Genomic DNA, 138110 nt, shown 5'->3' on the forward strand with positions numbered 1-138110 from the left:
ATGACTAAGTGACCAGGTATTTCTAAACTTCTCAGTCTCAGTGAATCCCAAGGTACTCCTTGGGAGCCTGCTGCAAAGTTCAAGTCGATGGTAAGCTTCCCTGCCACTGGTCACAAACAAGCCAGGCAGAGACCTTGTAAGTGTAGGACAGGTGCTGACTCTTCCAGATGAACGGCTGTTCTAAAACAGCATACCTAATTATGGAAGCAAATTTTCTTAACAGACTTGTTTTATTAGACGCGATGTGTTAAGGAGCAAGTAATATAACACCTGCCAAAACGTTCTAGCAGATTTTGTGCTGGAGTTCTTGTAGTCTGTTTAAGTACCCGTACAGGCACTGGAAAGTAAAAAACCGAAGAACAGATAAACTTGCATTCTCACACTCTATCTCAAGGAAAAAACACACTACAAAGGGTGGGGGCCAAGGCTATGGATGGGAGGACACAAATGGAAGACTCCTTGTCAAGGTCCTTTGCATGTGATAAAAGACACCTGGGTTGCTATCTACAAGATGTATCTCAAAATAGTCCATAGCAATCAGCCAGACAGTATAGTATTTACATGAAGTGCTACATAAATCCTTTCAAACTTGCATGTTAGACATGAGACACCCAACATCCACCTAGACATATTTGCAACATGTTATTCTGTAGTTTGACTGGTGACATTTCTTCTATCAAAACTGCTCTAAGTATAGGGATCTCAGGCTCAAAAACTGCTGCACCCAGAATTCACCCATGTTATTGTATTTATTATCTAGCATATATATTATATATTTTTGCTCATTGGTTGTGAAGAAGCAAGTCTGATCAGATAACTATGTCAGCTTTCAATGTCCACAATATTAACTAGCTTTACACTTCTCCCAGGCTACCTCTGTGTGTGGGAAGAGCTTCCCATAAATATCTGTGCAGCCATCTTGCTGTCATCCTTCGTATTCCTCCGCAAAACTCCCTTTTCCTGTAAAGCCTACCAAAAAATGTATCAGGGTTAGATTGCTGGTGCACCAAGGCAAATGCTTATCCTCTTGAGTAATACTGACTCATAGTTTTCTTGTCCACCCCCAGAATTCTGTCTGCATGCATATGTTGTCCTTTATGGTTGAACTATTCAGTCTCTACTTTTCAGACTCATCTTCCTGTTCTTTGCAGAGTGCTTAACCAAAAATTGGCCCATAACTAAATATACAGATTAAAATACATATACACACATAAGCACACATGTACCTATAATATGAATGGATACATATGAAATCCCAGTAGCTGAAGCCTGGGATTTGCAGTCAATCTGCATTTGAAAATATAGTAAAGCATTTCTGCTCAAAAGAGTTGTTCATCATAAAATGTTTCCTTTCTTCTCCTTTCCCTTTTCCTTCCTTCTCTCCTTCCCTTCCCTACTCCTCTTCTTTTTTCCCTCTCCAATAAAAATACTGGAGAAGTTTTTTTCTTACATCCCTTATGGCTGCAAAAGTTTTTGACTCCGCAACACTCAGTTTTATTTAATTTTTCCTGTTTCCTGGGTAAGAGGTTGAGCTGGTGACTACTGGCACTTAGAGTCCAGCTACCACTGCTCCTAGTGAAGGCCTTGCAGAAGGATTGTAAACACACACTATGCCAACCATGAATAAATTAACACCTAAATTTGCTGACAAAGATCTTGGTTAATATAAAGTTAAGTTTGCCTTGTGGGTTCCTCATGTTCCTGGTCAGCAACAAATGCAGTGGCATGTTCAGATGACGCTCAAACCTCTACAAACTAGGAAATGCCCTTCTGAAGTACATCGTGGTGCGGCATTAAGGCTGCACCTGGAGCTCACAGTGGCTCTTGGCATTAATTTGCAAGCAAATCTCTTGCACCAGTGGCATGAAGATGGTAATGTGTGTGAAAAAGGAAGAGAGGTGTGTAAATCAGGAGACAAGTCCTGATGGCCTCATGTTTCAAGTAAGACCATTCCCTGTGGTGATATCCAACTCTTTTGGCTATAGACCTGTCATCTCAATAGCAGTCAAGTGAAGGTCTGTATCTGATCCTGTAAGTGCTCAAACTCACTGTGAAGAAGCACAAAGAATGCATCAGAAGCTGTTTCGAAGAGCTGGGTCTCGGTGTTTGAGTGCAGCATTTGTACAGCATTCCTTATTTAGTAGCACTCACCTGGACACAGGTTTTCCTTTAAGAGCACTGTTCTGCAGCTCTGGGATGTTCTGCTTCAGGAATCATGCGTCATGCATATGTATGTTACAGGAAGCCTGAATCACTGATCAAACAAGGCAGAGTTCAGGTTGTACCACTGCATTTTAGCTCTGGATTTCCTGGTTCTCAGAGGTCTGTGTCTCACTGACATACTGGAAGGAAATAAGACTGGGCAACCAGAAACTGAATCTTTTCCTCACTGAATTGTCTGAGTTTTTCTGTTGGGTGTGGGGGGAGCATTGTTTGTTTGTTTGTGTTTATTTGTTTCGATAAGATAAAAAAAAAAGTCTGTATTTTGGCTATTTCAAGAAATTGCAGCAAGCACATAGATGTGTAGCTGGGATACTATTGTAGTAGATACATTTATCCTCCAACCCTTCATCTTAGATCTCCAAATCATTTTGAAAGGAAATGTGTGTCATTATTCTCATCTCACAGATAGACAAACAGAGAACAAAAGAAGCAAAGTGATGTGCCTGATACAGCTTGAGGCCTGAGATAGAAATTAGTGCATAAAATAAAACACGCATTAAAAAAATCTTCTGCACTATTTTTCAGTATCTGATGCCATCACATATATGACAGGTAGCAATCTAATCCATGGTTCCTAATGTGCCAGCTCTGAGTTGTATGCCAGACCAGACCCTGGCTCCCTGTTAGGTTCATCCTTGAGCCAGCCACGCTTTCCAGCCTTTCCTCAACCCACACAGTTTCCCTTCCCCACCCAACTAGTCCCTACCTGGAAATGCCTAACCTGATTTTCAGATTATTATATTTGCATTTATTCACTACTTTACTTCCTGTTCCACTGAGTTTAAATTTGCATCTCTTTAGATCTACTTAGATATTGGCATATATAAGCTGATAGCTCACACTCTTCTGAATCAGAGATACTGAGATCCCAGAACATATCTCAGAGGGACAAATGGGACTGATTTAACACTACCCCCAAATCTGCTTTTCCTTTTGGCCGTTGTCCTCCAACATCAGTTTCATATCCCTCCAACTGGTCCCTTCCTATGATCCTTTCTCTTCTTACTTATGCACCAGCTCTCCCCACTCTTCTCCATCCCAAACTCCTCTCAGCAAGCTGCTGTGTACAGCACTTTTCATTGTTTTTGTTGGCAGTTTTTGAGTCTTCTTGCTGTTTTCTTATACTCACATTGCATTTTTCCAAAGTAAAATAGAAATAAAATCAAAACTCTGGCAGAACAGGAGCCTGGCACCCTGTCTGCAGACCTTTCTCAGATTTTAACTGGACTTAGGTCAGATTCCAGAGTGGCACTCTTTCATAACCCACATGAATACTGGCTGGCCGGAAGTCTTGGCATCCCATCCAGCCAACAACCGGTGTAATCCATTTAGTCAGGGAGAATTGGGTACATGCCTGTGCAGGCAGCCAAGCTCTTTTTTTGCTGATCTGTAGGGTGGTAGGTACCAGTGGGATGCATGTCAGGAGAATGATTGCTTCAGGACACGGCTTGTTATCCTGGTCTTTATATCTAGCAATTGCTAGGACCTGACAATCCTTAAAAATGTGAGGGGTGGAGAAGTCAAGAGGTTACTTCCTAAGAACCCTTTGTTTAGATAACCCTGGCTCCTGCAGGAAGCACACTGAATTTCAGGGTCAGTTACACATGTGTATTTTACACCTTTGGAAGAGGCAGCCTTCAGATGTGTGTGTTTGTACAGTCGTTTGAAGGCAGATGTGAAGTCATTCTGCTTGTGCTCCAACTCAATCAGAAACCGTGTAATTACACTTCATGTAGCACTGAGCCCAGACAGAGGTATGGAAAGATAGTGGCACAACATTTGGAAACTAGTCAAATACTTGCAAAATATAATAGAAGTCCATTCACTGAAGAAATAATTGAAATTGTTGTTCCGCTCAAAGTGGAGGCTGAGAATATTCTAAAAGACTCAATTTTTATGTTACTTAACAGTGTTAGAAGAGGATATACAGACTATGAGCAAGTATTATATAACTGAGGAAACAACCACCAAAAAGCTACCCAAAATAAGGAGAACAACTGAATGATGGTTTTTGACATATGCCAGTTCCTACACAGAACTTTTCAGCTTTTGAGCTGAGAGGGAATCCAAAGAATTAAGTGTTTTATCTGAGATAAATGTACACAGAAGTAGAGGGGATACAAATAAGATAAAAACTCTTGTATAATCTCTGAGGAAGACGGTGCTACAGTATGAGTTAAGAAATCTGACAATATACAGGTCATATGATTTGTAATAGCAAGTACCAGAAGTTTAAAGAGCTGTCTGGTCCAAAAATAGCTCCTTTGTTTAATTAAATTACCTAAGATGTGAAAGGGTAATTACAGTCCTAAAGCAGCTCTTGGGTAGGCTGATTTTCTCAATAATTTCCAAATCAACTTTGCTCACTTGATATATAAATGATTATTTCCTTCTCTCTTCTTTTTTTTTTTTTTTTTTTTTACCATCATATATGGCTTGAACCCCTGGGTATCTCATTGTGGTACAAATGTAAGCTTATTTTTTAATTGTGGGAACAGTTAAAGGGTTTCAGGTATATTAAGAAGCTTTACATTATGCATTTCAAATTCTTCTTGGATTCAAGCACAGGCAACATTTCAGGTTTCAAGTTTCTGCTTAAAATGAGATTTAATGTACATACACTATAGTATTGCCAGTAATATCTGGAAGTGTGTGTGTTTTATTGGGTGATTCATAAAAAAAGACAGATGAAGTATGCACAGTGGTATTGGAATGTGAGTGGGATCAAAGTACTGATTTAGTGGAATATGTTTGTCAAGCACAGCATACAGGAAATCTTTCTGAATGAAGATGGATTTAGCCTATGAGAACCCCAGTATATTTCCAAGTGTCATTTATTCCAGTGAACCCCAGCAAAAATATTAAAGTGAAATGAGAAAGCTGCATCATTTATCCTCAGATATTCCATTGGCAATGAGACTACAGTAAGACTTCCTGGAAGTAAAAGGCAAGAAAACTATTAAAATTAATAAAAATAACATTGATTTAAAGGGACACTATCCACAGTTCCAACACAGAAGAAAATTCTCTCTGTTCTAACAGAGTGGCTGCAACATTTTTATTTAAATACAATTTTGCTATTAATTGAGCATCCGTGAGCCTACTGAGCTGGGTATGTTGTGATTGTTCATTTGCATGCATGTACCTCACTCCCTGTGCACTCTTCCTGTTCACTTCTCTTTCCAGGCAGCATTTTGAAAAACACAGTGTTGATTTTGTTTCTGAGACTAAGGAACCACTCCTTGAGAACAAGGAGCTCTAACACTGGGTAACTGAGCCCTACATAGAAGGCTTCACACTAGCATGAGTGATAATGTTGCCCTGAGTTCCATTATTAAAAAGCAAGCTGTTACATTTATAAAATATCTATTTAAATACATTATGTTTAATTTCTTCATGACTACTGATCAGGGATTATGCCTCTTTTTTATTACATATTGCTTGCTAAACAGTAGGAACAGAGTAGTTTGCCTTTATCCCTGCTTTCTCCACTTAGACACACTCGGAGAGCATAACCACCTTGGAAGTCCAGCCATGCTTTCCCACAACCGCACCGGGCTGAGGGGTCTTGTGGTCTAATCAGCAGAACAACGCCACTGCCATGCATACCCACAGGATGGCATGGCATGTGCAGTACCATGCAATGAACATGCACTGTGCATCAGGAAGCCAGAGGCCACAGGCTTTCTCGTGGTTTTAACAGTACCGGTGCCATCTTTCGCTGCCTCAGTACGGTCCAGTGCGTAAATTATATTAGTGGTCCTAACTGCTTCCCTGGCAAAATCCATGCATTTGTAAGGTAGGACAGCTTACTGAAATAAAAGGAAAACTAGCAAAAGGAAGGCTGTGGATACCCAATTTCACGAAGAAGAGTTATGTGGAGGAGAAGGAGCTTGCAAGACTCACATTCCTACAAAATGGGCAGAATGGGACAAGGTGAACAGCTCCTGCTAACAGAAGCTAAAAGAAAGACTCTAGGTCTGCCCCTAGTGCTGGAAAGCATTCAGTACAGGAATTAGTGCAGATATAATGTTTTCAGAGGGCTTTCTACCTCTGACTTTGAAAGGCAGTCTGCTGTTTTTTGAAGACCTGTGTATAGAGAATTAATATTCCAAAGATGCTATTTAGTTCTCAAAATTTTCGAACAACTATGTTTTTTTAAGAGTATGAATTCTATTAACCCATAGGTTAATGGATTAGTTTTAAATAATATATTACATCCTTTCCCTCAAATGCACTTTAAGATTTATATTGGATTAAATATACAGGGAAGACTTTAGTTTGTAATTTGCCTCAGCGAGAAATAGATGAAATAGAAAGCTGCTCTTGCTGTGGTGTCCTTCACCTTCCCATGAAAAGTTAATCTGTACAGTTCTCAAAACTGCCTTGGAACAAAACTTCAGGATGTTGGGAACTTAAGAATACAGGAAAAATTCCTTCTCTTGGAAAGCTCTAGCTTTATGTATTAGTTATCTCATGATACCTTTGGGTAAGCAAACTGAAAAGCATGCAATATACAGCATGCCAGTGCAAGTTAGAGGAGAAGCAGTGAAAATTTGGCTTACCTTGAAAAAAGAAGCTGTAGAGTGATTTTGTTGCTTTGATCTGGAGACGGATTTTTCATAAAGATGAGAGCTGGGAACAACGTGTCTTGCTTTAAGATTCTTATCCTCCGATATCTCTGCATCCTTTTTTCTTCCACATTTAGCTCCTGAGAGGCCACTAACACAGCATATGTGCATTGAGCCTGATTACTTTCCTATTTTACTTCTTCCTTTGCACTAGATAAACAAAACAAACAGCCCTCAGTTTGATCTTATTTTTTGGGTGACAAATCCAAGAATAGGTGTACAACAGGTGTCCTCCTCAAAGAGATGTTTATGTCCTTACTCCTGTGCTGGAAAAAATAAGACTTTATGAACTCGCTGTTGCTCTGGGATAATATACTCAGCTCTGCATCTGGATAGAGGTCTTTGTATGGTTGACCTTTCCTTACTGCAGGATAAATCCAAATGGTAGTTCAATATTTTCCTCGTCCTCTCTAGAAATCATTAGGGACCCAGATCCCCAAATCCTCTCTTATTTCCAGTGGTCTGATTTCTTTACTTTCCAGGCTCCTCTCTGTTCTGCAGCCACAAGCAATTGCTATGGCCTAAGTCATCCGGATGCCCAAGTGCTCCCATTCTCTGTGTAGGAACCAAAGGGGGTATTCCCACCAAGGTGCAGCTCATCTGAGCTTTTATTTGGAAGAGAAATTACAGTCAAGACACATAACCCAGAAGTTCAGTCAACAGTAGTAGCAACCCAGAAGTTCAGCCAACAGCAGTAGCTCACATAAAGTCCAAATTGTTCACAGGCTAAGCTCCTCCCTTGCTAATGACTGCATGAACACCTGGACCAGAGGGTTGGGGACTACATTTCCATTCCAGCCGCCTGTCTTACTGAAAGGAATTATTTGGCTTCAGCAGGGCTATCTCAAATTCACACTTTGACCAAGACTTGAAGAGTTCAACCATGAGAATTTTTTTAATACATTCTAAGACCAAAATAAGACTTTTGACTCCTTCTGGGTTTTGACCAAATGATATTTTATCTCTACCAAAGTTTTAATTATTTTCTAATCCATTTTATCACTTTCCTGATATCATTAGGAAGCTTATGACTGTGGTAGCTTCTCTCTAAGGTTGTCCTACAGATAGATCTTCACTTTGCTGACTCCATTCACAACTTATTACTTTATTAGTTTTTTTATTCTCATCTGTTCTTAAAACTTTTCTAACTGTGAAGCTGAGAAAGATGATTTCATGATTCTATGTGCGGTAAAGGTATGTTTGCATACCCTTAGAGTGCATACCTAGTATAGAACTTTTCTTGGCATTTAATTGCCCTAAAAGTAATATTTAGAGCCTCCTAATGTCTTTCAGGATCTTTGGACCTGATACACCTATCACTGTTCCATCATCTTTAAAAATACCCACAAAAATGATTGAAGGGAAGGGTAAAATATCTGGACTGAAAAAATAGGCTACATTGTGCATATTTCCAGTTTCTGCTCCTCAAGATAGTTTCTTAGCTATTAGTTATGTCAGGGCAATCACCACCTCTTGGTGCAGTTAAGGTCCTGACAAGTTATTGCTTATTTGGTGAGATTACTATATTATTACTCCTCATTAGAAAATGAAAGCTGTTGATCAAGTAGTACATTCCTTTCCCCTTGTAAAATATCTTCTTAATATATATTAAAAAAACTATCAAACAAAGCATACAGACTTCTTGTTTATTTTAAAGTTTGATTATGTGTGTTGGAGGCAAATTCTGAGGTCCATAAACAGTCAGTACTACCACTGATGTACCAGGAAATTGGAATAAATATTAAACAAAAATTTGTCCTGAAAAAAAAAATGCAGTCATCATCATCAGCAATAATTATAAATTGTGTGGTCAAAACTTTGCAAAAGTTCAGGTTTCTTTAAGGGTTAATTTATCCTCATAGAAGACATAGACCCAAAAGGGGATTTGGAGTTTACATTAAACATCCTCTGCATTTCAGGACTGTTTAGACTGGTGATGGGAGGAGGGGAGGTCACACTCCCAAACTCAAACTTAAAACTCTTTCCAACACACAAAAATGTTATTCATAGCAGAAACGAAACAAAAGCAACAAAACTAAACCAACCAACCGAAAAATTAGGAACTCTATGCTGTAGATTTTTTGGATTGATGAGAATTTCTTCATCAGATTTTTCTCCCTTTGAAATTCCTTTCTCATATTGTTTTCCTGGTTTATGTTGGAAGTGCAAAGATCCCTCTCACTGTTAAATCTAAACAAAGGAATCAACTGTAGTCCATAATACTAAAGACTAAGACAAAAGACTTTATTTAATGTCTCCTCAGTTATCACCTGGCTTACAACTTTTAAAATTTTAATTTCTCCTTTGCAGTTGCCTCATGATTGTTTATGATGAACACTCAGTTCCACTGATGCAGACAAAAAGATAGGAATGACACCACAAGCTGGCTACAGATACCCTTCTCAACACCTGAAACTACTGTAAGGTTGGGATGGATAGATGTATTTTCATTTGAGCCTTGTTTGGAAGATCCCTGTTCGGGTCTTCTGTAAGCAGAGGAAGCACCTATCAATGTGCATTCACTGCCTGTGGATTTAATGAGAAAAGTCAATGTGAAGTTCAAACCTTCTCTAGCTGGCAGCACACACATGCTGGGCATGTTTTAGATAAACCTGATGCTCACTTGGCAGGACAAATTTCTGAGAGTATAAGAACCCTGTTATCTCTCCTTGGCAATATGCACAATAGGAGCCTGCTTGCTTGACAATAAAACATTGGCCTTAATATAAAACCCTTTTCATAGTTCACAAGGCTAAGCTTAATTAAAAGGAGAATTGTGGATGCTCTCCTTTCATTTGGTAGTAAACACAGGCTCCTTCACCCCATACAAAGCTAATGGTGGTAAACCAGATACTACACTACTCTGTATGGGAATAGTGTACTGTGGAATATACTGCTAGAAGGAAACAGCATTACTATTCAGTAAATTGAGTTGTAATTTATGAGAACCTCACTGCTCCTGCAGTGAATGGGAAGGCAAGAAGGTATCACTGTCCTGCCGCTAAGACTCCCTGAATTTTGAAGTACAGATCTCCAGTTATCGCTCCAATCAGACAGCATATAGTTTGGTGAAGCTGATATTTCTTTCCCTTTTCAAGCAGCAAGTAACAGGTATCACCTACACCAGAAGCATGGAAAGAATGGAGCCACCCAATGTCAGCGCCACCAAAAGTAAACTGAGACAGCTCTTGTCGTTTCTCAGACTCACTCATAAAAATCATCATACTGTCTTTTCAAACTGTCCTCAAAATTGGCAGCCCAATTTTGACGACTGATAAAATGGAACAAGTTATAATACCTATGGACACAACCAAATTGCAACCTTGAACGCCCCCAGTGGGCCCCGTTTTGAACTGCGCCTTGGTACATGAAATCATGACAACCCTTTGTTTGGATTGGAGTTTACGCTGCAAACACCTGCATGCTCAGGCATATTTCTGTATGGAATGATACACGAGAAAGGACTCATGCAGCCTCATGGGATCACATTAGTATTTTCATAAGGCTCATGTGGAAAAGGAGTTTGATAATAAGATATGGAGCTTTCATCAAAAACTGATTGTATGAATTCATCCTGTATAAGCTGGATGGATTTTGCTAGGCTAAGTGATTTCATAGTGATTTCAATCTCAGAGAAAGAGCTCTAACTTGATTCATTTGTGACACATCAGGCCTGGTGTCCAGCCTCAGCAGTTGGTGTTGACTGGCTGTCATGATTTAACCCCAGACAGCAGCCAAGCCCCACACAGCCACTCGCTCACTCCCCCACCAGCAGGATCGGGGAGAGAATTGGAAGGGTAAAAGCTAGAGAACTCAAGGGTTGAGATAAAGACAGTTTAATAGGGAATGCAAAAGCCACACATGCAAGGAAAACAATCCAAGGAATTAATTCAGCGCTTCCCATGGGCAGGCAGGTGTTCAGCCATCTCCAGGAGAGCAGGGCCCCATCACACATAATATTTACTTGGAAAGACAAACACCATCACTCCAAACATCATCCCTTTCTTCCCCCCACCTTATATACTAAACATGACCTCATATGGGATGGAATATCCCTTTGGTCAATTGGTGTCAGCTGTCCCAGCTGTGTTTCCTCCCATTTTCTCACCTGCTCCCAGTCTCCTTGCCAGTGGAGGCCAGAAAAGGCCTTGGCTCTGTTTAAGCACTGCTCAGCAATAACAAAAACATCTCTAGAATATCAACCCTGTGTTCAGCACAAATCCAAAACATAGCCCCATACTAGCCACTGTGAAGAAAATTAACTGTACCCCAGCCACAACCAGCACACTGGCAAATTTACTTAGTGATACAGACAAATAATCTATTGGATCACCGAGTCTTGACTTCTGTTTTTTCATGTCATCTCAAGAAATTTCTTTTCATATATATAAAGCTCTACTTTTAAATTAGTTTGTTTTTCATTTATTGCTCTGACTGAATGTCCCAAAGCCTTAGAAAGACCTACTCCTAACTTTCAGACTAAATCCATCTGAAGCCAATTTATGTCTATTTTTTAATTGAGCCAATATTTTACTTTAGCTAGTCTTGTCCTTTCTTGGTGCTTAATTTGCTATGGTATTTGTAGCATTGTCAAGTTGTACCTCAGCTTCTGTTTTTCAGATGTAAGCAAAAAGCTTTTTCTGATTCTTTCCCCATCTAACAGTGGAGAAATGGTAGCTCTATCACCAGCTTGGGGCTATGGGACATCTCTTGCAAAGAATGAGAAAACTTGCATTACTTTTCACACCTTCGATAGGAGATTGCCCTGGGGATTAGCAGTGAATAAGTAAATTAAGCTTGACCCTCTTGACAAACATACATCTCTACTGCCAAAAATCTTTCCCAAGCAGTTTAGGAACAGTGAATCTGTTACAAGGTCCAGCAAGAAGCATGCCAGTAAGCTTTATACAAACACTCCCAGGTTTTATTCATCAGCAATAATGCTGCTTTTCAAAGTACTTGGCAGTGAAGCTGCAAGTAGGATCTTACAGAGGTTTACTCCCCTCTAACCTTTTCCAGCAGATTTTTCTCTTCAGGAGGGAGTAACTGGACCATCTAACTGCCACAAACAGGAGATGTTAAAACATGAAGCAACACTACAATAAAATGAAGTGACAGGCAACCTCAGAGTCTCTTGGCATTCACAGTGGAACCAGTGGGCTATGAAGTGCCTAATTCGCTTTTTGTACGTACAATGAAGTGGAATAACCCTTTTCAAGGTAAAAACAAAAATGAGAGTGGCTTAACTGAAATCAGAATCAGGCTCTTATTTCCACCAGGTCATTTCTGTACTCTGGTTTTCATGTCCCTGGAGTCTCATGATGCCTTTCCAGGGCAGCCCTTTTCTAACCTTTGTGGTGATTAAACAAACAAACAAAAAATAGCATCTTCCAGAATTTTAGCCATTTCGTAACCACTGGACTTTGCCTGAGATCTAGGGCCTGAGCTGGAAGCTGCTCCTCCCACTCAAGGAACTGCTTGCTCAGCAGCAACTGCTTTCGTTTTAAGAGATTTTGGCAGTTTCTTGGGCAAGCACCAGAGAAATTTCTGTTGTGGCAGTCATTAGTGTACTGCATGTTTATGTCATCCAAGGGATGCAGAGGCATTTCTCCCAGGGCAGCAGGGAGTTAACTTGTCTCCTGTTCCCTGTCTTGGGAATAAGAGCTGGGATGGCAGCCCACAGTAGGAGGGCCTGGACTGAATTTGCCAGTGAAGAGGAGGGATAACAATTTTGTGTGAGAAAGATGCTTGCCAAGAAATAGAGAAGGAAAGTAACATGGGAGAAAGGAAGTAACTCATCAGTGTTCAGGACAGAACAACAGCAGTTTCAGGATCTGGGTACACATCAGGGTCTTGGACAGATTTCTCTCTACCTAGGTCACTCACCAGAGAAAGCAAGCAGAAGGAGGAAGGCAGATGCCTTCATGAGTCTAGGAACACTGCCAGAACCTCAAAACAATTCAGTTTCCTACCAATACAGGCTAACTAAATACCACTACACCACTTGTAGAGAGGAAGAGGCTGAGGTTGTAGAAAACTTTTAAACATAGGACTGGTTTTCTACCAGCAGGAGCCACATTGGGTCAGGAACATGTGGGTAGGGGCAAAGAGAAGGGCAGCAGCAGCCACAGCTATCACTGCTCTACTCTAAAGGAAGGCTGCTGAAAACCAAAGTCACTTGGCTTTGCATTTTCCAAAAGCAAAATACACTTGGGTAGAAACAATTGAGGCACATCACTGCTTCAAAACTTACAATTATTCATTGAATAAGATGCTACAAAAGGAAAAAAATAAACAAAACCAAAACCCCCCCAAAATATTTGGGATGCAAAGACTTGTCTTCCTTTGCTTTTAACCAGCCATTTGAAAACACTGCAACATGACCAATTCCACAAAAATGTTTTCCTGACCACAGTGTCTTGCATGCAGACAAACACAAGGATTATGCCAGTTCCTGGAAGAATGAACGTCAGTAGCTTTTTTTAATATTCGAGCACGTGTCTGTTTGTATTGTTGTTTTTCTCTCTTCTTATTTCCATAATTTTGGGGGATACATTTTTGTTGTTGTTCATAGGCTCTTTGTTTAAACAACTACAATAGGTTATTTTTTCCTCTGGTTGTTCATTTTTGCTTGGCTCTTTATATTTTTTTTGCCTGTGCAAGTAAAATTGCCCTTAACAACCTCTCTCCTGCTGTTTCAGCTTGATCAGCTTCCACTGGGTCACCATCATGCCACTGTTTTAAACAATTTGCTTTTTTGTCGGTAGCTAATAAGTTATATGCTCTTTTTAGAAAGAAGCTTTTGAGGTCTGGGCTGTAACTTTTTTTTAGTGAGATATACTACTGTGTATTTGAGAAATGTCCCCAGATAAGATAAAAGATGGGAATCTGACTTGCTTTCCCGGGCAAATTCCTCAGGCACTGTTTTGTATTTTGGTGGTACTGAGTCAAGGAAGCAGTTGGACATGTACTTACATGCCTTTGAAGTTGGTGAGATGTATTACTGTCTCAAAAATAGACATGCTTAAGCAAGCGCTCTCCCGAACTGGAACTTTATTAATTGTACTCTAGTGCAGGCCCGCACTGGGAGGCTTTAGAAAATTAAGGCCTCTAGGTTAAAGCTGCAGAGTCTATGCATGAACAGTAAAGTACATTAATCTGTTCTATGGAGTCTCTCGTTGCCATTACATCACTGTAGAGTAATTTGAGCACACCTATGGACAAGTCCTCAAGCTGTGCTTGTGACACTGAGCAGCTTTGAACATAGTGTGCCATTTATCAGTCTCTTTCTGTAATCCACAGTCTAATGTAGAATAGATTATAATTTAATTCCCATCCCTGCAGGTGTTCAAGCCCGGTTGGATGGCACTTAGAGCAACCTGGTCTAGTGGAAGGTGCCCCTGGCAGTGGCAGCTGGGTTGAAACTAGGTGGTCTTTAAGGTCCCTTCCAACCCAGGCCATTTTATGTTTCTATGATAGTGTAATCTGAGTGTTTCTTGCTGAAATTAATTCAGATAGCATAATGTTTTGTGTGTACAATAAGCAAAAATTCCCTGACTTCAAGAATTACAAAACTGGGACTAAAGAAAAGGGTACATGACTAATGAGATACATGAAAGACACAGAAATGTTTGAAGGTGTGACAAAAAAAGAAAGGAATCTATGAAAGGTGCTCCTGAAGCACAACACTGTCAATGAAAGAATGGAGTGGGATGGTGTAAAACCTTAAAAATTAGTATCTCCTGTCAATTTCTAGAACTAATTACTAGCTGAAATGTTGAGCTTCTTTAAATTAGCTGTGCTATGAGTGCAAACTGTAACTGTTTCATGTTAGTGAGTGTATTCTATTTGCTTATTGAAATACTTTATTGTATAATGCAATCTTGTGAAAAGGCAATGAGCAGCCAGGATCCTAGCAATATTCTGTATTGCTTGCCCGAAAATCTGATGTGTTTCGTTTCTTTTTGCTAAATTCTCCTAAAAAAAATAAAGCTTAATTAAATCAAAAGCACCTCTCTGATGAGCCTTTCCTTTGATCTCTCTCATTTGATACTCTCTGTCCTGACAAGCTGTGATACTCTGCTAGAAATACTTTGTGCTTTCCTCCATAGGGATAGCAACTGCTCTTCTCCAGGCATTTCCTTGACCTAGGATTTGGGAGCTCTAGAAGGCAAACATCATCCAGCCTATAAGTGTGAGTACAGGACTCCATGTGGAACTAATTAGTGACATAATGAACACCACAACAGTTTATTACCAGGAAGCTCCTAATGACGTGGCAGTAATCTTACAATGACTAATCAAGATTTTCTTCATTTCCCTTTAGGAAAATAAAACTGTAGGTAGAACAGAGGCTTTGATTAAAAATACCTGAAAGGTGATGCTCTTCTGCTTTCCTGGGGTTATAGTGTGCAACCCTGCTCCATAAATTCTAGAACCCTGGATACCGAAAGCAGAGTGGTTATGACTCCTTCCTCGTTGATTTTGGTGGACCAGCCTTAACATTAACTTAAATTAAATTTAGCATAACTTTGATGTGTGGGGTGCAGCCCTACTATCAACCTGAAGTTGATTGTTTTAATCAAAAATGAGTGTGCATTACCAGGATTAGGTAAAAAATGGAGCTACTGTTTTCAATGTTTTCCGCAAATAGTAAGAGAAACTAAAAAAAACCAAAAACCACGTAGGTGGATTCAGATGGTTCCCAACCGAAGTAGTCCCCATCCTGTGCCTAGCCCAGCACATGGTGTGTAGGACTGAGCATATGTGCAGCCCCATGCAGGAAGGATGCTGTCTCTCACCAACTGCTTTTCTCACAACAACAAATATTTACACTGCAGTAGGAGAAAGGCAAGTTGCTACTGGAGAGGGTCCAGCAGAGGGCCACAAAGATGATTAGGGGTCTGGAGCACCTCTCTTATGAGGAGAGACTGTGCTAGATGGGTCTGTTTTAGTGTAGAGAAGACTGAGAGGGGGTCTCATTAAGGCATATAAATATCTCAAAGGCAGGTGCCAAGAAATGGTCACTGGGCACCACTCTATTCAGTGGTGGCCAGTGACGGGACGAGGAGCAATGGCCATGAACTAAAACATAAGAAGTTCCACATAAGCATGAGGAAGAACTTTACGTTTAGGGTGGCAGAGCAGTGGAACAGGCTGCCCAGAGAGGTCATGGAGTTTCCCTCTCTGGAGACACTGAAAACCCATCTGGACGAGTTCCTGTGTAACCTGCTCTAGGCTGGCAAGGGGGCTGGACCAGATGAGCTCCAGAGGTCCCTTCTTCCCCACTCCCCAGCCCGCTCCAGGGCTCAGCCCTAAGGCGCGGTTCACAGCCCCAACCCCGACACATCCCGTGCCGGTTCCCCGGTCCCTCGCAGCCGGGACCAGCGGCGCAGGGAGCCGGGGGGCTGCGGCGAGGCGGAGCCGGGCGCATGTGACCGGCGGCGGGGGCGGCCCCGGCGGGGCTGAGCCGCCTCGGCGGGGCAGTGCGGAGCGGCGGCGCGCCGGGGCATGCGGAGCGGTCGGGCCCCGCGCAGATGATGGCGATACGCGAGCTCAAAGTGTGTCTGCTTGGAGTGAGTAGAGGGGACCGGCGGGTCGCTTTCCCCTTTCCTTCATTCCTTCCCCACGCCGCAGGGGGGGGCTGCGGGAGGCGGGGTGCTCGCTAAGCTGGGGAACGCTCCTAGCCCCCGTCTCCCCCTTCCCGGGGGGCGCCGCGACTCCCCGTCCCGGCCGGGGCGGGGGGGGGGCTCGGCCGCGGTAAATTCCTCCACGCCGAAACTTGGCAGCCGCGCACCGAGGCGGGGGGAGGCATCGGTGGGGGCTTTTTGTTGTTTTTGTCTTCTTTCTCAACTTTTTAAAAGTGAGAAGGACGTGTGTGTGTGGGGGGGGCTCTCTATTGAGGGGCCTCCCCGCAGCGCGGAGCCGTCTCCCCGCCGGCGGCCGCGGTGACATCGCGGCGGGTCTCCCTCCAGTGCCAGAACCCCGAAGGTGCCCGGGAGGATTTCCCTGCCCGCCATCCCCACGGGTGGGGGAGCTGTGGGGTCTTGTGGCCTCGCCGAGCCCCCGCAGCAGTGGTGGGGAGCGACACGGAGAAGAGCGGCAGCGCTGCCCACCCTGGGACGCTCTCTCGGGTGGTTCCTTCTCCCGGGGCTCGGTCCCATCTCACCCATGTGCTGATCAGTGCTTTGTTTAGTTTCTTGCCGGGGTTTATTCAGAGCTTCTTTAGCTCGGCTCCTTACAGGAACGTCCTTTCTGCCATTCCTTTTTTTTTTTTTTCCCCTTCTTTTTCTGCTCTTTTGGCGAACCCATGCGTGCGTTTCACATCTGGAACAACAATGTGCTTAGCTCTGCAGTTTGGCTGCGCCTGCCCCTTCTCTGCCCGGCACCCAGGGAGCTTAGCAGCAAAATGCACCCACCAAGTTGAGACAAACATCTCCGGAGAGCAGAGCCACCTCTCTTGACAGTAACTAGCAGAGCATCACTACTCAGTTCTTTTTTAAAATCAAACATCTCAAATTACTGGGTGTGAGTGAGGCTGCTTTTAGGCCTCTATCTCTATAAACATTCAGAGAAGCTGTATGAATGAAGACTTTTTAGGGTGAATTCTCTTTCATGTGCCATCCAAGTGAGTTGTAAATTTGAAAAACAAACACAAATAGACACTCGGTTCTCTCTGATTTGTGTTGACTCTTAGCCCAGCAGGAGCGGGTACCTTGCCCAAGAGTAAGTGCCAGGATGCGGTGCCAGGGCACTGGAGAGTTCAACCCAAAGTATTTGGCAGCAACCATTCCTCCTTTCCTGGTTAGAATTCCTGCCTTCAACTTTTAAAATGGCATAGTGACAAAAATAAATGTGGTTTACACAAACATGAAGAGTCTGTGGTAGAATATGTGGATGTGTCTTTATTTTCTCCCCAGCAGAAAATGTTGTAATTTTATGAAGTGTCTTGTGGAATGAGATTCCTCATGGCTATTATTTATTGCTGTTTTGTAACATTTAAATATACTGGGGGTTTTGTAAGGCAACTGTTTACTTTTTTAAGACAGGAAAAGAAACCTATAATGCAGCTCTGTTACTAGGAGTATGCAATTACTGTGTAGATTCATTAAAATGATAGGGTGGCAGTGGTAACACTTAGGAAGGTGTGCCTGTAGTTATAGTAACTTAATAGTTACTGAGATGTTCCTTCCCGAGTTTTAAAAGGGCATAGTCCTAGAAAACCATCCACTTTTGATCATAGACATCTCATTTACCATGAGAATTGACACCATTTTCCCAAAAGAGAGGAGTCCTTCAGATGATGAATCCTCTCGAGAAGTTCAGACGGATTTTCAGAGCAGGGAAGCTCCACACCTGTCCGTGTGAACAAATGCATGCATTAATCTTATGATCTAGCTTGAAAGCTAGATGGCAACTCAAAAATGCATTTTCAGGTCTACCAAAAGAAATCTTGACAGTTGTTTTTTTTCAGTAGGTCCTGGGCCTGGTAGGTTAATCTGCACTGTATCTAGTAGATCCCCTTATAATCAGTCAAGTCTGGCATGTCCAAGTCCCAAGACTTGGATTTGTTATCCTTATTAGAAATAGGAATTAAATCAGGTTGTAAACCTGTATCCCTCACTGCTTCTGAACAAAGCCCTAGGCTACACCTCTAGATCAGACAGGAGGATCACTGATGGTCTCTGACCATGAGGTCTGCAAAGGGCCTGGGCTTGGGCTATTTATGCCTGTTCAGAATTTCCTAAAGGGGAAAAATTGAAGCTGGTGCAACATTTGCAAAGCTTCTCCAGAGCCCTGTAAGCTACTACAGTGCTCCAGGGCCAATGTGTGGCCCACAGCCATTGCAGTAGAGATAGGGACTAAGTTATCAGCTCCTGAATGTTAACCCTGTGTTGCCGGGGGGAACCTGGCCTGTCATTTTTAGCATAATGTAGCAAAATGGGCATTTGGGTATCTGCATATCACTTCCTCCTCCTTCAGAGTATCTTGGGGTTTTTAAAACTCTGTAGGTGTCATGGGAGTGATTTAGAGCAGCCTGGAGTAGTGCACAAGACATGGGACTTGTAGATCTTGAAGGCGACCCCAGCAAAGAAGGACTGAGAGGAAATCTGGGGCAGTGCAAGGCCAGTTGTGAGTCAGTTTGGAAGGCAGGCTTTGATGGTGGCTGGGCTCTTTGAGACGAGATGGTTCCAGCTTGCTAGTGGGCTGGCAGGAGCAGGATGCTTCCCTGATTGTTTAGTGCCTCACAGCCTTAGGTGCAAGAGCTACGGAGGTGTAGTTTAATAGCCCTCTTTAGTATGTTGCCATGCAAGTGTCCTCACGCCTGCTGCTAAAACTACTTCCTCCAGTAAATTATTGCTGCTGGGCAATGAGGTATCTGCATGTGGAAAGTGTTCATCTTTGTAAGCGCAAACACTTGATCTCTGCTCCAAGTCCTGTCTTGTCATGCCAGACTCTTCCTGGTCTCTCAGTCCGGTGGTGGTGTTTGGTCCCAGCAGTTGTCCCTGCTTCTGGGACTGAACAAGTTTTAGCTGCAGCTCAGACTATGCAGTGGAATGAAGTGCAGCTCCCACCTGACTTGCGTGGTGTTTCTGTGTGGGCACCTTGTTGAGGGGATGAAGGAGAGAGGCGCATGGCGGGGCTGGTGTGTTCCTGAGCCGTGTTTCAGTGCTGAAATGTGGCCTGGTGTGCAGCTGCCAGGTTTCCTAATCTGTCTGTAGCTGCTAAGTGCCCTGTGTCTCAGCTCTCAACATTTTCTTTATGTGGACTGGAGGAGTGATTTACAGCTCTCTGCCAAATCTGACATAATTGTGTGTGGCAACTGCAGAAGAGATTGCCAGGTTTAGGACTAAGGCAAAGTTTCTTGTCTTTGTCACTTCCTGAGGAAACTTTGACAGCTCTTCAGAGAGACTTTGGGAAGTGGCTTGCTAACTACCATCTGAAGTGACCTCCATTACTCCTTTCCTTTTGTTTTTGTTTGTTACATTTTTGTGTTGTGACTGTTCATCATGGGACCAAAGGAGTTAGGTTGGAAGAGGCTCAGAGGTCACCCCTTTTCCCTAAAGCCTCTTTCATAGCTTTCCTAACATATATTTGACTCCTCCGTCCTTAAAAACTCATGATGTTCTCCCCCGGGTTATGTCCCAGGGCTTAACTGCTCTTACTGTAGAAAGTTTTTCCCAAACATAGTGCTTTACATCTTCCTTGCCTGAGACTTCATTCCTTCACCCTTCTGTTTGTGTTTCCATTTTCTTGCTCATAAGAAGTCACTTGCTGGCATGCATTCTGCTAGCGTGAAAATACTGTCTGAAGCTGGTAAGCATACATTTGTAAAAGGAGAGACATATTTCCTCTGTGGAGGAAAAGGAGGTTTTCTCTGGAGTTTCTCTGCAACTGAATCCCATTTGCTAGGTGTGGAGAACAGTTTATTGCCTTTGAGGATGTCCTGTACCTCGGTGTGCATGTGGAGGCTGTGGAATTGAGCTCAGAATTGTTTGATATTCAAAGTAATTTGGAACGTGATAATAGTTTTCTTATGGAGAAGATCTCTGGTTTTCTTATCTTCATGTCATGGTAATGTAAAACTCTGGATACTGCTGGATGGAGAACAAATTCCTGTAGCAGAGCATATGCATGCATCACTTTCAGTGCAAAGCTTAAGTAGCTCCGCTACTGAACATGTATGACTGGGAATCTTTTAGTTTATGTTGGTGTCTGTGAAAGACATAAGTTATATTTTTCTTTTGACTCTAAAATATTTGTCATTATTAATGCTTTTAAGACCTAAATGTCCCAAAACAGATAGGAACACTGCTGTTAAAAATGAAACTGCACCTCTGGATAGGTTGTACCAGTTAAGGACCTTTCTTCCCACTAGGTATGTGCAGGGTGGCCTCCATGTTAAGATGAGCATCCTGCTGAAGACAGTAAGACTACACAGTGCAGAAGCCACAGGTGCATCAACAGCTAAAGGCTGTAGCCTAAAACAGAACAAGAGGGACCAAAGTAGAGCAGATGACAAAGGTGATCATGAAAAGAAGAAAATTGTACTGATGAAGTGAATGTATATAATCTAAAATTTTGTCCAGAAAATGTCAATTTGAGAGAAGAAAAGACTGGCAAGTGACTCCCCCCGCTTGTGTTAATGGTTCATCATCATCTACTCATTCAGTTGTATTTTATTATGTAAACAGGTAGCTCTATCATGAGAGAAATTTTTGAATCATGACTGCATGACTGTCTGTCTGGTTTGAAGTGTCCATCACTGCAGCCTTTCTATTAAAGGTGCCCTCTCATCTGGTTCTCTTTCCTAGCCACTTATGTTTATGCATTGTAGTGAAATACCAAATCCCCGGGTAAAACTGAACAATGATTTTAAGTTCATGGGGAACTGAAAGACAGAGAGACACACAGCTGCCTGCATAATCACCATTTTCTTGGGAAATGGTTTTCTTAGTATTCCTCCCTGGTGAAGAATAGTCTGAAATTTCCACTTAATGTGTGCCCATAATTCTTCCATATTTCTTTGCCCTGCTTTGCCAGTTTTAAGAACTGTGTACCATGATACTGAAGTAGACTTGGACTGGCAATTTTTTGATGCAATTTTTTTTAATATTGCATCAAAATCCAGTTATGCACCAAGTGAGAAATGCCTTTTCTGTTGTATCGATAAAGAAGTGTCTTCAGAAGCCTAAAGAACCTTTTTCATATTAATTTATGAAATATTTAAATGGCTACAATCAGATTTTTTTACAATACATGCATTGAATAGGTAGGTAAACAATTTCTGAGAATTTAACCAAATTCAGGATTTTATATTGACCTTGGCCCTATTGCTTTCCTGCCATAGCTACAAAACTGTTTTATTTACTAATCTCTTCCAAAAGTTTTCGGGGGGATTGCTTAGAAGAGCAGGGTGGATTTTAACTGTAACATCCTTCTAGGAAAAGGTGAGTATGGAGGCCAGACTCTGCTTTTGTTTTCAGCAGCACAACCAAGCTGGATTTCTGAAGCAGCAGAAGGTGGAATTTGAAGCATGTTTTACTTTCAGAAGCAAAGCCTCAGAAGGGGAAGCTTGTTACTGCTAATCAACCGAGCAGCAGAATAATACCCCATGGCTGGTGCCTGTTACTGCACCTGATCAGCTCCCATCCCTTGCTTGTAACTTACCTGTTGAATGAGTCCCTGCAGTGACCATCGCTCAGAAATCATATGCAGGCTGTAGTTTTATTGTCTCTCAAATTCTGTTTATTTCTTTTGTTTATAGTGTTGTCAATTGGGGTTTTTTTTTGGTTTCCCCAGCTCCTTGCTTCAATCCTTCTTTTTGATTTCTGGATGAAAAATTGTGAAACTTCTTGTTTTATGGTAGTTCTGCGGAAAAAGAAAACCTAAGTTTTCTTTCTACCAAAATAAGGAAGTTGAATTGGTGATAAACTGCATTCTTTTTCACATACTTGAATGCAGTTTTAGCCCTACTCAGTGAAGTAGCGCTGAGGCAGGCTGTGTGAAGCAACCAGAAACTCTGCATTCAGGCAAAGTGTGGGGAAAAGAAAAATCTGTCATTTTCATCAGATGGTTCCTTTTAACTGGCTTAAGTCAAGCCATATTAAAGGCCATTTTTAATTTACATTTAAAGTATGTTTTCTGAGACTCTGGTTGATGGTATGACTTGTTTCTAAGGTGATAATTTGACTTATTGATGGGGCGTGTTGCAATTACAATGCAGTTGAGTTGCCTGTGGGCAACGGCCTCTTGAGTCTGCAGGGCCTTTGCTTGTGCTAGTGTTTATAAATTACGGTGCTGGTAGGTTTTGCTTGTGTTGGGTTGTGTCTGAGCTGGTTATGATGTGGGTGCTGCAGTCTGCAAGCATACAGGCTGGATAGACATTGACATATTCTTCCTAAAATTTCTCAAGCTAATTCCTTGTTGAGAGAAGCATTTACAGGGAGGCTGGAGCCACAACTCTGCTCCAGCTGCGCTTGAACACCCACTTTTTCTGTTCCCTCCCTGCTGATCCTTCTTTTAAATGCCATTTGCCCAGTCTTCAGCTCTGTTGGACCCTCCAGGGACTGCTGTTGATCTTGGATTTCCTGGCCACATCTCCGTTCAGATAAGATCAGTACAGGCACCGTTTTTTCATTTCCTCACTGCGGTTTTGAGGGGAAGGCAGAGGGACATGTTGAAGTGAACACAACTCGCTTTAGCAAGTTTGCACTGTTAGAGAATCATACAGTGGTTTGGGTTGGAAGGGACCTTAAAGGTCATCTAGTTCCAACCCTACTGTCGTGGGCAGGGTTACCTTCCACTAGACCAGGTTGCTGTTGACCCCATCTTCCCCACTGTTCAGGTGCTGCCTCAGAAAACTGAGTGCAGGGTAAGTTGTTTCTCCTCAGCTTCGCTGGCTTGCCAGTCCCCACCGATGGGGAAGCAATGTTTGGGATTGTGGTTTGACTGCCTTGCCATCATCTCCACCTTTATCTGAAGGTCTGGGTCTTTCTCAGCTCTTGTTTTTCTCAAGCTGCTTCTGAGGCCAGGAGAATGCCCAACACATGGATAGATACCTAGAGGTACCTTCCAAAAGGGTTGAGAAAGGAGGTGGAAAACTCTGTAGAGTTTGTCTACCCACGAGCTACATACAAGTCCTACTTTCATCCGGTGCTAATCGCACTGATGAGTTAGAGCATGCCAATGAGTTGGATCATCCCACGCTTTTTGGAGAGGGCAGAGTAAGCCTTCTGTGCTTTGCTCCTTGTTGGGGCTTGTCATGTCCCCCACTACCTACTGACTGTAGGCTGGGGGCAGCTCACGTGAATATAATTCTGCAGCCGTGGGACATGCGCTTCCAAAATAAATGAAAGTAAAATATGTTTTTATTCTTATGGAGATGTTTTTCTTCTCACTACATACCTTATAGAGGCTGGGTAGTGGTGTCAGGGTCAAGGTGAAAGGAAATTTTTTAAATTCCATCTCAACTTCTAAGATGCCAGGAAAGGGACACATTTCAGTTTTCTTCTGAAACATCTTGTACACCCTTTCCGTGAACGCTTGCTGTTTTGAACACCACTGCCAAAAGACAAATCCAAGCTTTAGAAAGCCGCCAGCGGAGGTGGATGGGAGGCTGACTCGGAGCACAGCCTTGTGTAAGCAAATGCCAGTGGTTTGATTTACAGTCTCTGGCCTTGCAGGACTGCCCGTGAAAGCTGAGCAACAGGCAGTGGAACAAATGCTTTTTATTTTCGCCTGGTTATTTTTAAACATAAATGCTAGTTAGTGCCTGGCTTTTATGTTTCTTGGAGGAGAGGGTAAAGAAGTTATGGTTTTTCACTTTTTGTTTTGGCCAGAGTATGTTCTTATTTGGGCAACATGTGGAAGCACATGTGCATGAAATCCAGCTACTAAATACTTCGTGTCCCTGAGTTATTGTTTCTTCCTTTGTCAGCAGAGTGACAGGATGCTGCAGAGACGTCATCGGGTGTCCTGGTTGGACCCGTCAGCTTCTGCTGGGCACAACTGCAGGGGAGCATAAAAACTTGTGAATGACAAATATCAGGCATTTACAGGAATTGACCTACAGTTAGGGTCTCTCTGAAGCAGCTTCTCCTTTCCTTTAAAGCCTGTCTACAGAGCCAAAATGAATTACAAGAGATTCCTAAATTGGGTTTAATTCTGAAAAAAATAATTTTTTTGGCCCATTTAATTCTACAACAAACAAAACCTAAGTGTTTATAGGACCTAATAGTTCATCAGCAAAGCTGTGCTTCTGGATGACAGGATGTGTCTGAAGTCACTTGCATGCTCACTGGTGCCTTGTGAGATACAGTAGGCATTGGAGTAGCTTTAACCTTCTCTACCTAATACTTGTAGTTAGTAGCTGTTACCTTGTCTCCAGTATTGCCATTGCATGAGTTCTCCAGATGTGCCCATTTCTTAATTGTGAAGCTGATGCTGCGAATTCAGTGACAGAAGAAAAATCCGTAGGAATTTGGTCAGCATCTGGTGTGTGCCAACACAGGGAAGCTGTAGTAGGGATCACCAGACTTACCAAAGGCTGATGTGAAAAGCATCCTTGAGAGGATTTCCTTGAATGTAGTGTGGTGTCACACTAAACCTCAGCTTGATTCTTGTGAACTTAATTAATTTTTAACTACTCAATTTAAGGGAAAGTATATTACCACTATGGTTGGTAGTTCAGGATTTAGAAGCGTATTACAACTGAAAAATGTAAACTGTTTGTCACTGTGTAGTCTTTGTTAGTTAGCCTCCCCCCCAACCTCTCACTGACTGATACATACCAGTACCAGCCTGTAAGGGCACACTTCCACTTTGTGGCTGGATAAATCTGGCAGTTGGTTAATTCCTGGAGGGATTTAGGAAATGAGAAAGAACGGATTCCCTTTCTTAAATAGGAAGTCCATTATCTTTTTTTTTTTTCCCCTTTCCTTTGTATGCTAAATATAAGTATGCCTATTTTAAGAATCATAAAATCAACACTTGCAATTAATTTTGTTAAAGCTGATAGGAACAGGAAGCAACCATCTTTTGGCCAGAAGTCGTTCATGGTGCATAATCCTTGCTGACTTCAACCTTCTCAATACTGTACAGACAAATTGACTTTTAGGATGATAATTTCTTGACTGTGCTACAATCTTTTTTTTTCCTTACATTATCTGTTTAAGTCAGGAGTTTTATTTTTTGGACAATATTGCTCTTGTGGAAAATTCAAGTAAAGTTGAACTTGGTTTTTGTCTCACTTTGCTTGAATGTCAATAAAGGATCATTGTCTTAACTGTTACTCCAGCAGTGGAGTGTAGGTTGTCTGAATAGTCCTCAGAGTCAATTGTTCTCTCCCTTGATATTTTTTTTCTGCCTTGGATATTTTCCTTTGTTTTTTTTTTCTGCAAGGTGTGCTTGAAAAGAATTATTACATGCCAGGGCATTAGACAGACAGACAGAACATGTTTTATGTGACAGAAATGGCAGTTGTATAAAACCAGGTAACATAAATTTGATTTAAGATTATATTACTGAAACCCTAATCTGAATAGCGTCCTTAAGCATATGTTTGATTCTAAGCATTAGGGTAATCCCCCTTCAGCAGTGTATCAGGGGATGTCATTCAGCCTTTGCTGAATGGGCTAAATTGAATCCCAAGCTTAAAGCTCAGCATCTGCTTTAATGCATAGCTGAATACAGTCCTGTGTGGAGGACAAGATAAATAGTTTAAGTAAATTATGTATTTGAGATAAGACAGCTCGTGAGTGATTCCTGTCATTTAACATTAAAAGCAGATAAAGTAGCTCAGTTGTACCTCTCTCTCCTTGGTTTTCAGCATTTGGTAGGATCTTTGGAAATGGTGCCTTATTTGAGCAGGTATTAAGCTAACCCAGAGTTTTGTGGCCAGGTTTGCCTTCTCCCTTAGGCTGATGAGGAGAAAGGCAGGAGCTCTGGTAGGATCTCATTGGCCAATAGAGATGTTTTCCTCAATCCCTATACCTGTCTGGGATCTGTGAGAACTGTGGAGTCACTTCCACATGGTCCCAAACGCTCAGGAAGTGTGTTTAGTATCCAGACAGTCTGTGCTGGGAGTGACTTCTCAATACCTTCTGTGTGGCTCAGTATTGCCACAGGCTCAGTAAAGCCTCCTGCTTTAGAGGAAAAGATCAAATACATTCTTCTTCTACCCCCTTGTCCTTTGAGTAGACGTCCTTAAGTGTACTAAACTTCATGGTTTAGCATTCCAGTCAAAATGCTCCCAGCATGTTTTCAGTTTAGGTTTACAAAGTCCACACACTTTTGACCGTTTCTGGTTTCCAGTTTTTGAATGAAGATGAGAAAAATTGGCTGCGTGAATAAAAACTTCCTTCTTACAGCTGTAAGTTAGATACTGATTTCCTACTTATTTTTGGGTGGAGAGAAGTATAATAATAGCAACAAAAGCTGGTTTTGCCCATTTTAAGGGCTTTTTCCTAAAATATTGAATTTCATGGCACTAGAGCTACCATCTTTTAGGAGTTGCTGTGTTTCATATCCAGTGAAATCAACAGTAGGTGAATACATTCAAGATGTCAACTGCTTAAGGGATGCGGCCTTGTGCTGATAACGTCTTCCACTTATGAGCCTGTTTAGTGCAGACAGCTTTACTTTTAGTAAGTTCACAGCAGCACACAGTAAATCCACAGCTAAAAAAGTTTAGCCCTAGGTTTTATTATACTGTGCTTGCTGTTATGTCTTTTGTTTACTCGCATGGGTGACAGAGGGGAAAGCACCAGGTGGGTCTTAATATGATGCTGTTTAAAATAAGTGGTGATGCTTACTGAGTTAGGGGAAACTTTAGATCCAGACAGTAGGTGAAATGAACATGAAATCACTATTGATCAAAGTTAATTAAACCTAACAGTTGGGTAAAAAATTTCTTAACACAGATTTGGGTTTATGCAAACCTCTGATTGTCCATTCCCAGTCCTGCACATCAATTCAGGAAATGAAAGCCTCAAGCTTCAAGGATTTTAGACCTCCCCTTCATGCCACTTAATGTCCACATGGATGTATATTATCTACATGTCATTTGCAGTTAATGGTAAAGAAAAATACTGGCAAATTTTAGAAAAATCTCAATTTGTCCCCTTCCCCTGATATCCCCTGGAGAAGGCACATGTTTTAGTGTGTCTGGAAGGCTGATGGAGGCAGATTTGCAAAGGCTGCAAGTGGGCTAGCAAATTTATAAGAGCAGCCTGCAACGAGGGTGCCTTCAGTAGCTGACCAACCTTTAGGCTGCTGATAAAGGAGACTAGCTCACACCTTAGATGGTCATTGGAGGCTACTGATTTTACAGACTGTTGTGTAAAACAAACTGATAAGCTGAGGCAGAGTTTCTGGCAATAAATCCAGATATGAAATCAGTCCCTCTCCCACCCTTGTAGGGTTTGCTGAAGTTGCTGGTGTCTGGCTGCCTTTGGCCAGTTGTTTGCATCTGGTTGGTAGATGACATACCCTGTACCAGGGCTCTGCTAATTTGGAGCCAAGAGTCAAGGCCATGAGACTGGTTCCTCTTTGTTAGCCAAAATGTTAGTTTTTATAGCTGCCCCCCTGAAACTGCCTTCTTGCTCTCTGTTACCTGTTGCTGCAAGAGAAGGGATCAGGCTTTCTTGTCTCCAGGATGAAGTTTTCAACTGGTGTTTTGGTTGACACTCATCATTTATGTGGCTTTTTTCTTCCTCTTTGATATGAAATGCAGTAATAAGTTACAGGTCGGCTAGTTACAAATTGGAAGGAGTATGTCTGAACGTTGAATTGAAAAGGGCTTATTGAGCTTGGATGGACAAATTTGAAGGTAATTAAGCCCTTTTACAATTTTTTCTGGCAACCGTTTTTATATTAGTGAAATAGTAAGCTGAACACAAGAGCCATTTTGTCAAATGCTGTACCTAGTTGATGTGCATATATTTGCTTGCATGAGAGCCACTACCTTCATTTAATAAAAGAAAATGACTGTTGGCACTTACAGGCAATCTGCAATATGAATTATAATGTTTGGATTGGAAAATGAATTCCAGACTGGCTGGAAGGATTTGAGTATCTTCTATATTGGGACAGGAAGATAAATTATTTTGGTTTTGTATTTACTAAGTGTCACTAGCAAGGCTGTATTTTGAAATTATGGCCCCTAATGATAGGATTTGACTACAAAAGTGGCAGGGTGTTAGAGTACGGACAGAAACTTGTGTCAAACAGCAACTCAAGTCAAAGATTATCACCTCATCATACCATTATTATGAAAGTTTCAGCTGCTACAAATATATGTGGGGAAGGTTCACTTAGGAAAAGAATTTGGTTTGGAAAGAACAACACAGAATTGTTTATCCTATTTTTCGCTGCCAAGCTGTACTTGAAAACAACATTTGTCAGGATGCTGTTGCCTAATGTGTTTACTGAACTATGAAAACTTCAGGTTATTTATGTATTTAGTCTGAAAATTAAATTTAGTTTTGCTGATCACTGCACTGTGCAATGGGGATGAATGATATTTAACCAAATTGTTATGCTAGTGTGTGTGCATATGGCCAATAGAGATAACAGTCCCTGCAATCAATACTCATTATCTCTGACAATATGAGGTACAGTGAGTTGTGTGTTACTTCCCTTACCTAATTTTTCAAGTTCAGGGCCAATTACCAGGATTTCTAAGTAGATATTATTCACATAATTTTTTACTGTATTTTTAAATAAAAATTTATTTGTGGGAAGAGTATTACATCAAGTGGATTTTTGTGATTGCATGTATATTTTGAGATAGAGTGGGTAGGAAAAGGATAGCTGTGTGCAGATGTTAAAACATCTCCCAGATTTGTCCAGAAAATAAACTCTGACCATTGGAATTGCAAAAATCCAAGTATTGCTTTCAGTAAAATTGCAATGGAATTAAAGCAGGACTTGCAGTTTTTATTTATTTTTACTTTGGCTTTTTTTAGCTCCTCCTAGTTGAGGTTTGACTTGCTGGAGAAATCTGTGAAGTTTGCTTTTGGTTCCTCCTTCATTGGTGGGGGGATGTTCATGAGACGTGACCATGACCCATCTGTGACACCAGCAGTAGGAATATTCCCATGGTAAACCAGGGAACATCCTCACCTGAAAAATGAAGTGGTGAACATTGAAGAGATCATACCTACATGTTTGTAGTGGAGCTCAGATTGGAAACCAGCAAACTGGTAACAGGGAGGTATTGTTGAGGTGGAGTGTAGGATAGCATACCACGGATTGTGGGTGTGAGGTTGCTCAGAGAAGCTGTGGATGCCCCATTCCTGCAAATGTTCAGTGCTAGGTTGGATGGGGCTTTGAGCAACCTGATCTAGTGGAAGATGTCCCTGCCCATGGTGGGAGGGTTGGAACTAGATGATCTTTAAAGTCCCTTTTAACCGAAACCATTCTGTGATTCTGTAACACACTTTCTTATCACAAGGCATCCGTCAGGGTAGGTTTGCCTGCTGGACTGTGTTGTTCCTTGGTCAGGAGGGTCCTATGATCCAGTGATCAGTAGAAGGCAGTTAGAGGTATGATTTTTCTTTGGATTATAGTGACTCCATGAAGTCCCACAGCTATAGGTCTCCTAAAAATTAACCAAAATCATTCCTTCTGTGGCATACAACATTGCGGATACTGTGCAGGTCTAGGGGGAGGGGTTGTGGGTTTTGTGTTGGGTTTTTTTTTTTTTTTCCTTTTTTGGTCCATTAATACAATGATTTATGTGTGATGTATGGGCATCCCTTTGCAGCTGCCTTTGCCACATTCACACTACTCATTGCTGCAAAGGGCTCCCCAAGGTGGTAACAGCAGTGGGAGGAGCCTGTGATTCCTGAGGAAGGTGCTCAGGCACTCTTCTTTCCACCTCAGTCTGTCTCACCTGTCTAGTTCTTGTAACTCCATCCTGCTATCCTTTTTCCCTCCTTACCCAGGCTTTTGGTTCCCAAGTTGCTCTAGCAATTTAGGCAGTGGTCCTTCCTCCTTTCCTCCTGTCCCAGCATGGCCAAGTTGACTGGTTCCCTTCTCCCTTAGTCCCAGGAGTCACCAGGTGGTGCTATTGCCCAATTAAATGCCCTCCCTTGCATTGCAGCACACTCCAGCCCTTGTAGAATGGTTTGATGGTGTTTGGTTTTGTGGTGGAGCTTTCTCTGGTGGGCAGCTGTGTCAGGTAGTGTGAGGGGTCTTGCTTCTTGCTATCTGTTCAGTCTTGAGTCAGTTTTGTTGATGCAAAGTTGTTTTCTGTGACTTAATCAGCCAGTGCCTTGTTTGATGATGAGGTCCCTAAAAGGCTGGACTGTTTCTACACAGCTTGTGTCCGCACTGTTGTACTCAAAAGCTGCTTTACTGTAGTGTAAAGCATGAGCAAGGCTCACTAAGGGTGTCCACAGGCTTTGCGCTGTTGGGTCTGCCCCTGCAATCCAGTGGGAGGGTTTTTTGATCGTTTGTTGGCGTGTGCTGCTAGTTCAGAGCAGATTTGTGTGTGTATGTGTGTGTGTGACTGTTTCCTTGAAAGGTGCTTCTCCTGTTTCTTCTTTCCTCCTCTCATCTTATTAGCCATCTAGATTGATACCACCTTATTTGCAGCTGCTTTTTTTAGAGATCATGCTCTTACTTGAAACTATAGAGGCAGTTCAAAACACGGAGTTGAGCATCTTAAGTGCATAGCTGATGCCCCCAAAAGCCACAATTTGAGATGAAGGAGTGCAAATAAACACCAAGTTCCTGTCTTCCTTTTCATCAGGCTAAGCAGTTCTTTCTCCAAAGCCGCCAATACCACGTGCTGTCAAGGGCATAAGAAATTGATTGAGATTCTGCTCTTTGATTTCAATTTAAAATCCTCCATTTCTCTTGGCAATTCAACTGCTGCTCTGAATTTGATAACTTGCGTGCAAAGGGGAAGGAAATGTGTAAGAAAAGACACAGAATTAGCTGGAAATTTGATGCAGGGAAGCAGTTTCTAAATAACATTAGCAAGAACTGCAGGCTCTTATCTTTGCTGTCCACACTCAGGGTAGCATGGTGGTGTGGTTAGCTTGCAATTGGTATGATAAGATGCAGTGATAAAGCATATATAGTTGAATTATAGTATAGATTTGGGGTTTGGTTTGGTTTTGATTTTTTTTGTTTTTATTTAACCAAGGTAGATGAACTTTAAAAATTGCTAAGTTGAATATTCCAGAGGTAGGTTGGCTGCAGTGTTAATTTGTTGTTATTATATTTTAATATATTCTGCAGTACAGATCCAAGTACAGTTGCTGTTCTTGGATCACCATACAGAGAAAGGAACGAGGTAATCAGAGTACTTACCCACAGGCTGTTTTCTTCATCATTGCATTTCTGTTTTGCCTTATGTTTTTAATTTATTTATTTTTATTCTATTGGAATTATTTTAAAGAATAGCTTTGAGGTTATTATAAAGAATAGTTCTGTTCTCCCTTTCTCTCAGTAGCCTCCTGTCTCATAAATAGAGGTCACTTTATACTCCTGTGCCAGCTTCATAGCAGAAGAGTTGGCAAGTTGTGAAAGAGCAGCATGGTTTGTAAGTGCTGGCTGAGTCAATGTACAGAAGACACGTGGGCCGTTTTGAGTTTTCTTGGGTAATAGATAGTTTAACTGACCACTAATCCTGCCTCCCACTGCTAGTGTGATGTAAAACAAAGATTTGTTCCTTACTGCTGTTGTAGTGCCGTGTCAGTCACTGGGCTGTGTACAAAGGAAGGATAGCTCCCCTTCTGACTAGATCTTTCCAGCACTGTCTCTTGCCTTCTTTGAAGATAACGTTCATTCTCTCAAGTCCCCACGTTTGGAGAAACCTTTCCAAACCTGGAGTCAAATCTTCAGCTTAAGTTAAAGGCATACCTACTAGCAGCCAGATTAGAGGGAGCTCTTTAGATGAATCCTCTTGAAAACTATGTGCTTGGGGAAGAAAGGAGGTGTGTTACAGCTGGTCCGCTCATCTTGAAGTTCTTCACATCTGAAGGACAGGATGCCATCCAGAGGGACCTGGACAAGCTCAAGAAGTGGGCCCATGGGAATCTCATGAGCTTTAATAAGACCAAGTGCAAGGTGCTGCACGTGGGCTGGGGCAATCCATGCTATCAACACAGGCTGGAGGATGATTGAGAGCAGCCCTGCCAAGGAGGTCTTGGTCATGCTGGTGGATGAGAGGCTGGACATGAGCTGACAATGTGCACTTGCAGCCCAGAAAGCCAATTATGTCCTGGGCTGCATCCAAAGCAGCGTGGCCAGCAGGGCAAGGCAGGTGATTCTGTCCCTCTATTCCTCTCTGGTGAGACCCCATCTGGAGTGCTGCATCCAGCTCTGGCATCCCCAAAACAGGAAGGACATTGACCTGTTGGAGTGAGTCCAGAGGAGGGCCACCAAGTTGGTCAGAGGGATGGGGCATCTCTCCTATGAAGAAAGGCTGGGAGAATTGGGATTATTGAGCCTGGAAAAGAGAAAGCTCTGGGGACACCTAATGGTGGCCTTTCAGTACCTGAAGGGAGCTACAAGAAAGATGGAGAGACTTTTTACAAGAGCATGTAGTGACAGGACAAGGGGAAATGGATTCAAACTGAAAGAGAGTAGGTTTAGGTTAGATATGAGGAGGAAGTTCTTTGCTGTGAGGGTGGTGAGGCACTGGAACAGGTTGCCCAGAGAAGCTGTGGATGCCCCATCCCTGGAAGTGTTCAAGGCCAGGCTGGATGGAGCTGTGAGCAAGCTGGTCTGGTGAACGATGTCCCTGCCTGTGGCAGGGAATTTTGAATTAGATGATCTTTAAGCTCCCTTCCAACCCAAAACTTTCTATGATTCTATGATTCTTCAGGCTGCAGCTATGATTCTCCATGCCATCAACCCAGCATGAAGAGCTTGAGATTGGAACTCTAGTGAAGACAGTAGGATAATGCCAAATATCTTGGAAACACTCTAGGAAAGACTTTGGTTTCATATATTACATACACAAATATATCAACACCTTTAAGAAAGTGAATTTTCTGCTAACATTAGCTATAATACAGACATTAGCTGCTCTTCAGTATCTCTCATCTCTGGCCAGGCACATCGCTTTGGTAGGATAATAAAGTGCTTTTGGCCATCAGTGCTTGCTTTTGTACTTTATTGTTTGGCGAAGTCATGGTGTTGCTTGGGGGTTTTGGGTATGTCTTTGACAGAAGTAGATAGTTGGAGAGATTGTAACTAATATTGCAGTCTGGGGGTGAGGGAGGGCTGGAAATATTCTTTTTTGTCTATAAGAGAGAAAAGGGATGCAGCAATATGTTAAAGTATATTTGAAACTTTGGCATTGGGGTGGGTTTTTTGTCTCTAAAAGATTATTGGGCTAGGATCTGGTGGAGAGCAATGGACCTGTGACAGTGAAGATGAAGAAACTTGCTAAATCCAAAGAAGCCTACAGAACACCAGGACAAGTAGGACTGTGTTCCCTGGCTTCAAGTATGGCAGATATTGGAGCAGCTGTGCCGGCCTGAGTTTAATTCCACAGGAGGATGTGTGCAGGATGTGTCTGAAAGGAAATCACATGCTGAATAATCACACTGGTGAGAGAGCCAAAACTGGTAAGGCAGCAGACATCTGGCTTTGGTGACTGGCTGGGAACAGGAGAAGTGGACAGGCCGTAGACTCGCTTCAGCTCTGAGGCAAAGCAGGTGGACAGACACTGTACGTGTTTTGCTAACGGATATGGACTGAAGGAAAACAAACCAAGAGAAGGGGTCAGATGATATGTCTTACATTCAGAAGCGTATTGGGTTTCTGTGGCAAGGTTTTGGTAGGGGGGTGGCTACAGGGGTGACTTCTCTGAGCAGCTGCCAGAAGCTTCACCAAGTCCTGCAGAGCCAATGGCAGCCAGCTCCGGGACAGACCCACTACTGGCAAAGCCGAGCCCATCAGTGGCAGTGGCAGTGCCTCTGAGATAACATGGTTTAGAGATGGAAAAAGCTACTGCACAAGAGCAGATTGGAATAAGAATGTGTGAGGGCAACAACTCTGCAGACACCAGGATCAGTGAAGAAGGAGGGGGAAGAGGTGCTCCAGGCGCTGGAGCAGAGATTCTCCTGCAGCCCGTGGTGCAGACCATTGTGAGGCAACTGTGCCCCTGCAGGCTATGGGGGTCTGCAATGGAGCAGGGATTCACCTGCAGCCTGTGGAGGACCATACGCTGGAGCAGGAGCAGGTGGATACCTGGAGGAGGCTGTAACCCTGTGGAAAACCCATGCTGGAGCAGGCTCCTGGCAGGACCTGTGGACCCATCAGAAGAGGAGCCCGCATTGGAACAGCTTTGCTGGCAGGACTTGTGACCATGCTGGGGACACACACTGGAGCTGTCTATTCCTGAACGACTGCAGCCCATGGAAGGGACCCACGCTGGATCAGTTTGTGAAGAGCTGCACTCCATGGGAGGGACTGATGTTGAAGCAGAGGAGTCCTCCCCCTGAGGAGGAATGAGAGGCAGAGACAATGCTCTGGTAGGGAGCAGGTAGAGGAATTGGGAGTAAAGTTAAGCTCAGGAAGAAGGGAGGGGTGGGGGGAAGGCATTTAAAGATTTAATTTTTATTTTTCATCATCTGACTCTAATTTGATTGCTAATAAATTAAATTAATTTCCCCAAGTCAAGTCTATTTTTCAGACATGATGGTATTTGGTGAGTGATCTCTCCCTGTCCTTACTTCAACCCACAAGCTTTTTGTTATATTTTTCTTCTCCTGTCCAGCTGAGGAGGGGAGTGATAGAGTGACTCCGGTGGGCACCTGCTTTCCAGCCAGCATCAGCCCACCACAGGAGGCCAGGTAGCATTAAGCCCTGACCAGTAGATATTTTTCCATTTTAAAACAGTAGGAATATACAGGTGGTATTGAAGACACCTATAAATACCAAACTCAGCACTTGACTATCTCTTAAGGCACTTAAATAGCTCTTTGTTATTGTACTGTCTGAGTACTTCACAACTGTCACTCTTTTACATCCTTGTAATGCTGTTACAAGGTAAAATCAAATAATTATTTTCATATAACAGCTAGTGAGCTGAGAACGATAGAGCCAAGAATTCCTGTGCCAAATGCACTAGAAGGATTGTGTTCTGATATAACAGGACTGACCTGGTTGTGGGTAGAACAAGCGGCGCGCTTCTATGTGTAGAGGGAATTAGGGTTTATCTAATTCTAATGTGCCTCAGAGGAAAAAGTCTGATTCTGTAGCTAATTTGTGCTCCACAACACCAGTGTTGGCCTGCAGTTAAACTAGCAATTAGAAATGACGTGTAGGTTGTTTTACTGTGGGATAATTGACACAGACCATCCTAACTTTATGAGAGCAGTAAACTAATGTAAAAGATACCTATATTATATTACCATATATTTTGAGTTTAAAGGAGGGCATGCAACAAAGGGAAATGCAGACAGAGATGTTGTTGTAAGTTTCACATGTTGACAGATGACTGAAAGAACCGTGATGGTTCCTAGTGAAGTGAGATATTGCAGACTCCAGCCGGGGTCAGCCTGCCACAGGACGCCAGCGGTGGTCATCCTCCCTCTCGAAACAGAGTTGCAGTGAGATCCGTGGGTTTGTGCTGGCGTCTTGGGCAATGTGGTCCCAATATTCAGTGGGATGGTTGCTGTTCATTTGGCAAGTACCCTTCACATAGGAAAGTGCATGATAGCACAATGACACTCCTGGAGGCCAACTCTGGTTCCAGTTCTTCCCTTTCAAAAATTTGCTTTGCAGCTGAGTACCCCTCAGATTGTTGCAGAAATTCCTTGAAGATCACTGGTGGTATAAGGCCACAAATTTTGTAAATTGGAATCTACAAAAATCATTAGTGTCCTGAATGAGATGTGTATTTTTTTGGCTGCAGAAGTGAGGCTTCATAGCACCTCTACCTGCATCTCTTTGGTTCAGGCTGAAGCCTAAGCAGTTCTGTGTTGGTGAAGCGGCTGAGAACCAGTGTATGAGTCTAAGAGCTGCTCTCGTATTTTCGTCTGTGCATTTATGCAGTGGTAGCTTTGCTTACTTGATACATGTTGCAGATGGAAAAATTGAATAAAGGCGAGAAGCTATTTGCATTTCTTCCTAGACACCACTCCACAGCACATGGCTGTGTTTTCTCTGGGACAAGCCTGACACTTGGCAGATTCAGTTCAGTCCCATGGGAGTCTGAACCTAGGTCTCCTGAAAGGTATCTCTCCTTACAGCAGCGTTTGCAGACAAGTGAGTGATACCCAAGTAAAGGGAAAGCAGAAGGATGTGTTTAAGGTTAGCGAAAAGTTTATTGGGTAGAGTAATTCTTGGATTAAAATACTGCGCTTGGACACTGCGATCAGGAATCTGTTGTGCATAACTCTTCCTTGTATGTTCATACAGTTGATAAAAATCCAAAGGCAGTTCCAGATGCTTTTCAAGCTGCCTGCCACAGCCTTCCAGAGCAGCTGTAGCTGGATTAACAAGACGTGGAAAGTATTGCAATGCTACCTACATTTGATCATCTGAGTAATGATTAAAACGTTGAAGGCAGTCATGCAGGACTAAAGCAGGCTACATATTGCAAAGCTTTAGTTTGTTTTTCAACTTGTTGCTTTTTTACCTCCACTGGAATTTGAAAGGCAGCCACGGTCCTGTACTCAGCCTTACCTCATCACATGTCTTTGAGTTAAGAACTGGCATGTCTGAAAGCATTGAAGATGCTGATTGGATAGCTCAGTGCTACATGCCAGGCCTTGCCCAAGGAGTGACATTCCTCCTGGACACCAGGCTTGGCCAGAGTTGAGCATACATTTCTGCTAAAGCCCAGCTATAGTTTACAGTGCAGGCCTGGCAGCTTGTTTGATGATAGCTAATAAAATGCAAACCATTTAGCAGCTCTGCGATGTGATTACACTGCTGTGAATTTTCAGATTCCATCAAAGTCCTGCTGAGGCTAATGGGAGTGGACCAGGGTGATTCAACTGTAAATCAAAAACTAAAGCGTGTCCAGTTCTGACAGTGGAAAGAACAGCTATTTTAACATGCAGATGCTGAACTGCCAAGTCAAAACCAGCTGCGCTTACAGAGCTACTGGAATGAAAGGTCTCTCTGCATTTACATTTTTTGTAAGACTCACTGATTATTTTTCTTCCCCAAAAGTTTAAACCTTTTCTTTCTACCTCAGGTTTGGCTGGCAGAAGTTTTCGGTGCCTTTTTTTTGTATTATTTAAAATATCAAATGCATTGATGAGGAAAGTTTTCTCCTTTTTGGTAATTTTATACCAATTCAAGTGTTTTCATCTGCATATCTTAATTATTCCAATAATGAAAGCACTGCACTGAGCAAAGCAAGGACCTCTCCTGTCTCTCTGCTGTAGCACTGGCAGGAGTCAAATCAGTGGAACAGAGAGGAGAATTAAACTTGGGAAATCTTAAGCATAAACTGGCTCCTCTGTTATTTTTCAGTTAGTAATGAAGCAGCCAAGAGGTTTGTCCAGTGGTGTGAATATGTAACAGGGAGCCAGGAATTGTTGCTTCTCTTAGAAAAGAGGAACAGCCAGCTTCCTCTCTGAGCAGATCCTCTTCCAGGAGAATGGGACAGACTTTTGACTGCACCCTTGTTCTCTGTGTTGGATCAATCCTTTTTTTTTTAATTTCTTTCTTTTTTCCTTTTTCTTTTTTTTTTAATTCCCTTCTCTGTATCTGAAAAATGACACAAAGTATTGCTTTCTGGCTGATCCCCTGAGTTTCATCGATGTGAGCAGCTTTGTAATTCCAGCTCTATGCCTGGTGAAGAAGCTATGCCATGAGAGGCTGCCTGGGGGTTGAACTAAATCAACCCTGGCTGCATTGGTCACATTCTTTTTCTCTTGATTGGGCATCCTCAGAGGAAGGGTTGAACTGCCAAATTCTTGTGGGGCTTTTGCAGGTAGGGTAGTTAGCAGGTAGCTTTTGGGGAGCCCCAGCATAAATGGACTCGAAGGGGCAGTTGCATTCCTGCTGTGAGGTGCAGGAAAGTCCTGCTGAGTTCGGTGGAAGCCACATGAGCTATGGAATCAGTTTCTTGCTTATGGGAAAGGATAAAGACTTGTCACTTACAAATGTTTCTCATACTATTCTTCAAATAACATCTACTTTACCTGAGGGTTTTTTTGAGAATGTAGTGTTAATACCCTCCAGGTTGCTAGGGCTCATTCATCTCCTGATCTCTAAGACTAATATATGTTAAGCCTCTGCCTGTAGATCGTCTCAGTGACTCTTAGTTATTATGAGAAATGTTTTGAAGAGACACACATTTTTAATTTGTAAAAATTTATAGAAACCGAAATACCATTGACTGAATCCTGGCTTTGTCTAAGCTGGTGGGAAAACTTCCATCCTTCTGGAGGAACTGTGTGTTGGATCCCTATTTTACAGAGATCAGTTCTCCATTACCTCTTAATGCAGATTTTTGTGATGCTACATATACTCATTCCAGGGTATCTCAACCTTCCTTTAAAGCTGAAATGGGAAGTTAGTCATGAGATCTCTGGTGGTTACAAGCCAGATGTTCTTTTTTTTTTTTTTCCCCTTTACTTTGCAAGTGGAAGGACTGAAGGTACTTTCTTCAGTATGTTCATTCTTAGTGTGCCATTTCCTCATGTGAAGTGCTGTCTAGGGTTTTTGGTTTATTTGTATTTTCAAAATCCTAGAATCATAAAAGGATTTTTGCGTGGTTTACATAATTTTACACATATTTAAAAAGCCCTGTGTGTTAACATAGCACAGAAAACTCTGCATAGTTAACACTAAAAAAGCTCTTGCAGCAGTGTGCATAATTATAGGGCTGCTGTTTAGTCATCAGTCACAACATGTGTGGATTTTTTTTGTGAATTCAACCTTTATTCCGTTTCAGATGTGAAAAAAAAAAAAAAATTACACGAAGACGTCGGTTTACACAGCACAATAGGGCTTGACCCTGAATCTATTAAAAGCTATTATAATATCAAGGCTAAAGAGCCCAATCAAGCTATAAGAGCCCAATCAGGGATGTGTTTGCAGGGTAATCTACCTCCCTTCAGTTTGGAAAAGTGTTTGGAGGACTAGGCCCTATGTGCAAAGATATCAATGAGACATCCAGATTTAAATTAGAGCTAAATTTTTCTGCATTAGGTTTTTCTTCCAGGATAAATGTATTTGGAATGATGGGCAGAGGAATATACCAAATGCCTACTTGTAATGGGAAAATGGTTTTCTTTTTTAATATGTTGCTCATATCAAACTTCTGCCTGGTTTTTTTTTTTAATCTTCTTCTAAGATGCTGCAAATCCATCAGAAGAAATCAGAAACTTGATTGTTGTTTACCTCTTGTTTGCAAATGAGTTGCCAGCAGTCTGTATTGCTGCTGGCTTGAAATATAGTCTCATCTCCTTTACAGTAATGTAAGCTGAGAAGAGCCAAGTGGGGTGGTTCTCCGTGAGCAGGAGTGTGGGTGGAAGCACTGTTTTCTGTGGCATTCTGCTCTCCATTCTGGTGCTCTTAAAATCCTCACGCCTAAATCTGCGGGTAAGGGTTTTTAAAAGAATAGAGAATGTCTTTTCTAGAGAATGTCTTTCCAGATTTTTAAAGAATAAAAATCTGGAATTAGTCATGCTTGCCTTGGTTCCTTCTATTTATCAGAAACATCTGATATAGCTTCAGATTTTCAAATCCATTTTGCTGACCAGTGGGAGATTCCGAAGTTGTAGCTACTTATTCTGGTGAGCTAATAGTGGTTCATTTACTGTAATTACATTTCTGTTCCTTTCCTTCCTCTCCACCCCACCCATTTTGCTTATCTCACTACAATGTGGTTTATAACTGATATTTTGTAAGTGTGCTACCAGACTTACCAAGAAGAAAGGAAAAAAGCAAAACACGGAGTTGGTCCCATGAGCAACTAGTAAACACCTTGATTCAGAATAATTATTTTATATTTATTTCTTTCTTGCCACTTCTTTCATGGATTGGTATGCTCTTGATCGTGATGAGTCAGTTAATATGGTGCTGAAGCCCCTGGATTTCCTCTAGATGAGGATTTTTATGTAGAATTGTAGGATCTGTTCCTTGAAGTGCAGTATAACTCCTGAAGGCATGTTCTCAGTTTCTGAAACTTGTCCAATCCAGTCATCTCAATACCGCTGTGACCTTTTACATCAGCCAGAATGTTATTCCTTGGTGTATGTTTGATGTTATATCTATACCAACCTGGAGTAAAACAAAACAGAAAAACAGATTAGAGGGGATAAAAAGCTGGCAAATAGCAGAACTTTTGAGAACTGGAAAAATAACTCATGTATGCCTGACTGTGAGCCAGGCATGTGCCTTGATAAGTCTGTTATAATCTTTTGAAGAAAAAGAGACAAAACAAGGAAGATCATCTCCATCAAATGTTAGAAAAATGGATGTATGTAGAGAAAGACCATATAGTAAAGTACAGAGTAGCTGGTTGCAGGAAAGGTTTATTCAGCCTTAGCAAGGAGGTTAAATTTTGATGCACTACTGAAAAGTGAATGCCCTGTCTACTTCTTTGAAGCAACAATCCTGCTTTCCTTGTCTTCTGTGAGATTGACTTGAAAGGTAGTTCCCTATTGTTAGTAAAAGGTAAGGTCTCATTTGTATTTTTGAAGTTGTTGTATAATGTTCATACAGCATGATTTGCTTTGCTTTCAGGCAGGTGTCTTGTTTGATGGGTGTTAGTATGGAAGCGTGGACTGAAAAATGTCTGAGTAGTTTTAAATCCTACGATGGAATGATAATCACTGCTTTCAGTAGGAAGCTTTTTCTATTTTACTTCCTTCCCCTCTGTGCTCTAATTATACTCTGGTAGCAGCTCCTTTGTATCCTCCAGACAACAAAACAGAAGGTGGCAGTGCTTGTTTCGACTGAACCCCCTTAGTGCAATAAATTGCCTGGGTCCTGGAAAGCACCAGCCACTGGCTGCAGCAGTGATCATCCTAGAGATGGGTTCACTTGTGGTCCAAGTCCATTGGTTTCACTTGAGTTACACTAGGGATAAATTTAGCCCTCTTGATAGTCCAAGCAACCCCAGGAGCAAAGTGTAAGAATGCCTTTAAGCCTCTGGAGGGCTGTTGATGGGCCTGCCAGGTGCTTAAGCTTAGCCGTGCTCATTGTGAGCGATGCGAGAGCAGTAGAAACTTTGAGAGTTCCTTTAACGTTAGCATGAATCATTAGTGAGAACCATGAACTGAAAGATGAAGAGGTAAGATGTTCCAGGGAAATGAGCTAAGCTTTAATCCATGCTTGTGGATGTCACCTCCCTGCCGGAGACCAGGCTCCTCTTGTAATTGCAGTTCCCATTCTGAGTGACCTGTCAAGGGAGCTGAAGGAATCAGATGAAACTAAAGCATCATGAGGTCACAGGAGTCAATGCCTGGTTTCAAACACAGTGACAGAAACTGTCCCCACAAGAGAGTAATGTAATTCCTTGCAACCAGTGGGTGATAATTCTGGTTGCTCCACACCATTTAAAATCTGGAATAATAATTAGATCCTCAGTTTCAGTGTAGAGGATTTTTAAATAATTTTTTTAATGTGTTCTGCCATCCTGGTGTAGTAATTATATAGAGATGTCAGCAGGAATTGATAATGAAGGCAAAACTTGATAATAGTAGCAGGATGTGTTACTGCTATTGATCAAAGACTACAGGGCTGTTTTTAAACACTGCTTCTCTCTTTGATCTTTTTTTTCCTATTGATTGAACAGAGTAGATAAACAACCGTCTGTGTAGCATGAGTATTTATTATGGCTTTTAAGCTGACTAAGGACAGCTTTGAATTAAATATGAGAGTTTAAATGATGGTTTTCTAATAAGGACTTTGCTTGGCGTGACAATACAGTTGCATTTAAGCGTGGTGAAAGGAAATCTAAATACAGGCATTCTTTTTCTTTCGTACTCGAAAAGAAGGTAACAATGCAAAATTGATTACAGGAAAGGCAAAGGCACTTTTTTAATATGTAGTTATGTGTGGGCAAAAGCTGCTTTTCTTTTTTTTAATATATAGTTATGTGTGAAGTGCTCTCAAGAAACTGTATTGTCTTGCCTTGGCACTTTGAGAAGTTTGTGTGAATTAGTCATGTCTTAAAATGTGGATGCAAATGAAACTACCAGGTGCAATCTGGTAGTTCTGCCATCGCTTCAGTGAAATTAATAGAAAACTTTCCCTTGACTGTTTAATGAGTTAGATTGGACCCTGGGCTGTCATTGTTAATGTCTTGGAAAGGTCAAGATCGATTTCCTGGCATCTTTTTTGTTTCTAAGGAGGCTCTTTGCAATTCTGTGGAAGACGTAGTTATGTTGCTGTTCCTCTTCCTTGATACTTACCTGTATAATTTAAGTTCTTCTACCTACCATCCAAGGCTTTGGGGAATAGCAGCGACAGACCAAAAAATGCTGCATTTTAGGGAAGTTGTTCATATTTTAAATGCCTAAAATAATATTGCTGCATAATTTAAAAATTTCCCCTGCCCCCTCAGGTTATTCTGAATCATATTTCAGTATTGTACTGCTGTTATTTTTCCTTACTGATTGGGTGTATGTTAAAGACTTTCTGCAAATGAAAGCAGCCTTCCATGTTGCAGTAGAGAGAGCAAGTTGTGTTGCATTTCAAGTAATGCTATTTCACTGTGGTCCTCTAACATAGCATGCACAGGAATAGCTGCACATCTCTGGGGACCCAAATCTTTGGATTCCTGCCTTTTTCAAAACCACCTGAAGCCTCTGCAAAGTTTCCACCAAGGGGGCTTGTTTGTCTTGCCATGAAAAGGTTATTTCCACTAGGTTAGTGCTGTCAGTGTGCTAAAAGGTTGATGTTACTAATCTGTTTTGGAAGCATAGTTGGGCTGCTCTTGCAACAGGGCTGAATGAAATTGTTTCTCTGGCTTTGCTGAGTAATATGCTATGTGTTGAAAAGCACAGGGTTTTCTTGTACAAGTGACTGTGCTTGAATGATTGCAGTCCTTGCAACAGGAATATAAAATCCATGCAATAAAATACAAGGCTTGGAGAGAAGGGAGTGTTGGGAAGAGGACTAGGGAGCTTCATTCACAATGCTGAAATTTGGAAAGGATAAGCTATGTCCTTGCTTTTCTTCTGAAGTGTTTAATGTGCCCTTCTTGCTACTAGAGAAGATTTAATCTCAAAAATTAATATTTGACTATTTCTTCAAGTGAAGTATTGATATCTAGGATCTCCTGAACTCACTGTCATGGTTTTCTTGATTTTCAGGATACTGGGGTTGGGAAATCGAGCATTGTTTGTCGATTTGTCCAGGACCACTTTGATCATAATATTAGTCCTACTATTGGGTAAGTACCACACATAGTATCTTTTTTAATTCTATATGGTTTTTTAACTCACTGCCCTCTGCTGCAGTCCTTTCTTTTCCTTACTTTCAAGGCTCTGAATATTGTACATCTTTTTTTTCCTCCATCATCTCACTTAGCTCTTTACTCTCCTTTACTGGCTTTCAACTCATGTTAACCTGCTTAAGAGAGTCAGCAGCTGCTCCAGACCAGATCAGCGCTCCTCTCTCTGTTCTGGGAATACAGAGGGGGGCCCTAAACTTACTGTATTGTAGCATGCTGTATTATGGAGAAGCTGGAAGAGCTCTGCCATTCTCCTGAGTCTTTTCTGGGGCCATCCAGAACCACGCTGCATTAACCTGTGTTCTTCACTGCCATGACTTTCAGATGTTCTGTTTTGTTTTTCTTTACCTGTCTTACACCAAGAGATTCTTAGATGTCTTATTCAACTGGTGTCTTTATCTTTTGATCTTGTCAAGAGCTTCCCACTTTAGATTGTGCTTTGGCCATAGGACCCTAAGACTTAAATCACTTTAGTTCTCGCTGGTCAATGAGGTATCAAATTTGATCCTTGAAGCTTAAAAAAAACAAAACCCCACAACCCAAGAGGCTGTGATCTGCATAATGACCAGACCATCCCATAGCTGAGTAATGGCAGGAAAACCATGGGAAACCCTTAAAGTACCTTCACTGTGTGTCCTGGTAGGCCGGGCTGGAATGGACAGTGTCTATTCCCATGTATGGATGTGCTTTTGTCTAAGTTTAGGATGTGTCACATTATCCTGCCTTTCTCAAAATAGAGACAACACAATTTAAACTAAGTGTAATTAATTAATACCTCTTCTTTAAAAACTGCTAAGCTTCCTTGCATCAGATCGTCAGAATCCTCTTAGTCCTGTAGTTGATTTCAATTCCAGAGGTTTTTTTTCTTTTAATATCATAGGGACAAATCTGCCAAATACAGTGTTACCTGGAAAATTTTTAAAATTATGGATCACTTATGGGAAAGGAAGCTACTATGTGATTTTCACAAAGGAGTAATTTGGGGGGAAAGGGCTGATCTGCCTTGTGTGTCAGAGCTGTTTTAAATCGTCTGTGAAGGATTAGTATTGATTGCTGTGTGTTGTTCAGATGGTTAGACGATACTTTCTAAAGCTCTGCCTTTCAATGTGTGAAGGTTTCTCAGCTGGAAGTTGCACGTTTAATTTCCAGCACAAGTTTGGACTCCTGAATGTCATGAATAGAGAAAAATGGACAGAGAGAAGGGAAGCATTTCATGAGTAAAATTACTGACTGAAGGACGCTTGTTTGCAGTGAAGAAATTGATGGCAACTTGAGTGGGTTTTTTTACTCCTAAATTATCAGCAGCCTTTTCCCCAGGTAGTTGTTGTTGCTAAGTAAATGCCTTCTGCTCAAATTGGAAAATATTTTTCCTCTGTTATCATAATTATGAAGATTAAAGGGATTTTTTTTCCATTTGAAGATTAAAATATGAAGGCTTGTTTCACACAGGTGATATTATTTGTCTATATGGTTAAGGTTTTTATTTTCTTCCAAATTATTAAAATGTTTTAAATATATAATCCTTGCAATCCACAGTAGGTACTGTGACTCTATATAAAGTTCCCATTTTTGAAGCTGTAAAATGTTGCTTAATGCTTTTTAGAAGGAGAGTAACAAGTAAAAGCATATACCCTGAAAACAACCAAAGAAATACTGCTCTTTTTTTTTTTTTTTTGGCCTTACTTAGTATTTTCATAAGCATTGCAGCATTGTTAAATTCAAGGAATTTGCGGATGGCTGTGGAGCAGAACCCAGGTATATCATTCTCAGGAAATGTTTTGATCAGTCATATGTCATTTGGTGCCTTTGTAATGTCAGTGCACTGTATCAAATGCATCTTTATGAATGAGGAAAAATGTACCACAACAGAAATTGTTCAGCAGTATCCAGATAGGATGGGGAAAATAGAAATTACCAGAGTTTCGCAGTCTCTCCAACCAACTTTCGACTGAACTGCTGTAATACAGAAAAAGCCTATAAATTTGCAACCCTCTTTTGTAAAAGAAAAAACTGTGAAAACATAGATGAATCTCGTTTCCTATGGAAAATAAAAGAAAACACAAAGACTTCTGCATCCCAGTCAAAAGGGGGAAGAATTTCTTTCCATTTGTTCACTGTGTTCATTCCAGCAGGTGATTTTCTGTTCCCCGGTGATCCAGTCTCATATGTTAAGTGAAAAGTGGCACTGTTGCCTTTTTCTGAGGTCCGTATCTCTGAGAAGATGGAGCTAGCAAGCAGCAGAAGCTACTTGTGAGTGGCAGGAGCATTTGTGTTCCTGGACCCATACACAAATGCCCTCTGAACCTCAAAGGCTTTTCCCTCCTTTTAAAAAATACATATATATATATATATGTATATATATATATATATATATATATATATATAGGTAGGTAGGTAGCATATGCCTTATCTGATAAAAGGGAGACTTTCACTTCTGTGGGCACTTTCTCAAGGTTTTGGAGTTTTCCCTGTAGGCAGTCTAACCCAGTAGAGCTGGCTAAGGTCTAGAGGTTGCAAATTCAGAGTGTTAGTCATGTTACAAATTTTTCCTCCTTCCTTCTTTTCAGAGCATCCTTCATGACTAAAACTGTGCCATGTGGGAATGAGCTTCATAAATTTCTGATCTGGGACACAGCTGGTCAGGAACGGGTGAGTATTAGTTTGCAGTATGCTTTCATTATCCTGGTCTCTCTTGGTGTGTTGGTGTACTTTTTCTAAACTTTTCATCTTCAGAAGACTTTCTAAGTATAAACCTACTGAATCTTTGCAACGCTCTGCAACCCAGGTGGTCAGCAGCCACCAAGTATATAGGTTACCTTTTCACAGGTGGGAAAAATGCAGAGACAGGCTGACCATACCACTTATCAAAAAAAACCAAACTTGCTGTGAATTGTCAGCTGCTTTTCCTCATGACATCTTGAGCAGTGCCCCAGCAATCTCCAGCTCCCCTCTGGTTTTATCAGGTTTGTGTGTGGTGGCTTTCATTGGCATTGGAAAGGCCTGGACTTCCAGCCTATGGGCTGGTGGGTGACCTGAACTTACCTGATGACACTGGGGTTGTCCTGAGTTGCAACATTGAATATGGGCATGAGTTGTGTCTGCTGTTATTATTTTGGAAGTCAGCACCGTCAACCTACACCACTTAGGGGTTTTGTGTTGATTTTTTCAAGTGTGTGAAGTGCTTTACTCAAAGCAAGCAGTTTTTCCTTTAACTTTTCAAAAAAAAGCCACAATGGAGTTTTGGACATTAGTTCATATTGACTGTATGTAAGCCTGGTTGGTCATTTGTTTCTTTTAATAGTCTCAATGGCAGTGGTATGTAGTAATGGAGTGTAGAACTGTAGGTTTCTCTTAATATGTGCCTACATTTATCTTGAGAAGTTGGAAAGAAATGGAAAAAACTATGCATACTTTTAAAACATCTTCAGACTTCCTTGTGAAATGGCACAGTGCCTGTTCATAGAAGAATGTAGCTATTCTCACATTAGGTTGGGATAAAAGGAGACGCTTATACAGGCTGGAATGTCAGTCCTGATACAACCCATTGTGTTCTTCATACCTTTTATGTGAATTGCAGGCAAAGAAGAGTTTTGCTGTTAAGTGCAGGAAATGCTTGTGCTTTTATTTACAATGTGCAGCATGATGTAAAGTGACTGTGATGAAATCTGTTGGCTCATAGCAATTCAGTATGTTATTTATGATGGAAAATGGACCTTGAAAAACATATTTGAAGTATAACATAATTCTTTCCCTTGGATTTTGTTTGTTGCATTTCTGCATGGTCTGGATCTGATAACTGGCTAATTATTGCAAGAGGTAGCAAGGGTTCAGTTTTCTTTCCCATGGTTTCAGCTTTCTTGCTTATTCTCTCTCTCTCTTCCCTTCCTGCTCTCCTTGCTTTTGCTTTTTCTTTTAGCTCTTTAGCACACAAAACTCAGTTCTTGAAATTTAGATAAAAGTATTACTCAGTTTTCCTGCATGGTCTTAAGACTCACAAAGCATTTTTTGAAGAAGGTGAATAGTAATAAAGTCTTGTTTACTGAAATAAGTGATGTCTCATTTGAGGCAGGAAATCTGTGACTGAGCTCTGACTCTTGGACACAAAGTCCATCCTTCCCATCTAGTCCCTTATGTTTCCTCTCAGTTTTTTCTTTTAGCTCATCGTTTTTCAAATATATGCTTTGGTTTTTTTACGTGTCAATCAACGGTGAGCACTGAGCACCGTAAACATTATATTGCTTAGAATCTATTACAGATAAGTCATGTTATGGGTTTTCATGAATTAGGCCAGGGAATATCTTTTTCTTCTGTGTTAGCACACTGTATTCCCGGTCCTTCACTAGGACTAGGAAACTGAGGTGATACGGTAAACAGGGTTGATTGGTGTCGAGTGCTAGCTGCAGGGGCCGACAGATTTCCCAAGGTGAGGTCCATACTGGTCCATGTTGTTCCGTGTCCTAGAACATTCCCATTTTACAGCTAAACACGTGATGCTTCTCAATACCTTACCCACTTTAATCAGGGATTTTGGTTTGCTCCTTCTGATCTGCTTGCTATTCAAGAACAAATGTATCCCGCTGTTAATTTCTTTCTCGTTATGCTCTGAACAACAGTGGTGACCCAAAGCTTCCAGTCTGCCCCAACCTCTGGACCTATTGCTGTTTTTCACAGTGTACTAATAAATGTCTTCTGAGTGCTGTTTCTGCTTCCGAGAGTTGCCTTCCCTTGTTCTTTGCAATTTTCATTGAGGCTTTCTGTTCCGCTGCTGAAGTCTGGAAGTTTTGTCAGTGCCCCATTGTCTGTACTGCTGATAGCAATGTTTAGGACTTCCTGCTCTTTCAACATTGCCTTTGTTTGTCTTCGTTCTCCTAAATACAAGGCCGAGCATAGGGCTTGTGCTTATTCTGGAGTTGGGGCACTCTGTGCAGCATCTACGTGCTGATGTGGAGCCTTCACAGCAGAAGAGCCCTGGGTGAGATTTAACTGAAGCCTTACTGTGGCCATGAAAGTTAAGCTCAAACCTCAACCGTGGTAGAGTGGTCAGGTGGAACCAATAGTAGTGGCACTTCTGTGATCCTCGTTCATGAGTTTGTCCTTTTTAATGAGTTTTCTCTTCCTTGTTCATGAGTTTCTCTGGGAAACTGCCATCTTGGAGAGTGTAGAGAAACCACTCTTAAATATTGTATTCGCAAGCCCTTATTTGAGCAACACTCTGTGAGAACCAATGTGCCTCCTGGACACATTCCTTCAATCAGCTGGGAGAAAGTGGAAATTCATGTGGCTGCTTCTGAAAAGGAGTAGTGTCCTGGGTGCCAGGACAGGAGCCAGCTGAAAGCACTCAGCACCCCCTTGAGGCTTTAAATTAGTTTTTGGATAGCCACTTGTAATGTTGTGAGCCTTTGCAAGTGCTGGTCACTGTTGGGTTTAAAAGCTTGTGGGAACACCTGAGTGAGTTGAAGAACCTTAGTACACCGGCCAGCTAATTGGAGGTTGGTCATGGAGAACAGGTAACTTCTGATTCATATCTAAGATAATAGATAGAGTATTTTGGGGTTTTTTGAGTCAAGGAACTCAGAATTGTAGGCAGAGTAGAGAAGGAACCAGAATTGCCATTTTTTGGGGAATAACAAATAAATGTCAATGCTGCAGAATGACAGTAATGCAGCAGAAAATGGAGATTAAAAGTGTTTCTATCATAGCCTTAGTGGGGGCGAATGCTCAGTGTGCTGCTTTAGGAGAGGACCCTGGAGATGTGGCTAACAGTGAAAAATTCACATTGTACTTGATTACAAAAAGAGAGAGCTTCTTAATCCTTTTATCTTGTTTTTTTCTTTCCCTTTTTTTTTGACTAGGAAAAAACAAACTGGCAGCACACTTAACAAAATCCCCCTGTCTTCTGTGCCTAAGTACTGGTCTCGGTGGACCTGGTTGTTTTGTGTTGGTATGCAATCCAACAAACTCTATTTTCTTCTTCAGAGTCTCTTTCCCTCCACCCCACTGTTTTCCAAATGTCACTTCCCCCCCCCCTCATGTTTTCGCCATTAGCTTTGAATTGTTGCCACAGACTTCACGACTTAAATGCCTGACAATTATGTTATTGTTAGCAAAGATTCCCTCCCCTAAGAAGAGTCTCCTCGCAAGTTAGTTAATGATGTTTTTATTAGCATATATTTTGGTTCATGGTGCCCTAAGTAGCTTCTAATTACAATGCTTTGTCTGAATACCTTGGGTGGCTGCCAGCTTTCCATTTTGCCAGCTGAGGAATATGGTAGCAAATAGTTAGGGAGCCTGAGGGCCATATTTCTAGGGCAGGAAAATTTATCTCTGTTCTTTTTCAGTTTACTGTGTTGAACTCTGGGATTTTTAATTTTGTTTAATAAAAGAAACCTCAATTACTTGAGCCCAATTTAAGCCTCAATAGGAATTAACCTGTGTTGTGATGTTGTTGTTTTGTGGGGTTTTTTTTAATCTGCTCCACTTCCAGGAAAAGGCTGATTGATGACACATCTACAGCTCCCTCTTTTCTGAGTGACAGTAGTTTTCCTTGTGATTCAGTGACAGTGTCACAACACCATCTATCAATGACTTGAATTATTTCTGCAGTCAGGACGCTGCCTGAATTTTGCTCTTTAATGTTATAAAGACAACTCTGATGGTAGCCCACATTTCAGTCAGAGTGGAGGTGGTTCATTGTATGTGGTGTGAGGACCTCCCTGCATGGAGCTACTGCTTGTGTGCTGCAAATGTTGACAGGTGATTAGGTGGTATGTAAGAGCACAAGTGCATTAGAGGTAGTAAGTGAATATGTTATTTTTATTAGTTTTAGAGTGAGTGTAAAGCATGGTAAATCATTGAAGGGATGCATGTAAAGGTGGTTTTTTTTAAGCTTCAGCAAACTTGTAGCTTGACAGCAAGTTGTGATTTTGATGTAGTGTCCTTTTCGTCCTTTGTTTAATGACTGTAAACTTCAGAAGGGCTAAGCACTGGTTAGTTTTATGATGTTGCAGAAGTCTGTTTTCTGCTTATTTAAAATATCTTTAAAAGATTATCCTAAAATGTTGAAATTCTTCCTTCTTCACTTGAAGAATTCTTAGATATTGGAGTAAAATGGCTCATTTATATATACATGTGTATGTGTACCTCTCCAAATTAACTAGCAGAAAATACCTGCAGGTCAGAGACAGACAGATCTTTCCTGATTTATTCAGCTTGCAAATCCCAAGAACTGGCATCTCAGCCTTCAATCGTGTAGGGAAAAATATTCAGGGTTTTAAAATGCTAAATGCTATCTGATAGTGGTTTTCGTGCATAACATTTTTCCCATTTGCTCTCTGCCAGCTGAGAATGTCAGGAATTTTGTATCCCTCCCTGTTTTAGAAGCTTATGTGTCAAAATAATCTGTTTAATGCTTTTGGGGTTTGCCTTTGCTTCTCTCCACACTGCAATTTTCTGTCCGTTGGCAGCCGCTGCCTTGAAGGTGGCAGGATTGGGGGGATGTAAATACCCAGACTTGGGCAAGTGAAGGCTCCTAAGCTGTGGAATAGGTTCTATTCTTGGTACACTGACTGCTTCAGTGAGATCATGGAATGCAGATGCAGAGGTGGCAACCTCAGTGTCTTCCGCCATGGGCGCTTACCTGCTTGGTCCACGGAAGCAGTTGAGGCAGCTTTCCTAAACAGGCTGGTAGAAGCTTGTTCCTGGCACTGATCTACTGTGCTTTTCACCATGATAACTTCAAAGGTTCACTTTGTAGGAATGGGAGGCAACAGCATGAGGAGGAATGTACTTCAGATGGGTTTTGGGACAGGAATGAAGAGGTTTGTGGGGTTGACGTTGGCTGGCAGGAAGGGCCAAGAACAGGAGAAACAGGACACCTATAATCATCTCTGCAGAGGGGTAGGAATGGACTATTGAGTGAGGGGACTGAGGTACATGAATATCCTAGTCTAGAAAGCTTAAATATGTGTAACAGGAAGGGGAAGGAATTTGTAGGGTTGCCTCACTGCCTGCACGTGTTAGCGACTGGCAGAGCCAGAAGCTGTAGCTGTCCTTACCATTAGTGGCACCCAGATAAAGGAAGGGTAAACATCTCTGAGCTTGAGAGGAGCCAAGTGGTTTGGTCTTGGCCACTCAGATGCAACATATGTCCTCAGAGAGCGGCTCTGTAGGAATGGGTGTGAAATCTAGTCAAATGATCACAGATGTCAGGAAGCAAATCTTGTGCTGCTGTGCACCTGCAGGTGCTTGAGAAGGCACTGTGTAGGATAGTCTCGACTGAGTTCAAAGGTGTGTAACACTCACTGAGCGCTAGTGTGATTTTTCTCAGTTCGTGCGCCCTTATCCTTTCCAGCTGTGCTGGTAGGCAGAATTCTAATTGATTTGTATAAAGAGCAGGTGATGTACAGTCTAGAATAGTAAAAGCAACCCAATAGAGGAGTTAGGTGATGGTGGTAGTGGTGGTGGTTGTTGTTGGTTTGGGGTTTGCTTTTTTCTCTCTTGGCTGTGGAGTTGGGAAGAGGCAGCTGGGATGTAGCACCACAGGATGGTGCAAAGAGCTGCTGACATGAATTAATGTTCCTTGGTGTGCCTGTCAGATTGAATGAGTCCTGACTATCTTCAGCAGGATTTGTCAGGCTGTATATAAACAGTAGTTTTTATTTCTGTATTTATTTGGCCTCTGTTTTGCTTTCTAAACCAGCATTCCATAAGACAGGGCTAAGAGACTTTCACTGCCGCAGCTCAGGTGTGATTTACATTGTGTTCCCCTGAATTTGGTTTTTTATTCCAAGTATGATATGACTGCTCTGTGGGTTTTTCTTCCTCCCCGTTCTTTCCTGTTAGTACAGAGGAAACATGAAAAGCATTGCCTGTGACCAAATATACCCCTCCATGATGAGATGCACAGGAAACAGAAAGCAAAATACTACAGAGCTTCTAAATAGGTGGTAAATTCCTTAATGGCTGCTTGGTTCCATCTTTCTGTCCTTTGCAAGGGCAAAGCTTCTGTTGACTTAGAATGAAGGGTTGCAGAATCCCAAAATACTCCTGAAATCAATGAGAGAAACTCCGGTTATGCTGAACCTGAGTTTGCACCATGTAAGACTGAATATGCCCTCTGTGTTGCAGGGCTGTACAGCTGTAGAGATTGGGCAGCTTCTAGTTGGATCCTGAGAGAAAAAGGGGATCTGCTTTCAGTGGAAATTCCATAATGCACATGTGGCCTCAATTCTTCTTTAGTGGCAAAGGGTGATGAACCACAAGTGCAAAGTGGACGTGTTGATAGAGGAGCACAACTACGAAGGTGCTCTGAACACAGTCAGCATTGTGCCAGTACTTATGTGACCATAGGTATGTGGCACACTGTGCGCCGTGCTCCAAGGAAGAGGGTCTTGGAAGTCTGCACAAGTAATTGATTTTGGAGTTTGGCTCGTCTTTGGTAAAATAAATTTCTTATTTATACTTTCAGGGGCCCTTGTGGCCTGGCTGTAACTGTATGTACCTCTACAACTTAGATATTGCGTTGTGTGGTTTAGTGACTTCAACCTCACCAGTTGTTATCAGCCCCTCCAAAAGCAAAATGGGACTAATGAGTGATGAAGTGGGTCAGTATTTGCAAATAGGCAAACTTCTTTGTGGATACTGAATGAGAGGCACAGGACTTCTAAATTCCCACGAGAGGTGAGCTGCTAGTGATAGTTTGCTCATTATACAGAATGGGAGGTATTCCCAATGCCCAGAAGGACATGGTGGAAAATGGTGGGGATGAAGTTCAGTAGTACAAGTAGAAAGTCCCTGTAGCTTTTGGCTCTCAACGAAAATGTATGCTGTAAAGTTGTAGGTAATTTTTTTTTTTTTTTAATAGAGGAGGAAAGACACCTGTGAACGTATTTACTGATTAAAGAATATCACGTGACTATGATACATCCATGAGAAATGTATTACATGTTAGGAGAAATGCAGTTAAGGCTGTTCTGTGTCGAGAATGCCACATACAAACCTGGTCACCAGCAGTCAGAAAAGATGAACTGAAGCTGGACCAGGCACAGGGAAAGGTGATTAGATGCAGATTTCTCCTTGTTACCTTATCTTCAGACTGGAAGAACCTGGTATAGGAGACTGGCAAAGTTAAATCTGAAAGACTGCTGCTCTGTATTAATATTTCAGCTAAAGGCAAGCAGTGATCACTAAATTTTTCTAAGTTAAGGTGCAAGTAAGTTACAAGTAATTTATTAATTAGGAATTCAGAATGTTATTAATTGTCAAAATAATATGATCCTTGTAGCAATATAATGAAAAAAGAAGAACACTAATTATTTTAGTCTGGACTTTGATCATCTTTTGAAATGGGTTAGGAGTGTGATTATTTGTGATGGTGGGAGCCGATGGAGGTCTCTTTCTGGTCTGTGTTTTTCTGTTAGCCCAAGGTGATGTGAGCTGCTGATGGCTGTAGGTAGGGATGACATCTGTCAGGCTATGGAGGAGCTGACTCCCTGGCAAGTTGGGGTTGTGACCTGGGTGTCCGTGTGGCAGAGCCGGGAGTGGCCACCTGAGCATTTTAGGTGGCTTTTCTCGAGAAGCAGAGTTGTTGTTATGCCAAATCTCAAACTGCTCCTGTTTCTCCTAATTTTCTTGGGAATTACTGGATACAGAAATACTGAGCTATAAAATCAAGGTAAGAGAAATTGTAATTTATAATACAGAAGGTAGTCCCATGAGATTTAATTTTGTGAGCTGTTTTTTTGTATGTCACTTGTTTGGGCATCTGTCCCACATTGGTCCTTGGCAGGTGAAAAATGTGCAGATTAGTATTTTGTATCCCTTTAATTAATTTTGTGTGACTCTTTTTCCAGTTAATTAGGCCAGAAAAAGGTTCAAGAGGACTTTCTTTTTGGGCACTGATTTAAAAGAAAAAAAAGGAAAAAAGAAAAGAGCATCAAATAAACATAATTATTTGCATGATATTGGGAAATCTGTGTTCATAAAACACATTTGTTAAGAGTCTGTCATTAGATCATGAAACTTATGCAGTTAAAATTTTTCAGCTCCTCTTGATTCATTCAGTGTTGCTAAGAGGCTTTTCCTTTTTTCTTGTAGAAAACAGTGATTTCTTGTGACTGGGACATTGTATCGTCACATGCACTTATTAGCCTGTATAAAAGAATGATAAAGGGCATTTTTTTTGTTTGTTTTGTTTGTTTCTAAATTATTTTTTTTATTTTTACTTTCTGGCCCTAACACTGAAAATATTCTTCAGTGAAACACCTATTACAGGAGGTGTTCTTGTCAGCTGGTCAGAAGAAAAGGGAGAGAAATTCCCAAGATGATGTACAGGTCCTCAATGTGCTCTCAGGGCCAGTATTAAAGGAATTTGAAGCATGTGAATTTAACTGCATGGCTCCTGTGAAGTGTGATTACCATTATCTGAGAGCTCTTTGTAAATTCATGGATACTGTGTAATCTAGATTAAAATGTAATCTAGATTAAGATCAAATCAGCATGTGTGGGGGGTATATATGTTTTTTTTGCAGGAGTTTATGGCCTGGGGGGTGAGTGTTTACACCGAGAAAGGTCAGATATACCTTCCACAGTTAAGGTCCCTGATTTTCAGGCTGCTTTAACACAACTCACATGTTGAGGAGCAGGTCTTGGAAGTTCTTGAATTTTGTAGGAGATAACTTCTAGTCACGGGTACACAGTGAGCCAATTCGGAAAGATGCCCTCCTAGACTTGTTATTTGTGATTAGAGAAGGACCTGAGGGGCATATGATGGTAGGTGGGATGCCTTGGCCACAGTGGTCATGAAACAGGTAATGGGTCCAATGGCTTATTTTAGACCTCCTCTACTATTAACATACTTGAAAAAGCCCTTCTTGTTATCTGAACTAATGCCCCAAGCTTGTGAGTGTGATGGATGAAAAGACAGAATGGGAGAGATATGTTGCCTGGAGAAGCATTAATGGGATCTAAATGGACTTTTTACTTATTGGACAATCCACCCAGCAGACTGACAGTTTTACCCCAGTTTATTGTTGTGTACTTATGAATTCTTATGCACCCCAGTTTATTGTTAAATTTTATGAATCCTGCTGTACCTCCGTATTGTCCCCATTTCTCCCTCAGACTGTCCCTTCGAAAGTTGTTTGTCTCTTTGTTCTCCCCTGTTTTCCCGCTGCTCTGCCACTGATTGGTTGTAAGTTACCACAGTGCAGGGAGAGCTACCATTGGCCAGTTCCCTCAGAGACCCGGGATTTCCACCCACCTTTCCCCTGTTCCCCCATCACATTTCTCCCTGAGCCGTCAATCTCTTGCGCCTCCCTGGTTTGGAATCCGCCCCTCAAACCTCGTTTATTTAAACCCTTGTACCCCCTGAGTAAACGGGCATTGCTGCACACTCTCCAACTGTGCCAAGAACCCTTTTTGCAGTGCCCGGTCCCATCCCCCTTACCACGCGGACCGTGGCATGTGAGTGTTTAAGAAGCATTTGGACAATGCTCTCCACAGGATGCTTTAATTTTTGGCCAGCACTGAATTGATCAGGGTGTTGATCTACATGATTGTTGTAGATCCATTCCAACTGAAATGGGCTATTCGGTTCTAACAGACTGAAAATTTCTGTCATGATTTGGAAGCATAAAAATTCTGGAAAGCATTTATTGCATTAAACATGCAAATAATAAAGCCAAACACTAAAACTCCAGAAGGCACACATCTACCCAACTCCCTCAGGATCTTGGCTGATCCCATTTCTTCAAACCACGCTTCTTGACTGATTCCTCTTTCTTTTCTCATCCTCTTTCCTGCTGTTTTCTCCTATTAATGAGCTCTCCCACCTGCCTCACTCCCCAAAACACTTCAGCATTTGACCATCTGTCACTGCTGCTGTGCATCCACACTGTTATAAAAGAAAGTGTTGACCTTGAGCTGCTGTGCGTGATCTGTGATGAATAGCTTACAAACTGCCAAGTGAACCAGTATCGCAAATAACTTGCGTGATACATGGCTCGTGAAACAGCAGTGAATGTGGAGGCTGCTAGGTCTGAACGCTCCGTCTGTAGGTACAGTTCAGAGAAAAAGATGTGTCCAGTAAATCCGCAGAGGTTTGCAACGTAACACGTGGATACGTGCGTGTTCGCTGGGCAGTGAGATTTATACCCTACCCTAATAATGTATTTGATTTAGGAGTTGACCTCAGTTATCAGCTGCAGCTTAATAGGCAGCTTTTGCAGATTATTTTTCAAATAAAAAATTTATAAAATGTCTCTGCGAGTACAGCAAGACTGAATGTATTTTCCAAGAAAGATTATTTTAGGTTTTTTTGAGACAAAGTTTAGTTGAATCAACAGAAATACTCTTTTGCTTCCTTTCTCTAATTGTAATTATAAGCTGAAATGAAGTGAACTGCTTAGCCATGTTAAATTATGAAAATTATGCTGTTCTTTGATTGTTATAACAAACTTATTTACTGTTTGTTGTTTTTTATTTTTCTCAAAGAATGTTTTCCTTGAAACAAAAAGCTGAAGAGTAGCTGCAAGAACCCATCTTTTTAAAATATAGGATAGGATATTTTAAAATATAGGATAGGTAAACTTGACAGGTTTTCAGATTTTTCTGACGAGTTAGCTTTATCAAAGTCATTTGCAATGTTTTATAAAACTCAAACCCAAACTGAATCCAGTCGTAGACCTACAAAGCAAAGTGATGTGGTTTGCCAGGGAAAGGGGTCCATATGCTGTCAGGTTAGACCTCCAAGTATAGGTGATCTTCATGTCAAAACTTGTCCTCAGAGTCCATGCCCTGTAGTGGAAAAGATACATTGAACCAGTAAGTGCTGATCTAATTAATTCAGTGGGATGAGGAACAGCAGGAGATAAAGGAGCTCTGCTTTCTTGGTGTTTAATTTTAAGGAAAATTAGAGATGTGCGACCGCTGAAGAACTCTGTTCTTTATGGGGTGATAGAAAGTGGGTGGTCCTGCCATGGCAAGTCTTTGTGACCTGACAAAGTGTGTGATAATTCTGATTTATTAATTATATTTTCTGTCGGGGGGGTTATGTTTTAACAGTTTCATTCCTTGGCTCCAATGTACTACCGAGGTTCAGCAGCAGCTGTGATAGTTTATGATATCACCAAACAGGTAAGATCTTCTGATTGCTTTTTGCCTGTGTTAATTCCTCTACTTGGGCCTGAGTTGCAGTTAAACCTCACAACTTCAGAAGTATTTATATGTTAATTTATCTGGGGTGTCTCTGCTTTGATACTTTGTGTAGGTCTGGATGGAGGTGTCCAACCGCCATAAAACATTAAATAAAAAGTCCTGCTTCTGTGTAGTTTAAACTTCATCTAGACAAAATGTTGGCTGCATTTTGTCAAAGTTTCTTTGGATTTCCTCTGGCTAAGTAGACAGGATAATATCCTGCAATACCCCCTCCCAGTACCACCACCTGTGTTCTCTATATGGAGTTGAATTTCTACTACAAAAAGCAGCTATTTGCTTTATCAGCTGAGTGGAAATTAAGTTTTCATATTACCGATTTTAAAACTAATTATTTTTATCTAAACGTATCATCTCATGTTTGCATTGCAGTACTCATGTCTTAACTTTTAAATCAGTAATGAAATAATAAGTTTCTGACCTTTTGTCTCGACATTAATAATTTGGAATAAAAATTGTATTTTCAGACCCTAAAGTGCTTTGGCTCATTTCTCAGGCAGAGAAAGCTAAGAGATTCTAGCTGAATGCAGTGAAAGAGGCTTTTGGAAGAAAACCCCTGCTGATAAAGCTGAGTCAGAGGTGGTGTTAATGGATGGATGGTCATGACAGTTCACTATCATTTTATTCCTTTCTTGCCAATTGAATTATTTAGCACTAGGTTGAGAGGGCTGGGTTGGTACTCCAGTGCATTAGTGTAATGATCTGTCGCTGATGATGGCGGTCACCGTTGCACAGCGGTTCTATTCTCCTTTGCTACTTTGCCAAGAAAAGGCGAGGAAAAGTGAGTGGTGCTGGATTGATACATATTTAAATCAAAAATATCTTACAGTTGATCTTGTAATATATTGTAAGAATATAATTTTGTTTTGCCAGCCTTTTTCTCCAAGCTTATGTGGAACACCTCTCAGGATAAAGAAGGGAAAATAGGAAAGGAAGGCCAATATGTGTTTCACTTTCTGATACTTGACATTCAGTGTTAATCATTAAAGCAAAATGGATTTTTTTTTTCCCAATTGACTGGTGGTGCTCTACCTTCATTGATACTGATACAGCCATTGCTGATTTAGACACAAGTCTTATGTGCATTTCTGAAGGGGAAAAAATTATTTATAATATATTTGGGAGCTCACTTTGGGTATCAGTAATACTTTCAACCATGCATTATAATTAGAATCTCTAGAAACAAAAGTGATTTAATGCTATTACTTCATTAGTGTAAAGAAATAGAAAAATTACTATTAAAAGGTAGGTAACATCAGAACGTTTGAATTTTATGCTTGGAGGGGAAAAACTCCAAGTGAATTTTCACCTGTCTCTTTGGTTTCATAATGAATAAATTTAGGTTTAGCAGGTCACAGATTTGGAAATGCAGTGGAGAGGGCATCACTGTGGAAGCTCTCCTGGATGTTACCGAAAATTTGACAGTGGTTGAGAGAATAATCCACTGGGCAGAAGTTGAAATTAGACAAATGAAGCTCATATTGAAAGTGAAGGAAATAAGCTACTGTCCAAACTTAGAAGAGCTGGGTTAGTTTCTTCATCGCTGAAAATTCAATGTTCAGTGCTGCTTTGGGGTGAGGAGGAGAGGGAGGCAGCAAAGAGGGAAACATCCAAGTTCAAGAATTAATTTGAAGAAGTCCTATAACCTAAATCTTGAAAAGCAGATTGCATAGATCATCAATGATTTTTCAGTTTTGTGATCTATATAATTATTATTATTTCATTTTTCATTAATACTGTCAAAGCTGTGTTCCTCTAACTTGAAAAATAAGCAAACACACTGATAGAGAGTAGGCTGTTAACTTACTTTGTTATTTCTCTGACTTAGGATTCATTTCATACTTTGAAGAAATGGGTGAAAGAACTAAAAGAACATGGTCCTGAAAACATTGTAATGGCCATTGCTGGAAACAAATGTGATCTTTCTGATATCAGGTAATAATTTTTGTCATTGCTTTCACTGCAGTAACTATATTGTTTCTTTACTTCAGGTAACAATTTTTTTCATTGTTATAATAGTATATAATTTTGGCCAGCTGTATTGCTTCTTTCTAACACCAATGATTCTAGTGATGCAAAACCTCAAGAACAACAGCACAATTTTGAATTATGTGCTTTTTTTAACCTCTCTTTTGCTGCCCTTCCTCTGTGTTTGTATAATCTCTACAACCTTTAGCTTTTGAACCATTGGAAATGAAAATGTATTCTGTTTTATTTTTTACCACTTGCATTCAGTTCAAATGTGCAGAATGTGATAAGGGATGAGCAAAACCAACAATGTAAAGCTAGAAGGATGGGCGTAAGGTAAAAAAGTGTTATTCAGAGAGCTTTAAGAATTGTGCTTTGCAACAACTGAAACTGTCCCATAACACTGGATGTAGAAAGTGTATTCTTGGGTTTTTTTAGTAGCTTAACATCAAGTAAAGCTTGTCATCTGCATGAAGCAAAGAACCTTCTGGGGAAAAAAGGGGAGGGTTGAATCCACGCTTGTGCAGAAGAGCTGAGATGATGCTATTTGGAATGAAGCTGGAATCACTCTTCTGCTTGTTAGCTTGATTTGCATTTGCATTTATCCTTTCAGGAAATGGAAGCACATTCTGCTGTACAGTAGTGATTCTTTGTGTCAGTCCATGACTGTTATTTCTTGCTTCAGCTAAGAGTACATACTCAAAGATTGTATTTGATGCTGTCCTCTTAGAACCTTATAGGCTCTCATGGTTGTTCAAATATATTCCCCTGTTGTTGTATAATCACACTTTGGCCCGGGTTCACCAGAGCCCTGGAGCACATGTGTAAGTTGAATTGAGTGATGCAGTGCTTTGTTGAATCAAGGCCCATATAATGATAGGACCTGTGTGGGTTTTGGTTTTGTTTTGTTTTTTTTTTCTTTGTTCTACACCCTGCTACTGTCAGCCATGAACCAACACAGAACTGCAAGTCACTGCTTGCTGTAAATAGTGAACAAGCTCTGATTCTAGGAGACTCCTAGTTTCTGTTGGGCTAAGAAGTGGGGACACAGGCGGCATATTATCATCTCCTGTGTGATTTTGTGATATGCTTGTCAACGTGGTGAAAGTGAGTCCTAAAAGACAAACCTAAAGGTTTCCAAGAGGAAAGGACAATTACAATAATAAAACCAAAAACCAGTTAGCACAAATCAGAGTTTTTGGTTGCCTGAAAGTCACTTTAAATTTATCGCTTAAGTGTCCCCAGCGATACAATAGCCAGATTAACTCAAGGGTAAAAAGTTTGGAGATTGTGACACATGATACCAATTGCAAATGAATCCATAACCAGCCCTCCCCCTGCTTTTGGAAGCATTTGCCATGGCAGCTAGCTTTTAAATGCAGTTCCACCAGAGGCGGATTGACTTGAGGACATGAAGAAAAACCTGCACCCCAGAAATGTTGTGGGAGTACTGGCGTTCCTCACAGAGCAACTGTGATCTTCTCACGACATTATTATCAACCACTACCTGTAGTGTACTCATTGCTGATCATCGAATTCTTGCTCCTGTTCTGCTCAGCCAGTACAGCTCTTCCTTATGCAAATTGTTTTGCTGTGTGAATGGTCCTCAGCGTACTCCATGAGCTAATGTCTCTTAAGTTTTTTTATTTTTTTAGGGAGAGGGCTTTTTCTCCCTGTAGTTATGAATAGTTTTGGGAACATTTTTCTGTGCAGTTTTTCTTTCTGCATCCCCCATCTTTTTTCTTTCTAAAGTCATCCAGTGGTGCCCAACTAAAGAGATTTTGGTGGAAAAATAGAGAGCAGACTATCTCATACATGATATATTTTCACAGTTCTTGCAGAAATCTGATTGTTTATGCAATGCATGCAGCTGTATGCATTCTCTGTCTGCTTTATATCTTGAGATTTACTTCACTAAAAATGATTTTAGGTGAAATGTGTCAGCAGTTTATCAGATTGTTTCCAATGATTGATTCCAATGCATGCCTTCAGGCACAGAGAATTTAAAAATAAGATGATGTGAGCGCACAGGGGGAAGCTGCTGTTTGTATGCATTTTTGGCATCTCTGTTTGGTTTTGTAGAGCTTTTGGCAGATGTTTTGCTGGATATCAGAGAGACAACTGCTTTTAAGACCAACACGAATAGATGCAAAAGAGGACAAGCTGACCCAGTTCAAGTTGATTTGATTCTGCCATCTCTATGAGTGTAGGAGATAATGTCAGGAGGAATGAATGTAAGCAATAAGGACTGATTATCTTCCTTTGGGAAAAGACTGACACTATTTCTCATAATCATTGACCATGTTACCCTCCTCGATTAGCATCTAGAATCTGGTTTTAAGCTTCCAAGATGTATTTGGGACACTTATGGGTCGTGCTGCTTTTCCTCAGTGTTGTTAATAGACTATCATCAGTTTTTGGTGCTCTGTTGAAGTAAATTTATTCTCCACTTTGAAGGAATTTCTACAGATAGGCAAGCAATTTTATTAAGTATAAATCCTTATCTTTGTTGTAGTATTGTCAACTCTATTACTGCTGAGTGTTCAGCATGCTTTTAAGTAATAGTCATACTTTCTTCTGATGTGTGTCCTGTTGTTCTGACAGGTTACTAAAAAGTTATTTCAAAGACAGGAGCTGTAACTTCAATGCTAAAATGTTGTAAGTGTCCAAAATACTTCTTTGAGCATTGTAGAAGTCAATAGTCATAACAGCAACTAAGAAGTGTTCACTTCCCTTAAAATGTGGTGCATCTTAACAAATTATGTTCACTGGAAGCCCCTGATTAAGAGAATTCAGCAGAATTTCATGCTCAGATCTTCACTCCATGCATCCAGAATACTTCTTTATTCACTAATTATTCAGAAAATTTCAAGGGAGATAAAGTCAGTAGAATAATTTGGAAAGGATAAAATGAAATAATTGATGTCTTTCAGAACAGAATGGAACAGAGCTAGCAGATCTTTAAGGAAATCTTCCATAGAATGCAAGAGCTGGCAATCCTCAGGAGCAAGAAATCAGGCAAGGAAGGCAAGAGACCAGCATGGCTGAGTAGGGAACTGCTGGTCAAACGAAAGAAAAAGAAGCAAATGCACAGAGAGAGAGGAAACAAGGACAAGTATTCTGGGAAGAGTATAGAGATGAAATACGGTTGTGTAGGGATGGCGTGAGGAAGGCCAAGGTGAAGTTGGTACTGAACCTGGCAAAGAATGCAAAGAATAACAGGAAGGGCTTCTACAGATGTGCTAACCAGAAAAGGAAGGTTAGAGAAGGCGTACTCCCTCTGATAAACTGCATTGGAAAACTGGTAACAATGGACGAAGTCCCTCCCACTGTAAGGAAAGATCAGGTTCATGTCCACCTGAGGAACCCGAACTTACGTAAGTCTATGGGACCCAATGAGATGCATCCCAGAGTCCTGAAGGAATTGGCTATGTATTTGCCAAGCCATACCCCATGATATTTGAAAAGTCATGAAGTCCTAGGTGACTGGAAAAGGGGAAGCATTGTACCCATTTTAAAAAAGGCTAGAAAGGAGGACCCTGGGAACTACTGACCTGTCAGCCTCAGCTCTGTGCCTGGTAAGATCATGGAACAGATTCTCCTAGGAGCTGTGTTAAGGTACATGGAGGACAAGAAGGTGACTCAGGACAGCCAGCACAGCTTCACCAAGGGAAAGTTCTGCCTGACCAACCTAGTGGCCCTCCACGATGAAGTGACCACACCAGTGGACATGGGAGGGGCTACAGATGGCATTTATCTGGACTTCTGTAAAGCTTTGACACAGTCCCCCACAACATCCTTCTCTCTAAACTGGAGAGATGGATTCGACTTGTGGACTGTTCGATGGATAGGGAATTGGTTAAACTGTCACATCCACAGGGTAGTGGTCAATGGCTCAGAGTTCCAATGGACACCAGTGACAAGTGGTGTCCCTCAGGGATCTGTATTGGGACCAGTGTTATTGAATATCTTCATTAATTACATAGATGAAGGAATCAAGTGCACCCTCAGCAATTTGCTGACAACACCATGCTGAGTGGTGGTGTTGGCACACCTGAAGGATGGGATGCCATCCAGAGGGACCTGGACAAGCTCAAGAGGTGGGCACATGGGAAGCTCATGAGGTTTAACAAGACCAAGTATAACGTGCTGCACTTTCTACCAGGTCAGGGCAGCCCCCAGTATCAATACAGGCTGGGGGATGAACAGATCAAGAGCAGCCTTGCCAGGAAGACCTTGGGGATGCTGATGGATGAGAGGCTGGACATGAGCTGGCAGTGTGCACTTGCAGACCAGAAAGCCAGTTGTGTCCTGGGCTGCATCACAAGCAAGGGGCCCAGTAGGTCGAGGGAGATGATTCTGCCCCTCTACTCTGCTCTTGTGATACCCCAACCTGGAGTGCTGCATCCAGCTCTGGGGTCCCCAGCACAGGAAGGACATTCACCTGTTGGAGTGAGTCCGGAAGAGGGCCACCAAGAATGAGTAACGAGATGGAGCATCTGTCCTACAAGGCAAGGCTGAGAGAACTGGGAGAAGAGGAGACTTCAGCGTGACCTAATTGTGGTCTTCCAGTATCTGAAGGGAGCCTACAAGGAAGGTGGAGAGACACTGTTTATAAGGGCATGTAGGACAAGGGGAGATGGTTTCAAACTGAAAGTAGGTTTGGATTAGATGTTAGGAAGGAATTCTTATTACGAGGGTGATGAGATACTGGAACACGTTGCCCAGAGAAGCAGTGGATGCTCCACTTCTGGAAGTGTTCAAGACCAGGTTGGATGAGGCTTTGAGCAACCTGGTCTAGTGAAAGGTCTCCCTGCCCATGGCAGGGAATTTCAAACTTTAAGGTCCCTTCCAACCCAAACCATTCTGTGATGATTCTAAAAGTTATTCCTCTGACTTTTACTGTAGCCTTGGAATAACACTTGCTCATCACTCCAGTGATGGTTGTTGCCTTCTTCCCTCTTCACCCGATCTTGCGTGTAGTCATCGCTTTTCTTAGAGTTCCAGCATTTGTACTTTTCCTTTTTGACAAGGTAACATCTTAACAGTGCTGACATCCAGATTATGATAAATCCACTTGATGTATGCAGCCTTTTTGATACCGGCAGCACTGGATGGCATGACGCTTATTGCCCGTGTGCTGTGGACATTAATAGCTTCCTTTAAAAATGTTATCAGAGAAGGCTACAAAGTTTTGTGATGCTTCCTTGCAATATTGTTACTTGCTGCTGCATTACTTGACCACTGAAGTTTGCTTTCTTATCCAAATTACACACGTTGACAGTCTTCCTTACATAACCCTATGCTTTCAAATTTCTTCCTTTACTGTTGTTTGAGTATTATGTTATGTAGTTAAGTTCCTTTTTTCTTATCTCCAGGGCCATGTACAAATAGTAATATCTTTCATAATAAAGGCCAAGGTGCCATTTCAGAATTAGTAAGGGGAATGCTGCCTTCCCTGTGTCTTCTGCCATATAAAGACAATACAAAGAAGCAAGTAACAGAAACAAGCTCTGAATCCAGATGTTGGAACTGTAGGCTACTTCTTTGAAAAAGATTTGTCATAAATCCGGCAATTATTCTGGCTCTCTCCCTGTTTCCCATGAGCAGCAGATCTGATTTATTTAAAACATACAGCTCCATAAGCTAATAATGAAATTGTGTTGCTGTGATCCCACGTAGGTACCTTCTATTAAAGTCCAGGGCACTCAGGCTTGGAGGAAATTGTTGAGGAGTCTGGGTTGGTATGTCAGAGCTGTGGGGTGAAGGAGTTGGTGTAAATTCTGCATGTGCGACAGACATCTATAAAGCCACACAAAACAACACTTGATGTATTGAACAATCGTGCTGGCAGCCTGGTGTTTCAACATGTGCTCCCGTAATTGGGTATACCTTGGGTGCCTGTTAGCTTGTTCAGTCTCTCAGATTCTCAGCTGTTGCTCAGAAATTAGGAATGGAGGTGGTTACAGACAGCAGCAGACACAGGCAGATCCATCTTTGCCACTTGGCTCAGGCAGATAGAAGGTCAGCATGGGGCTTGGTTGTCTGAAGCGGAAGTTTATTGTATGTTGTAAACTACATTTACCAGCTTTTGACATGTGAAGTATTGGCTACAAAATGAGGGCGTTCTACCAGGGATTTTAAGGTGATGTCACTACGGTGACAAGGCACAGAATAGTGGTCTTTCCCCAGTGAACTGGCACTCACAGATCGCTGTTGCTGATGTGCTTTCATATTTATTTCAGAATCTCTTGTTTCCTTGCTGCAAAGACCAAGACATGCGATGCTCTTATCGCTTTCATCCACAACATTTGTACCCTATCTTGTTTGAACAGTTGGTATGTGGAGAGTGCTGGTTGCTGCCTGGATCAGCAGAGTTGTGTGTCTTTTCTCAAGCATTTTAATGCTTTTCTTATCGAAGTCAAGCTTAAAATACAAACAAATGGATTGTCATTTAAATTATCTTCTTTCTTTCAAGGCATGAAGTCAACAGCAAGTCTCAGAAATCTGCAGATTGATCACTGTTGAAATGTTAATATTTTGAATATGGTGATCTAAATGCCATATGAAGAAAGATAGTATTACTTTTGCCGAAAAGAAGAGCATATTAATGCTTTTCTGATCAGGCTGTGTTTGAGATTGGGTCCCCCCCCAATTTTTTTAATTTAATTTGACTTCTTTTATTCGTAAATGTTTTGATTTTTTTTTTTTTTTGTAGGGAGGTTCCTATGAAGGATGCCAAAGAATATGCAGAATCTATAGGTGCAATTGTTGTTGAAACCAGTGCAAAGAATGCTGTTAATATTGAAGAACTTTTTCAAGGAATAAGTAAGTAAATGTTCCCTTTATTTAATTAATTCATTTTGGTTATTCAGGGGTCTTCTGAAAATAGCAGTTTGTTTTGGGTCTATAAACTACTTTCCCAAGGACATCAATAAATCCCACTGAGCTGGTAGTATGGCTGCTGTTTATGCACAGGTAAACTAAGAAAAACTTTGAATACACCAGAGCAAAACATAATAGATACAGGATAAGCCTGTTCGTTCTAAATCTGTATATAAACCCTGATCTGGGTCACATCTTCTGTTTCAGATGAAGCCTGCTGTAAAGGCAATTCTGTTGATCTTACAATCATGTTGATAAAAACTTAAGTGTTGATAAATGCTCCTGGAGGACATTGATAAGTAGAAAGTAGTTATTGCAGCGGAATCTGTTTAAAAAACAGCCCCAACATAAATTTCGTTCCAGGTCTTTTAAACATGATGAAACTAGCACTTGTCATGAGGAGAAGAAAAAAATGTCTCATTTAGTCTGCCTTCTAGGGGTTCCAGTGTTGGTCTCTGTCTGCAAGTGGGAAGGACTTTTCAGGCTGGAAGGGACCTCACAAGACCTTTAGTCCAACTTCCTTTTCCAGGCAGACTTGATAGTGAATTCAGACCAGGATGCTTGGGCCATTGTTTGGCTGGACCTCAAAGCAGAGGTTCCACAACCTCTTTGGGCAGCTGAGTCCAGTATTTAAATAGTCCTCACAGTGACATCCCCACCCTGTTGTATCAAGCCAGAACCTATCCTGATTCAATTCACAGCCACCATAGCTCCTTGTCCTGGATGCACCTCACTAAAGAGCCTGATTCAGTCTTCTTAGCAGCCTTTCCCACAGGTACTGACAAACAGCTTTGTGGTCCACCAAAGCCATTTTATCTCCAGGCTGAAGTGGCCCTGTTTTGTCAGCCTTTCCTCACAGGGCAAGTGCTCCAGCCCTGACTGTCTTGCGGCCCTCCTCTGAATTTGTGCCAGGTTGTCAACATTTTTTTTTCTGGGGGTCCCAAAACAAGTGTGACCCAGCTGATGTTAGACTATATCTAGAAGGAGATAACCACTTTATCTGATGTTCTATCTTGGCTCTTGTGGGTATGGCTGAGGATCCTGCTGGCTGTCTTTGCTGCCAGGGCATGCTGCTGCCTCATACTCAAATTGCTGCCCTCAGGTTCTTTTCGGCAGATTTGCTTTCCAGACAGCCAGTCCCCAGCCTGTCTCATAGACAGGGGCTCTTCCTTCCTACAGGCAGGGCTTGGCATTTGTCCTTTGTGAAGTACATAAGGTTCCTGTTGACCCATCTCTGCCTCCAGCCTGAGACCCTCTGAACAGCAGCCCTGCCCTCAAGGATATTGAATACACCCCTGAGTTGGGTATCATCTGAGCGCTGAAGTGGGTGTGTGTTTTTTCATCCATCAGGACACTGATAAAAGGTATTAAGCAAAGTACTCCACTTGTAACTGGCCTGAGTACCGTTAACCACTGACCTTTTGGGTATGATGATCCAGCCAATTTCTCACACAGCTAACAGTCATCCTATCTAGACAATAACATCCCAAGTTGGATGTACCAGGATGCTGTAGGGAAAAGTATTGAAAGCTTTGCTAAAATCAAGGTAGACAACATCCAGTGCTCTCCTTCGATCACAGATCCAGTCATACTGTCATTTAGGGCAACCAGGTTGGTTGCACATGGTTAACCCTTACTAAGCCCATACTGACTTGGTCCTGGTCATCTTCACCTTGTGCTCAGAAGCAGCTTCTCAGGGTTTTGCTCTGTGGTTTTCCCGGGAAGTAGAGTGAGGTTAAGCAGCCTGTAGATCCATGGCTTGTTATTGTGCTTTTTGAAGACAGACATTACATTTACCTTTCTCCACAACCCTTCAAAAACAACAGGGATGATGAAGAGCAGCCTTACAGTGACACTGGCTTGCTCCTTGTGCATGCTCAGATTATATGGGTTGAGATTTCTTCAGAGCTCCATGACCTGACCCTTTTCCATTACTGGTGGCTCCTCTTCTCTGTGAATCCTATTCTGGGGTGCAGAGACCTAGGAGATAGTATGTTCAGAAACTCAGCCTTGTTTCCCTGCAATTACTTTATTTTATTTCACATATTCATAATCAGCTGACATTATCTACCACACTTCGCCTGAGATATGGCCTGTTCAAGTGTTTGCTTCACGTACATGGGATGTATTTGAAATGGTTAATGAGAACCAGTATTCTTAGAATACATTACCTTTTTTTTCCTCCTTTTAAAAAAGAGGTGTGTGTAACATGGCTGTCTGGAGGAACTGGTTCTTCCTTGTGATAGTTTACTTGTTTGTCTGCGTCCGATGGTTGTGAATGTTCTCACGGAGGAACTCATTCTTGCCACGTAATTAGATAATTAGTTTCCATCTTTGATACGCATTGCTGGCAGTGTGCACCGTCCCTAATAATGGGTATAATAGATGAGGAAAATCAGCTAAATTAAGTTTAGTATGAACTAGATACCCAGGCAAGTGCACTTAATTCCACAGGCAATTATTTCTATATATAGAAATATTTGGTCTCAGTGGATGTACTTGTGACCTTATCGAGCACTCAGCAGAAAGAAAGGAGAAAGTTGGTAGTGTATGTTTATGGAAATACAGTGGAAACCAAGTGAAAAATGCTTGAGTAACAGGAGAATTAATTAGTATGGTTATGACTGGGCAGCAGATATTTATAAGTAACTTTCTGATGTTTTACACCACTTCAGTCTTGGTGCAATTTCCAAAAAAGTCTGTCTCTGCCAAAGTTGCATAGCAGCATTTCTGCTTTTTCAGTGTATGAAATCCTTCATACGTCATGTCTCCTGCTCTGTTGACTAATTTTGTTTGTGTGGTGCCCTGGAAGTCACGTTGCAGCTTTAGTTTTGCTTTCATGCTGCCTGAGAACTCCTGCCCTTCTCTTTGTGCTGCTGTAGAAGGGCATGGTGCAGCTCTCCAGCCTCTGAACAATGAGGCAGCAGCTTTTGTTTACCTTGGACTTTGTAGTTGGACTGTATGTGTTGTCTGTTTTACAGCCTAGATTTGGAAGACTATTCCAACATGTGTGGAGAATTTCTTCATTAAATCCTCCTTGAAACTGATAGCACAAACAGAAAGGGTAGACTTCATTTTAATTTAGCTAAACAATTTACCTCCTGCTTACTTATGCTTTTCATTTCCCAGGGCTTTTTTAACATAAACATTTTTCCTTCCTAAGGTGTCTAACAACTGTCTTTTTTCCAGGGACACTATTATGAAAAGAGTGAAATGGTATAATGGGAAAAACTTACTTATCATAATGATATAAAGAAGGTTTAAAGAAGAAAAGGGGAACTGGGATGTTTTGCTGACAACTAGAAATATCTTGGATAAATGATAGAGATTATAGACAGATCACTTAATTTCTAAGATTATTATGTTACATTATGCTTAAAAGATTTTTTTATATAAGTTTTCTCTCAGAATTTGAGGGATTTGGCTGCTAAGAGGGATGTCTTCATAACACAGTCTCAATACAAATTCATTGTCCTTAATTCTTATCAAGAAAACACAAAATGTGAATGACTGGAATCAGTAAAAGTTCCTGAATTTTTGAGGATGGGTCAAATTTGGCAGGAGAGGTATTTTGCAGTCCGTGTACTTATGCTCAATCTGCCTCCTCAGCCTTATTTGCCTAAGTCAGCAAAGTTAGTGTTCTCTGCACTGGAGGGTTTGCACTGAGCTGAGCGATGGGCTGCAGCTCCTGGTTTCTGTTGTACCCATGTGATTTCAAATGGCAAGCCACTACACTTACCCTGGTTGCATTCAACAGTGCCTGACTGAAAGCTTGCTGTGATTGTGAAATATCACGTGGCTGATTTATGTCTCTGTAAAGAAGAATATTTTTAATACAGTTGTATATTCCCCACTTGAGCTAAATTTTTCCCAGTGTCTTTCTTTAGAGGTTTTTGACATGAAAAAGGCTTAACAGTATTTTTTCATGTATTCCAATAGTTCTTTTTTAATAGCTGAGTTTCTATAGGATCAAATGTTATTAACTTTTTATTCCCAGCCTTAGAAGAATCATAGGCACAGTGGCTCCCTGTAACTAGTTTATACTTTAGCAGCAGCAAAAATGCCAGTAATGTATTATACAATCATAGTATAATAAAGTTGTGCTTGTGCAGGGGGCCATACCTTGTTCTGTATTGCCCCTTCTTGGTTGTAGGGCTGACCTTTGTCCACTGACCTTTGCTTGTGCCTGGCTGGTTTTCAAAGACTAAACAAGCTGCCCTATGTGTACTATCATTTAGTGGCAATCACACCCTTGCAATTTTCAGGCACCTGTTCATTTAGCAGCTCAAATAAGCCTTGGTTTCCTTATTCAAATCTAGTACACGCCCAGCTGTTTCTCCTCAGCCTGCGTGTGTTGCCTGTTACCTCAGTGTGAAGGTGCCCCAGATACGAAAGAGCAGATTACATAAAAGCCATCCTCCGTAAATGGCAACGCTGAGGCTGTACCTCCCAGGCTAATACTAGTCTGCATCGGTAGGTCCAAAGGTGAGCAGGTGGTGGGACAAGTAAGCTGCTGAAGAATACCTAGCCAAGTGAAATGTGAAATAAACTTGTACCTAAACAAACAACAACAACAAAAAAATTACATCCGTGCATTATTTTTTTAAAATCTGGCAAATCACAGAACCATAGGATGGTTTGGGTTGGAAGGGACCTTAAAGGTCATCTAGTTCCAATTCCCTGACATGGGCAGGGGTGCCCCCCACTAGATCAAGTTGCTCAGGGCCCCATCCAACAAATGTTGGAGATCAGTGTGCTACCAAAGGGGGCAAGATTGAAGCATTTCAGCATCTTCTGTTGAGGGTGAGAAAGAAGTGGGGAACAAGATTATCAGAATCAATTTATGGAGAGTGTGTAAAGAGTGGTTAGCACACTCGGTCTTGCTGATGCTAGTACTACGAGGAGGAAAGACAGGGTGATGTTTAAAAACCAGATAAGAATGTTCTTCCTAGATGAGGCTTCCTAATTAGACCAGTTTCTGTCTTGGGATTCAGCCTTTCATGTGGTAAATGCTCAGTTATAAATGTATGAAGCTATTGATTTTCTGATGCCTTGCCAGCAGCTCATATATTGAATATTTAATGTAACCCAAATACTTGTTTCCTAGAAATACTCAGAGATTTAAAAAAACAAATCAAACTCAGTCTCTAGAGTTTACAGTTTAACTAATTGTATACTGGACAATTTAAAGAGGAAGGTGTGAAATGTCTGTCTGTGGAATGGGGAAGGGATCCTTCCAGCAGGCATTCAGTGTTTACATTGACTCGGATGGACTTGGACAGATGGAATTGCAGATGGACAATCCTCAAGCTTTGTGAGTGATGAGTATGGTGGTTTTCATCCTGTTATCTGCTAATTTGCAGGTATCTGTGAATTTCTTTGAAGAGGTCTATGAAAGATATTCTAAGAAAATAAAGTACTTTTATGTTACAAAGCAATTCACATGCACCAGTTTTTAAGGTAGTCCAAACTCATAATTGAATTTTTGTAGGGAGTGTAAAAGGATTGAAAAACATTGTCTGAACTTATATTTTAGATTATATTCTTTACAGTTTATGTTCCCTGTGTTATAGGATTAGTCCTCCTCTTAATTTCAAATTTTAGTGAATGGAGCAAAACTTAATGACCTTTGGACTACTCCTGAAGTTAAACATGAGGTACCAGATTTCTCTCCAAACAAGGAGAACTCCTCAGTGTAAACTAGTAAATAAACTGAAACAGCCCACAGTTAACTGCAGCAGGACCTTGAATCAGAGTTGGATCTCTCAGTAATTGAAGTCATTAGGACTACTGCTGTTTACTTTGATGCATGCAGAATTAAAATATTTGTTACGTTTTGGGGTTTTTTTTCTGGAAATTTTCATTAAATGAGCAAAATGTAGTTGTATTGCTGCTTCTCCTAGCAAGAACCTCAGTGTCAGCAATCTATGCTTTTGCCCTAAAGAAACAAACCAAATAAAGGCTTTATTTTCTTGCATGGAGATGCTGTTAGATGTCCTATTAAGAGTATTAAAATAATTTCAAGTTAACTATGTTTAGTTATGCAATAGATTTTATTTTAAGGATGTGTTCCCTTGCATGAAAAGTTACACCATGAGTAAAGAGTAAACAGCAGTCATCTGTCAGCTGGGGAAAACATTACTTCACTCTAAATATGGGGGAGAAGAAGAAACTAGAGTCAGACTAGTGGGCCAGACTTTATGACCCATGTGAGAACATGGGCAACTTCTAAAATAGCAGTGAAATGGGTTTCAAAGTGTGAAAGGATTTGGGGAGATGTGAAGAGTGACTATTTTAAGTCCTACAGGTGCAGAAACCTGCCAAAATTGTTGGATAAGATGTGCCTGCTTCATTCTGTCATGTCTTCACAGATGGCTGTTCTTTATTAATGAGGTTTATAGAGAGCAGTGCTTTGCGGTGGCTCATACTGCTGTGAAACAGCAGACACTTTGAGGAGGAGGTTCTGGCCATTGTATAGCTGTCGTATCACCACTTGAAAATGTTGATCTTTTCTCAGGGGAGCCATTAGAAAAGCTCACCTGAGCTGTGATAGATGCCACACTGCTGCTCTGGGGCAGAGTGAAATGGATTTCACATCCTCCATTAACAAAAACCTCACCTTCCTCCAGCCCTGTAAAAATTATGCTGTACATGATTTTTGGGAAGGTGGAGAGAAATGCACAGAAAGCCACGGTGCAGCACTCTGCCTTTTACCATTAGCAGAATTGTTGTCTAAGATAGCAGGACTGTGCTTCTTTGGGAGTTGACTTCATCATCTGGAGGTGCCAGGTCAGGTTGATCACAACACATCTGTTTCCACACTATACAAGTATCTGTTCAATGCACTGTTGTGTTTGTCCCTTTGACAGCATGCTAAGAGTTGTGGGGTTTCTATTTCCTTACGTTCAGCTTTAAGGCTGTTTCCAACCTTTCCTTTCATGCAGGCTAGGTATAGGTAAAGGATAAAAATAGTTTCATGTTAAAAAACCCAAACAAAACCATAAAGTTCAACTCCGAGCCTGCTTTTTCTGAGCTAATGAATGTCACAGCTTCTAACTGGAGCATCGCATTCCAAAAGGAACAAAGTGAGCAGCTTTTATTACTGTGATGATGCATCCTGCTTCCAGCAAAGCAATCCCCATGTGCCTTTCTTCAAGTTCTGCTCACTGAGCTGAACCCAGTCCCTGTTGTCTCTCTTGCTTCCCTTGCTACGGTTTTCATTTTTCTCCCTTCACATTTTGTTTATCTCTTGTCACACCCTCCCATTTCCCAATCTCTTTGCCTTTGGCACTCTCAGAACAGCAACGCCCACAGTGCTGATTAATCTCTTAATAAATCTCAGATTCAGTAGCAGGAATTGGAACTCTACCAGGCTTTGGAGAAGACTCTGACCTTCATTCTGGACTGCCTCAGCCCAGCTCAAACATGCCAGAAAGGAGGAGATGCAATTGCTTTAGTGCTTTTCACCTGTTAACCCGGATAGTTCACTTCAGAACTGACAACTTCTTTAACCCTACATTTGAGCAGCCTCTTGTGATGCTTATATTTGACACACTGTGGTGTGTTTACTGGAATGAGATAATGGAGGTCACGAAGACCTCTGCAGGAATATGTGGAGGTGCATGGTTACAGTTTTGTTGCACAAAATCTGTGAAACATGCTCTAAATCTTAGTGAAATGAAACCAAAATATACAGTCATATATTTAATAATACCAATGCAAAATCAAATTTTTAAATTGCAGTCAGCAACTCTGTTAGGAATATCAGCAAGGGAAACCATGTAGAACTTGTATACTGCCTCAATAATCTTTTATCCCTGAGTTCCTCATTTCACCATTTTAGTTGCAGAATTATTAGATAAATGTACACACATTCTCTGTGTGATTAACCATTTCATCTGGAATCCTAAGGTGTGGTCTTGGTGACCTTTGGCAAGCTGGCTAGTTGTGCCCTGCTCTGCAAAACAGAGCAAAGACTCTATTTGTGGTCTAGTTTATCATCTTAAGTTAAGCAACAGATGAGAATAGGTTGCCTCGAGAGGGTGTGGACGCCCCATCCCTGAAGTGTTGAACGCCAGGTTGAGTGAGACTCTGAGCAACTTGATCTAATGAATGACATCCCTGCCTATGGCAGGGGGATTTGGAATGAGATGATCAAGGTCCCTTCTACTCCAAACCATTCTATGATTCTATGAGTTCAGTCTCTTATGGTCCTTTTGAGCTGACTATCTTTACAGAGCAGGAATTACCCTAATCTTTTTATCTCTTCAGCATGAGAATTGCATGGCTGGATGTCAGAGCACTGCTGCTCCTTTCTGACATGACCTGCATGAAAGAAATAACCTACAGCAATGCTAATTTACAGTACCTAATACTGGGGTATTTTTTATTGGTCTGGAAAAGAGACTATGGATGCCAGTGAGATGCAAATTTTAAATGAGTATATACTTTCTAAAATTAATTCACTTTATGACCTCTGTTGATCCTCACTCAGTGCCAGCTATATTTGAGTTGGTGTCAGCAATATTGATGCCATATTTATCAGGAGCTGAATGACAAGATGAGATGGTCTCAGTGCTTTTAGGTGGCAATAGTGATTGAGCTGGTTTAGATGCAGGAAGTGTGGATGCAGGCTCAGTGCTTCACTGCTCATCCTTAGTGTTCTGTGCTGCTTAAGCCTTTCTCTGGTATAGCATCTGCCATGGGACTAGCTGTCAGGGAGGCCTAGGGAAAGGCAATAAATCAAGCAAATTTCTGACTGATTTTTTTATTCACTTTCCCTGATGCTTGATGAAAAATCACTGTATCATTTGCTGTGGAGCTGGTTCTCAGGTGTTAGACTGAGTTCTGTGCTCCAAAATAGTTACTTCTGTCATGATAAAAGCCGGTTGGGCAGGGATGTTTTGTTACTAAAACTAAAATGATTTAACTTGATGGTTTATTAATTCTGGTAATAAGAGAAATAGTAAGTGAGAGAAAACTCACCTACTGAAAAAAATATCCTCAAACTTAAAAAAAAGTTTAGACTGTTTAAACTTTTGTTTCCTTGCATTGAGTTCAAGGAACTCAAGGGAGTGGTGGTGGTGGTATCCAAACAGCAGAAAATACGGCTAGTTCATGACAAACAATACTTAAGTTCAAAGGCTAGAATAACTAACCCACAAATATGTCTAGAGTTTTTTTGTCTTTATTATTTGTACTTGTTATCTGTGTGGGGTTTATTGTTTTGAGAAGTGAATTAAATCCAGGGGATTCTCAACAACATACATTGTGTCCTGGTCTGAACTGGACAAACTGCTTGCTGACCTTGAAGCCTGCAAGGTTTTTGCTCCAAAGATAAGTTTGCCTGCTTCTTGGCATACACGTCAAGAGTACTGTAGAAAAGATTTGAAACTCATAAGAAATATGAAACTCTGAATGAAAACCAAATAGAGATAACAGCATTGTTTAATGAGGAGTTCTAAAATGAAAAGTTAGGCTACTTTGCATGTTAAAGCTCTCCGCTTCCAAAGTGACTGTTAGAAGAACCAAATGTTTACAGGGTGTTTGCTTAATGGCACATTTTGGAAACTGTGTCTGTAGATTAGTCTTTTTAGCTACGTTTTGCTCTGGTTAAATTGACAGGATTTTATTTTACCTGGGACTGTGTTGAAAGCACTTGAGAAGTAGTAGGTACCTAATGCAGAAGTTCTCTCCAGGTCTCTACAAAGCCAACAGAACTAAATGCATGTAACAGATGGGTCTATAACCACCTATTCTGCTTTTTATTTTACTTTACAAGCATGAAGTCCAAACAGAATGTTAAGCAGGGTGTAAAGTTGATATTTTAGTGGCCTGAAGAGAGTTCAGCATTGTAATGTCAGTGCTTATACATGCTTCAACCCTCAAGATACCCATTTCTCAGTCTCTTGGACCAAATACTGTATCTTCAGCTTATTAGGAATGTGAGGAATTTTCCCTTTCACATTCAGTTGTACAAAAAAGATATCTGCTTCAGAAGTCACACTTTTTTTTTATAACATACCAGTGCAGAACTGACTAAATAACAGAGGTGAAATTGTTATAGTCTTGGCCAAAGGTAATTTAAAGACAAGTGTTAGAGATGAGATTTTGCTTTGGGATTGGATTTTACCTGAATACTTTTAACTCGCCCACCCACAACCACTACCCCAAGTAATTTGTAGGACTCAGGCTTCAACATAGGTGCAAAACTCATTGAACATTTGGTAAGAGAGCTGTGAATAAATGAAGCAAAGGATGGGGAAATCTAAACTGTATAATCTGCCTGGGTTATGATGAGCTGTTCACAGGAACTTTGTGTTCTCTGAAAATGGCATATAACAAATGTTAAAGATTTTAACTCTTGTTATTTAACATGGGTAATAGTAAAACAAGGAGTAATTCATAGAAATAGATTCAGCTTCAGAGAAAAATTTCCAAGAAATGCACAAAGTGATGAGAAAGTACATTACCATGACCATAAGATCTCAAGGTGCTGATGGAGAGATCACACAAGAGTTTAATGGAAAAGCCAGGTGCACACCAGAGACAGAGGATAGATTAGACCTGGGAGGATCTTGTTTTTCCATTTATAATTCTAATTATTAAGTCCATTAATGGGAAAGCAGTTAGACAGAAGATGCAAGCAACAGTACTAAAAGAACTCACGGGGATGGAGTTGGAGCAGTGCCCTGCTGCCCCAGGAGAGATGTCTAGCTCTCCTGTGATGGCTGAAATTCTTTCAAACACTTGAAATAATCGCTCTATAAGATGATTAAAAAGTCAGGAGAGTTTGCGGGGGAGGGGGTGGTGTTAAGTAATCAAAGCTGTCAATTAGAAGGACATGGGCACAATTCAAAGGAGGGAGGGTTTCAATGGAAAGAACAGATTTGTTTTTCTCTCTCAAGTGTAGGCGCCGTTTGTTTAGTTACAGTGCTTTGTAAAACTCTAGTGTGCAAGGACTAAAGGCCATGCAGATTTAGGACAGGCACGATCTCGTCTAACTTGCGCCATTCACATTTGAGTGGAATTAGGAGAAAGCTGAGAGTTTTCTCTTTCTTGGTTGTAAGGTGCTCAGTAAGATAACTGGTTTTTTTAAATACAGGGATAATATAATTCCGGTGTACTTCATGCATTCTCAATAACCGTATTTCATATATGTTTTTAAATGTGAAAATGTTTTTTCATAAGCAGGATGCAAGGAAAAATATCCAAGATACACAGGAGATAGTTGTTTTCTGGTGAAGTTTCACAGATGTAATTCTTATGCAAGCTAAATTCTTCTAACTGTTACCTGCATGTGGTGTTGTTACTATATCAGGAAAATTGAACTCACTGTCTCCTCATGTGTTTCAGGTCGGCAAATTCCACCCTTAGATCCTCATGAAAACAGTAACAATGGAGCAATCAAACTTGGAAAGCAGACTTCACAGACGGGTAGGCGGTGCTGCTGACCCAACTTGATCTTTTTAGATTTACTTGAAAAACAGCACCATTTGCCTTTTTTTTCACTGAGAAAGGACTTTGTGATCTCAGTGACGTGGCTCCTTATCTTGAAAGCAGTAATTTCATTACTTCCCATGAGCAATAACGCAAGGACCAGAAGCAGAAGGCTTTACTTCAAAGGGATTTTGCAAAACACAGTTGGAAAATCCTCTCTAATATCCTGTCAAAATTACAATGTCAGAGTACTCCGACTCTCTGTTTAAACCAATGACTGAGGGGGGTTTTTTAATAAAAAGATTGGTTTATATATAAAATTTAGTTTTGCTGCAAAAACTTATCTTTTACATTGCAAAGTGGACTTGGCATGTTTTTAGAGTTTTCTCTGTAATAATAGGGTGAAAAAAAACCACCATAAAACCTGAAACCTGATTTGCTCTTTTTTGTGGCTTTGCCGCCATCTTTTTAGCTGGACTCTGCTTCACTGTTTTTGTAAATCTGTAGCTTCATCTCACACTTTCAGTAAACATCAGCAAGAAATGGACTGAATTTGCTAACTGAAGAAAAAAAAATGGATCTAAAGGATGAGTGAATGCAGTTTTTACAGACTAGAGGTCAAAATCTGTGTCAGGAGGTGCTGTGTATGTGAAAGAAGGAGTTGTCATGAAGGAGGCTGCTGGACCCCATACATTTTGAGTGTGCTCCAGAAGGAAGTGAAAATGCAGCCACTGTGCAATGACTGGAATGATTCCTTGTGCAGGGTGTAGGCTTCATTAATTACTGAAAATGTAGAAAGAACGTAAATACAGGCTTATTCTCCACTACTTACCAGGTTTTCTCCAAATCTGTGCCCCAGAGCAAAGTTGTCTCTGTTCAAAGTTGCCTATTCCTTGCTTTCTAAAAGAGGATGCCACAGTGCCTCACTCTGCATGATCTCACTGCTGCGCTCCAAGAGACCTTCAAGTTCAGAGAATGATATTTCTGTACAAAAACTGCTTAAGAGAGCACAATATAATTTGGGGTTAGAGGCTGGAATCTAATAAAACAAACCTGAATGTTTGTTTACAAATGTAATTCTGTGAATTTGTGGGGTAATCTTCTCATTTGTGCTGTGGAAAACCCACTGTGTGATATCTTTGAAGCATGATGCACTTGAAAAATGCAGTGTAGGAAAAAAAATCCTACAGATGGTTATGAACTGGTAATAATGTAAAACTGTATGCATTTTTCACTTCCATCTTTTATGAATTTGTGTGGCTGAGATGATAAAATCCAAATTTATCTTCTTCACCAATTTCATTGGAAATGGGAATTAGGGTAAGAAATGCCAGATTCAAAACCAGAGCCCAGCCTGCATTCCACAACATAAATTTGTTCTCTTATGAGGAAAATTATCGTCACTGCACATTTTGGGGGGGACTTACGAAAAGCAAACAGAAAGGAAAAACAGCTTGGCACAATAAATCATGAACAGGCAGGCTAAGAGCGTGGTTTCCATGTTTATACATAAAAAGCAGACCTTATTGGCTGATTGTTAGATTGCTTTGATAAAATGTCACTAATTATTAGGGCTTGAAAGAGAGCCAGATAAAATCAACAGGAACATTTTGTCTCCAGAGGGCTTGGAGTAGTTATAGGTGGGAAATGTCCCTCTGGATTTTATCTAAGAATCTAAACTGCATTGTTTTTCACATATAATCCATTTCTCTCATATTTTGGCCTCCTTTGAAAGCACTCATACTTGAAAATATGCCCTTGGATATTTTGGGTAAACTTTCAGTTGTCACCTGTGCTGATATATGATCCATGTCTCTGACTCATTGCAGCAACTGTTTTACTGATAGTCTTGGGTTATTTAAGTGAAAATTCAGCAGTCATTTTTGGTAGTTGGGGAGAGAGACAGGGTCCTTTAGGGAACATTTCCTGGTACAAGCAAGTCTTCCAGTGGTGCCTGACTCTTTCACCTGGCTGTGGAGGGAGAGCTTAACCTGGCCTTCAGCACTAAAGAAATATCAAACTTACCAGCATCACAAATTCATACAATTTATGGGCCCATGACCCAATGCTGCAAGAGATCTGGTTCCTCCTAAGTAAAACCCAGTAAAAGGCTAGACCTTTTACCCAGGAAACAAGGTGAGATCAAACCCATGTTTTTAAAGATGTCATAGATTTTAGTTCAACATATAGCAGTAATGCATAACTGATTTTTTAGCTTTTGTAAATCATTGTAACATTTTTTTTTTAACATGGCATCTCAACACTTACTAAATCCTAATTGAGATGTCTGAAAGCTTTGTAAGACAATTCTGCAAGTACCTTGTATAACTTATGCTAGAACTGGCAAATGATGCTGATCTGCATGGGATGTTGTCCTAAGTGCCAGCTCTCACAGCTGCCATTGAGCAGAATATGAATCAGAACGGATTTATTAGTTATATGTTAAAATAGTTTAAAATTGGAAGTTTTTAACAGTGAATGTCTGGCAGATTTTTAAAATTTGAATGCTAAGTAGGCTCAAGATGTTTTTGCATTTGGTGGGTCAAATCTAAATCACCTTATTCTACTTTTAGTCAAGAAAAAGATTTAAATGAATAAGGATTCTGATTATGTAAGTTCTTGATATTTGGTTTACTGTGAGCTTGAGCAGGGAAGTCTGAAGTCACAGCTGAAAAAATAAAAGGCCACTGTGCTGCGCAGAGCATCTCTCATTTTCTCTGAACAGAGGGCTCGCCTTCAACGATGATGTTGCCTCTCTGCTGTTCGTCAAAGCTAAACTGCAGCTTTCACACGCCTCCTGAAATGGGATTTGTTATAAAAATTGTGATTTTCAAATGTAAAATCAATGATTTCTGCTTCCTTTTGTTGCCTGTGTTGCTTGGAAAGTACCACTACCCTTCATAAACAGCCAGAAGAATGGCATAGAAAAATCCCCCAATCTCAGAGTCAAAAGTTTCAGCAGCAACTGGAATTCCTCTTAGTAGTTAATGGCTGGTGAAAAGTTAAATTACTGTACTGGAGCACCTGACTCTGTAGCTGATCGTCTGTAATAACAGGAATAATAGTAATATCAATGCTGCCTTTCTAGGTTAGCCAGCTGGTGCTGGGTTTGTCCAAGATTTATTTTCTCAAGAGAGCTGGCAGCAGGACTGAGGCACAGGCTGTAGTGCCAAGGATATTTGGTGGAGCTTGTTTGCACCATGACTCGAGACTGTGACTGTCCAGTTGTGGGTGACTTGCTTTTCTGGCTTGTCGTGAACTAGTTTAAAAACAGAATTATGAAGGAACTGGTTTTCATATATGCTCCACAAATGTGTGTGTATATAAGTACGGTTTTATATTGTTGTGCTGACATGTAGTGTTTTTTCACTATGTCTGGTTCTCATATACTGCACATTGTATTCTGTAAGTACATTTTTTTGTTAATCATCATTTCACCTTTATGGACTTAAAGTTGCGGATCAAAGGTAGCAAGAAGATAGGTACACATAGGTACAATTGTTGACTTGCCATTCTTATGCGTGAAAATGGCATATTATAGAAAAAGTTTGTCTTGCAGACTGAGAAATCTAAAAAAGGCCATTATTATTCAAGAATTGGGATTCTGAAGTAGTAAAGTGACACTCAAAAAAAAAAAGGAAAAAACTATTTTTATTCATGGTACAGCATGTCTGTCTGAAATGCTGCAGTGTAACGTGGGTCTGTATCGATACCTAGAAAAGTTACCTGTCATCCCATGTCTTCACTAATCCTTCACGGCACATGGTAATAAGCATGACTAGATAGATTACATGTGTAAGCATTCTGACTATAATTAGACTCTCTTAATACAGTGATACATTTTACTATCCTACCCTTAATTATTTAAACCAGAGTCAGTGATAAATTGTCAGTTTAAAGTCATCTGCTAAGTATTCTTCCTCTGTTTTGTTTATATAAGGGCTTTGACTGGGCTGGACCCACTCGCTTCATGTATGGGATGCTGCAATCTGTTAATACTTTACCTTTTGTTTTACGTATTAATTGTATCATACCTAATAATATTTTTTGCCCTAAAATGTAGTTTTGGTGTTTTATTTAACCTACAATGATTAACGATAATAAATGTTTTAAATGCCTCTGATTTGGGGATGTCTCTGGTTTCAATAAAGCAGAACAAAATTGCTCTCATTTTGCACATTATTTGCTCTTGAAAAAGGTCTCTATGCAGTCTGTGGATTACTTGCCTGGGATTTAAATGCTGCTTGAAATGTGTATGGCTGGCCTTATAGCAGAAACTGAATGCATTTCTGGAGGATCCTGCAGTGCAGGTGAACTTCCAAAAACCAGAAAAAGATGATCTGAAAATCCCTTTGATAAGTTATTTGATTTATCCATTAGAAGAGAGGGACCCGAGTGGCCAGTATCTGCTTAGAAATTTAGAATAGTAGCTGTCAGTAGAAAGTGAGCTTCCAGTTACCACTTGCTTTGAATAGCAGCAATGACTGGGATGTCTCATAAGACACTTCCTCTTTTGTATGTTTTTGTTTTGGTGATACATTTATTTTTTTCCCCCTACTTTATGTCCCTCAAACTTATACTTAGGAGATAAGGATTAACACTCTCTTAGAAAGTATGCAGTGTTTAATACGCCTTAGTGCTATTGTTTCAAGAGGTGTTTAACCTCACCAGAAGTTTTTTGCACTGTTTGTCTCACATTTTCAAAGTTGTTACCACAACTATGAGGACTATGAATAAAGGGTTGGGTTGTTTGGGTTTTTTTAAGGAAAAACTGTTTTGGACTAGCACTATTCTAACTACCATGACAAATTCAACCCACACCAGTACACAAGAGGCACAATAACTCAAATAACAGCACAGAACACCATTTTTATATGTAAGGAGGAACCAGTATTTCAAAGAGTTTTTGTATGTTGAGTTCAGTAACTGCTGGATAGATACCCAGCAGGATCTGTTCCCTGCCTTAAAGCAGTTATAATTATCTTGAAAAAATCATGCATCTTTCCCCCAGCTATGCATAAATAAGAATGAACCCAGGTACACAACTGTAAAAGGTGAGGAGGTACTTAATTCAAGGAAAGTCTTAGCCCCTTAACTATTACCAGTGTGCTGGAAAATCAGAAGTGAATGCTGTTTTGCCTTTACGTATGTAAAGAGAGTTGTGCCCCTTGATGGATCAGTCCTTGTGTTGTCAGTGGATGTTTTACATGGCTTAGAAGCATGTTCTTGTGGTACTTTACGTTAGTTTGGAGTTGAATTTAGCAATTAGAGGGCAGCTGTACAATTGGCTGGAAAATAAATGTCTTCTACTTTCCTTTTGAACATTGAAGGTTATGTCTAGAGGTACTTCAGGAAAACTGTTTGACATTTCAGCCTTCAAAATCTTCATGACTCCAGCTTCAGTCCTTCTGCAAAGAGCATCATAGGACACCCTGCTGTGATCTCCTGAGCACTGTACTGAAATCAGGACAGGGAGGCTGATGAAATAGCCTGTGTAGCTATTTCATACCTCCACCCCCTCACCTCATCTGCAAAAGTGTTTAGGCTACTACTGAGTTTGTGAAATGCCTCCCTTCCCTGAAAGGAAAACAGTAAACTGCAGGATTATTACTTTTTTATCGCCCCTTGATGTTGTTTTACACAAGGCTACAGAGTAATTTTCTTTAAAAGTGTTAAAACGCTCATGGGAGGATAGACTAGCTAAAGGCATTTTGTACAAATGCCCCTGTTAATTGGTGCAGGTTACTCCCTAAAGTCTCAACATCAATGGTAGGATGCCTTCATTGTGTAATGGGGTTCTTCACCATCAGTAATGTCCTCTTTTGATCTATTTTTAAAACAGCTGGACCAGGGATAAAGTAATTGTTTGATATGAATGCTCTCTCACTGTCCAGAAGTAAGACTTTCCACTAAAAAGTATGAAATCAATGGTTGACCACATTTAACAGATTAAGATGAGACAAAATTCGTAATAGCATAAAGTGGCATAATACAGCTTCTTTGTATATGAAATACCTATCTCAGATGGGTTTCTTCTGTTTTGATTAAGAAGAGTCCCAACTGCCAAATGCCCGTATTTCTGATACTACCAAGTGGATCTTGATGCAGATTAGTTTGCGTTACCTCTTACCACTGCTGTGTGTTTTGCGGGAATATAAGGACAGACTCATGATACTAGCAGTCATAATCATTGTATTTTCAAGAGATAGGTGTAGAAGTGTTACCAGAATTGTTTTGTAACATAGATGTTGTGAAAACTTGAGGACGGCACACTGACAGAACTTGGTGTAAGAGACCTGTACAAACTTGCATTTTACATCACAGCAATTAACAAGTTTTTAATCAGATGTCATTATTCAGTGCAGGGAAGAGAATTTTGAGTCTTCTGGTTAGGTATTAAACATTTAGCAGCTCAGGAGTGATTTCTCTTTTCTGGCTGTTAGATTACTCCAGCACAAAATCATTTTTATCCCTGAGACTCCCTGAAGAACGAAACAAAAAAGAAAGCTTTCTTTGAAAAGTACTGACCTTGTTTTCTCAAAACCTCCTTGAGAACCCGAGCTTTCTCTTCCCATCACCTGTCAAAAGTTCTTTGAGACACACCTCATTTATGATGCATTCAACCTTTCTATTTGCTGCACTTTGGGAATTTTAGAAAACAAAAGTGCCTTTCCGCTAAAGTCCATTTAATTCACATTTATTTTACCTAGTCAGTGCCACTCATCTCCCTCCACAACAGTAAAATACATGTTTAAATAAGAAGATAAATACTTAACAACTAAATCCCTGTTCCCACACAGTAAGTAGAGTACTCTGGGGAAATGATCTGTTACAGACTAAAACAGAAATGATCCCTATGCTTCTGATTACATATTGACAAGTACCGATCAATAAGGAAGTCAGCTTACATGTCTGAGAGATGCCCTTGAGGAAAATGAACATCACATTCCTTCCTCCTCGTCAATATAACATGACTTGAGGGGCAAGTGATAGCATTGTTGTTTACTGACTAAAAATAAATAAAAAACGAGTAAGAGAATAGTAACATTTGCTCTTCACTTGTTTAATAGGGTTGAAATGTAGGTTAAGCACCTTATAAAAGTAATTCCTGCTGCTTCTTGTCTTCAGAGACTCAAGTTGCTTTGCTGACAAGTGTATGTTTGGAGTTTTCACAGCAGTCTAATAAGAAACAGCAATGGATAGAATCTGGATAAAACAGTGCATTTCAAAATCACTTTCCTATATTCTAGCTCAGCAAAAAATCAAGTCATCACCAAACCTGCAATCATTACCAAATATCCAGGGACTTGTCTGTATTCATCACTCATCACATGGGACAATTTTGCATGGTAGATATTTACCAAAAAAAGCATAAAATATGTAGAAGGAATCTAATAAAAGTCCTTAGAAAGAAGGACCTTCAAAATAAAGATTTGTCTTTTCTGTGCTATTTCTTGAGGAAGTCAGGAACACAAATGAGAATGAAATAGCGCTTCTGGCACCATTTCTTTTAGAGATACTGTTTGTACTTTGAGTTTTGCCACATTCTGTAGGTCATTCCTGATTCTCAAGGAAAATTTGCTTTCAAGGTGGCAACCTGAACAGCCTGCTGGCACCTAACCAGCTCTCCTCCCACGCCACAGCCTTTGAATGGTTCTCCTCATAATCTCAGTAAGGAGGGACAGAAGTCTTACTAGCAGCTGACATGTCTAATGGAGGTGACTCAGTTTCTTAACAGTTTAGAATACTAAGGAGGTTCTTGAGATATGCTGGAAATATGAACTCACAATGACCTAGGAAAGGGCTTTCAACAGATAGAGTTGTGTCCTTGTAACAGGGATATCAGAAAAGGAAACATTTTTTTTTAATATAAGTTTTTCACCACAGTTTTTGTTTGTTTTGGGGTTGTTTTTATGCTTTTAGGAGGTGAAATTTCTGGAAAGGAAATAGGTTTCTTGGAATGAAAACAAAGCCGGAATGTTTATTATTAAATTCTGAAGAGGGAAGATAATATTTAGAACTGAAAAGAAAGGACAAACAACGTGATGATGATGGCGGGTCACAACCCCATTGAGGTGATAAGAAACAAAAGCTATGCCTGAAATACAAAATCTGGGTTTGGGGTTCAAAGAATATCACATTATAAATGGTCAGACTGCATATACATGCATTTCATGGCACAGCCACGTTAACACCACTGTTACATGAAAACCCTACCTAAAAACTGAGCATAAACAAACACGAGATTGAGTACATCAGGTGCCTATGCTCCACCTATTAAAATGATACCATATCTTTACCTGTGGGTATGTCTGAATTTACAAAGTACAAAGTCCACTGAGTAAAAGATGATACCCTTTCACATAGTCCATGACACACTGGTTGAGTTGGAACCCTGGGCAAAGGGCTTTGGCTAATATGCACTTACACAGCCACCCTGCCTACATGGTTTAGCTTTTCATGAAGCTCGATGCTGCCTGAATGATGTCTTGGAGTGATGGGTGGTTTTGCACAAAATGGGCAAATTGTTCCAGAGAAGACTGAAGAAGAAAGGATGAGGTGCTGATAAATGCATCCAAGTAGGTTTGCATTGACTGATTTAACCGCAGCATGTAGTATATACTTAGGTACTTGCTGCTGGCAGTATAACACAACATCCATCACTGAAAGTTAAAATGGAGGGATTTTTATTTTATTTCTCCCAGGAGGAAATTGATGCCTTAGAAAATCCACAAGGCTTGAGTCATCAAGTCATCACTGTCAGCGGGCATGTCTTTCAGACACTTCGCCTTATCTCACTGTGAATCACACAGCAGTCAAAGGTGCATACCATGGCAAAAAATTGCACCCTTCCTTTTCAAACTTTGATAGACACAGTTTAAAAAATTGCAGGGCCTGAAGCAACTACTAGATTAGAAGGAGAGACGCCATCTGAGAAGCCTGTTTCGCATCACATCAGTGACAGCGAGGTGAGGATGTCTGGGAGCTACAGGTTTCAAAGCTCTAGGAAAGTGGTTACTTAGCTATTTGGCAAAATTACTCAGCCCATGTCTCTGGTAGTGCAGAAGTAATTGAGGTTGCCTTCTGACAGGTCTCCTTTGAAGAAAGCTAGCTTTCCTGGTGAAATGGTGCCAGGATTCCCATGAGAAGTCCCTGTTCCCCAAGATGTTCAAGAAAAGACATGGTCTCTGCCATTTTCAACCACCTTCAGAAGTTCTCCTTCCATTTAGTGGGAGATCCAAGCCATAAAAAAATCCTGAATGTTAGATAATTCTAATGTATATTTCAAGCCAGGCAGACACGGGCAAGAAATCAAAGTTCAGAAATTTCTGGTGTCTTCAGATCATTCTGGAAATGTAAGGAGGCTGTGTTTCAAGCTAGGACATCTGATTTTATGCACAACCATGGCAAAAAAAGTGTGATGAGGGTGATGAGGTGATGGAAAAAAATCTCTATCAAATTTTGTACTCATTGCAATTTTAAATATATAACCATTACTATAATGTCACAGTTGTTGTTTGCCTACATCTTTCATACTCAGAGCTGGTCCATAGAGGGGCAGATTTTGACTGTTGATGACTGATGATTGTTATACTTCTCCCACCCAGGTAAATGCCTCCAATTTATATATCCATTCTCTCTGGAGAGAGGTCAGAGAGGACGGATCCTTCTATGCCATCCTTCTACGAGGCCATTGAATAAGGAAAATTTAGAGTCAGGCCTTTGAGACCTTGAGGTTGAATAACCTCACTGTCAGGCCCCCATGGCAACTCCCATTACCTCCATCAGAACTGGCCTCTGTATTGCCTCATGGCTTCAGGAGTGGTTTTGTGCGTTTCTAAGTTCTCCTGTAAGGCAACTGCAAATATTTCATTTCCTTATGGTGTCATCTGGTATCTGCAGAGGACACAATCGAGGAAAGTGTTACATGTTATTACCTACTCAACTCACACGAGGGCAACAAGGACAGAAAAAAACTGAAGATGCGCCAAAGTCTGTTTAAGCTCCTCTTGGGCAAACTCAGCTGTTCTAGTTTCCAGGAAAGGATTCAGATAATTGATAGACATTGCTATGGTCATCTCATCAACTGAATTACTTCTGCTTGCATTTAAGAATTAATCCATCTGTGATACTGAGGCTGAAATAGTCAGAAGTCAGGTCAGTCATAATGTAGTCAGAAGTCATCTGATCCTGTGAGTTGTTACTGAAATTTCTTAAAATTGAGTTAGTGGCCTAAATTAATCATTCAAAAACCTCTATCCACTTTGATCTCTAAGAGACAAATGTAAGATTGAAACCTTCATTTTGCTTTTCAATAAATGGGAAATATAGTGAAGAAATATCACACATTACTGGAATACAGAAACTTTACCAAATACATGACACGTTTTGAGGAAGAGCCTAATTCTCAGATTTAAAATGTGACTTAGTAAAAATGTAATGATGCAGCTCCTTGCTTTGCTGTCCATCAAAGCTATCCAGATAAAGCCTCCTAAGATTTGCTGAAGTTTACGTATCAGGCTTGGAAACAAAACTCAGAATGTGAAAACTGCCTAAAGAGTAATCTTTTTAGCTTAGTCATCTCTGAGACTGAACATCCAATACTTTAACTTGGTTAAAAATTTGTTACTGATGCATAGGCCAAAATCCAGGTCAGGTGTTTCTGTTACAATTGTGTTGTCTCTAAATAGCTAACAAGAACAAAATGCAACAGTTTCTTTTTTGACTTTGATATGAATTCATGTAGGTACTAGTTTCTGGATAATAAAGCACAGTTTTTCCTAAGCTACTTTGAAAAGATGGATTTTTTCTGTTATAATAATGAAGTGATATGAGATTTTTTCCCCTTCACTGTATGTGTGAGAGAGTGTTCATCAGTGAAAACAAAACACATTTAAGTCTTCAGGCTCTAATGCTCCCAAGAGTATGACAAAAAATTGGTGGAAATACTGTTGGATCCATTCATCTTTGTTCTGAAATAATATTGGGAGATTTCAAATGACTGGTACAAAGTGAATGTGGCACACTGCAAAGAATAAATGCAATGGGTTTGTGTAATTACAAGCATTACATGGACCCTTGGCAAAATACTAATAAAGACAGATTACAAATACAGAAATAAATAGAAATTAATTCATAGGTAGTAGCTTATGTAATGTTAATAGAATTTTTTTTTTGGTGGCAAATAGATGCATTCAAGCAACAAGATGCGACTAAAATGCAGTTGCTTAAGATAGATGTATTGATTTAATACACCTGGATTACTTTAAGTCATTTGATGTAGCCCTGCATGACAATCTGGTAAAGAAACGCAGTACTATACAAAATCAATTTACCTATATCAAATGCTCTGGGAACCAATTAGCAGCTACCATCAGCATGTTTCTACTCTCCTCTATTGGGTTATTTAACAACTTCAAAGGAGCTAATGCAGCTCAATATCTTTATCAGTGATCTGGAAGAAAACATAAACTCTGCTGGTAATGTTGCAAATTACACCAAAATTGCTGGAAAGGAAAGAATGAAGAGAAAAAAATTACATAAAGGTATTGAAGTTGGTGCTTCAGATCTTAAGCATTAAACCAGTATTTAAAAATAGGATGACTCTCAGTGTGGAAGATATACTAGCTGCTGTCTTCAGAGGTGGGATCCTCTGAAGCCTCTGGTGCTGGCCCAGAGAGGAAGAGTGATGAATGAATAGAAACTACTCTCTGATCAATTATAGATTCCCATTTTCCTAATTTCTATTATTTGCATTACTCGAGGAAGGAAAAAATGCAAGGAATGAAGACACAAGAAAAAGATCACATTCCAGATTGGCAGTGCCTAACTTTGTTTTTCTATTAGATTGCTATTAATTTCTATTAAATTTCTTTTTCTTATACTAGGGAAAAAAGAGGGAAAAACCCAGCTGTCTCCTTTGAAGATGAAAGTAGGGGAAGTTTGCTGGCATGCCAGCTAGCCAGCAGGAAGACAGAGGCAGGAACAATGTGAATTAGGAGAGAGGGAAAGGGAAAAAAACACCAGCAAAAGAGGACAGAATTAGTTTGGGGATGATGGAGTGGGAGGTGAAGGGTCTCTCTCACACTGTAGTGTGTTTCCCTCTGAAAAGCAGAACCGAAGCCAAGAAACTTGTGGAATTAAAATAGACTGTACAGTTAAAGTCTGTACTGAAAGGCATGCTCACAAAATATTTACAAGCATTTAACTTTATGAATTTAACAGAGAAAGTTCCATTCATGTTTTTATCTGCAACAGGTATGTAGGCACAGGATCAAAGTAGTGGGTGAGTGAGTATACTTTCTTAACCTTCCTTGTCAGTGCTTGGTGTTTGGAGGGGGAAAGTGGTGAATATTCATGGTTGTAGGTGGAAAACCCTGCACATGGTTGCAGTGCCCATAGTGTAGGTAGAAACTTCTGAAGGGCAGAGGGGACTGGGTTGCCCACAGGGAAGGGGAGCATCAGGAAAGCATGATAGATCACTGGCTGGTGGGTGCACATGGGTTGGGAGTGGAAACATCCCACATGGGGTAATCCAGGTCAGAGCATCTTTTGCTACATGGGGCTTTATGCAGACCTTTTTACCCCTTGCAACTTCAAAAATGCTGTCACTTATTCCTGCTTTGCCTCTGCAAAGTGTTCATACCTGTTTTAAGGTGATCCCCAAAGTGTGAAAGACACAGCCCTGGTTTTGTGTAGTGTATCAATTGCATATTGCAATCTAACAGGTCCTCATGGGTATCATTTGCACAATGAAGCTATAAATAATTCAGTATTTGGCATTCAAAGATTCCATCCCTGATAATATGCAGACTTTTTTTCCCTTTTTTTTTTCTTCCCCAAATGCAAAGTAAATATTTCATAAACGATTTCTCAGGTACAGTGTTCAAGCTTTTGTGCAGACACAGAAACCAGAGTGGGGAGCTGATTCTAGAAACCTTGTGTCTTTATTCCTAGAGATAATGAATTAATCAAAAGCAAAGATTTTTCATGTGTGTATTAGTCCCACATTAGTAACCTTAGCTTCCTGCATTTGCTAAAGAAGCATTTTAAGTACTTGTCTGTTTCCTGCCACAAGACAAGAGAAACAAAGAAAGAATTTCCAGGAGATGCACACAATTAAGGAGAGGAGAGCGGCTATGGATGCCCACAGGACCTGTGATCTTGCAAACCTGCAAACTCCTAACTTTATGTAGAACTCTATGTATCCAGTATTCCTCTTGGTTGCATAAACATGTGCAATTGCAGAGGCAGACCTTTAGCTGGCATAAGTGCTTGTGAGTTAATTGATCATTCAGAGTGAAGAAAAATCTTTATGTTGTTTGGTAACAGACTACGGGGGAATGATATTTCCTCATCGGTCACTATGCAAATGATTGAATCCACTGACAGTTTCAATGTCTTCCCTTCTTTTGCTTTGCTCATTTTCAGGCTCTCAGCTAATTTGATCTTTCAGCAGAGGCAAACATTTCATTCTCATGTTGATGATACCTATTTATTTTTGAAGTGTTGTTAGCATAGTTTTAGCTGTTTACTTCTGTCTGGCCTTGCTTAATTGATGTAAAAAATAGCCATATAAAATGTTCTTCCTTGAGAAAACTTGCTAATTCCCCCCCAGAGATCTTATCCTTGTGTCTGTGTTCAGTCAATTCTACTCAATTTTGTAAAAAAAATCTAGCACTGCTCCTTCAGTGTGTTTACTTTCTTTTGTAACCATTGCCAACTAATGTGCCCTGGGAAAAGGAGTTGAATTCTTCTCATTTGCAAATACCATTACCAAAATTGTGGACCAAATTCCATGCGCAGCTTCAAATTACACACTCAATTAGGGCCTGATCCAATGCTTATTAAAGTCACTGGAAAAATTCCTCCTGATTTCAATGGGCTGTAGCTCAGACCTTGGGGAACGGATATTTCCACTGCAGATGAGGAGTTTAATCTTTGAACATGCTGGAATTCACGCAATGATAGACTCACAGGGCTGGAAAGGACTTCAGAGGTCACATCTCAAGGCAGGATCAGCTAAATTTATATCTCCCAACAGATGTCTAACCTGGTTTTAAAGGTCAGACACAGCAACTCCATGGATCGTGCTTCCAGGCAATGTTTTTTGATAATTATCCTTACTCTTACAAAGTTCTGTTCAAATTACCGTGGTATCACTCTGCTCTCCATTGCTGGCAAAATCCTGACAAGAATACTCTTGAACAGACTAATACCCGCTATAGCAGAAGAAATTCCACCTGAAAGCCAATGTGGTTTCAGAGCCAACAGGAGTAACACAGACATGGTATTTGTTCTCAGACAACTGCAAGAGAAGTGTAGGGAACAGAACAAAGGTCTCTATGTAACCTCTGTTGACCTCACCAAAGCTTTCCATACTGTGAGCAGAAAAGGCAGATTTTGGAACGTTTAGGATGTCTCCCCAAGTTCCTTAAAATGATCATCTTACTTCATGAGGATCGGCACGGCCAAGTCAGATATGGCCATGCACTTTCTGAGCCCTTTCTAATTACCGATGGTGTGAAACAAGGCTGCGTTCTTGCACCAACCCTATTCACAATCTTTTTCAGCATGATGCTCCAAAGGGCCATGGCAGACCTCGATGATCAGGACAGTATCTACATTCAATATCGTACTGATAGAAGCCTATTCAACCTAAGGAGACTGAAGGCCCACACCAAGACCTTAAACCATCTTGCCCGGGAGCTGCTTTATGCTGATGACGCCACCCTTGTAGCCCACACAGAAGCAGCTCTGCAGCGTTTAACATCCTGCTTTGCAGATGCTGCTGAGCTTTTTGGGCTGGAAGTCAGCTTAAAGAAGACAGAAGTTCTCTATCAACCTGTACCTCAGGAAATCTTCCATCATCCCCATATCACCATTGGCGAATCAGAGCTCAAATCAGTCCAGCAGTTTAATTACCTAGGTAGCCTCATCTCCTCGGATGGTAAGATTGACAGAGAGATAGACAACAGGTTAGCAAAGGCATATAGTGCCTTCACAAAACTCCATAGAAGAGTTCGGCGAAATGAACACCTGAAGAAAAGTACAAAGATCAGTGTTTACAGGGCCATAGTGCTGTCTACTCTTTTATATGGATCCAAATCATGGGTCATCTACCGCCACCACCTGCGTCTCCTAGAACGCTTCCATCAACGCTGTCTCTGTACAATCCTAAACATCCACTGGTCAGATTATGTGACCAATACATCTGTTCTAGAACAGGCAGCAGTCACAAGTATTGAGGCCATGTTGCTGAGAACACAGCTGCACTGGGCAGGACACATCTCAAGGATGAAGGACCACCGCCTCCCTAAGATCTTGCTTTATGGTGAACTTGCCACCAGCTGCCACACGAGAGGAGCCCCGAAGAGAAGATACAAGGACTCCCTGAAACAACATCTCAGCCTTGGCCATATTGATCACCATAACTGGTCTACTCTGGCCTCCAATTGGGAGGTCTGGCAACACACCATCTATAAAGCTGCTGCTTCCTTTGAGAACGCACGCAGGATTACTCTCGAGGAGAAAAGACAGCGCAGAAAGAATCGTGCCTTGCAGAATATACCACCTAAGGAGTCTTTCTGCTGTGCCTTTTGCAACCGGACTTGTCTATCTCGTATTGGCCTTTTTAGCCACCAGCGTGCTTGTAGCAAATGTGGGTAGAGCCCTTCCCAAATCTTCCTTCGTGAAGCCTAGCCATGATGTAAAAAGTTCTTCATATCTGCTCTAAATCAGTTCTTGCTCTAATCTGCAACCATTACTTCCTTTTTTAATTCAAAGTAAATAAGAGAGAATACTATTTTCTTTCTCTTTGCAATAGCTTTTAATGTATTTGAAGACTATTACTGAACACGTGAGACAATCTTGTCTTCCTTAGGCTAAACAGCCTTGGTATTTCAATATGTTCTTATACTTCAATCTGTCTGTTTTCTGGATTTTAGTCATTACAGGTCCTTTCTTCTGGACCCACTTCACTTATCCCACACCCTTCCTGAGAGATAGTGCCCAAAACCAAACAAATCACTTCAGCACAGGTCTTATCAGTGCTTAGTAGAGGAAGAGCAGTTTACATGTCAGGCACAGACTCAATACAATGCTTTTCTTTCACACACTGATATGACACTATTTGCTCCCATTTATCTTGTGACCCATAAGAACTGAACCCAGGCATAATTCGAAAATATAATTTGAGCGTTTCCTGGGAGTGCTGGGGAGATGCTGAGAGCAGAATTAGCAATGCAGAGCTGCTACATGTATTAACAGAGCAAATGAAAGGGGGAGTTTGAATCCCAGTTGCTGGATGAGTTCTTCAAGCTGAGATTGAGAAAGACCATGACGTTGCCAGTTTGAGAAAGAGATGTGATGATCACAGGGCACCATCATGCCGGTTCTGCAGAATTACTTCTCAGGGTAAGGCTTATTTAAGTCTTTAAGAGTCTTTAAAGAGTCATTAAGGAGTCCTTAAGACTCCTCTTCTGGAGGTAAGTTTCAACTACCTACTTATGTTTGTATACTTATCTGTGCACATTTGATTTTTGGCTACTTTTTAGGGAAGTCTTTGTCGATTTTTAGATATGCAACACCAGCAAACAACAACCAACACACACACACACACACACACACACACACACACACACACACTCTGTCTGTATTTTACATATTGAATTGTCTCATTGTATCCCTCGTGAATCAGTATGAATGTGTAAGAATCAATTCTTGAAAATAGTATTCAGAACTCCATTTCCTTAATAACTTTGTCCTTTATGAAAGGACTAATGGCTGTTAGCACGTTTGAAATTGTCTGAGGAATCATTCAGTTCTTTAAATTGTACTTTAAACCACAAAGACAAGATACCACTTTTATCTTGTTCTTACGGAAGTTAATGGTCTAGGGCATTTCTGTGTTCAGCAGAACAGAATTGGGTCCAAAATATGAAAAGCACATAAAATTTTACACTATAGCTATTTATGAGAATACCACTATGTGTTCTTGTCTTCTTTCTATATGAATATTCAACATGCTTTGTGTGATTTTATAATAATTTACTAGGTAAAGAAATACACTGTATTTGAACCAAATTGAAGATATTCAACTAAGATCTACTTTTCCAATCTGCAGCAACATTTGAATAGTGCCATAAATCGTCAATAACAGTGTGGACTGCAATTTTACCTCTGATTTACAGTATAAAAAGTGGGCCTAAAATTATATATGGAACTCACTAGCAGTCAAGTAAATGATGACTAGAGCCTGCTGTATGAACATTTTGGTATTTCAGAAGACAAACAGCAGCACCAAAAGGCGAGGTATTTCCCTGAAGAGAAATTGGAACATACTCTTTCTTTTGTACCTTTGCATTTTGCAATATTTACTGACTTAGCAGTGCAGGATGCATGAGATACTTCACTGAGGGAGACTTACAATTTTCCCATTAACAAAACAAGTAATGTGGCACTTGGTTGCTTTTTCTGACAGTCTCAATAACACCAAGAAATTGCAAAGAAGGTTGCGATATTGTTTTATTGCAAGACATTTTCAAGAGTTGGTGGGACTGAATAAACTACCTGCACAACAAACAGTGGAAAAAGCTGTTAAGAAACTGAATCTATTCTGCTACTTCTCAGGTATAGAGTGCTTATTTAATATTTATTAGCAAACAGTTTTGAAAGATGTCAAACCATCTCCAAACTGAGATATTGTAACAACGATGCTGAGTTCACAGTGTGAAAAACATTAAGATATCCAAATACACAGGACAAATGTTGACCTCAGATTAAGTAATTGTTATCCTTTTGCAAGCAGTGATAAATGCACTAAAGACACTTTGGAATGACACCATCATCTTACCAAAATCAGTGACAGGAGTTCTATGGACTGCAACAGATCCAAGATTTCATTCCTGAACCTGTGAGGTGTTGAAATGAAATGAATCAGATGTTGGAGAAGGTTGCCAGATATCGCTGATCAACAGCACAGGTGTCGTTTAGTCTAAAAAATCACATCAATCTGGATGAAATAACAGCATTAGATCAGAAATGATACTAAATGCAATAAAACAGATCAATGCATTATTAAGGTTCAAAATGTTCAAAAAGAAACAACAATAAAGACTACATTAAAAAAAAACATGTTCATGCATAATTACCATTAAGCCACCCACTCAGTGTTTATGTACTAAGTTTGCCAATACCAGAACACAAAAGGAGCGGGTTGAAGCTGGACAGGGAAGCACTGAGCTGGGCTACCCAGGGAGGCTGTGAAACCTCTGTCCTCAGAGGTTTTAATGATTTCACAGGACAAAGCTCTGAGTGACCTGGGCTGAATTAAGCTTTGACCTTGCTTTCAGTTGGAAATTGAACTACAGACCTAGTGGGGTCTCTTCCAGCCTCAGTGATGCTCTGGTGTCCCTCTGTGAGCCACGGCTTGAGGCTGTGCCCTGTCCTTCATTCACTGCCTCTCCATATGCTGGTGATAAGTATTAACCCAGTTTTCCCCCAACCTGTGCACACCCCCTGATGTCAGTTATATCTGTTGCACAACCATGTCCAACAAGGTGTTCATACTGAAAACCATGCATGGGAAAACCTGTAAGACCTGTTGTCATATTAAGGAGAGATCTGAACTTCTGGTTCTCCTCTGTTTTTCTTAGACATGAGATGTATAGAAGAATTAGACAGCAGAGGTATTCCTGTCTTCTAAATCTGCATAGAGGAAGCTTCTTTTGAATTTTAGTCTGCACCATTAATTTTTGACCCCATTAAAAGATAAAAAAAAAAAGAAACTTTTTTAGTATTTTGCAGCAGTTTCCCATGTCTTGGTTTTTTTCAAGCTGAGACCCAGTTCTTCTGGTACATAATCACCAGGTAATTCAAGAGCTAAATTACCACTTTCTGAGAAGTGCACACTATGGCTTAATCTTTAGTGGATTCATGAACAGAAACAGAGAAAGCATGGAGATAAGAGAGTTAACATTCTTCTTCCATGTTAACAGAAGAAGAAAAATCTCTATCTTCCAGTTAATCTCCAAGATCCCAAGGGTAAGAATGCATAAACAGAGTGGAACATTGGTTTTGCTAACAAAGCCCAGCAGACCACCAGATAATAACTTTAAATATTGCACTGTAAGTAAAAGATGTAATTTAAGATGCTGTTTTATGCGCATCATAAAATAAGTTTGTAGCAGGAAAACTGCAGCCAGAGTAGTTGCAGAGTTCTAGCGACATTTTCACACATATGCCACATAACTCCAGCTGCTGAAGCCAATTCCAATCAGGTAAGACTGCTCTGAGGTACTTTTCCAGAGCATTTTTTACTTATTTCTTCTTCAGTCAGTGACGGTATTAAAAGTCACATGGATGACACTTTGCTGTTGTCAAGAACAGCATGGAGAAAAGTCCCGAGTAGGTATGTGTGATGGTGGCAGGCCTGGATGGAGGCTCTAGTGGAGACAAGGCAGAGCCTGAACCTAAATTACTCAGAGGGTCTCTCCAGCTGAATGGCCCTAAAGCCCTTCCTTCATGGCTGGAGCTGAACTAGAGGTATCCACCAAAGAAATTACGTGATTCACAAGTCTTACTATGATGAGCTGATTTTGAACATAAAGTATTTATGTCATTTCAATGTATTTATTATTAGGATATATTTTTCAAATGGGTTATTATGTCCCTATACATGTTCTTAGCACACCTAGACCAGATTTTGCAAGAGAGAAAAAAACATGTAATCTTCCATCACCTGTACTCCAACCTCACCTGAATACAATCTTGTATATCTTACAGCCAGATTCTTCAGAAGTAGATTTAGGACCAGGAATTATCAAGGTTTGGATGGACTGGGCTGCCTAACTGTATTTTTCTTGTTTGTTTGTTACTGGTGTATTCAAACACCCCAAGACGCACCATCTGCTTGAAAGTATGGTACTAATGAAAAGGCCCACTGTGACAACACTGTGTCTGACAAAAACTGCAAGCGAGGAGGATGGTAAACACCCCATGTTCCTGTCTACTAATAAATAATGGCTTTTATTTCTCTTTCAGGTTTTGCAAGAGCTCAGTCTCTCTCAGCATTTCACAGAATCACAGAATTGTTAAGGTTGGAAGGGACTTCCAGAGACCATCTAATCTAACCCCCCTGCCAAGGCAGGGTCACCTAGAGCAGATTACACAGGAATGTATCCAGGTGGTTTTGAATGCCTCCAGAGACAGAGACACCACGACTCCCCTGGGCAGCCTGTTCAATGCTCTGCCACCTTCAACATAAAGAAGTTCTTCCTCATGCTGAGGTGAAACTTCTTGTGTTTTAGTTTATGGCCTGTTTATTGCTCCTCATCCTGTCACTGCGGACTGCTGAAAAGAGTCTGGTACCATCCTCTTGGTACCTACCTTTGAAATATTTACAGTCTTGATGAGATCCCCTCTCAATCTTCTCTTCTCTAGACTAAACAGGCCCATTTACTCACTGTCAATATTCCTAAGCCTTCACATAATGACAATTTTCCCACTTGAGCAGTGTTTTTGGCTTTTTTGGCCACCGTGGGACCCACTACCCAGGCTCGTCCTCCCTCCGCCAGCTTCGAGGGCAGGGCCGGCCCAGCCACAGCTCCCTGAGGCCCGAGCACAGGGCGCCCGCCGGGGCTCTCCGACAGACTACAACTCCCGGCAGGCCCCGCGCCCGCCGCGCGGCACGCTGGGAGCTGTAGTTCGCCCAGCGCGCCGTGGTCGCCCAAAGCGCGCAGCCAGTGGCGCCCTTCCCGCTGCCGCCCGAACTGTGTGTGTGCGCTTGGGAAGGCGAGGAGCAGGGATGCCGCTTCTCCCCGCTCCGCTCCAGCCAGCGGTGGTTGTGGGGACCGGGCCGCGGTGGGGGACAGGCTGGATCCATGACCACAGTGGTGGGAGGTTCCACAGGACCAAGTGCCCGGTCCTACACTTCTGTCACACCACCCCCATCCAGCGCTATGGGCTGGGGGCAGAGTGGTTGAAAAGGTGCTCATCATTAAAGGACCTGGGGGTGCTGGTCGACAGCCAGCTGAACATGAGCCAGCAGTGTGCCCAGGTGGCCAAGAAGGCCGACGGCATCCGGCTTGTACTAGAAATAGTGTGGCCAGCAGGACAGTGATTGTCCCCCTGTACTCGGCACTGGTGAGGCTGCACCTCAAATCTTCTGTCCAGTTCTGGGCCCTCAATTGAGGAAGGACACTGAGGTGCTGGACACATCTAGAGAAGGGCAACGAACTTGGTGACGGATTTGGAGCACAAGTCCTACGAGGAGCAGCTGAGGGAGCTGGGGTGTTTAGCCTGCAGGAGTATCAGGAGGGACCTTATCACCCTCTACAACTACTGGGAAGGAGGTTGTCGCGAGGTGGGGGGTCAGTCTCTTCTCCCAAGAAAACAGTGACGGGATCAGACGACATGGCCTCAACCTGCACCAGGGCAGGTTTAGGTTGGACATTTGGAGGAATTTCTTCACAGAAAGGGTGATTTGACACTGGAATGTCAAATTTGACACTGCTGCCCAGGCAGGTGGTGGAGTCACCGTCTCTGGAGGTGTTTCAGGAAAGACTGAAGGCACTCAGTTAACGCGGTGGTGTTCGGTCACAGGTTGGACTCGATAATCTCGGAGCTCTTTTGCGACCCGACTGATACTGTGATTCCGTGACTGACTCGCTTCAGCGAGCGCAGAAGGGCTCTGAACACGAATGTCTCTCAGCCTCTTGGGTGGACCCCGAGGCGCGTTCCCGCGCATGCGCGCAGAGGGGGAGGGGGCCGCGCCGCCGTCCTCGTGCCCGCGCAGGGGGCGGTGCTGCCGGGGCGGGGAGGGCGCGGGGCCGCGCTCGGGGGCGCGCAGCAGAAGCGGCAGCGCCCGCTCTCGGCCCGCGCCCCGCCGGTAGCGCCCGCAGAGCCGCGCCGAGACAGCGCCCGCCCGTCGTGAGGGAGCGGCAGCACCGCCGGCCCCCTCCGCCCCTCCTCCTCCACCGCCTCCTCCTCCTCCTCCGCCCTCCCCCCCGCCCCTCCTCCAGCCGGAGCGAGCGATCGAGATGGCGGCCGCCGGGGCTCTGGCGAAGCACGAGCAGATCCTGGTGCTCGATCCGCCCACCGACCTCAAATTCAAAGGTGAGGAGGGGGGACCGCAGCGCGGCGGAGGTGCGGGGGGCGGCGGGGTGTCCCGCTCTGCCCGGGCGCCGGGCCGCCTCCGGGTGCCTGGTTCCCCGCCGGCTGCCGCGGGCGGGCCGCGGTGCCGGGCGCTGCCCGCCCGCCGGGGGATGGGGGGCGCCGCCGAGCCGGCGAGCGGGATCGGCCGCCGCCATCTTGGGATCCCGCGGGGATCCGCCGTGCCGGGTGGGACCGGCCGCCCGCTCCCCGTGCTGCCCCTGCCCCCGCGCGGCCCCCCGCCCCTCCGCCGCCGTGTCACCGCTCCGCTCGCAGGCCCAGCCCTGCGGCAGCGGCGCCCGGCGACGGCGGTGTCGCTCCCCGGTCGCTGGCGGTGCGGGCTCCCTCTGGCAGCGGCGGGCGGGAGAGGCCGCGGAGCGGGCGGTGGAAGCCTTGCGGGGTTCCAGGCTTCGCGACGCTGCCCTCGCGTCCGGCCTTGTCCCACTTTCCCTTTCTGGCGCGCTGGAGCCCCGGTGCCCCCGCGGGGCTGGCGCGGCTCTGCACCATCGCTCCCCGCGCCCTCGCCCCGGCGCATCCCGGCCCCGCAAAGCGATCCCCGCCCTTTCGCCAGAGCTGTCATGGCTCAGGCGGGTTATCGGAACGTAAACAGGGAGCTCGCCTCTTCCTTGGGAGCGAGGGAGAAGGAATGCGTGCGTTTCGGAAGTTTTATGTGTGCTGCGTGCCGACCGCATGGCTGTGACCGGCGTGACGCGCTGCTGTCAAAATAGGTCCCGGTTGGTGCTGCTACCTTGTCGAGGGGGGTTTTCTGTCCTCATCAGTTAGATAGAGCCTTCCCTTTCACAACTATCAAAAATGAGTGACCCTTGGAAGGTAAAGGCATAAATAACAGCGCGATAGAACCTGTAGTTCCCAGTACTGTCTTGTGATTATATCCTGTACCTATAAGGGGCATTGAGAAAAATCTGAAAACGTTTCAGATTTAGAATCAACAATGCTAGATGGTTTTTTTAAAGCAGTTAATGTCATGTGAACTTACATTTTTAAATGTTGTGACTAGTGTCAGGGCATGTACATGCCTAATGCTGTACATGCTTCTATTTTCCACTTTTAGTAGACTCATTTTTCATTGTTTTCAAGGGATAGAGTGGAATTTATGATGTTGTAAAAATCTTCAAATGGACAACTAGAACAAATAAATGTTCATATTAGAAAAGAACACTGTATTCCCCCCAAATACTTTTGGCTGGCCTAGCATTTGGACAAATTTAACAAGCTATACTTGTTTTATTGATCCGTCGAATAATTAAAACCCACAATCTCTCTGATCACCCATATTAATTTCTTGATAGCTTCAATTTCAAATTTTTTAAATCACGCGTTCATACACAGAGTCAAAACCATAGCAGGAACTTATCTTTTTCATTTTGGTTACATACTGTTAGAATGCTGCCAGGTCTGGCTACACTCACAATTCAATATGCTGAGTTCTTACTGCAAGAATAGGTTGGAGGAAAATGCGTGATTTTTTTTTTTTTTTAATTAAAAAACTGCTTTGTCTAATTAGAATCTTTCACATGTTGAGCTCTCTTTGAGCTGGAACTAAGCCGTGTTTGTGTGATATGAAACAGTGTGTTGACAGAATAAATACTAGATTAGAAATTCTGTCAGTATGAAGCTGTTGTCAGTGATCTTTATTGTGCTGTGTGTTTATGTACTTGGAGCATGAAATGTGTATTCTTTAGGCATAAACTTTAGTTTCAGGTTAATGCATATATTAGGAAAAATTCTATAGAGCAGACTAAGCAAAACCAAAATCTGAAGTGTAATGAGACTGCAGGCTTAATACTCCATGGAAAGCACTTTCTGTGGCTATATAATTTCAGTAATATACTGTACAAAGTGCTATCAACTGAGAGAGCATTGAGTGCACACTCAATAAGTATTTTCTAACTGCTTATTATTTGGAGGTGTTTAAAAAGGTTTGTGGGCCACAAACGAATTGAGTTTTAAGTACTACATTGAAGAATACAATGTTGGCAGAAGGAAATTCTCAGTGTTACCTTTAAAAAAGTAATTGGTTAGTAAGAAAATGTATGACTTGGAATAAACATAGCTTAGTGTAGGAAAAGCATGCAACTTTGTTGAAAGAATAAAAGTATACGTTTTTTCAGTGCAGCTGGTTATTCAAAGTTTTATTTTATTGGTACAATCATCCATTATTATTGTTGACTTAATACTGATGATGGATGTGTAACAGAGATTCAGTTTAAACATTTGGATTGGACAAATAGTTTTGTTGGTTTTCTTGCCTCAGGAACTTCTAATGGATTGCTGACCTTTGGGGTAACAGTGAAATGTGATAGTATGCCCCTGTGCAAACAACAATTTAAATTAAAAAGCACATAGGGCTTATCTTAAGGAGTTGTTAACAAGGCTTTAAATTCATTGTTGCATGATGAAACTGCTTTTTTTTTAATATTGATATAACTTAATTTACTCTATAGGCAAAAATAAGCTCTATAATACATTTCTCCTTGAATTTTGTTCAGCATGACTCAAGGGGAGGTCTAAAGAACACGTCCTGTGGTGGCTAACACGTTATTTATTTCCCCTGGTGTCCAAAAGATTAGAATCCTGGTTTTATAGTGTTTTGTAGTCCTAGAAATTTAATAGTATTTTGGGTCATGGTTCCCTCTGTCCCCATGACTAGGTTTTTTTGGTTTCTGAAACTATCAGGAATATCTAAGGAAAGCGACAAAAGAAATAAGTACTTTTGATAGTGTTGTGCAAATGTGACAATGGGAAAAATTTTACTTAAAATGAGGAAACCAGGAGGCAGTTGATACACTGCATAATATCCTTTTCAGATACTCAGTATGGACCACTAGAGAATTTGTGCCCGGGTCTTCAGCCGTATTGCTCCTGTGGGTTGGCTTTCTTCTGTATTCTAATGTATTTTGTTTAGCTTCTCAAATCTGAAGGTGGTTGAGTTTGTTTAGGACAAGGATAGGAAGAATGGAAGCATGAGACACTTAAAGGCATCTGATTTGGAAGGTGGAACATCTGCTTCTTACTGGTGTCTGTGTGTCTCATGCGTACAATTGTTGTCTGTAGCTCTAGTGTAGCGGAGATTATGGTAATCTGGAGTTGGTTCCTTGTGAGTAAATACGTTTTTTTAACACTTTTTTAAAACAGTCATGGAGTTTAATAGCAGCATTTGATGCTTTGAGTTCAAAGATTTGTAGCATTTTTGTGGAAACTCAGTCTTCCTGAAGTCGAAGAAGCGAGTTTTGCAATTTTGAGTAAGATGTATTTAAATTGGTATTGGATGATGGTCCTTTTTAAAAAAACCTTTAAAAACCTTTGCTGAATCTTTAAATCAGTCATAAGATGTGTTTCCGCAACACCTAATTGAAAATCAACATTAGTTGATTTGATGAGCTTTGGAAGATTAGTAGACAGTGTTCAGAATTTGAATTTCATGTGATTCAGAGGTGTCTGACTAGCAATTGTCAGACATCATAAAAATGTCTGAATATTCTAAATTGATATCCTTTATTAAAGTTCTTGCTTACAAGTGTGTGAAATCCAGTTATGTTACCTTTGTAAACAACACAAAATAATAAGGCACACTTCCTTTAACAGACTAAAGTAAAATTTTAAGTGTGTGTGTGCAGTAAATTTTGCTTTTGATGGTTTGAGTTACTAGAAGAGATCAGTGTAAGAGGGGATATTTAATTTCTGATTATTAATCTGACTCATAATCTAGAATTGTTAGTGTTTAAAATCACCTATCAGCTGGTATATGTTCAAATGACTTCATGTGAGGTAGGGAGCACTTAAGTGTTAGGGCTTATTCTGCAATGCAGATTTCAACAACCTTTTAAATAATACAGAAATATTGCTGTAGGTTATTTTGTAATCATTACACTGCTATTGGTAACATTGAAAGCCACAGGCTATGTGTTGCTGCAAATCGAGAAGGTGGAATTTAAAAGCAAAAATAGCTCAATGTTAAATGCATCCCCTGCCCTCAAGGTCTGTTGCCAGAATTGGCCTAGGATGCCTTTTAGTGTAGGCAGAGTTTGAAGTCGTCAAATGTGATCTTACTGCTTTACTTGTGTGTGTCTTGATTATGTCAGATTTTATGCCTGTTTTCACTCTCTTCAAAGTGTCAGTAAATTTGTGATGTCCCTGTTTTCTAAGATAGGTTAAAAAAAAGGTGATTGCGATGTCAATTTTCTGGTGTCTTCATTCAGGAGAATTTTTGAGACTAAACAGTGGGAGTGCAGAGGGGAAAAACTGTTTGTAAGTGATTACTAATATAGTTATGGCTTTCTGATACTTTGAAATAATTCCACATGAGTTATTATTTTTGCTGACTGAGTGTTGCGAAGTGGCAAAGATTGAACATCCCATAGAATAACTCAGTATTCAATGTGTAGTATTTGACTTTTTTTTTTTTTTTTAAATCCAAGAGTGATTCCTTGCATTGTTTGCTCTTCTTATATATCTGTACTTCTATCCATTGTTTCATGGCTCAACTGTAATATTTCTTAGTATCTTCATTTTTTAAATTATATATATTAATGAAAGTTGAAGCACAAAATGATTTGTGAGAATGTGTTGAGGAAGAGAAAGGAAGATAATGTTTTCTACCTGGTGTTGCTTATGAGGTGGTATTATATTAATACAGTTGTCTCTACCGTTGTGTTAGACTGCATTTAAAACTGCCTTGGAAAAAGGGAGATCTGTTGATCTGTGAAGTCGTGTGTATTATAGGTGTTAGATTATATTTTGGCAGAACTAGTTTGTTATTTGTTTTAACATTCAATAATGGAATAATTTCCTGTGGTGATAGGGGTATACAGTCGTGAGGATTTGGAAGTTTTGTCCTTTACCTGCAATTTTTAGGATGTTGTTTTACTTAATATTGCCATTGCTTCACTAAACAGTGAAACACAATCTGAATCTCACCATCTTGTACTTCTGATGTGTACCAATGATTATTGGTATAAAAACTTCACCTTTACATTGTATTTAGTATAAAGTACCTACTCATGCTGCTTGTTGATAGCCTAACCAAGTGTTCTAGATCACTGTAAGACATAATTAGTAATAGTATAAAAAAAATACTGTATTATGCATGAACAGTGTACTTTTGTTCAAGGCCAGGTTGAGAAGTAGAAACTTATGATGATTGAGAGGAGCTATTTTATGCATCATTTAATAGGTCTGAATATTTAGTGCACTGACTGTCCAGTGTGGTGTTATAAATTGTTCCTGTTTTGGCTTGACTGTGGTTTGTGAACGTTTTACTTTCTGACCAACTTTGTCTATGGGAGATGTTTGTTAACCAGACCTTTGCGACCATCGTTAAAGGGTTATTACATGCTCCTCTTATAAGCCATGAATTTAAGTAGGAAAAGACTTCTGAAGAGAACTCGCTGCATTTAAAGTTGGAAAAAAACACCCTGAGTAATTAGATAAATATTACATTTTTTGGCAGTTATCAGTTTACAAGGCTCATATTGTCAGATGAGCCCCATAAGTAAGTGTAAGCTGATTTCATTAAAAAAAAATTCAGCAAAATGACTCTACTAAGATAATTCCTGATGTGCTGTTGTTGAAAATAAAAATGCAGAAACATGAGTTAGAATTTTAGTAACTTTGTTTTTCTTAAGGTAGTAAGACTTTTATCTAGTGCATAGTGATCTTGGCCTGTAGCTTGTCTTGCCTTTTAGTGTTGTTTGGTATTTTATACAGTTAATTCATGGCAATTGTGAATTATTTGGCAATGTAAATGTCATATTTTATTTTATGATTTGAAAGTCTTTAGAAATAAATGATTATGTAAATTAAATATTTTCTGTTCCGTTTCACTTATGAGTTAAGATAGTTTGCGGAATACTATCCTGATATAAGACTTCATGTGTTTAATAACATGAATAAGGAAGAAAATAAAAAGAAAAAAAAAGAAAAATGTAGTCAAATCAAAATTTTTCCCTCCTTTGTTTCTCAAAATGTGGTCTTACTTGACATAGAATCTCAATCTGACACTTAAATGCTAGAATTGATCTGACCTCAGTAGTATGTAAAGCCTCACAGGAGAGAATAGTTAAAGACATGGAGGTAAATGGAATGTGGAATAAAATGCAGCATGAGTGTCCCAGGTAGAACGTGACAGTCTGATCTAAGACCTTCTCCTCTATCTGTGTCTCTGTTATCTTCATCTCTTCTCTGTGCATCTCCTGAACAAAACCTGGTTTACCTCTGGATTTACCGGATGCCGTCACATTATTTCATAATGTCGTAGAATGGTTTGGGTTGGAAGGGATCTTTAAAGATCATTTAGTCCAGCTCCCCTCTCTGTCTGTCACTGCCATCAGTTTGCTCAGGGCACTATCCAGCCCGGCCTTGAACACTTCATGGATGGGGCATCCACAGCTCCTCTGGGCAAGGCCTTCCAGAGCCTCACCACTCATAGTGAAGACTTTCTTCCCCATATCCAATCTAGGCTTACTCTCTTTCAGTTTAAAGCCATTACCATTTGCCCTGTCACTATATGCCCTTGTAAAAAAGTAAAGTCCCATTCCAGCTCTTTTGTAGCCTCCTTTAAGTACTGGAATGCTGTTGTAAGGTCTCCCCAAGGAGTTCTTCAGGCTGAACAACCCCAGCTGTCTTAGCCTTTTGTCATAATAGAGGTACTCCAGTCCTCTGACCATCTTTGTGGCCCTCCTCTGGTTCCACACCCAGTAGTACCGTGTCTGTCTTGTACTGGGAGTCTCAGAGCTGTACACGGTTCTCCAGGTGGGGTCTCATGAGAAGGGAGGAGAGGGGAAAAATCACCTCCCTCTACCAGCTGACCCTGCATCTATTCATGGAGCCCAGGGTACATTTGTGGGCTGCAAGTGCACAGGGCCAGCTCCTACCCCCAGTATCCCCAAATCCTTCTCTACAGGGCTGCTATCAATCCATTTGTCTCCCAGTCTATACTGAAATTGGAGATTGCCCTGATTGAAGTGCAGGACCTTGTACTTGGCCTTTTTGAACCCCATGAGGTTCCCGAGGGCCCACCCTACAAACCCACCAAGGTCCCTCTGGATGGCATCCCTTCCCTCAAGTGAATCAACTGCAGCACTCAGTTGGTGTCACCTGCAAACTTGCTGAGGGTGCACTCGATCCCACTGTCAGTGAATAATATATCATTGTATAGTGATATAATGATAAAATACTGAATAGTATTTTAGTCCCAGTATGCATCCCTGAGGGATACCACTCGTTACTGGTTTTCACTTGCATGTTCAGGCATTGACTGGAAGTCTTTGGACACGACCACCCAGACAATTCCTTGTCCATCTTACAGTCCGTGCATCAAAACCGTGGCTTCCCAATTTAGGGTTAAGAATGTTGTGGGGGACTGTATCAAAGACCATATGGATGTCCAGGTGGGTGACATCTGTAGCTGTTGCCTCGTCCATTGATGTGTCCACCATGGAAGGCCACTAGATTAGTCAGGCATGATTTGCCCATGGTAAATCCATGTTGGCTGCCTCTAATTCCCTGTCTTCCATACATTTTGACATATCTTCCAGGAGAGTCTGTTCCATAATATAAATACTGATTATTTGATACACAGGTATCTGCAAAAGTACTAGTTAAGTTGCTGGTAAAAAAGCTTAGTGGAAAAACATAAGGTGGAGAAGGGACAAACTATAAAATAAGTTGCAGCACAGCAGTTGGGCTGTTGGAAGCATAATAGGACCTTTCTAAATGATGGACCAGTGTTGTGTTTGAACTTGGTTTAGTATTTTCATTAATGACCTTGGTGTGGGTGGGACTGTGGTGGTAGAGCTCATTGGTAATGCAGAGTTAGGAGATGTGATGAACACAAAAAGAAAATGTGCATTTGATGTGTGCTAATAATAGAACATTTTGCATAGAAGTGATGAAAAAGGAGTAAAACTGGAGACTAGGACTTAATCGTAGGTTTATTGTGAGTGTGACAAGTCATGAAATGGGACAAATGTGAGACTGTAATTTTGTAGTGAGGGAAGTATTAATGTCAAGGTTTGTGGCATTGATGAAGCTTTATCTGAATGCATCTCTGGCAACTGCTAGTCACATAAAATGAACCCAAATGAGAATGGTGCAAAGAAAACTTTATTAACATAAGTGAAGTATAATAGCTTTGACTTGTTAATCTTAGCAAAATGAAGATTGGAAGGGGGTCTGATTGCTGTCCATAAATACATCAGAAGAGGTACGGGGAAAAGAAAATCTCTGTAGGCTAAAGGATAGGATTGGTATAAAAATGAATTGGCTTCAAGTGGCTATGACTGTATTTAGATCATTAGAAACTAGTTGAATTTCAAATCTGAATCATGTCAGTCTGAACCAACCTTCTGAAAATCATACGGGCAAAAGTAGTTTTAAATTCATCAGATACCATCTTACAAAATATTTAGTTTCATGTGGACTTCTGAAGGCTTCTCCTAGGTCATGACTTTACAATGTCCTTGAAAGTTTGGTAGGACAGCAGTGATACCTAATTATGTACTTAAGCTAGAGCAGGTATTTCATGTTACGTTCCAGGACATTAGAATAGCTTGACTGAGATATGTGTTTAATGTCTTGTCTTTGTAAAAAGGGATGTTTGTGAATTTAAAAATCATATATGTAGGAGTAACTGCTCCATATGTGAAGTAAACTTAGTAATAATAGTTCATGGGGCATGATGTTAATTTACATGTTTAACATATTAACACTATGATGCTAATGTGACCATTAAGTGTAGCAGACCAGTGAAAGTAGAAACCGGTTTTTAATTCGAATGTCTACTGGCCATCTGTTAGACACGTTCCAAGTTACACCTCAAGTTGGAACTTGAGCTGTTTCTGTAGAAGTGAGCTGACTGATCCTGGGAAGCGTGGCTGCTTTAGCTCAGCTCAGTACTCTGTCCTGAAGTTGGTAAGGGAATGGAGTTTGTGGTCGTGTCTGATCAACAAGACTGACTAAATGTAACATTTATTTGAAGCAGGTGTTTGTTTTCCTGAGTGACTGTAGGATGTACTTGTACTTGGCTTTCAGAAATCTAGGAAGACTTTATCCTAGTAGAATTAAGAGCTACCAGTTTAAGTAGGCTCTTAATGTGTGGCAGAAAGAACAGTGTAACCAGATAAAAATAAATAGCAAGTAAAGAATTCACCATTTTATGAAGGTTAAGTTTAAGTAACAAACATGCCTTTGATGTTAGTAACATGACATTTCTGTAGTAATGGTACTCTTTCAGTTGGAAAAATATGAAGAATAGACATTTATGACTAAATTGGGCCTAGACTGCTAGATTTTAAAGCTTAAGCTTAGTACCAGCAGTAATATCTTTGTATGAAGTTATTCCATGTTATACCATCTTATTTATCTGGTGTTTTGTTGTTAAGGCTAAAGAAACAGCTGTTCATATTTAAATGCAGGACAATCTCCATTTAGTCTGTATTTTATCTAATATACAGAGCAGATAATGTTCTCTTTACCGGAATTCCCTGGTAATGATATGTGGCTGTACTTTACCCTTGAGATAGATGCTTATTGCATTTTTGCTGTGGTTTATTAGCTACTGACAACATTTTGGTAACAAGCTGGAATGAATAAGTTTTGATCCCGAAAGAAAGTGTAAGGAAAGTAATTATTTTGTCTGCTTTGAAATGCCACTGTATTGTATTTTTGTCATTTCTCTGTCCAAATGGCAAGCAGAAGGTTTCAGCTCCCATTTCTCTTATACCAGCTTCCAGTAAAGCATTCTACCAGCACCTGCACAAGCACCTCTAATAAGCTGTGTAGCCGTATGGAACCTCTGCCCCTTTGACAGAGGAAGATGTGCTATTTTAGGATTCAAAAATGGGCATTGCCTCAGCATTTTTTAGAAAGAAAAATCTCTGATAGACACAGCATCAGCATGGATGCTGACAGCATGTCATTGTGGGGTGCTCAGATAAAATCTGATGTTACCCCTGGTAAACAGTGCTAGCCTAGAGTCAGCCTTCAGGAATTGTGGACATTGAGGTGTGTCAGCTTTCCTATAAAGCCCCTTTTGCATTCTAAATGTTACATGCAAGTTGATGATAAAACTAACTATTTCTCAAGTGCCAGGGTAGAATAAGAAATTAAAGATTCTGTAATACTGTTCTAATGTATGAATATCTTCCTGAAAGCTATGGTTATTTGTAGGTATTATTAATCTTGCACCTCATACACTGATTATATCTGATCATTCAGACCCATGTTGAAGTATTAATCCATGAAACCTAAGCCATTATGCTTCATAGACCATGAATAATTGTAATGTAGGTGATTTGTTAGAGTTGGGATTTTTCTTCCAGTTGGAGAAGGTATTTGAATGGAAGGTATTGAAGGTATTTCAAGAGGAAGGAGTTATTTATGTTCATTGACAATGCATGTTATGTGTTCTCTTCAGGTTTTATTCACAGAAGTCTGAATATTAATTTCTTAAAACTAATTTATGGAAATAACATTCTACTCAATTTCTTTTGTGTTGGCTGTGTCATCTATGCTTTTTTCAGAAAGCCTATAAAGTTAAATTTTGAGCAATTAAGTGCTTCGTGTGTATTTTAAGAATAGTTTTCTTATCTGATAGTCCAGGTAGTTTTGACTCACCACAGAACACAAATATTTCTCATTTTTAGATGTCTTTCCTTCAGTACCTTTGGTGGAAGATGATCAGGTCAAGGAATACTTAAGCAAACTGGACCTAATAAGTCCATGGACCTTGATGGAATGCATGCACAAGTGTTGAGGGAGCTGGCGGATGGAGAAACAGGCTGACAGGAACCTTTTGAAGTTCCAAAAGAAGTGCAGAGTCCTGCAACTGGGAAGGAGCAATACCTGGGCAGTGCAGGCTGGGATTTGACCAGCTGGAGAAGCAGCTTTGCAGAAAAGGCCCTGGGAGTCTTGGTGGACACTGAGTTGATGGTAAACTGGTGATGTGCCCTTGCTGCAAAGAAGGCCATGGTATCCTGGACTGCATTAGGAGTGTTGCCAGGAGGTTGAGGGAGGTGATCCTTCTCCTCTGCTCAGCGCTGGTGAGGCCACAGCTCGAGTGCTGGCTCCATTTCTGGGCTCCCTACGACAACAGAGACATTGGACATATTGAAGAGAGTGCAGCGAAGGGCCACAAAGATGATGGACTGGAGCATCTCTCCTGTGAGGAAAGGCTGAGAGAGCTGGGACTGCTCTGCCTGGAAAAGTGAAGGCTGGGGAGGATCTTATTGGCAAATACCTGAGGGGAGGGTGCAAAGAGGACAGTGCCAGGCTCTTTTCAGTGGTACCCAGTGGTGGGACCAGAGGCAATGGGCACAACTTGAAACACAGGAGGTTACCTCTGAACATCAGAAAACACTTTTTTACTGTAATGATGACCAAGCACAGGCACAGGTTGTCTAGGGAGGCTGTGGAGTCTCTGTCCTTGGAGATAGTCAGAAGCCTCCTGGATGTGGTTCTGGGCAACTGGCTCTGGGTGTCCCTGCTTGAGCAGGTCTCAGATGACCTCCAGAGGTCCCTTCCAATCTCAGTCATTTTGTGATTGCTCTGTCAAATGATAGGAAAGAAAAACAATTAAGTTTTGACCTAATTAAAAAATTCCTTATTACATCATACAAATATACTACATAAAAATATAGGTTACATGGGGCCATGTTAATTTAACTTTTCTTTATTCCATTGTTACTTTTGATTTCGGCAGAGCGAGCTGATGGAGACCTTACTCTGTTCTTACCAGGTCTATCCTAAAAGTCAGTTAACTTGTTCTCAAAATTTGTCTTTTTGGGTTTACAGTAATACTGCTAGTTTTGATCCTGCTTGCTTGAACTCATTTCTCATTCATTAGGGCTCAAACTGTCAAATGCAGTAAAATGATGTTTCTTTGTCTGCCCAGCCTGACTTTATTGTGCACCTAAAGAAAACTACCTTGCCTGAAGTTTGTTTTGGTGAAGGTGCCTTGAAGTGTTCTGTATATTTCAAGGGCTCTTGGGATTTCAAAGGTGATGCAGCAGTTGTGAAAAAACAGCATTCCACTTAAAGCATATAATCCCAATTGAAGTTAATACTGTATCTTACACATTTTAAGGAGTTTGGATTCCTTTTGCCAGTCTGTGTACTTTTTAATGTGTACTTATATTGTTTTTAGATGTGGCTGAATATATCACTTGACCGTGCCAGTTTACAGCTTAAATAAACTTTAATTCAGTGCATAAAATAGAGTGCTTTCTGGCAGTCAGCTTAGGTGTTGGCTTTTGTAACAGCTACAGTTCAATGTCTTAAATTGAAGAGGGCAATATGCTTAACACTTAAGCTGTTTCGTAAAGTGCTGTTGATTTTGTTTAATAATGCATGCTCATTTTTGTGCAACTCTGTACAAGTGATCTGCCTTCTAATTATAAAAGATTTTATGTAATTTGATAAAATTATGATTTCTCCTTATCCAGTTTTAGGTAGAGGTGATATTTTAAGACAGACTCTGTGTGTACATCATGAAAGCCTTGTTGATTTTAAATGGAACTTCTTGCTAGCTAAACCTGCGTGGTTCTCAGAAGTGCTTTGTTTGCTCTGTAGTGCCCAGAACTAGAGATCCTGACATTGGTCTCTCACCTTACCCAAGGGGACCACAGCCTAAGGAGGTTTGTCTAAGGTCTTCCTTCCTGCTCTAGAAAGGCATATTCACATCATTTTTCTCCTAGTGTTTGACCATCTCAGATGGTAGAAGGATGAGTTTTGGAGCTGAGAGAGTGGACATGTTAATTTGAAGAGAAAACGACACTGTTGATTAAACAGATCTCTGTATAGGTCCTACCTATCCAGTAATACGTAGTATTTTGGTTTTACTGCAGCATAACTGGCAAGTTTGTGGCAAACTGGGAAGCTTGACGCTGTGTTTCAGCAGTGGAAACTGGCTCTGCAGAATCTGTGGCATTTCTTCCTGCCCACTAGTTGCTGTAGTCCAAGATGTGTAGTTGCCAGAGGCAACTCTGGCAGTAATGTTGCAGTAACTGCACTGCAAGATTGCTGAAGTAGAAATTCAGCACATAATGTTTTTGGACATGTCCGGTGTTTCTGACTATGATTAGGCAGTTGTCTCTCATTCCTTTCTAAGTCAAGATAACAGGAAAACTTGTGGCATGGATTGCCAGTGCTCTGTTCAAAATGGTTGGAATAACCTGGCACTCTCACAGTTTTTATTCCAGGAAGATGATGTAATTGGTGTCTTGAATTTACACTACTAAGGAAGTTGCTGAACCCCCTGTCCCTTTTAAAGTAACTGTAACTGGCAGAGGTTGTTGGATTGAAATTACAGGTTTATAAAGCAATGATCTCCTGTCATTAGACATCATAGTTTATCATCTGTATAGCTTGAGGATTTGGTTAGTTGAATTACCACAGCTTCTAAAAACCCTAGTTGTGGATCCAGAAGTCTGTTGTATTAAGTTGTACAAATACAGGATGAAGGAAAGTCTAAAGCTTTTGTATGGTGTGTACAGTTAGACATGAGCCTGTCTGAGGTTTAAGTGCTTAAATAAAAACCTGTTTTGGCCCAGGTGTCATGCAAGAAGCAGGTGAGATGCTATTTTTGAGATTATAATGCTGTCCTAGTATAGCTGAATGTTTTCTGAGATGAAGTGGGCGTGCATTTGTCCATTTTGGTGCGTGTGCAGAATGTCTGTATCCATTTCGCCTGTTCTTTTCCTTGTTTAGATGCAGTCTGTGTGGTGTGATCCAAAACATTTCTTCCTGGTTCTCTCCCCATCCTGCCCCTTTTTTTTTCTCTAGCAATGGTCATGAATAAGGGTTTTGCACTTAGGCTTAGTTCCAGTTTGTACTTTATTTCCCCACTCCCCTAGAGGTAGTGGTATTTATGTTTGTGTGATTGCAAACTCCAGAATCCTCTTCAGGTGTTGCACAGTTTCTTTTTCGAAGGATATGTCATGCTAATTTAGATTGTGTGGCTCCTCTGAATGGTAATAGATTTTTTTTTTTTCTAATTTACCATCCTCCTGCTCCCACCTGTCCATGCTCCAATACACACTGTCAATATGCCACTAAACTACCAAAACAGCTGGGTTCTGCAGGAACAGTGAAATTCAGTCATCTTTTCCTTTTGTACAGCAGTTTGTTACCACCTCTTGATTAAATCTGATGGTTGAGGTCTTGAGAGACTTTAAACAGCTTTTTTTATTAAAGCTTTTAGAAAGCAGGTGAAAGGTAAAGCTGTCAGAAGGGTGCTCTAGACCTTGGAAGAGATTTCAGTCCCCTCTGAAAGAGATGTCTGATGCTAAAAAATGTCCCTGAGCTAAAAGCTTTCTTTTTTGTGAAGTATCCAGGAAATGCAAAGGAGGCCACTGCATTCATGTACCTGGGGAAGAAAAGCAGATTTCTTCTAATTATCTGAGGTATTAAAGCTGACAGTAAATATCAGAATAATCTGAAGAGTATTTTGAATCCTATCTCATTATTAGACACTTTAAAAAGGCAGGCATGAGGAGACCTTTCATGTCTCAAAAGAAACATAACATCTTTTATTTTGGCTTAAAAACCAGTTTATCATCAGTTTATAAATTCATAGCTGCTTTGTCTTGAAACAAGCTGTTTTTGAATAGTATAGCTTCTTTTCTCCATCACTGTGCCTTTCAAAATGAGCCTTTGAACTGTGCCTTTTTTCTTTTGTGCAAAATATCCTTAGTAGAAGTAGTTGTGAAGATTGAGAAGCAGAGCTTCTCACGTTGCCTAGAGTTGCAATTAAAAAAAAGCAACCCCCATCACTGAAAGCCGTATTCAAGGTGCTCTTTACCTCTAGGCACTGCAAGAGCAGTGGTTATTAGATGGCTAATAGCCCAGGTGGCTGTTAGTAAAACTCCCAAAATAACTTCCTCAAAAATGTGTGTGTAGCTTGAAAAACATAAATGTTTGGTGTTTTATGAGTGTATCACCAGTCTTAGATTTAGAGTATTCAGCTGCCTGATTTTAGTTCAGTTTGCGGTGTGGGTGATGGGAGCTGTTTTAAGTCACACTCTGTAAGTAAAGGCAACTGGATCCTTCAAGAACCATCAAGACACAAGTGGCAGAAAACTTTGAAGTAGTTTTGTAAATCTTCCTCTTGGGGACTGTGTCAAATTTGCTTGGACTTGAGAGGGTTTTTTCATCCACCATATAAAGTCAGATTAAAGTGAAGTTTCAGACAAGTAATACCAATTCCTGTTTTCTCAAAAGAGCCTCATTGAATATAAACCTAGCTCACATGTATCTTCATCTACATGTCAGTATTCTGGTTCTCAGTAATTATCTTTTTAGTTCTTTATTGATTTGTATCTTGATGTTTTGTGTTAAGCATCTGTTTATCACTCTCTCAAAATCAAGGATTTGGAATGAGGTATAGAAACAAAGACATCAGTGAGCCCTCTAGTGTAGTAACATCTCTGATAGTAGCCAGAGCTATTTCCTTTAGAGTAGTGCAAACGCCTCTGTGGAATAAGATGTTGACTTCTGTGGAAAAACATTGACTTCCTTTGTCTCATGCAATTAGTGGTTTTGTTGTACATTAGCACTTATTCATATAACATATTTTTCATTGAATTTAATCTAAAGGTTGCTTTCTTCGTAGTTTTTTAATAGGAAAGTTGTAATGTTTTCAATACTGATGAAAATTATTTTGTAGTAATTTAGTAATTTTAAACAACTGTAAAGGTTCTCAAAAGTTAAGGTACACATGAAATATTTTTGAATATATTTCATGTTCGTATGAAATACCATTTTCTAAGTTACATTCTTCTAAAGCCTGTGCAGTCTTGCCTTCAGATGACACGAGCATAAGGGAGATTAACACAGCTCAGAATGCTGTGAACATTACTTACTTTTTGTGCAATTACTGAGTGGCGTGGAGGTGATCCCTGTTGGAAGATGTGCTTTTGCAGCTTGACATTGAAATGATGCCTCTTGTTCCATCCAGTCTTGGAGGGAATTCCTATCCTGCTGGTTTAACATAAACTCAATTTAGAGAGTACACTGCACGGAATACGTAAATACAGCAACTACAACTTGGTTTTTTATGAATCAGTTAGAATATATTCATATGCAGAGTATCATCTCTCTTGCTTATTTTGAGTTTAAAAGATGAGGTTGATGCCTCGTTCTGTCAACTTTATAGGAGCTCAGAAGCCTACAGAAGTTGAAATCTCAAGAGCAGTTATTATATTTCAGTATCAGTGTTTTCTTTCTTTAAACAGTTGAAAGAATTCCAAAGGATGTGTTGCTTCTACTCCTAAAGAAAAATTGAGAAAAATTTACTTTTGTATATGACCTTTACCTTCTAGGTATTCCAAATGTTAAGAATGATTTGGTAAAATTAGCATATATATAAATTACTTGCGTCAGAGTTACTTGTTCATTGCTGTCATGAACATTATTATAACTAAGGTGATAGAGCATGCTTTGCATGTAACACAGTGTGTGTGCCTACCAGATGCATGATTTAACTCGCTTTTAGAAGTTTGTTGGCATCAAGTTATATTTTAAGAGTTAGTTGTACTGTATAAACAGATTTCTTTTCCAGAGATACATGTATATTTAAAAAAGAACCACTTTTTTTTTTTTCAGGTCCCTTTACAGATGTAGTAACTACAAATCTTAAACTACGAAATCCATCAGATAGAAAAGTATGCTTCAAAGTGAAGACCACAGCACCTCGCCGATACTGTGTGAGGCCCAACAGTGGAATTATTGACCCAGGATCATCTGTAATTGTTTCTGGTAAAAACAAATATATACAGTTTTAGATTACATGCTTTTAAGGCCTTTAATAAAAGTTCTGTAATGCTTGATCTTAAAGACTATTTGAAGATATCAGGTTTTTTAAAAGTTAGTTTAAAAGTAGAACTGTTTCCCTTCATTATGTGATGGCAACCTGATGTAGAGCTGCAATGATATGGTAAAAAATGTTCCATATAGAAATATTTGCCATTTGTCACATTTATCTGTGGCTCTCTGAAAGGCAGAAAAGAAAGTTGGAAATGGTCAGTGACATTAACAGTACCTTTGCTTCAGACTGCTATGTTCATGAATCTTGAAGTAGAGCACTGCTTGGCTGCTCTGATCTGTTTAAAGTATAACATTTCATAGTTCATTGCATTTTAAAAAAATTCATGTACAATTGTAGGCTAGTTTTTTTGACTGTAGTATTGGTCCCTGAACTCTGTTGTTTCATAATTCTTCCATTTATCACAGTAGTTTGTGCTAAGGGGCAATAATTAAATTGCTTTTAAAAAATAAGAGTTTCTGTTGGTTTGGATATGTGGAACAGTTTGTAACCCTTCCATTTGAAAAATCTAGTACGTTTCACTATAGAGACATTCTCCTTATCCTGGTGGGTGGTATTTTTATTTTGGTTGGATTTTGGTTTGGTTTGGTTTGGTTTTTTTTGGTGAGGGGGTTAAAAAAAAGAAGTTGTACTTTTCAGCAGAGTGTAGCCCTGAAGCCAGGCAGTGTTATCTTTTTTTTTTTTTTTTTTTTTTTTTTTTTTTGCATGATCCTCCATGTGGGTTTGGTTTGCATACTTCATACTGACAATTTTGATAACTGATTTTGATAACTGGATGTCTAATAGTCTAATCCTGTAATGGACTGTAAGTCCAGAAGATGAGGTCTTAATAATGTGGGAGTGGACATTGTCAAGAAAATGGGAAAAGACTAGATATCAGTCTTCTGATTTGACAAATGATTTTCATAGGTCATTCTGCTGATGATGTTGAGATAGACTCTCTAGAAAAAGGGGATTCTAAAACCAGTATTAGGTGAAAAACTTTTTATTTCTCTGGACCTGCCATATTTCCCAGCTTGGAGAGAGGGGAATCCCCTTTTTATAGGCTATGGTCTTGTAGAGATCCTGTAGGCTAGGTTGTAGAGATCACAGGCAAGAGGTCCAGCATCCTGTGGATGAAAGATCATTTTACTGAGAATTGGTTTAAGATATAGTCAAAAAACCTGCTTTATTTCCAGCTACGAGTTACAGCCATTTTGTCCTAGCTGTCTGTTTGATCTGGTGTCCGGGATCTTTCCAATGGGTCATCATACATCACAGTCTTGATAGGCTTTCCCTTCAGGGATTTGAATAGACTGAAGGATTCCATCCTATGTGTTTTCATAGTTACAATCATCCTTTTAATGCTTTAAATATTTTGGCTTTTTACATGAGTCAGTAGTGGAGCTGTAAACAATATTTCAGCTTCAGGATCACCAATAAAGGGAAACAGTGTCATACTGCTCGACTTTTCAGTTTGCGTAGCAGGGAATCTTTGATATGCCTATTTCTGTATTACTGGATTCTCATGCAGTTATTCAACTACAGTGACCCCAAAATGCTTTCAAGTTGTTTAGTTATAGTGACTCCACAGTGCTTTTCAGAATTGAGTTCTTTTCCCCAAAGTGTCAGCTTCATCTTTTTGTTTTTAAGCATATAATTTCTTTCGGATCACTTGGTAAACTAAATCCACAGATTATTTTTCTAGTGACCCACTTTATCTCATCAGTCTCTCAACTGAATGTTTTCAGTGCTGAGTCATCTTTCATATAATTAAAAATAGATTTCTCTCACATTGTTGTGCAGAGAGAAATAACTATAGGATACTGTGGGCTGAAACTCTTATGTTCAAAACTAAATGTTGAGATAGTGTTAGCTGTCTTCAGCCTGTTTAGTGCATCGTGCTGATTCAGAGCCAAGTCAGTTTTTAATTTCATTGTGGGAGATGTGATTTTAGTCATTTGAAGGAAGTCCACGGACAATTTTTATCATTCAGTTGTGAATCACTAAGTAACCTTCTTCAGCCATGTGTATTCATTTTTTCCAAACCCACTAATTTGATAAGACCTGTTGTTCTTTACCTTGATGCCTACATTTACTATTTATTATCACATCATGTATTGCTTGTTGTTACCTTGTTAACAGCAATTTCTTGTTGTTGATTTTTCTTTTCATAATACAGCATGTTACTCTTCTTCTTTCACATCTTATTACTGTTACTTTTACTGTTCTTCCTTCTGCTTCTGTGTTCTTCTAGCTATATCAGTGTTGCTGCTACAGTTTTTTCATTGCTGTAAAATAGGTACACGTATAGATACCTAATACAGGAGTCCATGTAATTTTTTTAATATTTTTCTGAAACCGCTTCAACTTCTCTTTTAATTTTGTATGAAGATATACTGAACTGGAATTCCCATTCTGTGGAAGACAAGTGTACGTACACTGCCAAATAATTAATCTTTTCAGTTCACTGAGCCCTCATCCTCTGGTAGACCAAGTTGCAAGTGTACCTACAGACACGTATTTAGGTGTAATTTTTCTTTTGTCTCACTCATGGGACCTATTTGTTCATATTTGTATATGAAATGTTTTTTAGCTATAGTAATTAGAGAAATAATTATGTCAGCTACACCAGACTCTGACGTCTCAGTACCTGTTGCTACAGTGTATGTCTACTCTATTTTCAACATTGCCTTTGCATTTTAACTTTCAGTGGTTGTTCAGTGAAGAGCAAATCTAAAGTGGATAGCATGGTTGCTACAGGGATTAGCTGAAGAATCACAGTTTTATGCTTTATTTTTTCTTTGGAACAGTAATGCTGCAGCCTTTTGACTATGACCCAAATGAGAAGAGTAAACACAAGTTTATGGTACAAACAACCTATGCACCACCAAATATTACAGATATGGAGGCAGTGGTAAGTAAAAATGGAGTAAAATAACTTGTGTATTTTTTTTTCTTAAAAATCTATGCTTAGCTGTAAATGATTCATGTTTTTGCAGTTTCTTTTTGGAGAAGAATTGGGTTTTCTCTGAACAAGGGTGACTTCATATGTGATTCAGGATTTTTAATATGAAATACAAGGTCAGTTCTTAGAACTTGCCTAGTGAAGTTATTGAATGGAAATAGTAGTGAATCTAAGGTACAGTCAGGTCAGTTCAGTGTGAAAATATGTACATGTTGTACCTTATATGCAGCTAATTTAAAGGGGATAAACAGATTGTATTTGAAGGAATCAAGAGTATATTTGAACAACAAGCCTGAAGCTGTATGAAATGGGTGCATTTGGTATGAAAAGTGTTTTAGTGAAATGTTGAATGGGATTATAATGAATTAAAACATTTCAAGACTAAGATGTGTCTTTCTACAAGATACCAAGTGACTAAAGAGGACATAAATGATAGAAAACATGTTCTGTGTTAAAAGAACGTGTTGTAGATTCATTTCTTAGGCAGAGTTGGTCTGATCTGGAAAAAAGGTTTGTGCTTTTTGCTTCAGAAGTAGAGCAGCTGTTTCTGACATTACTGGCTGGCTGCAATGGGAATGAAGCCTTTGGTTGTCAGAACAAGCCTTTTAGGGTGCATGTGGACTCCCGTAAGTGTGTATTTTAAGATGGAGGTCAACGATGCTTCTGTCTCTGTAAACTGTTGTAAGGAATGTCTGGGTTTACACAAGTACATTTGATGTTCTCTCAAGGCAGAGAAGGAGAGGGGAAACAAAGAATAAAGATGAGGTTTTACAAATCACTGAAGACCACTAGAGCTTTCAGGTTTAGGCTCTGTCCCCTTCTATGAAGGGAGAGAGTACTGTGGCATCACTCTTCACTGAAAACAGTGGAAACCTTTTAGATTTTGTGAAGCTTTTGAGATACGTAGCTAGAAAGTTAGCATCTGTCTTCCTTGTTGGTCTGGTTTAGTTTTTCTTAATATGCTGTAATAGCTCTTGGTTATGTGTGGTAAATGAAGCATAGCTATTTGGTGAGGATGTAAAAATCAACTTTAGAAATACCTTTCAAATAACTTCTTTCTTAGTGTGTTCAAGTATAGAATACTGAGAAACAGATCTTGCAGAAAATCGGTAATTGTAGTTCTACGTTACTGTGCAACTAATGCCACTGGAAAAAAAAGAAGAAAAAAATTATAGGAAGGATGCTATGAAAAACCTGAATGTTCGAGTCTGTAACACCTACAGTTCCAAGGTAACTGTAGAGGACCTATTAGAAAAATTACTGCAGACTTCAGATTAGTCTCTGAGCCTAAAGATTTAAGGAAACTACATGACGTATGCTTTGAAAGGTGATTGTCAGTTGAGCAGAGAAATTCTAGCATATTGCAGTTATTTAACTATATTGATAAGCATTGGAATTTAAAATGTTTTTTATAAACAGCTTTGAAAAATTCTCTAGGCCCAAATTGTTATGTAATATGCAGTAAAAGGAGGAAGTGGTTAAAATCTAAAATATGAAGAACTAAAGAAATTTACTATGGAACAAATATAGAGTCACTAAAAAGTGTCTTTCAATCTTTTGTTTAAAATTGGTGCTTCCAAGATGGAATATAAGAAATACGTTTACTGAGGCATAATAGAACTTCCTTCTCAAACTGACTCAGGTGGTACTTGTTTCTCATTGTGTGTTAAAGAAACTGCTGCATTGTCCCCTCCCTGTCCCATACAAACCTCTGATGGATCCATCCTTACTTTCAGTTTACTCTCTTTAATTTCCAGACTTGAGTAACCATTTCTGGCTTTTGTTGCTTCACAGTAATCAATGTGAACAAAAAGCATAGTTCTTAAGCAAGTTTGAAAGTTGCAGCTAGGGTAAGGATAGTATCCAGCTGTAGAGGAGGCAAGTACTAAGAGCAAGCTTATGAACTGTTCAGATCTTTGCATGAGTCTAGCAAGTTAAGTAACTCTATTAATTTTTGTCTTAGTGGAAAGAAGCAAAACCTGATGAGTTAATGGACTCCAAATTGAGATGTGTGTTTGAAATGCCCAACGAAAATGATAAACTGGTAAGTAAGGGGTAAGAAATTACCATACACTGACTGATAGGATCCCACAGAAATTTGAGGGGTTTTTTAACCTGTCTGATTTAATGATTAAATGGATCGAAGGAATTTGTACTAAATTAGACAGGAGGGGTGTTCAGTATATGACTTTTTAAGGATTCATAGAATCATATAGCAGCCCAGTTTTAAAGGGACCTTGAAATACCATCTAGTTCAACCTTTTCTCTGAAAGGGAGCATGCTGTCCAACCACATCTCAAAAAACTCCATCAGTGGAGACTAGTGCCAGAAATTATTATTCTTTTTTTACTTTTATTATTGATTTTCTGTCAGACTTCAAAAAAAAAAAGAAAAAAAAAGAAAATCTTCGATACTGCATACCGTGAAAAGCAAATTGCATTGTTTTCTTTATAAAGTATTAAATTATTTTCAATTTTAAAAATACTGTTTCTAATTCAGTTGAATTAGAGAAGAAAGTACCGATTAGGAATTAATGCATGCTTTGGGAATCCTAAGTGCATTTTTATAAGGTAGTGGTAAAGACAAATAATCAGACAAAAAAAAAGCCTATTGCCTCTTTCATGCTCTTGCCTTCAGACAGAATCTATTCTGGTTGTGTAGGAGATGACAGTTGTATATAGATTGAAGATGTCTGTTTTGTGTTGCCTGATATTTGGAATAATAGTTAACTGTCAGTTGCCTAGAAGTTTTGCAGAATATGACTAAATTCTTAAACATTAACGTATTTTTTACCCTCATACTTGAAATTCTGATTTACGGAATCTTAATACTGTATATCCTTTTTCGGGGGGGGGGGTGGGAAGGTGGGGTTTTTTGCTGCTTAAGTAGGATTTCTGTTAGCAACCTTACTGCCTTTATGGCTTTGAGATTTTTTTTTTTTTTAGTACTGTCCAGAGTTTATGATAGTTTGTAAGGCATGTATAGGGGTAAATAGCATGAATGCATGCATGTAAAACCATGATCCAGGTACTAGACAAATGAAACAGGGGAGAGAAGCATTGCTGGACCTGTTTTTCACCAGTGTGGATGAGCTCATTAAAGAAGTTAAGGTTGGAACAACCTGGGCTGTAGTGACCATGCCCTGGCTGAGTTCATAATCTCAAGGAACATGGACCTGGTAAAGACCAAGACCCTGTGAGACTTCACCTGAAGTCCTGAGTCCAGCTCTGGGGACCTTGGCACCGGAAAGATGTGAACCTGTTGTAGAGGGTACAGAGGAGGGCTGTGAAGATGATCAGAGGGCTGGAGCCCTCCTAGGAAGATGGGATAAGGGAGCTGGTGTTGTTCAGCCTGGGAAAGAAAAGGCTTCAGGGAGACCTCATTGCAACCTTCCAGTACTTAAAGGGGGCTTATGTAAAAAAAGGAGAGTGACTTTTAACACAGACAGATAGTGATAGGACAAGGGGGGAACAGTTTTAAACTAAAAGAGGAGAGATTTGGATTAGATGTTTGGAGGAAATTCTTTACTCAGAAGGTAGAGAGGTTCTGGAACAGGTTGTCCAGAGAAGCTGTGGTTGCCCCGTGCCTGGAAGTGCTCAAGGCCAGGTTGAATGGGGCTTTGTGCAACCTGACTAGAGGAAGGTGTCCTTGCCCATGGCAGGCGTGTTGGAACTAGATGATCTTTAAGGTCCCTTCCAACCCAAACCATCCTATGATTCTGTGTTTTTGAGCAGAGCTGTGGGAACTAAATTTTAATTTTATTTTTTGCTATTTCACAGCTTTTTATGTGACTTTTCACTAGTATTCAAAGTTACTAATGTGTATCTCAGATGCTGTGAGATTTAAATGTCATGTTTGTTCAGTACTCTATAATCCCTCACTAAAAGGTGCTGTAAGTGCAAAACATTTATGTCATACGTAATTCATAGGAGTTTGTGAGAAGATCTGTTTTGTTTTTACTTTGTTTTGTTTCTTACTATTGCAGGATTACTTTCTTCATTTTATTTTTCCCCCTCAAGTTCAAATGCTGTTTGGTGTATTTTGTGCTCTCTTTTGGATGCCTTTTGGGTCAGTGTTAAGCAGCTGAAGTATTAATTTGTGTCTCAGTAGTGTGTAGTACCAGATGTAAACAGTGCGATCTTCTCTTGCTTTTTAATATTTGAGCTAATCAGAATTGAACTGATAACAGAACTATCTGTTCAGATTACTGTAAATATAAACTTCATTGAACTGTAGTAGTAGCTTCATTGTTTTAGTTTTAAGATGTGGATGATTTTTCTCTAGGAAGTAAAATTCTCAAGTCATTCTTAATATTTGTAGAATGATATAGATGCAAGCAAATCCGCCCCAGTACTGAATACATCTAAGCAGGATGGACCGATGCCAAAACCACATAGTGTTTCACTTAATGATACCGAAACAAGGAAGCTGGTGGAGGAGTGCAAAAGACTTCAAGCAGAGATTATGAAGCTGACAGATGAAAATCGGCACCTGAGGGTGAGTTCTGCTTCCATGTTTACATTGAAGTGACTTCACTCCCCTTGGTTGAAAGGTCTAATTTGTAATTAGGCCAAAAGATGTGTATTTCAGCAAGTAGATAAAACTGTTAGAATGTCAAGATTGATTTGTAATATAATTTTACTGTCCTGTATATATACTGTGTATTTTGAACTTGTCAGTGATTGAGACTTTGCGATTGTCATGGATGAGACACTGAAGCTACATAACTTTCTTCTTAAATGCAACTGTCCTATTTAAGCTGGTCTTAGTTACTTTAAGTCTAAATCAAAAATAGTGCATTAGTAGCTTTTATTTAAAGTGCATTATTTTTCATTAAGAGTGAGTAAATGAGATCCAGACCAGTAACATTTTGTATTACGAATTAATAGTGAACAAGAACAATTCCTGGTCAGAGGTAAGCAAACACTGCTTTCCAGTACCTTTATGTAAAGGTGTCATTTCAGTAACCTGTAACTAGTCAATATATGACTTTATGGGACTTTTCTATATATTTGCTTTTGGAACAGTTCTAACAATTTCATTGGCCATGATAGCCTTTTAAAGAACCAGGCAGTAATGATGTCTCCACACCCGCATTTCTGATGAAGTTTACACAAAGCGGATGTTTCTTCTTAATGATAAGGAATTACTGCTATTTAATTTTGACACATAGTAAATAAAAGCAAAATACTTCGTTGTGCCTGTCAAGATTTTCTGAATCTTTTTTAACCAGAACATGGAGAGTGACTAGTGGATTACCTGTTCTTATTTGAAACATTATGGTTTTCTATGTCCATGTTTTGGATTTCAGTGTGGTGTGATGTGTGTGTGGGTTTTTGTTTTTTTTTTACTTCATTTAAATATTCGCCAGTAAATTTGGCCTTTTAGTTCAGTTTTTAGTATTGTTAAGAAGATGTATTTATACTTTTTTTCTATCTGTATTTTCTCCTCCCCCTCAGGATGAAGGCTTGAGGCTCAGAAAGGTAGCGCACTCGGATAAATCTGGATCACCCACAGCTTTGGCCCTCAGAGATAATGGCTCTAATTCTCTTCCTTCACTTCTTGTTGTAATTGCAGCCATTTTCATTGGATTCTTTCTAGGGAAGTTCATCTTGTAGAAAGAATGAGTGAGAGAAGCATGCAAAAGTGCAGCTTCCTTGTTTTTTTTTTTTGGTTTTGTTTTGTTTTGTTTTTTTTGTTTTGTTTTTTTGTTTTCTCTTGGCCAGAAAAAGGTTTGTTTACCTACCACATCATGGGTAGTATGGCCCAAGTGGCCCTTTTTGTGTACAGCATCATAACAGGCTTTGCCTTTAATGATCTCGCACGGTTAGAAAACACAATCTGAAAAAGACAAACTCTTCGGCTGCTGGACAAAATTGTACATTAAGTCATCAATAGCAGGTACCAGTTGCACAGTCAGTCCTTTATGAAAATTCATAAATAAAGAATTGTTCTTTCTTTCTGTGGTTTTAATAAGAATTCAAAAATTGTTCAGAGTCTTGTAAATGTTATTTTAATAATCCTTTAAAATTTTATCTGTTGCTGTTACCTCTTGACAAATGATTTATTAGATTGCTAATCCCACTCATTCAGGAATATGAATACAAGAGGTATTCTGGGGGAAATGGTGCCTCTTACTGTGTAAATTTTCTCCTTACCTTACTTTGCTAATATCATGGCAGAATTTCTTTCTTATTCCTTGTGAGGCATTGTTGAGAGTTCTTCATCCTTACAATCCTGTCCCATAATATTTAACATGACAAAAGAAATAAAATTGTTAACAGATTTTTCTGCTGGGTAGCCTGTTTGTGTGTGTCGTACTTTTAGAAGGGATTCCTAACAAGTTCATTGTTCATGGTAATTTGCTACTTGTAACAAATGGCTATTTTTGAAGTTTATTTGCTTAAGTCTCTGGCTTAGACTGTTGTAATTGAAGCTTGGGAAAGAAAAAAAAGGTTTCCATTCCATTTGTTTAGGCTGTTTTCTGGCTGCTTTCAGCTACAGAGAGGATGGTTATCAAACTTGTTTTGGAACAGAATAATTTGGATATCCAGCAGGTACAAATACCAGACGTGAATGCTTTCAGTATATTAACAATTTGCTTGGATTGTGCAGGAGTGTAATAATCAACCTTCTGTTCCATCTTTGGATCTTCTGGGTGTCTTCCAGGAGTCAGTATTATTCTTTGATTTCTTAAGGGTACTTAATTCACATATACTAACTTACCGGGTTTGTAATTCTGTTTGAGCCGATATTCAGAAATGCAAGTTGAATCATTCAGACACCCATAGTGAATTCCATGATGCAGAAGAGTTGATATTTGCTGAGTGAGCCTCAGTTGCTCACCTTTGAGAAATAAAAATCATTTTTATGCAACTCTTGGCAGACCTACCTGTGTTAACTGTGTATAGCTAAGTTTTAAAGAATGCGTTTTTGGGGTCTGAAATGCTTCCCTGCACTTAGTCTTATGTCTTGCCTCATCTCTGAATATGTCATAAAAACAAACAGTAGTATTGAAACAAAATATTATCTGTACTTCTGAGTAAGCATAATCCAGTACAGGGAATTACTTGTAAACTTGAAAAACTGTGGAAGGGGTATACTCCTGTAAGCAAAATTGTGTATGCTCTTGGACAGCTTGACTTGATGTGGTGCAGCTAAGTGTGTTAGACCTTGGTATATGCACACCTTATGTAGCTGAGAAAAATGTTCTGGAAGTGATGTACGTAATCTTGGTTGCCTTTGATTTTTAATGCTTTTTTTTAAAAAAAAGAAAACAATAATTACATCATGTTCTGTCATTGCTCTCTGTGATAAACATTTTTTTATAAAATCTTGCACATGTACAAGGAAGATGATGGAGAAAATGCAGATACTGCTTATCTTTTCACTTAAGCATGCAAGCACTGATGTTTCCAATTACTTGTTCCAGTGTCTGCATTCAAGTCTCCTTCCACCCCAGTGACTGGAAAAAACTATGTTGAGGTCTTGATTGTTTTGGTTCCACTGGTTCAGAATGGTGTATTTCTCCCGATTTTTTTTTTTTTTTTTTTTTTCTCTAACAGAACATTGCCACATCAAACTTTCTTAGCCTGTTCCAAAGTGATTACGTGGAAAATAATGAAAGCAATATTGCGCAGGATGTAGTTTGCTTCAGACAGAGCAGTCAGTTCTGCGCTGAAGGGAGAAAAACTAAACAAAACCCTCTGGAAGATCTTAAAATGTTTACAGCATGTTGTATGGAGGTTTTCAAGGGTGCTAGCACTTAGAGGACTTTGAAGCAGAAAAAAGAAGTCATTGCCTAGTGACTCAGGTTTTGGTATCTGGCAGCAGAAATAAGGGAAAACATAATGATAAAATCAGAATGAAATAGCTTTTTCCATAAATAACGAAAGAGTTGGTGGTAAAACTTGGTCATGTCTTCAAAGTGAAAGTGTACAGCGGTCTCGTAACCAGTGTACTCAGTAATGGTATAAGGAGACTGTCCTGGTTTCCCGTAATCCCTTCATAGCTGTATATAAAATGTAATGCTAAAACTATTTTGCTCTCAGGAGTCATTTTGGATGAGATCAACTGTATTCAGTGAATTATGTAATATGGATTAAATTGTTTGTCTTTGTTCCTGAAATGGTTAGAACTTCTTGCTTTGTCTGCCTGCTTACTTGTGTATGTAAGCACAGGGAAATACAGTCTCTCCACTGCTCCTAGTGAAATGAGGAGATGATGATGCCCATAAAGTCATGTGAGGGTAAATGTGTAACTTCAGTTAAATACATGTTGCAGGTTGCTCTTCTGATTTCTCAGAAGGGCAAGATAGAACAAGTATACAGTATCAAAGTAGTATTTTAAAGTTTTTATGAATATAGCACTTTAAAAAAGAGTAGTATGGTTCAGGGGGAAAAAACAAGCCTAGTTAACTAGAAGATACTGCTTCTGTAATAATTCTGGGCACCAAATTTAACCCAATTAAAAATATATATATAAAGTTCATTTAAGAAAAAGTTATTTGTATCAATGCACAAGTTATTTGTGCGTTTCTACTAATTCTCTAAAAGCTGTTGACAAACACTATTGCCCAGGCTTGCATGTTTCTGCTGCTATGTTTGAAGCCAATTCACTTATAAGAAGCAACCAAACACTAGCTTGGAACTTCATTATCCTCCTGGGAGGAGGGAGGGTGGAGGGAGGAGTTGAAAGGTGATATTTTGCCAAAGGGGAAAAGACAAAGTCAATAAGCAAAACTTATCTTTCAGGCCTTCTTCAAAGTTATTAAAAGTTGAAATGTTAATAAACTATGAAAAATGTACTAGTGTCCTTTTTATTTTGGAACTTCTTCCTGACTACATTCTGTGGACTGCTGATAATGAATAGGTGTATCTTGTCCACCTTGTGGACAGTGTAACTGCTCTGCTCTGAGGTACTGCTGAGAAATGGCATGAAGCTGCCTTGGATGAAGATTCAGTGTTGGAGTGAAGAGCAGGTGCCTGGATCCAGGCAACACTGAGGATACTGATGGGTCTGTCAGATTTATAGGAATCATCTTGACGAAGAGTTTTATTTTTCCTGTTTGGAGTCGCTAGATATTTATGTATGATCTGACTTGGCAGAGCAAACACTTCCTTCAGTCTGTGGCAAAAGATGGAATGGGAGCTACGCAGTTACAGAGCAACCCTAAGAAATACTTAGTACAATACCGAAATGCTCTGCTCTGCATGTTTACAGGCAGGATTGAAATTCTGTAACTTGTCTTTTTAGCCACATTGCTGTGAATGTAATAGTGCTTTGCCTTTTATTCTGGTTCCTGTGGAATGGCTTTGTGGGAGATGTCCTGGAAGGCCCATCTGTGTGTAGCAGTCACCACTGCTGCCAGCAAGGCTGTCTTTGCTGATCCTGAGATGCTGTGGTAGCTTTAGAGTGGTGGCACACTGGAATGTTGGACCAAGAGGGGGAGCTAAATGCAGGAGTCAGTTTTCACAAGGGTTTGAGATCCTGTGAGAAGGACAAACTAATGATGGTAAAATGAGACAGGTTATTTCCTGTCTGAATGTCTTTCACAGGGGTGTTCAAATGAGTGTAACCAAGGGTATGATTGAGGTTAGTCTGTTTATCTTTTTGAATGTGTGTTGTATGTTCAAGATGTGAATACATGTGGATGTATGTTCAAGAAGAATTACTGATTCTGCCACGGCTCCATAAGCAGAGGTAGCGATGGTGTCGTCACCTCCATTGAGTTGCCCTTTATGTGACAAAGGGCCGTGTCGAAATGAGGTCTTGTGCAAAGGCGAAACAATTGATTCATATCTTTTATCTGGCTTTGTCATTACTGCCAGGTGGTGGTAAGGTCAGTGCCTGTGCCTCGTTTGCTAGGACAAGGGTTTATGTGTGTGTGATGAACTGGGTCTGGAAACTGCTTTGGATGAAGTTATTGTTTCATCCCCTACATGTTATGTTGTAACTGTAAGTGGTATAAACATCTCTCACCACATTACAGTGCTGTTTTATTTAAAATTTGGTACCACTTTATGTAATGTTCACACCGCTGCCAGCAGGGTATTGAATCCCTGTTTATACCATAGCTGCTCTGTTGCTGGCAGTGGTGGAATGCTGATCTTCTCCTTCTTCTTTAGAAAAGATTTAAAGGGTGTTGCGGTAACCAGGCATAAGAGGTGTGAGACAGACAGCTATAATTACAGCTTAGTAGTCTGAACTCAGACATGTGAAATAAATGAAACTAATTGAAAGGTGGCTGAAATAGTTACCTTTAAAATCTGTTTATAAGGAAAAAAGCCTTGTAAGTTGTTTTACTTTTTTTTTTTTTTTTTTTAAATTAGACTGCTTATCCAAGTTCTGCAAGAAAAAAACCCAGCCAACCAAACAACAAACTGCCATAGTCTGGGAATAATTATTTCAGGATATTATTGAAAGTTTTTACTAATGCTGGTGCAGGTTCATGTGCATAGGTGAGTCCAGAGAGATTATCACTAGGGATCAGTGTCTAAGCTGTTCTCAGAACTGGCAGTAGTTAAATCACAGTCCTTATGAGTGTCTCAATCTGCCTTGCCAAGGATGGGTTTTCCTGGCTTTAGAGATGGGGAGACTGAGGTACAAGTGTTGAGGCAAATTTTTGGAAAGGGGCAGTTTAAGCACACACTGTCCTGTTTCTCATCAGGCCTTCCTTGGGCCTTGTCCAAGGTTTGGTTGGTTTTTTTTGTTGTTGTTGGATTTCAAAAATGCTGCTTAGTGCTGCTTAGAAATCTTTCATAGTCTTTTAAAGCACCTTCCTAAAGGCTTAGCTGTTGCCTTGTCTGTCCCTGAAGCTGAGTGTTGAACAGACAGAAAATGTGGCTGTTAGGTGTTTAACAGTGGAATGTGCTCACTGGGATTATAATGCCTGACCTTGGCCTAAGACAGTAAAGGGGGGGGGGGGGAATATGCTAAACATTTGGGTGTGTCGCTTTTATAGTCCTGGAAGTGAGTGTCTGTTCCAAAAAAATTCTGTGGAGTCAGTGCTGTTCACTGTAAAAGAAAGCAAACAGTCCTAAAACTGTACAGGTAGTCTGCTAGTGGGGGTGTATATTGCTGTATTGGATTTCTGTGGCAAGGTTTTGGTAGCGGGGGGTCTACCAGGGTGGCTTGTCTGAGAAGCTGCCAGAAGCTTCCCTTTTGTCCAACACAGCCAATGCCAGCCAGCTCCAAGACAGACCCAAGGCTGAGCCCATCGGCATTGGTGGTAACACACACCTCTGGGATAAAACATGGTAAAGAAGGGGAAAAAGCTACTGCAGAAGAGCAAATTGCGACTGCAGAATGAGAATATGTGAGTAACAACTCTGCAGACACCAGGATCAGTGAAGAAGGAGGGGGATGAGGTGCTCCAGGCACTGGAGCAGGAATTCCCCTGCAGCCCATGGTGAAGGCCATGGTGAGGCAGCTGTGCCCCTGCAGCCCATGGAGGGCCATGGTGGAGCAGAGATCCACCTGCAGCCTGTGGAGGACCCCACACTGGACCAAGTAGATACCTGAAGGAGGCTGTAACCCAGTGGGAAACCTGCGCTGGAGCAGGCTTCTGGCAGGACCTGTGGACCCATGGAGAGGAGCCGATACTGGAGAAGGTTTTCTGGCAGGACTTGTGACCCTGTGAGGAATCCATGTTGTAGCAGTCTGTTCCTGGAGGACTGCACCCTATGGAAGGGACCCATGCTGGAGCAGTTCATGAAGAATTGCAGCCCGTGGGAAGAACTTACATTGGAGAAGTTCGTGAAGGACTGTCTCCCGTGGGAGGGACCCCATGCTGGAACAGGGGAAGAGTGTGAGGAGTCCTTCTCCTGAGGAGGAAGGAGTAGCAGAGTCTATGTGTGACAAACTGATTGCAACTCCCATTCTCCATCCCCCTGCACTGTTTGGAGGGAGAGGAAATTGGGAATAGAATTAAGCCTGAGAAGAAGAGGGGGACTGGGGTGTGTGTGTGTTTTAAAATTTGATTTTACTTTTCATTATTCTATTCTGATTTGATTGGCAATAAATTAATTTCTGCAGATAAAATCTGTTTTGCCCATGATAGTAATTGGTGAGCAATCTCTTCCTGCTTGTATCTCGACCCATGGGCCTTTCATTTTATTTTCTCTCCAAGGGGAATGATGGAGCAGCTTTGGTGGGCATCTGGCATCCAGCCAGGGTCAAACCACCACAATTGCTCTACCCATGGAAGTGGAAAAATATTTTTCCATTGCTGCTTTGATAGCCCAGGTACAGATGATACAGACAGCTACTCCCTGACTACTTCAGAAGAGCCAAAGCACTTCTTTTTCTTTAAAACCTACACATGTTCGACTCCTTCAAGTAAAGGTGCTCCAATAATAGTAGACCGACTCAGAGGTTAAATCCAGTGCTGTGTTTTCACTCTAAATTAGTAAATGCTGTTATTACTGCTTTTCAGACTGCAGTAGACTTCTGCACTGGTATGAGGGCTGTTCTGAGGAATATTAGTAATGAAAATCTTAAAGATGGGGCTCTTAACAGTCGAGAGGCATTGCTTTAAATTGTTGTGTAGTTTATAGAACCATGTTTTAGAAAGGCTTAGGAAGAAAATTTGCAGAAAACAAAACTTGAACCCTGGGTCAAATAGAGGACCCTCTGGAGCTGTAATCACAGGTATTAGAAAATGCAGCTTTGATGATGAAGTGAGTGATTTTTAGAAGGTGGGAGCTTGTGCAGTGGTTATTTTTCCCTGATTGCCTTAATCAACTCCATCTAGTTTAAAATGTTGAAGTCATAAATACAAAATACCTGTTCCACACCTCAGTGGCTGGTGTCAAGTGAAGAAAACAGGAGTGTGGTAGGAAGAGATGGCCATGAGAAGGGTAAGATGCACTGCTTCAGAAGTGTCTTTGTGATGACTTTGTAGTCCCAGGACTATAGAAAGGTCTGTTAGAAAGGAGTGTATGTACTGCCTTCTTTCCAGACCTGTGCTGGAAACTGCTCTGCCTTCTCCAGGAACGGGAATTTCTCTCCAGTTTTAGGGTGTAAAGCCTCAAACATGGTGGTCGGCCTTGTAAAGAGAATGCCAGGAGAAGGATTTCCATTGTATTCATGCCCAGGATTGTCTAATCTCAGATTTCCAGTGCAGCCTTCAGCTTCGTGGCAGTGCTTTCAGACTGCACTTTCTTGTGTAATACCTGGAAATATTTTAGCCTTTGGGCCTCTCATTTCACATCCCAGCTCCAAGAAAATCAGAACAGATTGCTTTCCTGATTAGGTGAAGTAATCTCTTCATCCTGCCTCCACAGGAAACAGGTTACAATGGCAAAGGAAGGTCAGTGTATTTGTGGAAAAACTTGACTTAAAAGAGACAAAATGTACAGAGACAAGGTTTATGTGATTGCAGCATCTTTGTGCTGCTGCTCCCTGTGTGGATTTGAAATCTAATTCAAGCCACATTTGATAGAGAGGTGTGTATTTCACAGACACCGATTGCCTCCAATTAAAGGGAAGATTAGAGCTCAAATGAAAGACATTTAAATTGAGGCTCTCATCCTGGGCAAGCCTACATGGTGAACTGGAAAGATGCGTGTCCTGCTCGCTGCTGTTGGACCAGTTAGTGCTGGCATCCTTGCCAAGCTGCCAGCATGGGCATAGATGAAATAGCCCAGCAGCTGCCCAGCACTTGTCAGCGATGTGGGTGAGAGATGAGTGGGTTACCAGGGAGCAGGTTATCAGTCACTGTGGGGGCTACAGCGGTCACCAGTGTAAGCTCATGGAGAGCCTGTCGAGGTTGGAGTGGGGTTTGATCTACTGGGAAGTGGGAAGGGGTGATGCAAGAAAACTGCTAAGTAACAAGTAAAAAATGCTAAAAACTGGTAGAAAGTATAACTCTGCATGTATGTATCCTCACTTCTCTGATCTGCTCTGTCCAGGTGCTTCAGAAACACTAACTCAATGACTGCAAACAGATGGGACAAGTTTGATGTTCAGAGTAACCGTGACTGAGCTCAAAACTTCTTGTAGACCAGTGCTTTTATTTCTTTTTTTGTTGTTTAAAAGGTGAACTGTGGATTTCTAAGTCCACTTCTAACAGTGTGTAGAAATTGTATTTGTGGAACTAGAGGTTTAGAAATGAAGCAGCCAATCAAAAGTAAACATGAACGTTTTCAGCAAGGTAACCAGCAGTGTATATGGAAGGGACCTCCTGCTTTCCTTGGCTCTGCTCTGAGGGAGCAGCAGAGAAGAGCAGCACATGACCAGAGCCCTCTGGCACATGGCGCAGCTCGTTGGGTGAGCCCCACAAACACTGACTGCCCTGTGGGCAGGTGTGACAGTGGGGTTATGCAAAACCATTGTGTGTGTCTGTGTATGTCCATATTTACATCTGAACACAAATCTTTCTTGGGTGCCTGTGTGCCAGTAGGTGAGCTGGTGGTGGTTACAGCAGGCTGGGTTACTGTGGGACTTCACACAGTGTGATATGTTTGTAATCACTTCAGTTGCCTCTTATCTGTTTTATTCCTTCAATTTTTGATTTTTCAAATCCTTTTCAATTTATTTAAAATTGCTAATTTTGAAGGTGACTGAGTACAGAAACACTTCCTTCCTTCTTGCCAAATGGGAGCCATCCTATCCAAAACCCATCTGAAATGCACTCAGCCTCTGCAAGTGTTAATTTGAGACCTTGAAAGAGAAACAGGAGGCTTAGGCAGGAGGATGCTGACACAAGGTGAACTTCCAACATTCAGAAACAATTGCTGCTGCTTTTGTGAAGTTTAAAGATCTGTGCTGTCAGTGCAAAAGCAATTTTGGATTTAAGAAATTTGAATTTAGATTTTTAGAAATTAAGCTACTTTTATAAGAGATTCTTCCCAGTCTCTAAGTTCTATATACTCCATTCCATGTCACTAAATATGCATAGATATCTCTTAGTTCTGGTTAGAATAATGGAAACTAAAGCATATAACTGGGTGAAGCAATAATAATGTAAAAATTTTAAATATATTTTAAATATATTCTAAAATTATAGTGTATCTGTCAAAATTCAGTACATATTTAGTATATTTGCGAGTTTATGTTGCTCTTAGTTTTAGTGAGTGTGTGATCCTCCTTATTAAAATTTTTGGTAATTCCCTGGATAAAGTACTTTCATATGAGCTATGTGTATATATCATTACAATTTTCAATTACCATCACCTATATATATATTTTTGAACAGATGCGGAATATGGATCAATGGGAAATGCAAGGTTTACAGTTTAGTAATGGTATTCTCCTTCTATGGAAAAGGCAGAAATGGTTGCTAAAACTTAGACCATGTAATCATGTCCCCTGTATCCTTTACAGAGTGCAGAGAAGGAATTCCTTTAGTGCATACTGTGTAAGTTCAAGTTTTGCCCTGATTGGATGGTGCTGGGCATGCAGGAGGGGCTTCAGTTAAGGCTGGGGGGCAAAACTTTTGGCATTTCCTAGCTCTTGCAAGGTTAACTTCACTTTTTTTCTGAGTGTAATTCCTGTGATTTCTTTCATCACTACTACTCCCGTGGATGGTGCGCCCCTCTGGTAAGGAGAGAGCATCACGTGGAATGAAACTGTAGGGATAGTCTCACCCTCAGAGAAGATTTGTAAAGTATCTTCAACAGATGAATGTTTTCTGTATGCTAAACCCATGGCCTCCACAGAGAAACTGGCTTCATTACTCATACACATTTTCTGTTAATTTGCCCAATTACAGAATCACAGAATGGGTCAGGTTGAAAGGGACCACAGTGGTCCAATCCTGCTCAAGCAGGATCATCCCAGAGCACGTGGCACAGGATTGTGTCCAGACATTTCTTGAATATCTCCAGTGAGGGAGACTCCATAACCTCTCTGGCCAATCTCTCCCAGTGCACAGTCACTCACACAGTAAAGAAATTCTTCCTCATGCCCAGGTGGAACTTCTATACATCAGTTTCTGCCCGTTGCCTCTTGTCCTACTGCTTGGAGCCCCTGAGAAGAACCTGTCTCTATCCTCTTGGCACTCCCTCTTTAGACACATGAGGTCTCGTACTGTCATCTTTTATTGAGGTTGAACAGTCCCAGCTCCCTCAGTCTTTCCTCCTAAGAGAGATGCTCCAGTCCTTTGATCCAGTCCTTTTGTAGCCCTCCACTGGACCCACTCCAGGAGCTCCATGTCTCTCTTGTACATTTACGCAGGCTCTGATGATCCTTTCGTGAGAGGTGGGTGTGTCGCCCTCTCACTTTGCTCCGCAGTTCCTGCTCTCCCATCTCAAGCGCTCCGAGTTAATCGCTATAACCAGCCCGAGGGGCAGCACGGCGAGCCTGTCCTTACCTTGGGCTCTGCTGCTGCTCGTTGTTCTCGATGAAGGGGACAGAGCCTCACGGCCTGGCTGGGTTTGGGCTCCCCCATGATCGCGTCCCCAGTGGATTTTGCCGGGGGGACGCTGGAAGGAGAGGCGGCGTTCCGCAGTTTCCAGCCGCCAGATGGAGCTGTGTCCCCGGCCCTCGCCGCTCCCGGACGGACCCACGGGCCGCGTCCCTTCTCCCGCCTTCCCGAGAGCCCGCGCTGGGGGCTCCTCTTTGCGGCGGAGTGTCTAGGGGCTCGGGGGTCTCTTGCTTGTAGTGCTGAAACTATTAATCGTGTTTGTTGGAAGATGCAGTTGCTTCCTGCAATGCCTTAGAGAGAGAATCCTAGAATGGCTGGGGTTGGAAAGGACCTTAAATATCATCTCGTTCCTACCCCTCTGCTACGGGCACATTCCGCCAGATCAGATTGCTCAAAGCCCCAACCAGCCTGGCCTTGAACCAGGGATGTGACATCCACACCTTCTCTTGGCAACCTGTTCCAGTGCCTCACCACCCTGACAATAAAGAATTTCTTCCCAATACCCAATCTAAATCGACTCTCTGGCAGTTAAAAACCATTACTCCTTGTCCTAGCACAACAGTTCTTGCTAAAAAGTTTGTCCCCATCATTCTTATATGCCCCTTTTAGGTGCTGAGAGGCTGCAATAGGGTGTCCTTGGAGCCTTCACCAGGCTGAACAGTGCCAAATCTCTCAGCATTTCCTCATAGGTGAGGTGCTCCAGCCTCTGATCATATTTCTGCCCCTTTTCTTGACCTGCTCTTACAAGTCCATGTCTTTCTTGTGCTGAGCTGGATGCAGCACTCCAGGTGGGGTCTCGTATAGGGCAGTTAATAAAGCTGATGCCCATACCTAATTTTGATTATTTTTGTGGTTTTTTGGTTGGTGCTAAAAGTAAAGTGATCCAGTAGCTGGGCATTTATTTGAAGAAATTCATGATGCATGTGTCTGTACAGCAAGCATCTGTCCTCTGGATGAAAGTATGTAGGTTTGATCCTGGTTTTAATTTTGTGTGTGAAATTGCAGAATTCAGCAGGGACCCAATGCCCAACATCTTCAAGTGTATAATTTTTCTCCCCACTTTTTTCTTTTATTTATTCAAAAACAGCACTACCCTGCACAGCTTTCTTTTTCATTTTCCAACAGACTGTCTTGCACATGACAGCAGACAAGGACCACTGTGGTTCTCATGGGAGAGGATGTTGGGAATTGTGCCTGCCTGCTTTGAGGTGGTGATCATGGGCAATTCCCATCATTGGATGACACGCAGGAATTAATTACTGTCCTTAGGGCTTGGTAGTACCATAGCTAGAATCTATCCGATGGACTGGTTCCACACCTTGGAACAGACTTGCGAAGAAGATGGATGGGCAGAAGGTGCCTGATAAATAATTGCTCAGGCCAATAGCTACCTTGGCTATTAAGAGACTTGAGGTTTGATTCCTCAAAGCTGTGTTCATCTCTGCTTGATTCAAAAGTGGAGTTCTTTATTATTATTTATTGCTGGTAGCAATGGCTGTGAAAAAAACCCAACAGTGATTGCACTAGGGGAGAAGACTAGAACAAAA

The 138110-nt window shown here is 40.7% G+C and overlaps 2 protein-coding genes across 2 annotated transcripts; both read left to right on the forward strand.

Annotated features, from left to right (window-relative positions):
- The first annotated feature begins 16336 nt into the window (after nucleotides 1–16336).
- On the forward strand, nucleotides 16337–82378 carry RAB31 (RAB31, member RAS oncogene family). The gene is made up of 7 exons (XM_032708849.1): nucleotides 16337–16429; nucleotides 43613–43692; nucleotides 46320–46401; nucleotides 57814–57885; nucleotides 59792–59898; nucleotides 66650–66759; nucleotides 78172–82378. The coding sequence occupies exons 1-7, from the start codon at nucleotides 16391–16393 to the stop codon at nucleotides 78267–78269; spliced, it is 588 nt and encodes a 195-aa protein (XP_032564740.1). The 5' UTR covers nucleotides 16337–16390; the 3' UTR covers nucleotides 78270–82378.
- A 17706-nt stretch (nucleotides 82379–100084) lies between these two features.
- Nucleotides 100085–128322, forward strand: VAPA (VAMP associated protein A). Its single transcript, XM_032686345.1, has 6 exons — nucleotides 100085–100371; nucleotides 117028–117180; nucleotides 120040–120143; nucleotides 122158–122238; nucleotides 124515–124691; nucleotides 125654–128322. Exons 1-6 carry the CDS (start codon nucleotides 100296–100298, stop codon nucleotides 125810–125812), a joined length of 750 nt encoding a protein of 249 aa, XP_032542236.1. The 5' UTR covers nucleotides 100085–100295; the 3' UTR covers nucleotides 125813–128322.
- The last annotated feature ends 9788 nt before the right edge of the window (nucleotides 128323–138110 follow it).

This window comes from Chiroxiphia lanceolata, chromosome 1 (genome assembly GCF_009829145.1).
Source record: "Chiroxiphia lanceolata isolate bChiLan1 chromosome 1, bChiLan1.pri, whole genome shotgun sequence".
NCBI lineage: Eukaryota > Metazoa > Chordata > Aves > Passeriformes > Pipridae > Chiroxiphia > Chiroxiphia lanceolata.

What these genes read in the sequence shown, in the direction of transcription:
- RAB31 (XM_032708849.1), top strand. Translation starts at nt 16,391, where the DNA reads ATGATGGCGATACGCGAGCTCAAAGTGTGTCTGCTTGGA. An exon ending in AATATTAGTCCTACTATTGG is followed by an intron (nt 43,693 to 46,319) that starts GTAAGTACCACA and finishes CCTTCTTTTCAG; the next exon opens with AGCATCCTTCATGACTAAAA. An exon ending in TTTATGATATCACCAAACAG is followed by an intron (nt 57,886 to 59,791) that starts GTAAGATCTTCT and finishes TCTCTGACTTAG; the next exon opens with GATTCATTTCATACTTTGAA.
- VAPA (XM_032686345.1), top strand. Translation starts at nt 100,296, where the DNA reads ATGGCGGCCGCCGGGGCTCTGGCGAAGCACGAGCAGATCCTGGTGCTC. An exon ending in CCAACGAAAATGATAAACTG is followed by an intron (nt 122,239 to 124,514) that starts GTAAGTAAGGGG and finishes TAATATTTGTAG; the next exon opens with AATGATATAGATGCAAGCAA. An exon ending in ATGAAAATCGGCACCTGAGG is followed by an intron (nt 124,692 to 125,653) that starts GTGAGTTCTGCT and finishes CCTCCCCCTCAG; the next exon opens with GATGAAGGCTTGAGGCTCAG.